This window comes from Bombina bombina, chromosome 3, assembly GCF_027579735.1.
Source record: "Bombina bombina isolate aBomBom1 chromosome 3, aBomBom1.pri, whole genome shotgun sequence".
Lineage (NCBI taxonomy): Eukaryota > Metazoa > Chordata > Amphibia > Anura > Bombinatoridae > Bombina > Bombina bombina.
The window spans coordinates 187,070,493-187,214,671 of NC_069501.1; the positions used below are offsets into that span (position 1 = coordinate 187,070,493).

Genomic DNA, 144,179 nt, shown 5'->3' on the forward strand with positions numbered 1-144,179 from the left:
ATTTTTATTCCTGTTTTAAAATAAAGATAGCAAGAGAATGAAGAAAACTTGATTAGTAAATTAGAAAGTTGCTTAAAATTGCATGCTCTATCTGAATCACGAAAGAAAAAATTTGGGTTCAGTGTCCCTTTAACCCCCTAAACCTAACACCCCCTAACTTTAAATTAAAATTACAATATAACTATCTTAAAATAATTAAAAACTTACCTGTGAAAAAAAAAACTATAAACCTAACATTACTCTTCTAATAAAATGTAAAAAAAATACCAATTAAAAAATCTAAATTACAAATTTAAAAAACCTAACACTATGAAAATTTAAAAAATTCTAAAATTACAAAAAATAATAAACACTAAATTACGAAAAATAAAAAACGCTAAGATTACAGAAAATTATAAACAAAATTATCAAAAATAAAAACAATTACACCTAATCTAATATCCCTATAAAAACAAAAAACACCCCCAAAATAAAAACACCCCATAGCCTACAATAAACTACCATTAGCCCTTAAAATGGCCTTTTCTAGGGAATTGCCCCAAGTTAAACCGCTCTTTTACCTGTAAAAAAAATACAAAGTCCCCCCGAACAGTAAAACCCACCACCCAAACAACCTCCCAAAATAAAAAAACCTAACTCTAAAAAAACCTAAGCTACCCATTGTCCCTAAAGGGGCATTTGTATGGGCATTGCCCTTAAAAGGGCATTCAGCTCTTTTTCACTGTCCTTAAAAGGGCTTTCAGCTCTTTTACAATTGCCCAAAGCCCTAATCTAAAAAACAAAACCCACCCAAAAAAATTGAAAAAAAAACAATAACTAACACCATAAAATTTACTCACGGTTCCTGAAGTCCAGACATCCATCTTCATCCAGGCGGCAACACCTTCATCCATTTCTGGGACGTCTTCTTTCTTCAGCCCAGCGGCGCAGAGCGGAGCTATCTTGGAAGACATCCTGCGAGGAGCATCCTCTTCATACGGTCACCGCCGTACACTGAATTTAAAAACAAGGTAGCTGTTTCAAAATGGCGTACCTTGCATTCCTATTGGCTGATTTGATTCTTCAAATTTAAATCAGCCAATAGGATGAAAGTTTCTGAAATCCTATTGGCTGTTCAAATCATGAAGATAGAAGACTTCCCCGAGATGGGTGAAGGTGTCGCTGCCTGGATGAAGACTTCTCGCCGCCTGGATGAAGATGGATGTCCGGACTTCAGGAACCACAAGTAGATTTTATGGGTTTAGTGTTAGGTTTTTTTTTTTCATTTTTTTGGGTGTTTTTTTTTATATTAGGGGTTTGGGCAATTGTAAAAGAGCTGAATGGCTTTTAAGGGCACAAATGCCCCTTTAGGGGCAATGAGTAGTTTAGGATTTTTAGCGTTAGGTTTTTATTATGGGAGGTTTTACTGTTAATCCTACAAAAAAAATAATATTTATTATATGTCATAAAATGCTTACACTATCATAACTCTCTTAAAAATGTGACCGATGTTTATTATAGTGTAAGCATTTTATGACATAAAATAAATATTTTTTTACTGATACTAATCTGCATTTTGTATATTTTGAAGTTTTCTTACCCATTATCATTTTTAACCCTGTAGCTCCTATACTAATCTCCTGTAATCCATTCCTTTCTCCTGCTTGTGAGAGCAAGGCTGTATATGAACAAGGGTTTTTATCTGTGCAACTCTCTATTGTTTTTTTACTTACTGTTGCCTTTTTATCATCTCAAACCAGTCTGCCCATTCTCCTCTGACATCAACAAGGCATTTTCATTCACACAACTGCCGCTCACTGGATATTTTCTCTTTGTTGGGCCATTCTCTGTAAACCCTAGAGATGGTTGTGCGTAAAAATCCCAGTAGATCGCCAGTTAATCAAATACTCAGACCAGCCCATCTGGCACCAACAACCATGCCACGTTCAAAGTCACTTAAATCCCCTTTCTTCCCCATTCTGATGCTTGGTTTGAACTTCAGCAAGTCGTCTTCGCAATGTCTAGATGCCTAAATGCATTGCGTTGCTGTAATGTGATTGGCTGATTAGCAATTTGTGTTACCAAGCAATTGAACAGGTGTACCTAATAAAGTGGCCGGTTAGTTTACGTCTCTTGTTATTATGTCACCCAGTTCCCAGAAGAGCATTTCTGCTACCAAATGATACCAAGAGAATTAAGCAAATGCTGCAGCTGTTATTTATTGTTGTTATTATTAATATATGTTATTGTAATATTTTTATTTATAAACATGTTCTGTGAACTTTGTGACAACAAGCACATAAAACTGTTTTATTATTTTAAAATGTCTTAAGATACAGTTCATAATTATAAAGAAGTGATCTTAAATCATTAGTCTGTATTGTGCTTGGTAAACTGTCATGATATCAAAAAAAGTATCGGTGAGTATTTGAAAAAAGTATCAGTACTTGTACTCGGTCTTAAAAAAATGGAATCGGTGCAACCCTATTAGCAGTATTGTATCTAGTTATGTCACTGTAAACATTCTAAATGCCATCCCTATACAGGACCTGACCACCAGGGGGCAAAATGTCCTTTAGCAGTATGTGATCTAGCTCTGTCACTTTGAACAGCCTAATTTCCATTACTATACAGCACATGAACACTAGAGGGCAATATGCCCTTTAGCAGTATGGGATTTAGCTTTTTCAGACTGAGTGAGCTAAATCCCATACTCATAAAGGACAATCTCCTTTAGAGGGATGCATTCTAGTCACAACCTTCCTTTGACAAACTCTCATCTTAAAACTACTATTCCCAGCCTGCTGTGTGCACACCACATGTCTGCACTAAGCATTCCAGAATGCACAGCTACAGCACAGCTCTAGCCAATGACAAAAATATTACTTACTAATTAAAGGGATACTAAACCCAATTTTTTTTCTTTCATAATTCAGATAGAGCATGCAATTTTAAGCAACGTTTTAATTTTACTCTGATTATTAATTTTTCTTCGTTCTCTTGGTATCTTTATTTGGAAAAGCAGGAATCTAAACTAAGGAGCAGGCCCATTTTTGGTTCAAACCCTGGATAGCACTTGCTGATTGATGGCTACATTTAGCCACCAATCAGCACGTGCTGAGTCAAAAATGGGAGGGCTCCTAAGGTGTGTCACTGTCTTTAAAGGGACATTAAACACTTTGAGATGGTAATATAAAATGATAAATTATATGTATAAAAAACTCTGCAATATACTTTCATTTTTTATTTTGTCACTTCCTGTAATTCCATTCTGAAATAGTGAACTTTTCAGTTCCTGTTAGAAAAGCAAGTGCAGAACACTGTTATATTCCACACTGCCATTGGCTGCACACTCCAGTGACCTAATTATAACTGTCCCTAATTGGCCACAGCAGAGAAGGTAACCTAAGTTACAACATGGCAGCTCCCATTGTTTTATAGACATTAAAACTTTATACTTATTTTGTCAATATTTAAACATCTAATGAAACTTTAAAATACATTTACATGTTATTCTCAGAATAATCTTGTCTTTGAATGCATGAATCTATCTAGCTTTTATTTAGTGTTTAATGTCCCTTTAACAATCAGCAATCTGACTTCATATGGCAACGGAGCATGATAAGTGCTCCCTTACCATATGAAGGCAGATGCCTTCTGCCCCATTTGGGGCTTCTGCTGTCAAAGCTGACAACAAGAGAGCAACCTGTGCCAGAGTGTTTGACGTATGTACTAAATCAACATAATACATTGGGCAAAGTACTGTGTGATGTAGAACCTATGTCTATTTGGCTCATTGGGTTAAATGGCCATTCTAGTGAGAAAAATATACTCTAATTTGTTACAGCTTGCAATTTTAGCAGTTTAGCTGGGTTAAACTATTTTTTTAATCGATTAATTGTACACATATGTTTAGTATTGCACAGGAGCTACAGAAAACTGTTGATCCCAAATGACATGGCCAATCAGTAGCAGCAGCCGAACAGTGGGAATTGAACACAAAGACTTACAATGTTGCTAATTCTAAAATTACACACTTAGGCCTAGATTTGGAGTTCGGCGGTAGCCGTCAAAACCAGCGTTAGAGGCTCCTAACGCTGGTTTTGGGCGCCCGCTGGTATTTGGAGTCAGTGATTAAAGGGTCTAACGCTCACTTTTCAGCCGCGACTTTTCCATACCGCAGATCCCCCTACGCTATTTGCGTAGCCTATATTTTCAATGGGATCTTTCTAACGCTGGTATTTAGAGTCGTTTCTGAAGTGAGCGTTAGAGCTCTAACGACAAGATTCCAGCCGCCTGAAAATAGCAGGAGTTAAGAGCTTTCTGGCTAACGCCGGTTTATAAAGCTCTTAACTACTGTACCCTAAAGTACACTAACACCCATAAACTACCTATGTACCCCTAAACCGAGGTCCCCCCACACCGCCGCCACTCGATTAAAATTTTTAACCCCTAATCTGCCGACCGCCACCTACGTTATACTTATGTACCCCTAATCTGCTGCCCCTAACCCCGCCGACCCCTGTATTACATTTATTAACCCCTAACTTGCCCCCCACAACGTCGCCGCCAGCTACTTAAAATAATTAACCCCTAATCTTCCGACCGCAAATCGCCGCCACCTACGTTATCCCTATGTACCCCTAATCTCCTGCCCTAACATCGCCGACCCCTATATTATATTTATTAACCCCTAATCTGCCCCCCTCAACGTCGCCGACACCTGCCTACACTTATTAACCCCTAATCTGCCGAGCGGACCTGAGCGCTACTATAATAAATGTATTAACCCCTAATCCGCCTCACTAACCCTATCATAAATAGTATTAACCCCTAATCTGCCCTCCCTAACATCGCCGACACCTAACTTCAATTATTAACCCCTAATCTGCCGACCGGAGCTCACCGCTATTCTAATAAATGTATTAACCCCTAAAGCTAAGTCTAACCCTAACACTAACACCCCCCTAAGTTAAATATAATTTTTATCTAACGAAATAAATTAACTCTTATTAAATAAATTATTCCTATTTAAAGCTAAATACTTACCTGTAAAATAAATCATAATATAGCTACAATATAAATTATAATTATATTATAGCTATTTTAGGATTAATATTTATTTTACAGGCAACTTTGTTATTATTTTAACCAGGTAAAATAGCTATTAAATAGTTAAGAACTATTTAATAGTTACATAGTTAAAATAATTACAAATTTACCTGTAAAATAAATCCTAACCTAAGATATAATTAAACCTAACACTACCCTATCAATAAAATAATTAAATAAACTACCTACAATTACCTACAATTAACCTAACACTACACTATCAATAAATTAATTAAACACAATTCCTACAAATAAATACAATTAAATAAACTAGCTAAAGTACAAAAAATAAAAAAGAACTAAGTTACAGAAAATAAAAAAATATTTACAAACATAAGAAAAATATTACAACAATTTTAAACTAATTACACCTACTCTAAGCCCCCTAATAAAATAACAAAGCCCCCCAAAATAAAAAATTCCCTACCCTATTCTAAATTAAAAAAGTTACAAGCTCTTTTACCTTACCAGCCCTGAACAGGGCCCTTTGCGGGGCATGCCCCAAGAATTTCAGCTCTTTTGCCTGTAAAAAAAACCATACAATACCCCCCCCAACATTACAACCCACCACCCACATACCCCTAATCTAACCCAAACCCCCCTTAAATAAACCTAACACTAAGCCCCTGAAGATCTTCCTACCTTGTCTTCACCATCCAGGTATCACCGATCCGTCCTGGCTCCAAGATCTTCATCCAACCCAAGCGGGGGTTGGCGATCCATAATCCGGTCCAGAAGAGGCTCCAAAGTCTTCCTCCTATCCGGCAAGAAGAGGACATCCGGACCGGCAAACATCTTCTCCAAGCGGCATCTTCGATCTTCTTCCATCCGGAGCGAAGCGGCAGGATCCTGAAGACCTCCAGCGCGGAACATCCATCCGGACCGACGGCTGAACGACGAATGACTGTTCCTTTAAGGGACGTCATCCAAGATGGCGTCCCTCGAATTCCGATTGGCTGATAGGATTCTATCAGCCAATCGGAATTAAGGTAGGAATTTTCTGATTGGCTGATGGAATCAGCCAATCAGAAACTAGTTCAATCCGATTGGCCGATCCAATCAGCCAATCAGATTGAGCTCGCATTCTATTGGCTGATCGGAACAGCCAATAGAATGCGAGCTCAATCTGATTGGCTGATTGGATCAGCCAATCGGATTGAACTTGATTCTGATTGGCTGATTCCATCAGCCAATCAGAAAATTCCTACCTTAATTCCGATTGGCTGATAGAATCCTATCAGCCAATCGGAATTCGAGGGACGCCATCTTGGATGACGTCCCTTAAAGGAACAGTCATTCGTCGTTCAGTCGTCGGTCCGGATGGATGTTCCGCGCTGGAGGTCTTCAGGATCCTGCCGCTTCGCTCCGGATGGAAGAAGATCGAAGATGCCGCTTGGAGAAGATGTTTGCCGGTCCGGATGTCCTCTTCTTGCCGGATAGGAGGAAGACTTTGGAGCCTCTTCTGGACCGGATTATGGATCGCCAACCCCCGCTTGGGTTGGATGAAGATCTTGGAGCCAGGACGGATCGGTGATACCTGGATGGTGAAGACAAGGTAGGAAGATCTTCAGGGGCTTAGTGTTAGGTTTATTTAAGGGGGGTTTGGGTTAGATTAGGGGTATGTGGGTGGTGGGTTGTAATGTTGGGGGGGGGGGTATTGTATGTTTTTTTTTACAGGCAAAAGAGCTGAAATTCTTGGGGCATGCCCCGCAAAGGGCCCTGTTCAGGGCTGGTAAGGTAAAAGAGCTTGTAACTTTTTTAATTTAGAATAGGGTAGGGAATTTTTTATTTTGGGGGGCTTTGTTATTTTATTAGGGGGCTTAGAGTAGGTGTAATTAGTTTAAAATTGTTGTAATATTTTTCTTATGTTTGTAAATATTTTTTTATTTTCTGTAACTTAGTTCTTTTTTATTTTTTGTACTTTAGCTAGTTTATTTAATTGTATTTATTTGTAGGAATTGTGTTTAATTAATTTATTGATAGTGTAGTGTTAGGTTAATTGTAGGTAATTGTAGGTAGTTTATTTAATTATTTTATTGATAGGGTAGTGTTAGGTTTAATTATAACTTATGTTAGGATTTATTTTACAGGTAAATTTGTTATTATTTTAACTAGGTAACTATTAAATAGTTCTTAACTATTTAATAGCTATTGTACCTGGTTAAAATAATTACAAAGTTGCCTGTAAAATAAATATTAATCCTAAAATAGCTATAATATAATTTATATTGTAGCTATATTAGGATTTATTTTACAGGTAAGTATTTAGCTTTAAATAGGAATAAGTTATTTAATAAAAGTTAATTTATTTCGTTAGATAAATATTATATTTAACTTAGGGGGGTGTTAGTGTTAGGGTTAGACTTAGCTTTAGGGGTTAATCCATTTATTAGAATAGCGGTGAGCTCCGATCGGAAGATTAGGGGTTAATAATTGAAGTTAGGTGTCGGCGATGTTAGGGAGGGCAGATTAGGGGTTAATACTATTTATGATAGGGTTAGTGAGGCGGATTAGGGGTTAATAACTTTATTATAGTAGCGCTCAGGTCCGCTCGGCAGATTAGGGGTTAATAAGTGTAGGCAGGTGTCGGCGACGTTGTGGGGGGCAGGTTAGGGGTTAATAAATATAATATAGGGGTCGGCGGTGTTAGGGGTAGCAGATTAGGGGTACATAGGGATAACGTAGGTGGCGGCGGTTTACGGAGCGGCAGATTAGGGGTTTTAAAAAATATGCAGGGGTCAGCGATAGCGGGGGCGGAAGATTAGGGGTTAATAAGTGTAAGGCTAGGGGTGTTTAGACTCGGGGTACATGTTAGAGTGTTAGGTGCAGACGTAGGAAGTGTTTCCCCATAGCAAACAATGGGGCTGCGTTAGGAGCTGAACGCTGCTTTTTTGCAGGTGTTAGGTTTTTTTTCAGCTCAAACAGCCCCATTGTTTCCTATGGGGGAATCGTGCACGAGCACGTTTTTGAGGCCGGCCGCGTCCGTAAGCAACTCTGGTATCGAGAGTTGCTTTTGCGGTAAAAATGCTCTACGCTCCTTTTTTGGAGCCTAACGCAGCATTTGTTTGAACTCTCGATACCAGAGTTAATTTTATGGTGCGGCCAGAAAAAAGCCCGCGGAGCGTTAACAGCCCTTTTACCGCCGAACTCTAGGCCATAGAAATTAGTGTAATTTATTCCATATAATGGCCCTTTAAGGACCAGTTGCACTGCCTATTAGCTTAATGAATAGTCTGGTCAAAATTAAACTTTCATGATTCAGACAGAGCAGGCAATCAAATTTTTGGTTCAGAACATGGGTAGCACTTTCTGATTGGTGTCTACATGTAGCCACCAATCAGCAAGTGCATCCCTGGTGCTGAACCAAAAATGAGCCGGCTCCTAGGCTTACGTTCAACTAAAGATAGCAAGAGAACAAAGAAAAAATAATAATAGGAGTAAATTAGAAAGATGCTTAACATTGCCATGCTCTATCTGAATCATGAAAGTTTAATTTTGACTAGACTATTCCTTTAAAAGCCAAAAATAAATAACATTAAACTTTTTTTCATGCAAAATTATTTTTAATAGTGCCCATTCTTATACAATAATAGATCTTTTTAGCATTTTCTGTCTTTTTAACTGACTTTAAAAAGAGTGCACTTATAAGCTAATTAACCCTTTTGACTGAGAACTCCATTGTGATTTACACACGTAGGATAGGGTCAGGGTCAGGTTTGCCTAGAGAAGAGTTGCAAAAAGTCATCTAGATGTTTGCAAAATATTACAGCATGCAAGTTACAAGACAATATAAAAACTGTTATCATTTTGAGTTGTCTAATTTGCCCACAGTTCTAATCTATAATCTCTAATAAAATTATATAACTTTATATTTTGTAACTGTATGCACACATCTTGAGAAACCTCAAGGCAAGTTTAGGAGAAGACCAGACACCATTCAATTCAGAGTTCATAAACAAGACAGCATGATGTGCAAGGTAACAGAGTCCAGGCAGGGTATCCAGAGGGCAAGGCCAAGAATGGTAAATGAGAAGTGTTAAGGTGCTTCAGGTAATAGGGAGTAGTCAACATGAATAGGAAATGTTAAAATTTTCCGCTCTGAGTGTAATGTGGCAGATTTTATAACCTCTATTTGCTTCAAGGTAGGTAATTAATCAAGCAGATACATTATGCATAACTGCTAGGCTAGTGGACCTGTGGATCATTAGCACTTTTGATCAAATTTGAGTATGTTCCAACTTTTAATGAAATAAATAATCAATAATAACTCTATGTACAGGGAGGGGTGTCTTATAATGAAATACTTATACTGGATTACAAATACACATTTTAGGTACTTGAACAGGAATCAGTAGAACTTCAGTCACACCATCTTCCACATTTATTTCCACAAAAACATTCTTGTTTGCTCCAGCTCAATTTATTCTTTAAAGGAAAATGAAACAGCGCTTTATTAAAGGGACAGTCACGTCCAAAACAACCTTTAATGATTTAAATAGGGCATGTGATTTTAAACAACTTCCCAATTTACATTTATCACCAATTTTGCTTTGTTCTCTTGGTATTCTTAGTTTAAAGATAAACCTAGGAGGTTCATATGCTAATTTCTTAAACCTTGAAGACTTCCTCTAATCTGAACTCATTTTGACCACTAGAGGGCATAAGTTCATGTGTTTCATATAGATAACATTGAGCTCATGCACGTGAAGTGACCTAGGAGTTTATGCACTGATTATCTAAAATGCAAGTCTGTCAATAGAACTGAAATAAGGGTGCAGTCAGCAGAAGCTTAGATACAAGGTAATTACAGAGGTAAAATGTGTATTATTATAACTGTGTTGGTCAGCAGAAGCTTAGATACAAGGTAATTATAGAGGTAAAATGTGTATTATTATAACTGTGTTGATTATGCAAAACTGGGAAATGGGTAATAAAAGGATTATCTTTCTTTTAAAACAACAACAATTCTGGTGTTGACTGTCCCTTTAAAAACAAATATGTTAAATGAGAAGTAAGCATAAAAACAGATTGAGTTAAAAAAAAACAGCACATAACCTAGCTATTTTCTTGCAAAATGAGCACTTTTCTTGTAGCCACAGCCCTCGGGGAGATGAGAGAGCAGACATTATTTAAACTTAATCTGAATTCTGTTTCTTCTGAGCATGAGAAAAACAGGACTTACTGTTTCTCTTGCATTCACAGCTAAAGTTACTCTAGAATATTTATGACATCAAGCTAGATACGCCTTCCTATAGAGACCCTAGCCCTTGCATTTTCGCAGATCCTACTCGGCAGGATATTTGTCAAGTGCTGATTGGCTGTTACATGTCGGTGGAGGAGTTCCTAAATCTCACAATAACTTGTCCAGTGTAGCCGTTCTTAAAGGAATGGTAAACTCTGTTCTGTCATCTCTCACTAACCAATAGTTTGTACCACAATCAAATAGCATATATATTTTCTCCAAATGAAGTATATGTAAAATGTTTTATAGCTCTATAATTTAATTCAATTTTTTCTTCGCGTCCCCCCCCAGCTCCCCTCGCTAGAAGAAATCAATGGATCTGCCGCGTCCAATGAAAATACGTGTCTATGGGCTTGTTTGCATATGTCATTATGGGAGGCAAAAAAAGAACATGGGGCGAAGTTGGATAACATAACGGAACCAAGATTAGAAGAGAAAAATATAAGATAATGCAAGTAAATAAAAAATAAATAACATAGCGTTTCAACTTGTATTGATATATAGTTTATATTTTTGCATCTCATATTACCTTGATTTTACCATTCCTTTACGCAGACACATGGAAGATTAAATTCTCCCATCTCCACTATCTTTTTTGCCTCTGCCTGGGGGGGTTCAAGGGGGACGAAGCCCCCCATGTAAATGTCATTCCCCGAGGTTCACTTGGGGTGGATGCCAGATGATCGGGGGGGTGCTGCACCAATCCTAGATCTTCTAGCATCCACCTCAAGTGAACCTTGGAGAATAAGGTTTACAAGGGTTGCTTTTCTCCCCTTGAACCCCCCCACACAGATGCAAAAAAGATAGTGGAGATGGGGCAATTACGGTGGAGCATATGTATGTGTCTGAGTAAGAAGGCCTACACTGGGCGTGTTATTGTATGAGCTAGGAACTCCGACAACCGGCAGTTACAGCCAATCAGAGTTTGTCAACACATTGTGCTTAGTAGGATATGTGAAAATGCTCAGCCCTCTTATAGGGCTGTGACAGGAAGTAATTGACATTGCACAAATTAAGTTAATAAAATGAAATGAAATTAAAAATCCTTTTAAAATGTATGAGTAATACATCTTGCAATAGTTTTTATTAAGTATAATGCACTGCTTTGGTGCTTTTTTTATTACAACAATGAAACAGACTGTTTTATATCCTTTCAATGACTTATCTCCAGCATATTTACTGTATGGGGCCTATTTATCATATGTCTGTCGGACCTGATCCGACACTGTGGATCAGGTCCGACAGACATCGCTGAATGCAGAGAGCAATACGCTCTCCGAATTCAGCATTGCACCAGCAGCTCTTGTGTCTTTAGACCGCTGCTCCATAACTTGTGTTTCTGGCGAGTCTTACGGAGCTTGATAAATGGGCCCCTATGTGTGAATAGAGCTCTTAAAAACGACATACACTTTGTACACAAAACAGGCACCATATTAAACATAGCAATCTCCTTTTTCAAACAAGTCTTATGCCCCTCAACGTAGCAGGCGTTTGGACACAAACTGCAAGCACTTGTTTACTAGCTGTCTTTTAAGTGCTCTGAGCTCTAAAATGGACCATAAAGCACTTTCATTTGCACACTAAAATCTGGCAAGTGTTGGAAAACTATAACAAAGAAACAACATATTATAGTAGTAGCTTTTAAAGCTATGTTTTAGCTTTTAAACTAAAACCACTTGCTTGCACTCTGATCTCTCTGGTTACTCCAATTGTTTGTGCAAGAAACATACTTACCAATCGGCACCATGACGCTGATAAAATAAAAATTATAAAGAAAAGGCTAAAGCATTTTTAGACACACTTTTCATTGCAATAGTATGATGAGGCTGTAGTATTGATTTCAATATCCCTTTAATATAATCTCAAGGAATATCACTAACATAATGGGGTAGATATACTTAAAGGGATAGGAAAGTCGAAATGAAACTTGCATGATTAGGATAGAGCATGTCATGTTAAGACACCTTTTAAATTCACTTCTATTTTCAAATGTGCTTCGTTCTTTTAGTATCCCTTGTTAAAAAATGAATAATCACATATCATACACTAGTGGGAGCTGCTGCTAATTGGTGCCTGCACACATTTGTCTCTTGTGATTGGCTAAATAGATATTTTCAGGTTCCTGTCAGTAGTGCAATGCTGTCACTTCAGCAATGGATAACAAGAGAATGAAGAACATTTGATAATAGAATTAAATTGGAAAGTTGTTTAAATTGTAAGTTCTATCTGAATCATAAAAGAACATTTTGGGGTTTACTATCCCTTTCATGTTGAGTAGACATGATTCACTATATCATTTATCATTGCACAAGCATTTCTAGTGAAATGCTTGTGCAATGTCGCCCCCTGCTCACTAGCGACCAATCAACAGCTAGCAGGGACTGTCAATCATCCTGAATGGATCGGGATGGTTTCAATCCGCCACCTAAAAGGTGGCAGACAGGTTAAGGAGCAGCGGTCTTATAACCGCTGCTTCTTAACTTCTGTTTCAGGGGATCCGGAAACGATGGGCCTATGAAGCAGCATCCGCTGCTTAAAGGGACATTAAACCCAAACATTTTCTTAAAACAACTTTCTAATTTACTTCTATTATCTAATTTGCTTAATTCTCTTGATATTCTTTCCTGAAAAGCATATCTAGATAGGCTCAGTAGCTGCTGATTGGTGGCTACACATAGATGCCTCGTGTGATTGGCTAACCCATGTGCATTGCTATTTCTTCAACAAAGGATATCTAAAGAAAGAAGCAAATTAGATAATAGAACTAAATTAGAATGTTGTTAAAATTGTATTCTCTACCTGAATCATGAAAGAAAATTTTTGGGTTTAATGTTCCTTTAATAAATGGAGCCCAATATTTGAAAGTATTTGTTGTTTCTTTGCACACGAGCTGTTTAGTACAAGCTGATGATAATTTTATTCATTTGTTGGTGCAAAACATTAAACTGATGTAAGAAATACAATAAAATTAGTCGGTATAGTAACCTACTTTTTAATAATATTGTCACAGATGTGTACAAACATTGATTTAGTGCAAATTATTACACATTCACAAAGTATAAATTACGTTTTGCTGCAAAACACCACAATATTCATAAAAAGTATGCATGTTTTTATTAAGTGCAATTATTTCAATTCAATTGAGTCATTTTAAACTTGGCTTGCTCTATTTTTAAAATGGGTTTGCTGAGCAGATCCTAATATCGTTCCATCTTGTTCTCTTCCAGTAGGTCAGAGTTACTTCCAATTATCTACACATGTTGAATATAAAAATGCTAAATATGGCCGCCACCATTGGCACTCAACTATTTTTGGAGACAATCTCTTCTTGTGAAAGTGCAACACATTAAGATCTTTGCAAATCTATATCTTGGTCTGTTGCTCTTTCACAAGAAGAAATCTGGCTCCTAAAATAGCCGAATGCATCTGGCACGGTGATATTCGGCATTCATTTAATAACGAAACATCCAAATTCACATCCCTGATGCTCAGTATGTTTACCAGATCTGACAAGAGGCAATATTACAAATGGTAGAAAGAGAACAGTCGCTAATGGTGTCATAAGTTCTTGTTTGGAGGTTTTCACAATTATTTTTTTTAAATGTAGCCGGTTTTAAAGAGACATTACACACTTAATAAATGCTAGACAGAGTAACTAATTCAAAGATTAGCCTGAAAATAATATGCATATATGCTTTTTTAAATTATGTTAGTTCTATAAATATTGAAAAAAGGGTAGCCTTTTAGTGTCTATAAAGCAAAGGCTCTTCTCTGTAGAGGCCAATATGGGGGTAGTCACTTGGGTTTACAACTAATGACTGCGTGAAATATAGCAACGTTAAAGGGCCATGAAACTCAATTTTTCTCTTTCATTATTCTGATAGAGCATGCAATTATAAATAACTTTCCAATTTATTTCTTTGGTCTAATTTGTTTTGCTCTGTTTGTATCCTTTGTTGAAAAGTATACCTATATATTCTCAGAAGCTGCTGATTGGTGGCTGCACATATATACCTCATGTCATTGGCTTTTAGCTAGCGCCTAGTAATGCATTACCGCTTCTTCAACAAAGGATACCAAGAGAATGAAGAAAATTAGATAATAAAGTAAATTGGAAAGTTGTTTAAAATGGTATGGTATATCTAAATCATGGACGAAAACATTTTGGGTTTCATGTCCCTTTAAGTCTGGAAACCAAGTTTCCATTTTTAGCAGCAATTGGAAAGCCTACAATTTACAGAATTTAATTACAGGAAAAGTATATTGCAAATTGTTTAACTACACATAATTAAACATTTTGGACTAGATTATAAGTGGAAAGCAAAAATATGAGCGCTATAGCGCATTAACATTAGTCAAGCAAAATCAATAGTGCTTCTATTGTTGTTCTCAAGCGTCTAGGGTGCACCAACATTTTTCATGTTGGATAGAGTAGGTGTGCTAAATCACGTATACAAGCAAAAAGATGTAGGCACTACTCAGTGTCTATATAGCAGTGATGTGCAGTGAGGTCAGAAGCTGGTGAGGCACTAGATATGATACAACGGAGAAACACATGTACAGAGGGCCGCAAGTACCCCCAACAGGGCAGGTTTAAATGATAGCTGAACCAGTGCACAGGTGACATAATCAGGTGATGGGTGAGAGCAAGTTAGTAACCACTGAGTTACTGATCAGCTGATTACTTCACCTGTGCACTGATTCGGCTATAATGAAAACCTGGCCTGTTGGGGGTACTTGAGGACCATTGTTGAGAAACACTGCACTAAAGCACCAGTTCATCGGAAATGTATTGATTACCTGGAGAATAAAGCACACATACTCTGCTCACTGACACCCACACACACTCTGCTCACATACACACTTACACAATTCTGTGGCACAGTGCCAGTTACTAAGCAATTAGAATGCACGTGCACATACCACTTAGGTATGCTCTTCAACAAAGGACACCAAAGGATACCAAAAGAATGAAGTACATAATAAAAGTAAAATAGAAAGGTTTTTTTGACCCTTTGACTTCCTGTCAGTATTGGGTTATGCTCACTTACTGTCCCTCCCTGTTAATGAGCTGTATCTGAACACAATTTGTGAATCACAAGAGATGTAGAATGCTACTTTACTCTTCTGCTTGGTGTCATCTGTTCTTAGGTTACTTCAGCTTCCAGTTGTGTCACATGACCCTGCTCACTGCATCCTCCTTCTGATTAAACTATATATCCTTCACTTGCTAGGAGGCATCAAGAGGGGTGCCTCCTATTTGTCCCAATTTTTGCTGCTAATATATTGACAGAACACAGGTGGCGCTGCAGCACAGCTTTTCCTTTGACCCATGTACTGCAATGGAGAGAAGCGTTCCTGTACCTGCCTCTCCATAGCATTACATGGGGGGGAAATTATTTTTTTTTGGTCTTTTTTGTTTTTGTTTTAATAAAAATTTAATTAAACTTTGGCCACATATGGCAGGGTAGGCACTGCCTCCCTTGCCTCCTATGAGTGCAAGTCCCTGCTATATAGATATAGATATATATATATAAAAATGCGTTTTGCAGATAAAACCAATCACAGACAGAAAGAAATCCTCCATAAACAGTGGGCTGCGTGGTTCCATGCGACAGCAAAATTGGCGCATTCAGCAACAGCACTTGAAACAAACATCAAGATTCTCACTAGGTGGTATTTGACTCCCAGCAAACTAAAACATATGTTTAGCAATGCCAGCAATAGATGCTGGAGAGGCTGCGATCAAGAAGGCACAATGTATCATATCTGGTGGGATTGTGATGTAATACGCCCATTCTGGATTCAAATATATGAACACATTTGTAAAATTATTGGGGTTGACCTGGTTCTCTCTCCCGAGGGAGTTCTGTTCAACGCCAACCCACACATCCACTGTAAAATTAGGAAAATATTAATAAACGTAGCAAAAAGGCTTGTACCTAGGTTCTGGAAGAAGCCACAGATACCCACACTTACTAATTGGTTAGACCTAGTAAAGAACACCCTAATACTAGAGAGGCTGCACTACTTTAAACTGGGATGTCTAAATGTTTACCATGATATGCTTTTTATATGGGAACAATATATACTGTATATGGTAGACGGGCAATTCACAGATAACTTTTCAATAAGGTATAGAGTATATATTTATAGGCAATACACATTCGCTAAAAAGAAATCATCACTATCTGACCCACACAGTTGTTGACACCCCTCTGGCAGAGTACTTATTATGTTGTTGTTGTTTTTTTTCTGTTTTCCTAATTCATATATATATTCCCCTTAGGGATAAGTATTACAATGTGGATAAAATGACCTGAAGTGTAACACAGTAGATGCATAGGTTTGATTGACACTGGAACAGGAGGAAATCTTTGGACTTAATGTTTAGGCAGATTACTTGAGTCATAATGTGTTTAACCCTGTCTGGTTTATAATGGTAACAAACTTGGCTGTATATTTGAACATAATGTTCCAGGTTTCACATGAGCACTCTTCAATGTATTGTTACAACTGTATTAATCCACTTTTGATATGCTGTGACTCTAAATGTTTGACTTTTTGAAAACCAATAAAAGAAAAGATTTTAAAAAACAATCACAGACATGGAGGTTAATCGACAAGAGAAAACAATCTTATGCGTTTTGAGCCCTCTAGTGGCACTTATTCATAGACTTAGACTTGAGTCTATGGATAAGCGCCACTAGGGGGTGCAAAAACGCGTAAGACTGTTTTCCCTTGTCGGTTAGCCTCCATGTCTGTGATTGTTTTTATCTGCATAACGCAATAAAATATATATTTTATATATATATATATATATATATATATATATATAGACACCGAGTAGTGCCTGCACTCCAGGCTTTAAATGAATTGGAAAGTCTTTAATTGTATTATGACAGTTTAATTTGGACAGTTATTCACATCTTGTACCTGCCTTTACCCACAGTACAAATATACCATCTCCCCATAAATGATAAAGCAAACAAAATTTACATTTAATTTTTCACATCTATCGCCAGCTATAAGTTGTAACATATCTTTTTTTATGGGAATAGTATAAACATTTTTTTTTAGGGCATGTAATTTTAAACAACTTTCCCGTTTACGTTTATCGCCAATTTTGCTTTGTTCTCTTGGTATTCTTAGTTGAAAGCTAAACATAGGAGGTTCATATGCTAATTTCTTAGACCTTGAAGACCGCCTCTAATCTGAAAGCATTTTTACAGTTTTTAACCACTAGAGGGCATTAGTTCATGTGTTTCACATAGATAACATTGAGCTCATGCACGTGAATTTACCAACGAGTGAGCACTAATTGGCTAAAATGCAAGTCTGTCAAATGAACTGAAATAACGGGGCAGTCTGCAGAGGCTTAGATACAAGGTAATTACAGAGGTAAAACATGTATTATAACTGTGTTTGTTATGCAAAACTGGGGAATGGGTAATAAAGGGATTATCTATCTTTTTAAACAACAAAAATTCTGGTGTTGACTCTCTCTTTAAGTAAACATAACTTTATTGGAAACCTGACAGAGCGCTATATGCAATACTTTTCCACTCCTTTGTTTTATCAACTGTCTTTCACTGGTGTGGATTTATCAATAACCTCTCCATCCTTTCCAGATTAACCAATTAATATATTATTCTTTGAAGCCTACTCACTATAGGTGTGTGTGAACATTAGTGAATAGAATTCCTAGAATGACAGATTTGTGAAACTAAAAAGGTTTGATGGGGCTGGAGAGCAAGGGTGGTTCTAGAACTTAGATTTTTTTGTGGGGGGCAAGGAGGCTGGAAAAGTATACATGGAGGGCTGGGGATGTTCTGTAGGCAGAGCTAGGTCTACAGTAGTCAGGGTTCAGTGAACTGAGGCATGGCTATGTAAGCTAATAGTGTGGCTAGGCAGGAACTAATAGTAGCAGGAAGTGGTGAATTTTACCAATACCCTCATTCTGAGTAAAGTGAGTGGAACAAAAGCGATTTGGTTGCTTTTTGTGCCTCATCTCACCACCATAAATCTGCCACTGAAGTGTAAATGGAACAAAATAGATTTTCTACTAAAACCTAAGGAGATGACTGCTTGATACTATAGTTCAGCAAATTTCAGAATCTGAGTGCAGCTTTCTTGTAACTTCACGTGTAAATATGAAAAATATAACCATATATACATTGCAATATATTTTTTTCATAAGTACATGCCCCAGTAAAAAAAGTTAAATAAAATATATACAACAGGAAAAATAATCCGTGAGTAAGTGTCAATGGCATGATTATTCTCCAAAATTATTCGGCCAACATTTCCTTTGATGGACCTTTTCCTCTTCATACGGGCAGCGTCTAGTGTTGCCACACTGGCAGCACGTCCTCGAGATGAACTCTCCTCAGAGTGTACAGAATAGTTCAAGTCTGCTTCACTGTCATGATAGCAGCCATCGAATGCCATTGCTTGCACAGCATCAAGGTTCAGCGTCATTGAAGACTGAGGAGAAAAATATATAAACTATTTACAAAAAGCAACCGAAATAACCATATCCAAATATAACTGCAGCAAGCTAAAAAAATATATTTAATGTTACATTAGTTCTGATGCAAAGGAGCTTTACCAATATAAATTATTGATGTATTTTGTTAGATGATACTAGGATAGAAATTCAACTCACACTTAAAAACGTGTAAGGTTTAATTTGCAAGTGTATCATACCACAGGCTTTAGGGATTTGAAGTTGGCATGACAGAGATGCTTAAATAGGAAAAATGTGGGGTTTTTTTGCCTCTCAAATAAAAAAAAAAAAGGATTTGTTCCAAACCAAAAAGTTTTTCTACTCTGCTCTAGAAAGACATGAAACTGTTCATTACCTAGAGTATTTTATTCTAAATAAAAATAATAAAATAGAGCTAAAAATATGTTTCTGCCATAGAGCAGGTGGTGTTCTTAACCACTTTGGGCTAGATTATAAGTGGAGTGCAAAATATTGCTTTAGTGAAAACGATATTTGCGCTGCAATACAGGCTTAGGTAGCAGTATTGTAAGATCATCTGTTCACATCTCTTAGGTGAACATTTATAAGTGAGGCACAACAAATTATACAAGAATTATACTCAATACTCACCACACTGCTAAGGAATGCTGAGTTAACCTACTTTCTCTTCTGCTTTCAGGTATATGAATTGGGTCCCTGCATTCAAATCCTGCCAATTTCCCTGTTTTCGTGTCATCTGTACTGCAAGTCTCTCTTTTTGCATTTGTCTGTAGTCTGTGTAATAAGTTATGTATTTACTCTGCTGATATCTTGTCTTTATCTGTGTGATGTTCAAACCTTGCAAATACTTGTTATAATTCCTAAATTTATAATTTCACTAATGGTATAACCCCAGCCTTCCCCAAATTCTATTGTCTGTTCTTTTAACTTATCTCACCCTGAATCAAATTTTCCCAATTGGCCTTTGAAAATCTTCTGGCTCTCACAGAAACCTGTCTCTCTCCTTCAGACAATGCATCCTCCGCTGCACTGTCACATGGGGGTCTCCACTTCAGTCACACTCCTAGGTCTGACAATAGACAAGGAGGTGGTGTTGGTATTTTACTTTCCTCTCGTTGCACATTTTAACAAATACAGCCCTTCTCTTCCCTCACATTTTCTTCATCAGAAACACACATGATTTGCTTATTCTCTTCCCTCTCTTTACACGTTGCAGTCATATACCGCCCCCCTGGCTCCTCAAATCTATTTCGAGATCACTTTGCCGCCTGGCTACCTTACTTTCCTTCCTCGGATACCCCTGCCCTCATTCTCGGTGACTTCAACCTCCCTGTTGATAATCCCACTGCCTCCTCTGCAAAACAACTTCTGCAAGTGACTTCCTCTTTCGGCCTGTTGCAATGGACTGACTCTCCCACTCACAAAGATGGTCACTCCCTTGATCTGATTTTCAGCTATCGATGCACTATCTCAAACTTAACAAACAAGTCATTAGATCAGCAACAGCTCGCTAGCTCTCTCGAACCTCTTCTCTCTTCCATCCCCTCCTTTTCCTGTCCTGATAAATCTAACTGCCACTAAAACTCCACCCTTACATCGGACCTTGATAATTTGGCCCCACATACCATAGCTCGGAAAACATACACTCATCCTCAGCCCTGGCATACTCCTCTGACACGGTACATACGCAGATATTCCCGTACGGCTGAGCGACACTGGAGGAAATCTCGGAGTTCTGCTGACTTTCTTCACTATAAGTTCATCTTGAACTCTTACTATTCTGCCCTTAATCTATATAAGCAACATCATTTCTCTACTCTTATCTCTACTCAAACCCAAAACTCTCTGTTCTCAACATTCAATACTCTGCTCCGCCCACCCCCACCTCCCACCACAACTTTTCTCTCAGCTCAAGATTTTGCCAGCTACTTCAACAACAAAATCTACTCCATCAGAAATGAAATCAGCTCTCAACATACTACTGGTCTCCCACCCCCTCTAAAGCTCACAATCATCCAAAACCTACATAGCCATAAATTTAGCTATTTTGCCCCTGTTACATAGGAAGAGGTTTCTGCCCTTATACTATCCTCTCACCTCACTTCCTGTCCCCTCGATCCCATCCCCTCACAACTACTCCCCTCCCTCTCTTCTACCCTTACCCCTATACTCACACATATCTTCAACCTCTCCCCCAGCACTGGTATAGTTCCCACATCTCTTAAACATGCATTAGTCACACCTATCCTCAAAAAACCTTCTCTCAATCCAACCTCCCCATACAACTACCACCCTATTCCCCTACTCCCTCTTGCCTCAAAGCTTCTTGAAAAGCTAGTATATGCACGTCTATCCCATTTCCTTACATTAAACTCCCTCCTTGATCCACTGCAATCTGGATTTCACCCCCTTCACTCAACTCATCAGACACGGCATGAGAAATAGCACAGCGAACAGGGTAAGAACGTGCAGTGATGGGCAGCAGATTGTAAATATATATGAATAAATACATATATATGTATGTGTATTTACATATTACGTTTACGGGCGAGCAATAAATTAGCATTCCACTTGTAATGTAGCCCTTTGTGTGTTATTGTTTGCACAATATAACACTTGGTGGCAGTTAGCTACTATGGGGTATATTTTAACTTGAGACGGAAAATATAAGGGCTCTTTATAGAAAAGCCATTTGAAAGTAAGGATGGGCGAAAGTGCTAAAAATGGAATTTGTTTAGTAGAACAAATAGTCCTGTGGACATTCCTTTTGGACAATCGAATGTTGATTAGAATGAAAATCCATTAAAATTCGGAAATCGAATTTTAATGTTCGTTTTCGAATGTTCATAATGAAATCAAATATCCGTATTCGAAAATTTTGAATGTAACATTCGATTTAAATACTATTTAGAAGTTCAATAGTTCATGTTGTAGGGAATTGTAATGCAGCAAGGTTAATATGGAGTTAGTAAGTTACTGTGAGGATCACAACTGCAGAATGTATACAAGTGGTAAAGGATATAGGAACTACTGAGGAAAACAGTTCTTTGATTTGTGCTAGTTATTTGGTTACCGGAGAGTATCCATAGAAATATTCTGTACAAGTTGGCTGTGATAGTAAATAGATTGAAACTATTAGCAGTACACTTTCTTTTATTTGTATATAACAGGAGTATGATCATCGGTTGGTAAGGTACCTGAGTGCTCTTATGATGTCTGATCAGGAATTAATGGAGCCTAATGATAGGGCTCCGTACTGTCAGCCGATTCGTAACTCGGAGGGTGTGTCTATAGGCACCAATCGGGTGCGTGCAATCTCAGCCTTGTGTTCACAGGAGGAGCCAACCGGAGGGTTCTGTTAGTTGCTCTGACGTAGCACAGGGGGTGTGTGTCTGAGCACCAATCAGGTGCGTTGAATATCGGCAGCTCCATGATTGGAGAAAAGAGGCAACAAAAGGTTTCTGTTTGTAGCGGCTGATCCGCTATAGTACGAAGTAATTTTCCAGTGGAGATTAGCCTCAGTTGTTTATTATGGCTCCAGATCTGCCGGGGGTTAGGAAAGCAGTCTCTGATGATGGTTACCTCTGGGAAGATGCAGAGCGGGTAGGAAGCAGCTGAGCTGCGTTGTTTTGTCCGGAGTAAATAATAGTTTGCAAAGTCCCAGACAAAGGTTGCCTGAACCCACAGGGGAACAGGAGATTAAGCAGAAATAGTGAGAGTACTCTTAAGGAAGGGTACAAGATTAGCTTGGTTAAGTCAGCAAGGTTTAGGAGAGGTGTTGCAGATGAAGCCAGTAGCTACACACCTAAACAATAATTGACGAGTTGAGCAGAGGATTATGGGACTAAGTAGTGGAAGTCTTAAAGGGGTATATACAGATGAATGAAGCATGACAGGAATATATTAAATAGACACATAATAGATATAAATATATCAATTTGAATGTTGCATAATTTGAATATTATATTTAAAGAGAACATTAGAAATACTATTACAAATATATAGATTTGAATTTTCGAATATTGCATAATTTGAATCAAATTATTAGAAAAATTTGAATTGAATATTACATTTAAAGATAGCATTAGAAATACTATTACATAAAATGAATGTTAGAATGTTGTGCAAACATTCGAAATTCAAAACAAAGGAACGAATGTGTTAAAATTTGTTTAAATTTTCTAATGTTGCAAAACATTCGCCCATCCCTATTTGAAAGGGAGGAACCATTTTTTGTTAAGAGGAACTTCTGAGTAATTTCTTTATTATACAGAATTGTGCAAAGATGCTAGCACATCCTTTACATATGTTTGTCTTTTTGGACTACATGACACACTGTGGTCAATTTAACAAGTGCCGGGTGTAAACGCTGTCGGCATTTAACAATGCACAATCATTTCTTGTGAAATGCTTGTGCAATGCCACCCCCTGCACATTGGCCATGAGCAGGGGGTGTCAATCATCCTGATCATATCGGGATTGAGAAGTTACGACCGCTGCTTCTTAACTTACATTTCAGGCAAGCATGAAACTTCGGGTGTAGAAAGCAGCATCCGCTGCTTGTTAAATCTACCCACTGTGTGAAGCTGAACCTGTTTTTTATACAGTCCAAACGGAGGGATTTTAAAGATAAAACTGTGTACAGGAACTTAAGTGATTGTAAACTTTACATGTTTTAAAATCAGGTCCAGAATATTTTAGATGGACTTAAATTGATCACTTCTAATGAAGATGCGCTGTAATTTACGTTTTAATCTAGCCGTGGCAATCTAATACCCCACACTCATAGTGCCCACTTTAAAAGTATTTTTTGTAAGCTAAAAAAAAGTAATTGTGTGAGTGCTGTACAGCTAGAGCACTAATTGGAGAACAGTCAAAATGCTAAAAAAATAAAATAGTTTTGAAGTGGGCAGCCAGAGCATGGGGCTTAGAATATCACGGCTAGATTAAAAAGTAAATTACAGCACATCTTCATTAGAAGTGATCAATTAAAGTCCCTCTAAAATATTGCTTAGATTCCGGACCTGAATTTAAATTATGTAAGGTTTATCATCCCTTTAAAATGATGGTATACTCTCCCCCAGATCCGGAATGTTTTTTTTTTCCAACTTTATTTCCAATGCTGTGTACAAGCTTATTCTTTGTGCAAATGTATGCCATTTATTATATGAGGATTATAAATCCATACAGAGAAAGGAAAGAAATAACGCAGTGAAGAAACATTAACATGGATAAGATCTGTAACAATATCAGCATTGGAGGTTTACCAATTTACATGTTCTTAATTTCCCTTTTCTATCTCATGTAAAGTAAATTCCTATCTTATGTCTACTATTGTGCTGGGAGCTTACTTTGGCATTTTGTGTTTCAGAACGATATGAAGTCTCTTCAGAACAGTTCTCCCGCAGAAATTTCGTTGTTCCATCAGACTAGTACCAGGCAGGTGTCCAGAGTAGATTTTAGATATTGTTAATTGACTCCGGTACAGGACTTGTATTTGGTTGATTAGAAAGAGTCTCTCCCCAGCACAATGTCTCTAGTAAATTCCAACCTTCTCTTTACTGTATTCCTATTCAAACAGTACCTTGCTAAGACAGTTTCAGTATCTAGCAGTCTCATTTACTGGGGTGCCACTCCCATGTCTCTCCAACTGACTCACTGTTGGGTGATTATGTCCCTTCTGTTGGGATGCAGATCCGGAATGTTAGTGATATCTTAGATGGAGTTTCATTAATCAGTTGTAATGAAGTTGCGCTATAACTTACTTTTAATATAGATATGAAATTCAAATACCCGCCACCTACTTTAAAAGTACATTTTCTGTAAGCTAACGGTTTGTTCTAAAATCAGCTCTATAGTTACAACAAAAGGACCATGTAGGGAGAGCGCTGATTGGACAACAATTCAAACTGTTAGCTCACACAAAAAATTACTTTTGAAGTGGGCGGCGGAGCGGGGTATTTGAATTTTATATCTACATTAAAAAGTAATTTATAGCACAACTTCATAACAACTGATTAATAAAACTCCATGTAAAATATCACTAAAATTCCGAATCTGATTTTAAAAAGGGGAGAGTTTGCTATCACTTTAAGTGCAAAACAAGAATAATAGCTGTATTGCCACTAGATGGCAGCATCACATCTATTAGTACTACAGTATTACTTGAACAGTGAAAATAAATGCTGCTGTGATATTTCATTTTTTTGATCAGTTCACTATATTTACTGTAGATTACCTTGTAAACATACAGCTTGTATTTTACCAACGTGGCAGTGTTTTAAGAGTTAAATCAATTTCGTTATTATAGTAAATAAACATATAAATTCAGGATATGGCTTAAATGATTCCTAAATTTAAAAAAAACAACAAGCGGCTAGATTACGAGTTGTGCATTAGGGTAAAAAAGCACCGATAAGAGGTCCTAACGCTGCTTTTTTACGCCCGCTGGTATTATGAGTCTTGAAGGTTTAGGTGTACCGTACACTTCTTTGGCCTTACCACAAAACGACTTACGTAAACTTCGTAAAGTCTTTTTTCTATGGGACTTCCATAGCTCTGATATTACGAGTCTGTCCTGGGAGGCCAAAAAGTGAGCGGTACAGCCTACCCTGTCAAGAGTCCTAACGCATTTAAAAGTCAGTAGTTATGAGTTTTATGGTACAACGCTGTAGCATAAAACTCATAACTAAAGTGCTAAAAAGTACACTAACACCCATAAACTACCTATTAACCCCTAAACCGAGGCCCTCCCGCATCGCAAATACTAAAATAAAAATTTAAACCCCTAATCTGCTGCTCCGGACACCGCCGCCACCTACATTATATGTATGAACCCCTAATCTGCTGACCCCAACATCACCGACACCTACATTATATTTATTAACCCCTAATCTGCCGTCCCCAATGTCGCCGCCACCTACCTACACTTATTAACCCCTAATCTACTGCCCCCAATGTCGCGCCACTATAATAAACATATTAACCCCTAATCTGCCGTCCCCAATGTCGCCGCCACCTACCTACACTTATTAACCCCTAATCTACTGCCCCCAATGTCGCGCCACTATAATAAACATATTAACCCCTAAATCGCTGCACTCCCGCCTTGCAAACATTAGTTAAATATTATTAACCCCTAATCTGCCGGTCCTAACATCGCCGCCACCTACCTACATTTATTAACCCATAATCTGCTGCCCCCAACGTCGCTGCCACTATATTAAAGTTATTAACCCCTAAACCTAAGTCTAACCCTAAACCTAACACCCCCTAACTTAAATATAATTTAAATAAATCTAAATAAATATTCCTATCATTAACTAAATTATTCCTATTTAAAACTAAATACTTACCTTTAAAATAAACCCTTAAGATAGCTACAATATAACTAATAGTTACATTGTAGCTATCTTAGGGTTTATTTTTTATTTTACAGGCACATTTGTATTTATTTTATTAGGTAGAATAGTTATTAAATAGTTATTAACTATTTAATAACTACCTAGCTAAAATAAATATAAATTTACCAGTAAAATTAAACCTAACCTAAGTTACAATAACACCTACAATATAATTAAATAAATTAACTAAATTAAATACAATTACCTACATTAAATTAAATTAGCTAAAGTACAAAAAAACCCACTAAATTACAGAAAATAATAAACAAATTACAGAAATTTAAACAAATGACACCTAATCTAATAGCCCTATTAAAATAAAAAAGCCCCCCCAAAATAAAAAACCTCTAGCCTAAACTAAACTACCAATAGCCCTTAAAAGGGCCTTTTGCAGGGCATTACCCCAAAGTAATCACTTCTTTTACCTGTAAAAAAAAATACAAACAACCCCCCCAACAGTAAAACCCACCACCCACACAACCAAACCCACAAATAAACTACTAGCTAAAAAACCTAAGCTCCCATTTACCTGAAAAGGGCATTTGGATGGGCATTGCCCTTCAAAGGGCAGTTAGCTCTTTTTTTTCTCCAAATAATTTTTTATTGAAGTTAAAGTAAAGATTAACAAACAAGATTCACCTTTGAACAATTGTTACATCAAAATGAGTAATACATTTTCTGTAAACAGATATTATTGACAAAACAAAAAAAGCATGTAGGAATAAGAATACATATCAAGTCTAAAAATGGTAATAGACAAAAGTTTAGGCGAGATAGAATGAAACTTCATTTTATGGTTTATTATGGGATAGTTGATCTCCACTATGTAATAAAAAACTTTCTTAAAACTGTCTGGGTCAGTGGCAGTAGCTTGTGGAGAATAGGCATATGTATCGGCCACTCTTGGGCCAAAGTATATAAGGGGGGAGGGAAGATCAGCAGGCAAAAGCCGCTCAGAGTGTAAGGGGGAGGTAGAGGTGGGGGGGCGGAGCCTTCCAATAGTGGAGGAGGGGCTCATAATATAGTGGAACATAAAATAGTTTCTTCAACTGTTAAATAGCTACCAAATGTAACTATAGGGTTATTAAATTCCCAGTTCGGAAGAGTCATCGGAACTTATTACTGCCCATGTAGAGTAGGAATATCAACTATAGTATGGTGGCTTATTAGGAGTTTAACATACTGTGCAATTATACAATCCATAGGTACGATGAAAGTCAGATACAGAATTGCCCCTACTAATTGCATTTCATAGATGTACATATGAGGGGGCATTATCAATGTAATAAGCACACGTGTATGAACAGTTCATGTATAACAGTGAGCAATTAACAAAAACCTATCCACATTCTGCGACAATAGTCCTCTATGTATGTGTGGCTCTTTACATCACCCTTTATCGCCTAATAAATGTAATAAGAGATAAATAATAAAGTAAGGTAGCAGTGTCAAGTAGCTCCCATCTGGCCAGCTATATATCATGTGAAGTATATCTCATGCAATAGATTCGATAACGGTATATAATAACTAAATAGGCTGATAATTAAAATATTAAATGTAGCAAAACAACATCATCTAACTGTTTGAAATTTGACTATAATTCAGCTAAGCTAGAGTTGGTAAGAGAACATACAAAACTCCCAGAGTACCGAGCATAACTGCACTTCAAATATGAAAGTTAACCTTCTAAATAGGGAAAGCAAAAGATCAAGTCTCAGTCTTGGGTCCATTTTTAAGAGATGGGGTCTTGCTGGGGAAATATCCCTGAGATATTGGTGGGCTAAACATAGACATAGTGCTTATAATAACAATACAATAACTTATGTCCCTCCACTGAAGCAGGTAGGTTATGGTCAGCTCCCATTTGAAGCATTGGTTGGTAAATGTTCCAAAGAGAAAGCATTGGGAGGCTTACCAGCTGCAAAGGACCAAAGAGTAGTAGTCCCAACTCCGCGATGAATCAGTCTATTACAGGGTAGAGTTTGACTCTAGTGATGGGGGTTCCTTGGATAGGGACCGCTGAGGGGCCGTCTTGGAGACCCTTGGGGGAAGCTGATTCCACGGCGGGGCTTCCGCTCTCAAATCTCCAGAAGGGGTTTTAGAAGAAGGGGTTGGAAGCCTATCTGGCAGAAGATCCCATTTCGAGAGAAGGTTTCTGGCTTGTTCCGGGGAAGTGATAACGTGTTGCAGATCATCTTTGGTTACAAAAAGACGTACCGGAAAGCCCCACCTGTACTTAATGTCCTTACTTCTGAGGATTCTAGTAAAGTCCCGGTATGCTTTCCTTTGCTGAAGGGTGTGAGGTGAGAGATCAGGGAAGATTTGTAGCGTATTGAACTTCGTGGGGGTCAGTGACCCTGAGTTAACTGCTCTAAGGAATTTTTCTCTAAATGTGAAATAATGGAGTCTCACCACCACATCTCTCGGTTTGTCATTCGAGATGGCTCTTGGTCTAACAGCTCTGTGGGCAATATCGATGAGGGATTCAGGATCTTTCAAAGGCCCTAGTACAGCTGTAAAAACTTCTTGCAAGTAGGTTTGTAAGTCCTTGGAGAGAACACTTTCAGGGATGCCCCTTAGGCAAACATTGCTGCGCCTGGAGCGGTCTTCTAAGTCTGCGAGTTTGGACTCTAACACAGAAATTTGGCCCGCCAGGACTTCCGAGTAGGAAATAAGGTTGGTATGGTCGACTGAGAGGTCCTCTTGTTTACGCTCTAAAGAGTCGGTGCGTTCACCAATTGCAGCAATATCTCTTCTTAAGTCAGAGCATGATTTATCGAACCTCTTGCATATGGACTCATGATGTGAGGTCAGCATGGTTTTTATCTGAATCATCATGTTGTTATTAGCATTGGCAATGTCTGCCAAGCTTGCAGGTTGTGAGGTGGTTGAAGAATCTCTCCCATTACTTGGCTCTGAGTGGCAAGTTGAATCAGAGAGGTCATCTTCCGAGCATTGCTCCTGCTCTCTACGGGATTGTTGGAAATGCTCTTTCATTGTTCTTTTCGGACCTGTGGGACCTTTTGATTTTCTTCTTTGGGCCTGCGACATAGCTCCTCAAGGTAGATGTTGTGAACAGTCAACGTGGGAGATAATAGCTGCCTCAGGTGTAGGTTGTGTGAGCAAGCAAATGCTGACAGATGTTTTCGTGATGCTGTAGGCTTATTCTGGCTCACCTCTGGACCTCTGACCTAGCGCATTGTATTTCTAGCCAGCCATTGCTGAGTGTCCAGGAAACATATCTCAATTAAGGCCAGGTATTCTTGTCTGATAGCGTAGCCTTCTGTTTGATAGGAGACTTGCTTGATCTCAACTCTTGTAGTTATTTAAACAGATACACAGGCTACCCCAAATACTCTCCCCAGGGAGGTTGCCCTCACAGGGCGATCACGGGCAGGGTAAGTGGGATATGACCCGCTGTCGCAACGGGCAGCGGGAAAAGGGGGGGGGGGAGTATAGCCAGAGACTGTGGTCAGGTGGAGATCTGCGAGAACAGGAGGCTACCAGGGTAAACATTTCTAAGGAGTAGGCAGCATAAGGTTCACAGAGTCTTTAACCTTGGAACAGTAACATATCAAGAGGAATCAAGATATCAGGCAGCGTGAATTAAAAGAGTACTCTATCACCCAGGGGTGGGAGGCAGGGCAGAAGAAAGCGGAGGCCCCCCAAAAGCCATGCAGAATCTAAGGCAGAATGGGTGCAATTGAAAGTAGCTCCAGCAGCATGGGTTCAGGAAGATGGTGGCAACATGCTTTTTTTTTTTTTTTTTTTTTTAAAGCACATAAAAAGACAAAAAAGTTCAGTGGCTCTTTCTCCTATTATCTGACCTCTGTCCCTGTTTGTATAGTTGCTGGGCTGGGGGGATATGCAGTTTCTCAATTGCTATAAGTTGAAAAGCATAAGTGCGGTGTGTATCATAAGGCTGTATGAAATCTGCAGCTCAGCCAAAAGTGAATGCCCTGAGAGCAACAAGGAGAGCTGCAGCTGCGCAGCGTGTGTCTAAATGTGTGGTATACCTTTAACTCTAACTCCTCCTATGTGATCTCCTTCCTATTTAAGGACTACCTGTTGCATTCATTTACTGCCTGATTATTGAAGTCATACCTACTCTGATGTAGCTATTCCTATTTCAGGTCTCCTATCACTTGTATTCTGTGCTAAGTATCGTTCCAATATTTACTTTTGTTACCTTTTTGAATCTCATATGTTTTTGTTGCAACTTTGTTATTACCGAGTCTGGATCACTGAACGGCCGGATCTACTTTTTTACCGCTACCCGGAAGTAAGCCGCATTCACACACGCTGCCTGTCCCAGACACGGATCTCCCAATGCGGTAACGGAACACTCACGGTCCTTAAGGTGGTAACGTACACGAACCAAACTAAAGCCTTTAAGCTTCTTACCTGCATGTTGTTGTCACCATTCTGAATTATTGGGCAAATCCTATTATCTGCAATATCCATTACAAACAAACAATGTGTGTCTGCGGAGTGTCTGAACTTGTAAATATTTTAGGATGTGTGTGATTGCGTGAAGTAAAGGAGTTCTATTTTTGTTACTATCATTACTGATTCAGACCATGTCAGTATATCTACTCCTTCTGTGGCTTCCTTTCGATATATATTGAACATATGATATGTATCTCATTATTATATCCTTATCTTTATTAACACATAAGTTTGTAGTTAATACTAAAATTCATCATATATTAAATGTCTCATATTGTTTAATCAGGCTACACAGAAGTTGTTTTCTGATTAATACAAAAAAGAGCAACAAGCTCTAATTTTAGGTACTAACCTTCATAACTATTGCCATAAATACTTGTTTCCTGATTTACAAAGCTCACAATACCACAAAATGAGTCAATGAGGGGGCAATACATTTGATTCATGACAGTTTAAGAGCCCCTTGTCAGTGAAGTACCTCAGCTTGTCAGTGCAAGATGTGTAACACAAAAGAAGATGGCGGATTTCCCGCCCCTCTTACCCTGCCAATTCCAATCCCCCAGAGATCTGCTGCATGTAACTTTCAGCCGGGTCTCTGATGAAAGTGAAGCTGTGTATCAGGGCTGCTCCAAACTGGGTCCCACCCTCATATTCTCCTATACTTCGCCTCAGCAGGCTCCGGTGAGGGCCGCAGCCGCGGCCTTTATTAGTTTAATACCGGCAGCTGTAGGACCGGATGAGCGCGTCTCAGCGCGGAGCTGCTTAACCTTCCTGTCGCCTGCTCCAAAGTTGACTGCTAGTGCAGCCTCACTTGAGTTGAGGAAATAAGAGTGCTGAATACCTTTTTAGTCCGGTTTTGTGAATTTGCCAGACAGAGCTCTCTCAAAGTGCAGCCGTTGCCTACGGCAGTTAACTCCGCCCCCGCAGTTAGCTCTTTTGATGCCCGAACCCTAATCTAAAAAATAAAACCCACCCAATACACCCTTAAAAAAACCTAACACTAACCCCCTGAAGATCGACTTACCGTGAGACGCCTTCATCCAAGCCAGGCGAAGTGGTCCTCCAGAAGGGCAGAAGTCTTCATCCAAGCTGGGCAGAAGTGGTCCTCCAGACGGGCAGAAGTCTTCATCCAGACGGCATCTTATATCTTCATCCTTCCGGCGCCGAGCGGGTCCATCTTCAAGACATCCAACGCGGAGCATCTTCTTCATCCGACAACTAAAACAGAATGAAGGTACCTTTAAGTGACGTCATCCAAGATGGCGTCCCTTAGATTGCGATTGGCTGATAGAATTCTATCAGCCAATCGGAATTAAGGTAGAAAAAATCCTATTGGCTGATGCAATCAGCCAATAGGATTAAAGTTCAATCCTATTGGCTGATCTAATCAGCCAATAGGATTGAGCTCACATTCTATTGGCTGATTGGAACAGCCAATAGAATGCAAGCTCAATCCTATTGGCCAATTGGAATCTAAGGGACGCCATCTTGAATGACATCACTTAAAGGTACCTTCATTCTGTTTTAGTCGTTGGATGAAGAGGATGCTCCGCGTCGGATGTCTTGAAGATGGACCCGCTCCGCGCCGGAAGGATGAAGATAGAAGATGCCGTCTGGATGAAGACTTCTGCCCGTCTGGAGGACCACTTCTGCAGGGCTTGGAGGAAGACTTCTGCCCATCTGGAGGACCACTTCACCCGGCTTGGATGAAGATGTCTCCCGGTAAATCGATATTTAGGGGGTTAGTGTTAGGTTTTTTAAGGGTGTATTGGGTGGGTTTTATATTTAGATTAGGATTTGGGCAGCAAAAGAGCTAACTGCCCTTTTAAGGGCAATGCCCATCCAAATGCCATTTTCAGGGCAATGGGTAGCTTAGGTTTTTCTAGCTAGTATTTTATTTGTGGGGTTGGTTGTGTGGGTGGTGGGTATTACTGTTGGGGAGGTTGTTTGTATTTTTTTTTTTTACAAGTAAAAGAGCTGATTACTTTGGGGCAATGCCCCGCAAAAGGCCCTTTTAAGGGCTATTGGTAGTTTAGGCTAGGGTTTATTTTTATTTGGGGGGGCTTTTTTATTTTAATAGGGCTATTAGATTAGGTGTAATTAGTTTAAATTTCTGTAATTTGTTGTTTATTTTCTGTAATTTAGTGTTTTGTTTTTTTGTACTTTAGCTAATTTAATTTAATGTAGGTAATTGTATTTAATTGAGTTAATTTATTTAATTATAGTGTAGTGTTAGTGTAACTTAGGTTAGGTTTTATTTTACAGGTAAATTTGTCTTTATTTTAACCAGGTAGTTATTAAATAGTTAATAACTATTTAATAACTATTCTACCTAGTTAAAATAAATACAAACGTGCCTGTAAAATAAAAATAAACCCTAAGCTGGCTACAATGTAACTATTAGTTATATTGTAGCTATCTTAGGGTTTATTTTACAGGTAAGTATTTAGTTTTAAATAGGAATAATTTAGTTAATGATAGGAATATTTATTTAGATTTATTTAAATTATATTGAAGTTAGCGGGTGTTAGGTTTAGGGTTAGACTTAGGTTTAGGGGTTAATAACTTTAATATAATGGCGGCGACATTGGGGGCAGCAGATTAGGGGTTAATAAATGTAGGCAGGTGGTGGCGATGTTAGGGCCGGCAGATTAGGGGTTAATAATATTTAACTAATGTTTGCAAGGAGGGAGTGTGGCGGTTTAGGGGTTAATATGTTTATTATAGTGGCTGCGACGTTGGGGGCTGCAGATTAGGGGTTAATATGTGTAGGTAGGTGGCGGTGACATTGGGGACGGCAGATTAGGGGTTAATTAATATAATGTAGGTGTCGGCGATGTTGGGGGCAGCAGATTAGGGGTTCATAACTATAATGTAGGTGGCGGCGATGTCCGGAGTGGCAGATTAGGGGTTAATAAGAATAATACAGGTGTCGGCGATGTTGGGGGCGGCAGATTAGGGGTTAATAAGTGTAAGATTAGGGGTGTTTAGACTCGGGGGTTCATGTTAGGGTGTTAGGTGTAAACATAAATTTTATTTCCCCATAGGAATCAATGGGGCTGCGTTAAGGAGTTTTACGCTGCTTTTTTGCAGGTGTTAGACTTTTTTCAGTCGTCTCTCCCCGTTGATTCCTATGGGGAAATCGTGCACAAGCACGTTACACCAGCTCACCGCTGACTAAAGCAGCGCTGGTATTGGAGTGCGGTAATGAGCAAAATTTTGCTCAATGCACACTTCTTGTCTTTTAACAAAGGGTTTCTGAAAACTCGTAATACCAGCGCTGCATGTAAGTGTGCGGTTGGGGAAAAGTGCTCGTTAGCACCGCACAGCCTCTAACGCAAAACTCGTAATCTGGGCCATGGACTAGATTACAAGTGAAGAGCAATCTATAGCGCAAAGTGTGTTATATTGTGCTCGGCCTTATAAAAACAATAACACACGGGGGCGGAGCAAGCCGGGCGTCTGAGCGGTTGCACACTGAAAGAGCTCTGCTCTTATGATATCTATAATTAATATTTAGACCGCTCAGTATTGCCCAAGCTATTACTAAATTGTGATTTACGATCTGGAGACCAGTAACTTAGAGTTCAGTCGAGAAGACAAGACTTTTCTTGCTCGGAGCATTCTTTTTCTAACTGGAGGTTACACACTGCCTACACACGGCTAAGGAGCAGCCATTTTAAAGACCACGTGGAGCTCAGTGACAAGTGAGCGAAGCATCTATTTAGCAAACAGTGGAGTTACTTATACCCCATGATGGAGACTACCATGGAAGCCTTACTACAACTTCTGGCTAATAAGATGGAGAGTCAGTTTAACTCTCTCACAAAAATCCTCAGAGACGAGCGGAGCCCTACTTCCGCTGGAGAAATTGAACACCTACCTGCACAAACCACTTGCAGATTACGAGATGTGCCAGAGAGAGAAGAGCTTCCAGCGGGAGATTTGGTGGAGCTGGCGCTTTTAGATGAGCACCGCATTGATGCTGCTTCACGGAACCTGGCTGAGAGGCGCACAGGAGATATATCGGAGCCTGGAGCAGATAGTGGTTGTTCGGCAGACTCTGTGGAACTGATTTCTGTCCCTCCGGCGATGCGGCCAATTACTGAGAGACACCAGGCTCAAACTATTCGTGAGCTGAACCCTAATCCTGATTCAAAATATGGTATACTTCCAGGATCTTTGGCTCTCACTCAGATTCTCTGGACGGTAAGCTTAATAGGGAGACCAGCTTTACACTATGCGCTGGCAGTGTGGGACGCAGATTGAGAAAAGCTTACAGTCTGGCATTGGATCCTAACCGCGGCTCACTGTCTACTTTATGTTCTACCAGTCTGGGACGCAATATAAGAACAGCTAATAAGGAGACCTCAAAAGACGATCACTACTCATTGTCCCTTTGCTTCCCTACAGGAGACTTTATATGGACTGCAGGCACAAAATTTGTTTTAACTCTGCTACCCTGTGGCATTGGCTAGTGAATGAACTTGACCTATAGATTCAGGAGGGAGAGGTTCCTCTGTATCTTGTATGCTGGAGCGCTATCAAAAGGCACATAACATGGAGGCTTGATGTTCTATACATTTTCAGTTAATATGTTTAGATTGTATACTCTCTTCCTTTACACTTAGGTTCTAATCAATACGATGTTGCTAAAGCCTTGGGTTATAATAGGTTTAGTCTGGGTAGCTAACAAGCAGTATATACTAGCATACGTACCTTGATCCTGTGCTGTTAAAGAGTTTGTCTCATATATGCACGCATTTGTTACAAATGGCACACATTCAAGTCCTATGACATGATTTATGGCGAGTTTTACCTAACTAACACTATGGTTACTAGCTTGTTAATTTCAAGCAAGAATAGTGCAGCACCTCATTGCATCTATCTCTCTACTTCAGGTATGTGTAAGGATTCTTTCTCTACATTTTTACTACATCTAATATCCGCTGTATATGTATACTACAATTTAGGGGAGATTTCTTTCAAAGGCAGCACTATTTTAAACTTCAAGCAGTGTTTACCCAGGGCATAGGTTAATGGGAGTTTCTTTTTCTTTTTTTTTTCTTTTTCTTTTAACTGATACCAGCCTCTTCTTAGATATTTCAACTATCATGCCTGATGCATCAGCTATAAGGTCCGGGTCTCTCACATAGGGATTAGATCCTATTGTTACTTTAAACGTTTTGTGCACTTATATCGCTCTATAACACATATGCTAACGATGACCTACAGTCTGCCATACTAGTCCTGGAATGTACAGCTTCAGACTGTCTATAAGTACCTATGTGGTTTGGGGATAGTTTTTATGTTACCTAACCTTTTATCTACCAGGAAACTCAGCTCCTCTAGAGACTTGTCACCCAGGACCACCCAGCTAGAACCTATTGCTCTTATATATATCCTGTATAAACTGGGTGCCTCTATAATCAGACTTATTTATATTAGCAGACCTGTATTAATTTTAATATGGTTAATACCCTGTATAAGCTTCTCTCACAACCATGGGGAAAGAGGACTATCCTCTCCTGAAATCACCCACATATACGTATAACATGATCTATAATCACTCATTGTACTGCGCTACTATATTGGTCTGTCAGGCCCGCCCCCCCCCACCCCCTTCCCTTTCCCCACTCCATTTAGAGCGGCTCTTGCCCGCTGCATTACCCCTCCCCCCTCTCTATCATAGTACTGGTTGCCAAATGTTTTTGAATTTTATTCGGTATATTCTTCACAAAAGCAGCCGCAATATAAACATAATTTTACGCTCAATTCATAAACTATACTATGAAGCCCAAGAGTGGTTTACATGTAGCTACCATTGGATATGGTTTTAAGAGATTCCTTGGTCCACAAGTGGCCACCTCAGTAGCTACCACTAAATCTTGTTATTCATTTACACCAAAAAGAGATATCTAAATATGGTCATAGAGATTAATGTACAAATTATATGCAGAAGAATTATAAAAGTTACAGTGAACTTGATTGTGAAGCCTTTGAGTTAGCTCTTATGAGTAGTTCCACAAAGTTGTTATTACGCCGAAAAGATTCATGTTAAGTCATGTGATTCATTTAGCCATGTAATATTTACTTTTTGTGTTCATACATGTTGATCTGGCTGAGGCGCTAAGAAAGCTGACAACGGACTAAGTATAAATGCCTAGGATAAATTTAAGTTATGTAATATACTCTAGCATGAACAGTCGTATGGATCTCTACTTTTATGTACAGGCTCACCATGTATAATACGTGTACTGTTTTATCTTCTTTTTTTTTTATTATCTGTTGTTGACCATGTGTTTTTCTTTCATATGTAATGGATAAATATCTCAATAAAAAATTATTTAAAAACAAAAAAAAACAATAACACACAATCTGGATGGTTAACATTTTAACCAAAGTATCTTAACACAGTCAAAACTTTTTTAATGAAGAGAGCAGATCGGTATTAATGAGCGCATTGTGCTCGTATTACAAGTAGTTCAGTGTTGCGCACATGCGTATTCCAAAATACTGCTTTAAAATTGAGTGCTTTTTGAGACCTGAAGTAAACAATCATTGCTTGTTGGTTTGCATTACAAAAAAAAAGAAAATGCTATGAAACCAAAACATCCAAGATATATTTAGACTTAGCACTTGGGAAATAATCTTTTAATAATAAGAAAAAGGTTTTGTGGCAGAATTAAAGGGATATGGTATATTACAAGGGATAGGAATAAGAAGGGGTCAAAGGTGTGTGTGTGTGTATGTATTATATGTGAAGTGTTTTAAGCCTAAATTTACTTGAAACAGTTTTGCCCAGAACTCAATGAAAGATGTAGCGCACATTAGACTACAACTTTAAAATTAGAAGCGTTAAGAATTGGAGTTATTTAACACACTTACTGCTTGCTTTTTAAATATTTTGAAAGACAGAGCATTATAAATCAGTAGTAATAGTACTAGTTTCTGGCTAATGTTACATAAATTCTGCAAATAGCTATGTCTGATATTTTTTTCAGCAAAAGCGGAATCTCTTGTAACCACTAATGGCAAAACAATACCCTCTGGCATGATGTTAGCTGTGTAATTTGTACATGACATTGACTGTGCCCAAACAGGAATAAAGGAGGCCAAACATAGTCCACTTAACTCAAAGTTCCTCCTCATCTATACTAACAAAGCCCTTCATTTTAAATAAAATAAGACAATTGAAGCACCAGCAGAGAGATGAGCAACAGTCCGTTTAGGGTTGTCGAATGCCTGGTATTTAACTGGTTTCACCAGTAAAATATAATACAAATAAAGCTTTAACTAAAATCTGGTATATAATTTAGATCTGAAGAGGGCATATGACTGAGGAACTGTGGGTATGATCTGCAACAGTCTGCTTAGGGTTGCCGGGTGACTGGTATTTAACTGGTTTCACCAGTAAAATATAATAAAAATAAAGATTTAAAGTGACACTGAACCCAAATTTTTTTCTTTCGTGATTTAGATAGAGCATGCAATTTTAAGCAACTTTCTAATTTACTCCTATTATCAATTTTCTTCGTTCTCTTGCTATCTTTATTTGAAAAATAAGGCATCTAAGCTAATTTTTTTAGTTCAGACAGCACTTTTTTATTGATGGATGAATTTATCCACCAATCAGCAAGAACAACCCAGGTTGTTCACCAAAAATGGGCCGGCATCTAAACTTACATTCTTGCATTTCAAATAAAGATACCAAGAGAATGAAGAAAATTTGATAATAGGAGTAAATTAGAAAGTTGCTTAAAATTTCATGCTCTATCTGAATCATGAAAGAAAAAAATTTGGGTTCAGTGTCCCTTTAACTAAAATCTGGTATTTAACTTAGATATGAAGTGGGCATATGACTGAGGAATTGTGGGTATGATCTGACGTTTGATATGGGCTTCAGTCAATGGGATCTTATTTAAGGTCCACTCTTGGCAAGCAGTTGGGGTTCTGATCTGAGGAGTTGGGGGGGTAAGCAGGTTCAGGGTTCTGATCTGATGTCCTATGTGAGCATACTTTTCCTTAATCAATTAGTACTGTGTAAGGAATATGAGTCTAAAATAGGCTTTCATGATTTCAGATGGTACAGACTCTAGCAAGGGAGTAGAAATAGTATGGAGTTACAGTAGTCAATATGATGAGTGAGCATCACTTTTCTTCTGTGAGAAAGTGTTGAGTTTTAAAGATATTTTTAGGTGGAAAAAGCAGAAATTAGGAACAAATCGGAGGAGCAAATGAATGTTCTAAATAATATTTGATCCTTGAGGCAGCAAGTATGAGTAGTTGATATGATGAAAGGGTTATGAACAGTGATAAAGATTTGAGAAGTAGGGATAATATGAGAAGCGGAGAGGCTCAGTTTTAGACATGTTGACCATTAGATAAAAAGACTACAAGGATGACATAATGAATAGAACAAGTGACAGAAGTGAGCAAGAAAGAGGTTCGATCTGCTGCAGAGAGACAGATGTGGGTGTTATCTGCAGCCCTGTACAATGTTAAATGACAGGGCAAGCCTTATAATATATAACTATTTATTACTATTAGTAAAGGAGCATAAGAAAGACATAAATGACATTTACCTTCCCTCTCCTTTTAAGCTGCTTCCTCTCTTCAACAGTTGTTAAATAATTTACAGCTGCGTATTCAATGACAGATAGGAAGACAAATAGAAAGCTGACCCACAAATACACATCCACAGCTTTAATGTAAGACACCTGGGGCATTGAGGCACTCACTCCTGTAATAATTGTTGACATTGTCAGCACGGTGGTAATACCTGCCAATGAAATGAAGCACAGATATACAGTAATTACCTTCCTTGAAGAGATAATTGTAATTTGAATGTATGTGTTTCTAATAATGTAGATTACAAGATGTCTTGTGTTTACAGTTGACTTTTATTGTCCTTTTATATTTTAATAGTTATATTATTTATATAGCACAATTCTACCCCAGAAGGTCTGAAAGAATGAAACAATAAACAAAACGGCTAAATAATAAGTAAGTTCTGAGGAAGGGGTGAATGCCCCGAAACGTCACTACTGAATAAAGTGTGCTGTGCTTAAATCCAGGGAGTGCATATTATTGGACTATATTGATTATTTACTTATGCACCCTGGTCTGGAATATTTGTTGGCGAGTGGGAGTGCGCTATCTTTGTCTATATATATATATGTGTGTGTGTATATATATATATATGTGTGTGTGTGTGTGTATATATATATATATATATATATATATATATATATATATATATATAAAAATATTCAGTAATAGAAGTACTGGTATAAAATGTTGAATTTATTATGAAATTTGTATTCTCAAATATCAGATATCTAAATAATTATCTCAAGAAATGTGTATTAATCTTTGATATCTCTTTCTTCCTTAGCATGCTATATAATTTTTTACTTTTTAAGTCAATGCATATTTACTAGTGCAGTACATGGTCATAACAGTCAAATGAAGTTTGGTTCTAATATACACAATACATATTGAAAAAGAAAATGAATAAGATGAAGATTCATATAACACAAAGACTATATACAGAATATATAACGTATTCCCCATTGAAGTAAATGGAGCAAAAAAAGTGGGAAAAAAACCCTACTGGCACGCTAACCCAACATGAAAAAAATTAATGTTTTACATTCCAATGTTCTTCAAATAGCAGAATATGTTCTATTTATTCATAAATACATATTTATATACATATACCTGATGGTATTCTGGTACAATTTATATCTATTCCTATATATGTATTATATATTCCTATATGAATATGTATTTATAAGCACTTAAAACATATTCTGATACGTGCAGAACACTGGTATGTGAAATATTTACAGTACATACACAGTATAACACTTAATTAAATATGAATATTGCATAAATATGATTTTACATGTTTTCATCTACTTGACTGCAAAGGTATCCAGTGCACTTATATACTGTATGTATGGGGACATGTTCTGAATGAAAACTGAGCTGAGGATCGCTGGTCTGTTTTCCATAAAGCAATAAACTTCCTAACCTATTAACCCCTATACCGCCAATAGCCCATCGCACTAAACGTCCTAACCTATTAACACCTATAATGCCAATATCCCCTAACCTATTAACCCCATATACCCCCACAACCCCCCAACGCAAACTATCCCTACACTACCCAAAACCTAACCCTCCCCACCTCTAAGCTAAAACCCCCTAAGTTACCAAAAATAACAAACACTAAATTTACAAACAAAAAAAACATACATTACAGAAAACAAAAAACAATGCTACCAAAAATAAAAAATCCACAGTTATGCCTATACTAAAACTAAGGCCCCATTTAAAAAAAAAAAAAAAACACCCCAAAATAAAAAAACAAACCTAAACTAACACTAACAGTTACTATAAGAATAGCCCTTAGAATGGCTTTTTGTAGGGCATTGCACTAAAAGTGTTAGAGCTCTTTTTCAAAAACATACTACAACCCCACTCTACAATAAAAATACCCCCCCCCTCAAAAAAATCCTAATCTAAAAAAAAAAACTAAACTAAAATCACGATCCTAAAAAGGGCATTATCCCATTTAGGCATTGCCCTTAGAAGGACATTTGGTAGGGCAGTGCTCACAGCTCTTTTGCTGCCCCAAAAAAATCCCTATCCTACAAAAAGATTGCAGTGAAAAGGGCATTTGATAGGGCATTGTCCAAAAGTAGAACACCTCTTTTAGGAGATAAATAAATAAACTAAAAAAAAAAAAAAAAAGATCCTAAATCTAAACCCCAAGGTTTGTACTCGCCAAGTTGACTCCGGCAGTCGAGCGCTAAATATTGCTTTCATAAAAGCAATATTTGCGCTCCCCTGTGTAATAATTGTGTAATACCAGCACACGCTAATGTGCGCTGGTATTACAAGTTGTCAGCAAGGAAGCATTGCTGTCATGAGAGCGCGCTTTCATAGACTCCAATGGGAGCCTCGTCTCTGACGGCATCAGAACCTAAGCACAGCAAAGGGGGTAAGTCGCGCAGTGATTGCAGCATTTGTATGTATGTATGCTTATATACATATATATTTACGTGTTATTATGTGTATTTACACATCTTAACACATAAATATATATGTATATAGTTATACATATATATATATATGGTTACTGGGAACACACAGTTTCCATAGACCGCAATGTAAAGGCACTTTTCAGTGCTGTTTTTTTCTCACACCCCACTCCTGTCAACTTTAGACCCCAAAAACGTAATAAAAAACTATAATGCCCTCTATAATGAGATTGGATCTCTGGTTAATTTTCTGACCGCTAATTGCTACTGTGAGCTAATTGCTACCGTGAGCTCGCCCGCAAAAGGGCAAATTTGCCCGTTTGCGGGTGCATGGTAATTTAGCGCTCTACTTGTAATCTGGCCATTAGTGTTTGTTATTTTTTGTAACTTAGGGGGTTTAAAAGGGGGGTTAATAGTTTATTTTAGTATTGAATGTTTATCCTATGTTAAAATAATATGCATTGTCATGTATATATAATTTAAATGATATATTTATGCTTAAAATAATAAAATGAACAATCAAAAAATAACTACATTTTAAATTAGATATTATAGTTAAAATAATATGCATTATACATGACAATTCATAGCGTATTAACATTGTATATAAATGTAGCAACAGAGCTCCTATAGTTATAATAGTTTTTTTTGTATGCTTTATTAGTTAGGTAGATTGCAGACATTACATAAGTGTAGCTGTAGGCATTAGCCGGGCATTCCAGGGGGGAGTATAGGGAAGGCATGACATAGATGTAGGTGGTATTAGGGAGTATAGCTGAAGTATGACATAGGTGTAGGCTTTCTGTGGGAGTTAGCTGGACATTTCAGGGGAGTGTAGCTAAGACATGACATAGGTGTAGGTGGTATTAGGGAGTTAGCTGGGCGTTCCAGGGGGAGTATAGCTGAGGTATGACGTAGGTGTAGGCATTCTGTGGGAGTTTGCCGGGCATTCCAGGTGAGTAAATTTGTACTTTTATTGGGATACATCACCAGCAGTGCAATATATTCCATTCTCTAAAGTACAGGTTACAAGTAGGGTCTCAGCCATGTTTGTCTTTCCACCTTTTCAGCGGTGAGACTTTCCAGTGTGTGGCAGTTAGCGTAGGTGTAGTTAGAGTTATCTCATACCGGCAATATTTCTAATGTTTTGACACAGAAACCGTGTTTGGTTTCAGTGAGCGCACTGTCTGCACTTCAAATATGCCCCCCCCCCCCAAGGAAGTGTCGTTGTTGACTATTTTTAGCTGACGTAGCGCTCCCCATTATATCCTATTGGAGACACATCGCCATTCGCCGGCACTTCGAGGGCTCGCACCCTTTTTTAGAAAATATCGACAGACTGCAACGGCAGCTTGCCAAAGTTAGAACCTCCGGCCACCCATGGCACAACACTCTTCTCTCAATGAGGTGACATTTCCACCTCTAAACCAATAGCCGTGCTTGTCATCTGACAGTGTTCTGTCATCTGACAGTGATGTGCCATAATCTCTTTTTTTGTCTCTTCACTGCTTGGGAAGCTTTCAATGTGAAGTTCTGTTTCATTGAAAGAACCACTTCCCTCTACATCAGCTAATGTAAGAGATAAAGATGAACAAGTAGAAAGTTTTTTGCCCAATTTGCTTTTCTGTTGACAATTCTTCCCTCTCTTTGTTTTGGAGTCATTTGTGTTAGATGAGGATTTTGATGTTTGGTTTCCAGTTTCTTTACCTATTTTGCTAGAATCTGCCATCTCCAAATCCTTGACCACCATCTTACCTGCTTGACAATCATTAGTCTCTTCTGACTGAATGTTATCCATGATCAAAAAACTTGTACCATTAACAAACGTATTGACTTCCGTTTCATCTACCCTCTTGATAAAGTCTTCAGGCTGAAGACCTTTGACTGCTTTCCTTTTTAGCTTTAAATTATTTACTTTCTCCATCTCATTTCCTTTTACAGTCTCTTTGACAAGATCATTTTGAACATCAGGGATAGGTTTTAATGAAATATTGTGTGTTGATTTTTTCTCTCTCTTGTAGACTTTGCCAAATATTTTGTCCTCAACATTAAAAGGAGGTTTAGTTGTAATCTCCGCTTTACTTTGCTCCACTTCAAGGTTAGGCATTATTTCAGTCTCATCTGAAGTGCAAGACGTGTATTCAGATGCATCTTTATGCTCTAAAGAACACACATCTGACAGGGCATCATCATCTTTTGCAAAACAGTTTAGTACTTCTTTGTTTTTAGATAGCCACTCATTAACTTGTTGAATGCTTCTTTTCATTCTTTTCTTTGAAACTTCAAAGTACAGCTCACTACCACAATCCTGAGGGGTATATCTTTCTTTCATAAATAAACGTTCATTATCACATGGGCTGCCTGTGTTAAGTTTTACAGTGACAGCTTGTTCATTTTGTCTTTCACATAACTCATTATCTGAAATTAAATGATCACTGGATTCTATGGTCCTATTTTCTGCAAGTGATTCTGTCAAAGTTCTGAGACCACTGAGACACAAATTGCTTCTTGTGCTTTCAAGGTCTCTTTCTGAAAATCCATATTTAGCTAGGTCTGAGGCCACAATTTCCTCAGCATCTGCTTTCAGAGTTGTCATTTCATCAGTAAAAGGTATTTCACTGTGATCTCCTGCTGTATCTTCAATTCCCTCGCCCTTTTCAGACTGACCATCACCTTGACTTCCCAAACTGTCAGCTTTCTTGAGTAAATCATCCTCAGAGGAGTCCGACACAAATTTAATGAGGACTTGCTTGGTCTCTTGTTTTTGCCTTTTGTGAGAGTTCTGGCTACTAATATGGACAATGGCTGTGTTGGTGTCCAGTAATGCTGAATAGTCTCCATTGCTTAGAGTTCTTTTTTTCCTGTTTCGGTATCCTGTACTTTGAACTACAGTCTGGTTTGGCTTTCCTGTCTGTTCATTACATGTAACTTCTTTACTCTTAGGACATTCTTGACTAGGCAGAAATTTATACCCAGAATCCAGCTCAAATGCATTAATGATTTTCATCAAGCCTTCAGTCAGGAGTTTGAATCTGGGGCTGTCCTGGAGACTTCTGCAGAATATGTGGTCACATCTTGTTGTCACAGGCTCTTTCATAAAGTCCAGGCAAATAGGGCATTCCAAATTATTTTGCATCACAGTGAGCACATCATGTACTGCCTCAACATCCATTGCAGGTAAGGACATTCTCAGTTTCCACCTGCGGGACTATCTTGCGCTCTTGAAGACTGGCGCGCTTCTTCTACGCCCTACCCTAATTATAGTAATTTTATTTAGATTTATTAAAAATAGATTTAAGTTAGGGGGGTGTTAGGGTTAGACTTAGGTTTAGGGGTTAATACATTTAATATAGTAGCGGCGACGTTAGGGGCGGCAGATTAGGGGTTAATAATTGTAGGTAGGTGGCGGCGACGTTGGGGCGGCAGATTAGGGGTTAATAAATATAATGTAGGTGTCGGCGATGTTAGGGGCAGCAGATTAGGGGTTCATAGGTATAATGCAGGTGGCGAGGATGTCGGGGCGGCAGATTAGGGGTTAATAAGTGTAAGGTTAGGGGTGTTTAGACTCGGGGTTCATGTTAGGGTGTTAGGTGTAGACTTAGAAAGTATTTTCCCCTAGGAAACAATGGGGCTGCGTTAGGAGCTGAACGCTGCTTTTTTGCAGGTGTTAGGTTTTTTTTCAGCCTTCTCAGCCCCATTGTTTCCTATGGGGAGATCGTGCACAAGCACGTTTTAGCCAGCTTAACGCTACCGTAAGCAACGCTGGTATTACAGTGAGAAGTGGCGCTTAATTTGCTCAACGCTCACTTTTCTGAGGCTAACGCAGCCATTCAGAAAACTTGTAATACCAGCGTTGTTTAAAGTGAGCGCTGGAAAAAAAGGCTCATTAGCAACGCAAGTTTTTACCGACAAAACTTGTAATCTAGCCGTATGTTTTTCCATGTTTTCAGCTACTTAACTGCAAATTGCTCCAAAGCACTTATATGACTATATGTTGGTACATATGTATTTATGTGTTTATTTGTGTGTATATGTCTGTAAACACATATAAAGACAGAAATACATATGTGCACACATATAAACATTTATATATATATATATATATATATATATATAAGCGCCAGGAGACAGGTGCACTCTCACAAACAGTTAATCACATGCCAGGGTGCTAGAATAGGAGTAAGATATAACAAGTAGGAGACAGCACTCTCTGGTCTTGATAATAGGCAGATTTATTAAGTGACGTTTCGGGGAATACTCCCCTTCCTCAGACCAATGTAGTGTACAGTGAAACAAACATTTATACCATTACATAAGACCCTCCCCCTGTATAAAAAAACGCCAAATACTGTTGCCAGGGCAACCAGTTTTTGGTAAACAAACCAAGTGTCAATGATACAGAAAAAGTGAAAACATAAAATTATACATAAAAGACATCTTAAAATACGTGTATGTACACAGTGGCATCTATACAATACATAGCGGAAGCATCTTGTGCGGGGTATAGAGACAGATATGTCCTAAGTATACCCTAATCAGGGTATATATCACCAGCAGTTAAAAATGCCTACCAGACCTGTTACGTATCCTAATACATCAATAGACGTGGGGTTATACACGATAAAAGAAAGTACCACTGAACATTTTCTATTGTTCTCCAAGATTACAAGGATTATAGAATGGAAATAGAGAAACAACTGGCGGACGCTGATACATACAAGGCTCTTCCCTGTGATCCAACTATATCCTATAAATAGCGTATTGACGCAGTGATTAAACAAGCTATGAGGAACAACTGGATATACCCTACCCTGCAGGATTGGCTGACCACCCAACATCCTATTAGACCTATACTATACACCCTCCCAAAAATCCACAAACAGTTAAACCCACCCCAGGATGACCTATTGTCTCAGCGCGTAGGTCGCTACTCCAACCATTAGCAATGTATATCGATGCCCTACTCCAACCAATGGTTCTGAATATGAGATCCTATATACAGGACTCTTCTGCACTGATTACTTTACTGGCTCAAATGACCAATATACACTGGGTGATGTACTAGCCAGCCTAGATGTGGCGAGTCTGTACACAATCATCCCACACGAGTTGGGTATAGAAGTTGTGGCAAGATGTCTTGACAGATATCCTTATGTGGGACCACCTACTGGATTTATCATTGAACTCCTCTCCATGTGTCTTACTCTTAACTACTTCAAATTTGAAAGTTTTACCTACAAATGATGGGAAGGGCAATGGGCTCAAATATGGCCCCAGCCTTTGCCAACCTGTTTATGGAGCATGTTGAAGTAGAGATCTTTAAGGTTTACGACCACAGTCAAGTGATGTTCTACAAAAGATACATTCATGATATTATCGTGGTCTGGCGTGGCACCCTGGAGACGTTCCACAAATGGATTGAGGACTTAAACAGTGTTGGGGGGCAGGTGAAGCTGAAGGCAGTCGCAAGCTACACGGAGGTGGACTTTCTTGATCTCAGGATCTTTACGGATGATACGTGCCTTGGCACTACCCTTTTCAAAAAGGAAACAGATCGCAACAAGCTGCTGCATGCGTCCAGCTACCATCCAAGATCATTGATTAAAGCCATCCCACGGGCTCAGATGCTGAGAGTAATGAGGAACAACACATCCGGAAAAAAGTGTGTGATGTCCAGTTGACGGAAATGGAGGATCGATTTAGAAATATATATACACACACACATATACATATTTAGACATGTATATGTATGTATCTCTATGTTAAAGCCCTTAGCTTGCCTTTTTAAAAAAAATAAATAAATAAACCTGAGGCTTATAACTTTTTTGTGCAATATTTTATTTGAATCATTTTATTAGATAGTGTTATTGTTGGTGTAACTGTAATGTTAAATGTATTTTTGATGTGTTTTGCAGGCACTTTTTTGCCTCGAGTAACAGTTAACCAGAGTTCTAAGGTCACAATAATCAATCTAGCATAAATAGTGATTGCGTCACATGTTCACATTTACTTTCAACTTGTATTACGATTGCGCCTTCCGACGTGTGCAAACAGCCACAATTAACCCAATATCGCTCGTGCGTAACTGTTAGTGTGCCACTCGTAATCTGGCCCTATATTGTCAGTTTTGGGGTATGGTTAAATAACAAAAGGGGGTGGTAATGGGCCACTGTCCTTAACCCCTTAATGACCGGACCATATTTCAATTTTCTTACCCTTAAGGACAAGGGCTATTTTTACATTTCTGCGGTGCTTGTGTTTAGCTGTAATTTTCCTCTTACTCATTTACTGTACCCACACATATTATATACTGTTTTTCTCACCATTAAATGGACTTTCTAAATATACCATTATTTTCATCATATCTTATAGTTTACTATAAAAAATATAAAATATGAGGAAAAAATGGAAAAAAACACACTTTTTCTAACTTTGACCCCCAAAATCTGTTAAACATCTACGACCACCAAAAAACAATCATGCTAAATAGTTTCTAAATTTTGTCCTGAGTTTAGAAATACCCAATGTTTACATGTTCTTTGCATTTTTTCCAAGTTATAGGGCAATAAGTACAAGTAGCACTTTGCTATTTCCAAACCACTTTTTTTCAAAATTAGCACTAGTTACATTGGAACATTGATATCTGTCCGGAATCTCTGAATATCCCTTCACATGTATATATTTTTTTTAGAAGACAACCCAAAGTATTGATTCATGCCCATTTTGGTATATTTCATGCCACCATTTCACTGCCAAATGCGAGCAAATAAAAAAATCGTTCACTTTTCACAAACTTTGTAAATGCTTCTCTGGGATCCCCTTTGTTCAGAAATAGCAGATATATATGGCTTTGGTATTGCTTTTTGGTAATTAGAAGGCCACTAAATGCCGCTGTGCACCACACATGTATTATGCCCAGCAGTGAAGGGGTTAATTAGGGAGCTTGTAGGGACCTTGAAGGGTTAATTTTAGCTTTAGTGTAGTGTAGTAGACAACCCAAAGTATTGATCTATGCCCATTTTGGTATATTTCATGCCACCATTTCACTGCCAAATGCGAGCAAATAAAAAAATTGTTCACTTTTTCACAAATTGTCCCCGCCATCTTAAGTACTGGCAGAAAGTCTGCCAGTACAAAAATGAAAGGTGTTTTTTTTTGTTTTTTGTTTTTTTAATTATTCAGCTGTGATGGACCCCTGCCTTAGCCCCCAACCTCCATGATCCCCCAAACAGCTCTCTAACCCTCCCCACCTACCAATTTGCCACCATCTTGGGTACTGGCAGCTGTCTGCCAGTACCTAGTTTCCCCCCAAAATTTAATTTTTTTGTGTGTTTTTTTTTATTTACAGCTTTTTCTGTAGTGTAGCTGCCCCCCCCCCCCTGTAGTGTAGCTGCCCACAGAGTGGCTCTCTCTGCATCGGATGATTTTTAAAGGTTATTGCAGGATGCCTCAATATTGAGGCATCACTGCAATACCCTGAGAGCTGCTGGAAGCGATTACGATCGCTTCCAGCACTCTCTTAGACAACTGACGGACCAGGTACGTCCATTGTCACTAACTGACAGTTTTTGCAGAACGTACCTGGTACATCAGTTGTCATTAAGGGGTTAAAATGCCCAGGCCTGTTTTTGGTCCCAATCCAGCCCTGAAAATGTATGTCATATTTTGTATATATGCATAAAGTAGTTTAGCATATACATACTGTATTGAAAAAGATCTGCATGAAAATAAAAGCATGTAAATGTGTAATTGTTAACGAAATTTGCATTCTAGAAAAATATCCCTTAAAAAGAATCATCTAAGTTCAGTGTATTTAGTTTGTCTTCCTTGGTGTGACTAATTGAGAACATGGGGCCGATTTATCAAAGTGCAGCGGACATCGATAAATGCCGCCAGCATAGGCGTATAGGGTAAAAAAAAATTCTCAAAACATATTAACCCCTTAACAACCAGCGCGGTACCCTGTATGAGGTTGGTCGCTATGCCCTTAAGGACCAGCAACGCTGCAGGCCTGGGCTTCTCTCTGCCACGATCTTGCTACAAATAGCGAGATTGCACTATTTCTGCATGCCCCAGGAGTGGGGCACTGCAGAAATAGAGTTGCAGAGTTACCGATGCAGAGAGGGCCGTTCGTTGGTGGGTGGGTGGCCCATCACTGGAGGGGGCGGGAGCAGGTGGAACCACTACGCCACGCTACAGGCATTGAAAACCCCTCCGAAAAAACAAGCCATCAGTGAGTGGGAAGGAGGGAGGAGGGGCAATGAGGGGGATCCTATGTGGGATCCGTTGAGGGAAAGGGATCTGGGAGGGGGGTAGGGTATTGAGGGGGGCAGCTACACTACAGAAAAAATGGCTATTTTACATTTTTAAAACATTTTTTGCCTAATTTGCAGCAAACTGTGTACTGGCAGACAGCTTCCAGTATCTAAGATGGCAGCAAATAGATAGAGGGGGAGGGTTAGAGAGCTGTTTGGGGGGGGGATCCTGAAGGTTGGGAGGTAAGGGGGGATACTACCCTACAGAAAATATATTAAAAAAAATAAAAACTTATTTTTATATTGGCAGAATTTCTGCCAGTACTTAAGATGTAGGTGACCTTTGGGGGGTAGGGGAGAGAAGAGAGCTGTTTGAGCGGGGTCAGGGAGGGATCAGGGGGTGGGATGTGTAAGGTGGGATGCTGATCTCCACACTAAAGCTAAAATTAACCCTACAAGCTACCTATTTAACCCCTTCACTGCTGGGCATAATGCAAGTGTGGTGCGCAGCGGCATTTAGCGGCCTTCTAATTACCAAAAAGCAATGCCAAAGCCATATATGTCTGCTATTTCTGAACAAAGAGGATCCTAGAAAAGCATTTACGACCATTTGTGTCATGATTGCACAAGCTGTTTGTAAATAATTTCAGTGAGAAACCTAAAATTGTGAAAAAGTTAAAAAAAATTTTTATTTGACCGCATTTGGCGGGAAAATGGTGGCATGAAATATACCAAAATGGGCCTAGATCAATACTTTGGGTTGTCTACTAAAAATATATATATATAGTTTTGATAGGTATAAAAAAGGGCCCTATTTCTGTTTAAATGTAGTGATGGCAAAAATACTCTGGTCTTTGGGGGAAGTTTTTGTCTGAAATGCCCAGTCCTTAAGGGGTTAAAATATATCTGTATATGTGTATACATGTGTATTTATGTGTTTTTATATGTATAAATGTGTATGTGCACACATATACCTGTATCAGGGATAGGCAAGGTGTCCGTACACGGACACTGGTGCCCATGACTAGCCCTTGCAGTGTCCGCCATAACCTTAGTATATGTTTTGATTGAATAATAGGAATAAAAAAAAATATGTAGTGTGAATAAAGTTAGTGGCTTGTCAAGAGACTGCTAGCGATATTGGGTGATAAGTTATGGAATAACTAAAGCCTGAGTGAAATACTGGATGTGTATCTGCATCTGTATAGTAACACCCAGCTATATACAAAGACACAGTAGTGACACTGGCACATGGGTATAGCCAGAGGAGGGCTGGTTATAGGGTCAGTGGTATCTGCATCAGTATAATAACACCCAGCGCTATATAATGACACAGTAGTGACACTGGCACATGGGTATAGCCAGACAAGGGTTGGTTATAGGGTCAGTGGTATCTGCATCAGTATAATAACACCCAGCGCTATATAATGACACAGTAGTGACACTGGCACATGCGTATAGCCAGACAAGGGATGGTTATAGGGTCAATGGTATCTGCATCAGTATAATAACACCCAGCGCTATATAATGACACAGTAGTGACACTGGCACATGGGTATAGCCAGACAAGGGATGGTTATAGGATCAGTGGTATCTGCATCAGTATAATAACACCCAGCGCTATATAATGACACAGTAGTGACACTGGCACATGGGTATAGCCAGAGCTGGTTATAGGATCAGTGGTATCTGCATCAGTATAATAACACCCAGCACTATATAATGACACAGTAGTGACACTGGCACATGGGTATAGCCAGAGGAGGGTTGGTTACAGGATCAGCGGTATCTGCATCAGTATAATAACACCCAGCTCTATATAATGACACAGTAGTGACACTGGCACATGGGTATAGCCAGAGGAGGGCTGGTTATAGGATCAGTGGTATCTGCATCTTATAATAACACCCAGCACTATATAATGACACAGTAGTGACACTGGCACATGGGTATAGCTAGAGAAGGGCTGGTTATAGGGTCAGTGGTATCTGCATCAGTATAATAACACCCAGCGCTATATAATGACACAGTAGTGACACTGGCACATGCGTATAGCCAGAGGAGGGCTGGTTATAGGATCAGCGGTATCTGCATCAGTATAATAACACCCAGCACTATATAATGACACAGTAGTGACACTGGCACATGCGTATAGCCAGAGGAGGGCTGGTTATAGGATCAGTGGTATCTGCATCTTATAATAACACCCAGCACTATATAATGACACAGTAGTGACACTGGCACATGCGTATAGCCAGAGGAGGGCTGGTTATAGGATCAGTGGTATCTGCATCAGTATAATAACACCCAGCGCTATATAATGACACAGTAGTGACACTGGCACATGCGTATAGCCAGAGGAGGGCTGGTTATAGGATCAGTGGTATCTGCATCAGTATAATAACACCCAGCGCTATATAATGACACAGTAGTGACACTGGCACATGCGTATAGCCAGAGGAGGGCTGGTTATAGGATCAGTGGTATCTGCATCAGTATAATAACACCCAGCTCTATATAATGACACAGTAGTGACACTGGCACATGGGTATAGCCAGAGGAGGGCTGGTTATAGGATCAGTGGTATCTGCATCTTATAATAACACCCAGCACTATATAATGACACAGTAGTGACACTGGCTCATGGGTATAGCTAGAGAAGGGCTGGTTATAGGGTCAGTGGTATCTGCATCAGTATAATAACACCCAGCTCTATATAATGACATAGTAGTGACACTGGCACATGGGTATAGCCAGAGCTGGTTATAGGATCAGTGGTATCTGCATCAGTATAATAACACCCAGCACTATATAATGACACAGTAGTGACACTGGCACATGGGTATAGCCAGAGGAGGGTTGGTTACAGGATCAGCGGTATCTGCATCAGTATAATAACACCCAGCTCTATATAATGACACAGTAGTGACACTGGCACATGGGTATAGCCAGAGGAGGGCTGGTTATAGGATCAGTGGTATCTGCATCTTATAATAACACCCAGCACTATATAATGACACAGTAGTGACACTGGCACATGGGTATAGCTAGAGGAGGGCTGGTTATAGGATCAGCGGTATCTGCATCAGTATAATAACACCCAGCACTATATAATGACACAGTAGTGACACTGGCACATGCGTATAGCCAGAGGAGGGCTGGTTATAGGATCAGTGGTATCTGCATCTTATAATAACACCCAGCACTATATAATGACACAGTAGTGACACTGGCACATGCGTATAGCCAGAGGAGGGCTGGTTATAGGATCAGTGGTATCTGCATCAGTATAATAACACCCAGCGCTATATAATGACACAGTAGTGACACTGGCACATGCGTATAGCCAGAGGAGGGCTGGTTATAGGATCAGTGGTATCTGCATCAGTATAATAACACCCAGCGCTATATAATGACACAGTAGTGACACTAGCACATGGGTATAGCCAGAGGAGGGCTGGTTATAGGATCAGTGGTATCTGCATCAGTATAATAACACCCAGCACTATATAATGACACAGTAGTGACACTGGCACATGGGTATAGCCAGAGGAGGGCTGGTTATAGGATCAGTGGTATCTGCATCTTATAATAACACCCAGCACTATATAATGACACAGTAGTGACACTGGCACATGCGTATAGCCAGAGGAGGGCTGGTTATAGGATCAGCGGTATCTGCATCAGTATAATAACACCCAGCACTATATAATGACACAGTAGTGACACTGGCACATGCGTATAGCCAGAGGAGGGCTGGTTATAGGATCAGTGGTATCTGCATCTTATAATAACACCCAGCACTATATAATGACACAGTAGTGACACTGGCACATGCGTATAGCCAGAGGAGGGCTGGTTATAGGATCAGTGGTATCTGCATCAGTATAATAACACCCAGCGCTATATAATGACACAGTAGTGACACTGGCACATGCGTATAGCCAGAGGAGGGCTGGTTATAGGATCAGTGGTATCTGCATCAGTATAATAACACCCAGCGCTATATAATGACACAGTAGTGACACTGGCACATGCGTATAGCCAGAGGAGGGCTGGTTATAGGATCAGTGGTATCTGCATCAGTATAATAACACCCAGCTCTATATAATGACACAGTAGTGACACTGGCACATGGGTATAGCCAGAGGAGGGCTGGTTATAGGATCAGTGGTATCTGCATCTTATAATAACACCCAGCACTATATAATGACACAGTAGTGACACTGGCTCATGGGTATAGCTAGAGAAGGGCTGGTTATAGGGTCAGTGGTATCTGCATCAGTATAATAACACCCAGCTCTATATAATGACATAGTAGTGACACTGGCACATGGGTATAGCCAGAGCTGGTTATAGGATCAGTGGTATCTGCATCAGTATAATAACACCCAGCACTATATAATGACACAGTAGTGACACTGGCACATGGGTATAGCCAGAGGAGGGTTGGTTACAGGATCAGCGGTATCTGCATCAGTATAATAACACCCAGCTCTATATAATGACACAGTAGTGACACTGGCACATGGGTATAGCCAGAGGAGGGCTGGTTATAGGATCAGTGGTATCTGCATCTTATAATAACACCCAGCACTATATAATGACACAGTAGTGACACTGGCACATGGGTATAGCTAGAGGAGGGCTGGTTATAGGATCAGCGGTATCTGCATCAGTATAATAACACCCAGCACTATATAATGACACAGTAGTGACACTGGCACATGCGTATAGCCAGAGGAGGGCTGGTTATAGGATCAGTGGTATCTGCATCTTATAATAACACCCAGCACTATATAATGACACAGTAGTGACACTGGCACATGCGTATAGCCAGAGGAGGGCTGGTTATAGGATCAGTGGTATCTGCATCAGTATAATAACACCCAGCGCTATATAATGACACAGTAGTGACACTGGCACATGCGTATAGCCAGAGGAGGGCTGGTTATAGGATCAGTGGTATCTGCATCAGTATAATAACACCCAGCGCTATATAATGACACAGTAGTGACACTAGCACATGGGTATAGCCAGAGGAGGGCTGGTTATAGGATCAGTGGTATCTGCATCAGTATAATAACACCCAGCACTATATAATGACACAGTAGTGACACTGGCACATGGGTATAGCCAGAGGAGGGCTGGTTATAGGATCAGTGGTATCTGCATCTTATAATAACACCCAGCACTATATAATGACACAGTAGTGACACTGGCACATGGGTATAGCCAGAGCTGGTTATAGGATCAGTGGTATCTGCATCAGTATAATAACACCAAGCACTATAAAATAATGTTTTTAATTTAAAATGCACCTTGGTGTCCTTCACTAAGGTCTGTACTTTGTAAAATGTCCGCCACAGCCTTTGTCTGTGCCTATCCCTGACCTGTATACATATATAGACATATATACACTTTTGAGCCTTTCCCAGTTAAACACTTTGAAATCTGCAATATAATTTGTATTCATTTGTAATGTGTTATGAATAGAAATACTTTAAATTCATATGTTCTTTACTTTTATTTTAAAATAAATATTACTATATATATATCTGTATATATTCATATTGATATATAGTTGTGTGTATATATATTACACAACAAATCACACACACACACACATATATAAAGATCTATACATATATAGTATATATATTAATTATATTTAAAAATAAAAAGAACATGTTCTATGGGAATGTAAAATATTTTAAAACACTCCTTCAGGTTTAGTATAGTTGATCTAGCGCAAGGTCTGGTTAGCTCACGAGCAACAACTAATAGTAACTTTTTACTTTAAACTTTTAATATGCATGGAAATCTAAAAAATTAGCGTGTCACTTGTAATCTGGTCCATCATTAAATTAAATGTTACTTTAATCTGGCACTTTTAAACCTTACTTCCCCAGCTTAAACCATAACCCTAACCCTTGACATTCCAGTTGCTCCTATTTAATTGCAATATTTTAAATGCTTTGACATTTTAAATACAACATTTAAAAGTGCAGCATTTGCATCAGCAAACTCTATGGCGATGTCTAGGGTTGTCACCTCTCTGGCAATGACCCGGACAGTTCGGGTTTCCATTTGTGTGTCCGGGTTTGAAGCTGAGTCAGGCCCAGACATGCAAAGGTCCAGGTTTGATGGGAAACAGCCACAGCCAAAATGGTGACATTGTGTATTTGTAAAATACTGCACATGCCTACAGTTATTTATCTCTTGTGTACGTGTCTTTGTGTGGGAGTGTGTATGTGTGTGTAAGTGTCTTTGTGTTTATCAGTGTTGTTCTGTGTGTGGGAGAGAGAGAGAATGTGTGTGAGAGTGAGTATGTGTATCAGTGTGTGTTAGAGTGTTAGACTGTGTATGAGAGTGTGAATGAATATTTATGTGCGAGTTTGTGGTTATGTGCTATTATACAAAAAAAATGTTGCTGTTCTGTGCACCGCGTAAGAGTGTTCGGGTTTGGACTGAATTTAAAGTGATAGTAAACACCAAAAATGTTATTGTTTAAAAAGATAGAAATCATCCCTTTATTACCCATTCACCAGTTTTGCATAACAAACACTGTTATATTAATAAATTTTTTCCTCTGTTATTACCTTGTATCTAATCCTCTGCCCCATTAGCTCAGTTCTTTTGACAGGCATGCATTTTAGCCAATCAGTGCCAACTCATGAATAACTCCACGGGAGTGAGCACAATGTTTATCTATACAGCACACCTGAACTAATGCCCTCTAGCTGTAAAAAACCTGTCAAATGCATTGAGATAAGAGGCGGCCTTCAAGGGCTTAGAAATTAGCATATGAGCCTACCTAGGTTTAGCTTTCAACAAAGAATACTAAGAGAACAAAGCAAATTTGATGATAAAAGTAAATTGGAGAGTTGTTTAAAATTACATGCTCTATCTGAATCATGAACGTTTAATTTGGACTTTACTGTCCCTTTAAGGTAGCAACCCTAGTTATGTCTTGCTGTTTTTTATGCATATTCAAAACAAACCATATTGCAGATTCAATAAAGGATTTTTTTTTTTAATGGAGGTATAATTAGAGTTTTAGCACAGGAAGACTTACCCAGTGATACACGTGCAGGCACCGCTCTTCTGTCTATCCAGAAAGAAACCCAAGACAGCATCACCATCAGCATCGATGGGAAGTAGGACTGAAGCACAAAAAAGAAAATGTGCCGTCTAAGGATGAAATTGATGAAAAGTCTGTTATACCAACCTAGTGAAAAAAAGCATATTAGTAAAGATAGATTAGAGTGCCTATCAAAAGTAATATAGAGTATCAGAAACTCTTAATAAATCACCATAATGATCTTAAAATCCTTTTTTACCCACAAATTAATTTATTGCACAAGATAAAAAAAAGTTGTGAATTGCTTTCTTCTCATGCTGGAATATAACAGCCTATATTACAAGTGGAGCATAAAAATGGTAGCATGATGGTGTACTAAAATCACTAGAGTGCAATCTATAGTGATCCTATTTTTACTTCCATATTACAAGTTGAAAGTAAACTGTTAGAGCTCAGGTGCGCTAACCTCTGGAGATCGAATAGCGTTGTCACGCTAAGTCCCTCACCTAAAAAACTTCTTTGGGTCATGCTTTACAACTAAGGACTGGCTTTCGCTTGAGTGCTGACCAAGGTGCGCTAAGCAGAAAGTGCGTTAAACAAAATTTTTTTTTTTTTAAAAATAGTGGAGTTCTTCACGATTTTTTTTAAATATAGAAACATAGATAAATCTATAAACAGATATATATAGTGGCTGCGCTATCCATTAAAAAAATGTAGGCCGCACTAGCATTCTCTGGTTAAGATATTTTACCATTCCCTTGTAATATCAGATAGTGCCCTATACTTGAGTGCAGGGCCTCAGCATACCCTGCATTGGGCTAGATTAAAAGTGGCGCCCTAACTTTTACTTTCGTGAGTTAGTGTAAATATTACAAGTTAAAAGTAAAAAGTTTGCCCACGAGTGAAACCCGATGCTAGCTAACTTCAGGATCTCGGATATTGCGACAATGCTAACTTCTCCCATAGGGGCCGATCTATCAAAGTACGAGCGGACATGATCCGCTGTATCGATCATGTCCGCCGGACATTGATAAATGCCAACAGCATACGTTGTCAGGATTTATCATTGCATAAGCATTTCACAAGAGATGCTTGTGCAATGCCGCCCCCTGCAGATTGGCCACTAGCAGGAGTGTCAATCAACCCGATGGTATCCATGTTTTCTATTCTTATTAGTACTGTATATTTTGCTTCTTCTAAAAAACCCTGAGAAAATGCTGCAAGAGCCTATCTCTAAGAGAAAAACAAGTCTTCCATATTAATTGCATAAGTAACTTGAGCAGCTTGAAATTAAATGGGTTGGAATGCCGAAGAAAATAAACAAAAACACTTACGCCTAGATTTAGAGTTTTGCATTAGAAGGGGTGCGTTAGCTACTCGTGGTTTTTTCCACCGCACCTTTTAAACAACGCTGGTATTTAGAGTTTTCATAAGGGCAGCGTTAGGCTCCAAAAAGGGAGCGTAGGGCATATTTACCGCCACTGCAACTCTCAATACCAGCGTTGCTTACGGACGCGGCCAGCTTAAAAAACGTGCTCGTGCATGATTCCCCCATAGGAAACAATGGGGCAGTTTGAGCTGAAAAAAAAACCTAACACCTGCAAAAAAGCCGCGTTCAGCTCCTAACGCAGCCCCATTGTTTCCTATGGGGAAACACTTCCTAAGTCTGCACCTAACACCCTAACATGTACCCCGAGTCTAAACACCCCTAACCTTACACTTATTAACCCCTAATCTGCCGCCCCCGCTATCGCTAACCCCTACATTTTATTACTAACCCCTAATCTGCCGCTCCGTACATCGCCGCAACCTACATTATTCCTATGTACCCCTAATCTGCTGCCCCTAACACCGCCGACCCCTATATTATATTTATTACCCCCTAATCTGCCCCCCCCCCAACGTCGCCGCTACCTACCTACACTTATTAACCCCTAATCTGCCGACCGGACCTCACCGCTACCGCCTCACTCCCGCCTTAAAAACCCTATAATAAATAGTATTAACCCCTAATCTGCCCTCCCTAACATCGCCGCTACCTAACTTCAAGTATTAACCCCTAATCTGCCGACCGGACCTCACCGCTTCTATAATAAATGTATTAACCCCTAAAGCTAAGTCTAACCCTAACACCCCCCCTAAGTTAAATATAATTTAAATCTAACAAAATAAAATAACTCTTATTAAATAAATTATTCCTATTTAAAGCTAAATACTTACCTGTAAAATAAACCCTAATATAGCTACAATATAACTAATAATTATATTGTAGCTATTTTAGGATTTATATTTATTTTACAGGCAACTTTGTATTTATTTTAACTAGGTACAATAGCTATTAAATAGTTAATAACTATTTAATAGCTACCTAGTTAAAATAAGTACAAAATTACCTGTAAAATAAATCCTAACCTAAGTTACAATTAAACCTACCACTACACTATCAATAAATTAATTAAATAAACTACCTACAATTACCTACAATTATCTACAATTAAATCAACTAAACTAAATTACAAAAAAAAACAAACACTAAATTACAAAAAATAAAAAAAGATTACAAGAATTTTAAACTAATTACACCTACTCTAAGCCCCCTAAAAAAATAACAAAGCCCCCCAAAATAAAAAAATGCCCTACCCTATTCTAAAATAAAAAATTAACAGCTCTTTTACCTTACCAGCCCTTAAAAGGGCCTTTTGCGGGGCATGCCCCAAAGAAAACAGCTCTTTTGCCTGTAAAATAACATACAATATCCCCCCAACATTACAACCCACCACCCACATACCCCTAATCTAACCCAAACCCCCCTTAAAAACCTAACACTAAGCCCCTGAAGATCTTCCTACCTTGTCTTCACCACGCCGGGTATCACCGATCCGTCCAGAAGAGGTTCCGAAGTCTTCATCCTATCCGTCAAGAAGAGGTCCAGAAGAGGCTCTGAAGTCTTCATCCTATCCACCAAGAAGAGGAGATCCGGACCGGCAAACATCTTCATCCAAGCGGCATCTTCTATCTTCATCCATCCGACGAGGAGCGGCTCCATCTTCAAGACCTCCAGCGCGGATCCAACCTCTTCTAACGATGTCCTAAGTCCGAATGAAGGTTCCTTTAAATGACATTATCCAAGATGGCGTCCCTCAAATTCCGATTGGCTGATAGGATTCTATCAGCCAATCGGAATTAAGGTAGGAAAAATCTGATTGGCTGATTGAATCAGCCAATCAGATTGAAGTTCAATCGGATTGGCTGATCCAATCCGCCAAGAATAGAATCCAATCCGCCAAGAATAGAATCCTATCAGCCAATCGGAATTCGAGGGACGCCATCTTGAATGACGTCACTTAAAGGAACCTTCATTCGGACATAGGACGTCGTTAGAAGAGGATGGATCCGCGCCGGAGGTCTTGAAGATGGAGCCGCTCCTCATCGGATGGATGAAGATAGAAGATGCCGCTTGGATGAAGATGTTTGCCAGTCCGGATCTCCTCTTCTTGGCAGATAGGATGAAGACTTCGGAACCTTTTCTGGACCTCTTCTTGGCGGATAGGATGAAGACTTCGGAGCCTCTTCTGGACGGATCGGTGATACCCGGCGTGGTGAAGACAAGGTAGGAAGATCTTCAGGGGCTTAGTGTTAGGTTTTTTAAGGGGGGTTTAGGTGGGTTAGATTAGGGGTATGTGGGTGGTGGGTTGTAATGTTGGGGGGGGTATTGTATTTTTTTTACAGGCAAAAGAGCTGTTTTCTTTGGGGCATGCCCCGCAAAAGGCCCTTTTAAGGGCTGGTAAGGTAAAAGAGCTGTAAACTTTTTATTTTAGGACCCCCTAACGCTGGTTTTGATGGCTAACGCAGAACTCTAAATCTAGGCGTTATTGATTTATAAGATTTTACATTGCAATATCAAAGCTTTTCTATTTCAGATAGTTAAAGTTACATGGAAGTGATTCAGAAAGTTTCATGCATTATTTCTAGTACTGTGCCTATAAGTTATTAGTGACAGTTTGCATGTTTTAAAGGTTATTCACAATTATCAATGTTATGCTGCTGGAGTGTATTAAATTGTATACAAATAGCTAATGTACACATATTTTGTAGTTTTGTGTGCTAAAAGAACGCGCACCCTGATTTGCAATATAAATGAACAGGAATGGAAGTTATTATAGCTTTTGTTCTATCTCAGGAGTGCTGTTCTTTCTCTTTTAATAATTACAATTTTAATATATATATATATATATATATATATATATATATATATATATATATAGGCATTTGTAGGTGTATGCGCTCTAACAACTATACAAAATCTGATGGCTATGTTATTAGTGCCGATGGGTTGTGACGTGCAGGAGCGCATGCATGGTGAGCATTTTTGATCAGACAGCTGATGGAACGTCACTTCCGTTTGCTGATCTGATGTGTTTGCTATTCTGTTAGAACCCTGGCTTTTGTATATAAAGAGAAAGATAAGGAGGTCTGCTCTCTCTGTATGCTCTGTCCATTTAAATGTGTTGTGTTTTCAAAGAGCAAACTGCTTTTCATGCATAAAATAACCACAAAGCAATAATTTCCCATACATTTTAAAGGAACACTGAACCCAATTTTTTTCTTTAGATAGAGCATGCAAATTTAAGCAACTTTCTAATTTACTCCTATTATAAATTTTTCTTCGTTCTCTTGCTTTCTTTATCTGAAAAAGAAGGCATCTAAACTATTTTTTTGTTCAGAACCATGGAAAGCACTTATTTATTGGTGGGTGAATTTATCCACCAATCAGCAAGAGAACACCAATCAGCTAGAACAACGCAGTGTGTTCACCAAAAATGGGCCGGCATCTAAACTTACATTCTTGCATTTCAAATAAAGATACCAAGAGAATGAAGAAAATTTTATAATAGGAGTAAATTAGAAAGTTGCTTAAAATTGCATGCTCTATCTGAATCACGAAAGAAAAAAATGTGGGTTCAGTGTCCCTTTAAGTTCTGTAGTTGGTATAACAAATCACACAGTACTTTTACAGTACAGAGTCCCTTTAACTTGAAATCCCTTGCAGTGCTCTTGCCAGAAATCAGTTTCATTACTTTTGGAGCAGGACTAATACAGCCAATAAGAAGCTGTAATATCAATCAATTATACTCTAGGGGAGCTGATACATAGCTGTTCATTTTATTATAAGGCCATTTTGGATTATGTGCTATTTACAGTATATACATGTTCTGCTTGTATACAGTGCAATACACCAATGATAAGATTTATGTTACTAAATCCTTGGGTGCGTAATAGAGAATATTAATATCGGGTATTCCATGCATTCTGTATCACTGTCAGTTATTTTGCTAAACTCAATATTTACCATACACCTAGAATAAAGTACAGTTTTATTCATCAGTTCTGATGTTACTGGGGCCTATTACTCCATAATACATTTGCATCATTACAGGCATTAAAGGGACAGTCTACTCCAGAATATATATTGTTTAAAAATATAGATAATCTCTTTATTTCGCATTCCCCAGTTTTGAATAATCAACACTGTTATATTAGTATACTTTTTACCTCTGTTATTACCTTGTATCTAAGCCTCTGCAGACTGCCCCCTTATCTCAGTTCTTTAGACAATCATGCATTTTAGCCAATCAGTGCTGACTCTTAAATAACTCCACAGGAGTGAGCACAATGTTAGCTATATGACACACATGAACTAACAGTGTCTAACTGTGAAAACCTGTCAAAATGCACTGAGATAAGAGGAAGCTCAAGGGCTTAGAAATTAGCATATGAGCCTACCTACCTTTCCACAAAGAATATCAAGAGCTCAAAGCAAATTTGATGATAAAAGTAAATTGGATAGTTGTTTTAAATCGCTGAATCATGAAAGTTTAATTTTGACTAGACTGTCCCTTTAAGTAGTATGACAATGTACCTGTACTGCTGTACAGTGCCAGACCACTGGAAGCACTGAACTCTTCAATGAAAAACTGAGACAGTGAAATATGTTCGTCTGTTCTTAGAGAGTCGTTACCACGTTTCCAGTACAACATGAGGTCATCCTCATTATATGCGTCTGAAAAAAACATGTGGGAAATCATTTACTATAACATTCTGGCTCCAGTCTATTGTAGTCAGTGACATATGTAAATTACGAAATGAGCATGTCAAGCATTATCATTCTAAACCAGTTTTTTATATCAAGCCTTATGTAATTGAATCTACAGATTTACAAATCATAGATAATGAATCGCCAATGAGTTTAAATTGAAAATAGTTTTTTTTGCGGCTATCCTTTGGAACGATACATTAATATTGTAACACATACTGTTCTATTTTTGCCCCATATCACAATACCCATATGGGAAATTTTTATGTAATAATGACTACTTCCTGGTGTTGGTAATGACCACCCAGAAACTTTGTCAGAGCTCCTTCCAAAATTGCTATAAATATGTAATAAATAAGCACTGGAGTCAATTTATAAATACCATTATCATTACTAAATATTATCAGTGTGACATCCCACACCACTATTATTCACTGCAGCCCCTTACTGCTATTAAGCATAACTGTGATCTTTATCATGATATTTAATGCTCACTCACTCTAACTGCAATTAACCCTAACCATGACTATACACCCAGCACAACTCACATGAAGAACACCCTTTTTCTAACACTTAACATACATTCAGCACCTACGGGTCTTACCTTTTATGCATCCATCTATAATAAGGATGCACCCAAGAGTCATACCTTCCACTCAACACAAGCTCATCTCCAGCAGATGTGAGCAGCTTTAAAATGGCAACACCCTAACAGCTGTTAATCCTAGTTCCAGGAATAACTTCTATTTTGCGTCAAGTCTCGTCTACACTTCAGCCTCTTCTGGCCACTCTAAAATATTCTGTAATGTAATCTTCTTCTCTGTAGGCTGAACCTAGTCCAGGTTATCTCTAATTTATACTTGATTGTTATCCAATTAGAATTAAGTGGGAATCCTAAATATCAAAGGGTAGGACTTGTACATGATGTGTAAGGTGCTAAGGGGAGTGTTATTTAAAAATAACACTGTTGCCTACATAATCTAGGTACTGGTGTTAACTGTATGCAGCAGATCATTCAGATTCATTGTACAATGAGTTTACATGCAATAGGGGTTTACTTGTGTATATTGACAGATCACCAAAAATCCAAGTGAAAAAATCCAAATGGAATATGATATATGAGTATGATATATGAAAGCTGTTTTCCAGTCGTTGCATTTACACACAAAAATCAATTTTTTTTCTGTGAGGTACCCACACAAATCCTACCTTGTTATTTTTTAGCAGACCAAGTATTTTTCCAGAAATACCCTAACACTGGAAAACACCACAATATGAAGTGCAAAAAAAGTGTATATGTTTGCTTAATTTTTCTATGGCACATATGGTAAATAGCAGCATGTGATTCTTTATTTTCAAAATATTTCAAACACACATTTTAATTTCACACATTGAGCATCAATTCACCTTCCCAAAACGCCAACATTTAGGATTGTATACTTATATTTTTTAATTAAAACTAATGATTAAAAATTAGAAGATAAAAGGAACAAATGCTAAGAGAGAATTCTAATTGTTTTGTGTTTGTCATTTATAAGTGTAAATTTAAAAAATGTACGCTGTCTAAGAATGTTTTCACTTGTTGCTTCCCCTTATAGGGGTCCATCCAAATCTATCAGCAATTCGCTCCCGAAATAGCTTTTTAGTATTGAGTCTCTCAAATGATCACAATACAATATGGTTTTGTTTGTTAAAAGCCTGCAACAGCGAAGCCTTTTCAACAAAAACGCTCCTGAAAAGGCCTTTCGTGTGTGAAGTAGCTGTTGTCAAAAAATAAACTGGGAGGTCACCTGAAACTGACTGATACAATAGCCTATTCACACCTCTTAAGGTTACAATAAAGGTCTTTTCATGTAACCCCTTTGTTCATTGTGCAAGGAAAAAATGTTAATGGTGTTTTAACAAACAATAGAAAAAATATTGTCATAAACAATACTTGTTTATCATATAGCAAAATAAATTACAATCAAATATTTAAAAAAGAAAAAGAAAAAAAAGCCATTTGTATATGTTGGGGTCCTGAAGTGACTTTTCCTGTAGATTCCCTTCCTGTACAGGATATCATGTAATCAATACACATATACAAATGTATACAGTATGTACATATACATTTATAAATGGGTGCCCTGTCTCCTGTGGTAATTTCACATGTGCAAGATAATAGACTGTTTCCAAATAGCTGTGAAATAGTTTTAAAAATTCCAATGCCCTTTTTATGACTTATCGATTGCCTAGAGGTGTCGAATTCAAAAAGTCAAAACTGACCTTGAAAAGGTGAATTGGCCTTACAGGAGAAATAGGGCTTTTGCGAGTGTGGGAAGTAGCTGAAAAAACACTATTCTGATTGCACTGAATTGAAAAGTAGCATTTTTCGGTCAGAAAAGGAGCAAACATGGACACAGCCAATAGATTGTGATCAAGCCCATAGTTAGCTATGGTATGGCTGATAAATATCTCAGAAAGTGTGCTGATTTGGAAAATGTAAGATTCTCATTTTCTTGTAATATAAACAATGACGATTACAAACATGCCCTTTTAAGAGAGTGGGACATGTAACTATAGTAAACAATATGAAACAGTTGTTCTTTTCATGTGATGTAAAATATATTTCATAACAGTTATGTTAAAGTTGGAATACAGCTTAAAATTCTTAGACATACTGACTTTGGAAACCTACTTACAACTTTCCAGTTCAAGAGAGCAGTTTTGAGTGTCCAGTGGAAATCTACTAAAATCCATAAAGCACATAGCAGATACTGTAATCCTACAAACAATAAAAATATTGATGTCAATCTTTGATATATATTTATTTTGCATATTGTACCTATAGTTTGCATATGTTTACATTTTAATCCAGTGGAACAAGAGTTACCAATGTGTATTACAAAAAAAAACAATTAATAAAATAGAGATGTACCAACAGATTTTAGTCGCTACAAAAAAAACAAACCCTTGGACTTCTTGGATGAAATATATTTGAAGAGGGATCTCCATGGGGGTGTCAACTAACATTGCAATTATCTCTGCTGCCCTTTTACATTTTTTTTAACAGAATTGTCTTTTTAATCCATTAGGTACACCTAGCACTTGATGTAGATTGTGATCATGGGCTTACCAAATTATTATTATTATACAGACTGGTTTATCCACTTGCTAGTGGTGTTTTTATATCCTTTTTTTCTTCCATGGGTCCATTTATCATTGTGTGGACGGACAAGATCCGCTATAGCAAACCATGTCCGCTGCACATCAATAAATGCCGACAGCATACTCCGACGGCATTTATCATTGCACCAGCAGTTCACTACTGGTGAAACGCTGCCCCCTGCAGATTTGAGGCTTGATAAATAGAACCCATGTTTTAATAAAGGATTATAAATTCTGAATTTTACCGTCCTCCGCATTTCCATTTTTCTAATTATGAAATTGTTACTGACTCCTGTATTGTTCTCTAGAAGCCTCTTAAGGACCCAGAGAATGGCTTATGATAGCACAATATCTAGCAAAGGCCCAAACAAATCAGGTACATAAACATTTTCCTACCTTCTGCTACATAACATGATCCACTCTAAACTATAAACTCCTAAACTGCCAGAACCCCCATCAACAAACACCCTAAACTATTAACCCTTTAACTTTAAAAAAAGAAGACAATTATGTAAAGTAAAAAACAACAACTTTCTTTCATTGTTTGTGTCCCCTTTTCCTGTATTTTAAATTATGAGCTTTCCAGTTTCCCTGAATTTTTAGATGATAATGGGTTCTGTAGATTTAAACGTCTGTTCTTAACTCACATTCCCTGCCGAGACCAGTTAGCAGCAGTTATATATGAGCTGATAACGTAACTATCTCACAGGGTTTAAAGGTCCTTGAAACATTGTGATATTCAACACAGCAATCGTATGACTCATAACTGACTCTAATAGTGCTTAGCAGAAGAGATTAGATAAGTGAAACCTAGGTTTAAACATGGCAGCACCCATTACTTTATAGACACCAAAGTAGTTTTTAGAAACTAAAACTTAACAATTATTCAGTATTTAAATAACCAATACAAGTGTCGATCATCATCCTTTAGCAAAGGTTTGTGATTGACCACACAACGTTAAAAATAGTTTGGCTAACACTCAAGTGTTTAAAGAAAAAAAGTAAGCATCATTATATTGAATTCACGGCACTATTTTAACAGACACTGGAATATGAACTCCTTGGGCAAGTGACTGGTGCTGATGCTTAGATAGGTGCTAACTGGTACATATGTGCTCGACACTAGTTTGCCTCTCAAACACTTTCATGCAGCTAAGTATGTTCTGAAACTGGCCTCTGGTGGGTTCTAAAAGGTAGCAATCTCTGTGTTATAACATGACAAAGCAGCAAATACTTTAATATCCATTTAATTAATAAATTACACCCATGTAGTGTTTTTGTAAAATCATTTTTGATCAAAAAAATCCAGACAATAAATGGACCTGTATACCAGCAAGCATCTAAAAATGTCAGCATCATTCAAATGGAAAAAAGTCAAGCTGTTTTTTTTCTGCAATGTTTATCAACCAGGAATAGCACAAAAATAGAGATGTGAACAGCTGGTCCATTTCTCTGTGCGGATATAACATTTATTGTAATAAGCTGTCTTTGTGGGGGCTATCCAGCATAAGATTAGATAGGATTTTAATGGCAAAGCTTATAGGCACCATGGGTAATCTGAGGATATTATAAATGCAGGATGTATATGAACTCCCAATATTAAAAATATATAAACATGAGGTGACCAATAGACTATCTATATTGATACAAAGGAATAATTATTTTAATTATTAACCATCATTATTTATTATTTGAATTATTTTTCACTTCCAAAGATCATTTTAGTTTACAAATCCAACGCAGGGTCATATGGACAGCACATTCTCCCACATTTGCAAATTTGTACTGGATGGTGGGAGATTACACAAGTATTTGTAGATGGAATGGGAGAATTTACACATCTTATTCCATTATGGATAAGATATATTAACAATTATCTGTATTTATGAAAGGGCTCTATAGATGAACTAATACAATCTATGGTGATACTCAATTCTAAAGGTTTTTCCTATGATTTTAGCTATTCACAAATTTCATTCTTAGTTTTGTTGAGTCAAAAGAATAATTTTGAGAATATCAAAAGCAAAATATACAGGGAAACCACTGCCTCCAAAACACATTCTTCTCACCAGGTCACATGGAGAGGAAACTTTAAAATCCACCCCTAATGGAGAATGTTTACTTTACCTTTATGACATAAGTATATAGATGTAACAATATTTTTATAAACATTTTGACATCCTACAGATCTAGGTTGACCATATTGCCACTTTAAAAAGAAACACATATGAAAAATACATATGTCAGGGTTCTTATAACAGAACATTATTCAAAGCATTTCTTTAAACAGCCCTGACATATGTATTTTTCATATGTATCCCTTTTTAAAGCAGCAATATGGTCAGCCTATACAGATCTGTTAAAGGGACAGTCTAGGCCAAAATAAACTTTCATGATTCAGATAGAGCATGTCACTTTAAACAATTTTCCAATTTACTTTTATCACCAATTTTGCTTTGTTCTCTTGGTATTCTTAGTTGAAAGCTTAACCTGGGAGGTTCATAAGCTAATTTCTTAGACCTTGAAGGCCACCTCTTTTCAGAATGCATTTTAACAGTTTTTCACCACTAGAGGGTGTTAGTTCACGTATTTCATATAGATAACACTGTGCTTGTGCACGTGAAGTTATCTGGGAGCAGGCACTGATTGGCTAAACTGCAAGTCTGTCAAAAGAACTGAAATAAAGGGTCAGTTTGCAGAGGCTTAGATACAAGATAATCACAGAGGTTAAAAGTATATTATTATAACTGTGTTGGTTATGCAAAACTGGGGAATGGGTAATAAAGGGATTATCTATCTTTTAAAACAAAAAAAATTCTGGTGTAGACTGTCCCTTTAATGCAAACAGGATAAAGCAAACATTCTGTTAAAAGGGCAAAAGAGAACAATACAATAATATAAAAAATGCAGAAATGTCAAGGAAGTATAGACCACCACTTTCCTGAAGTGTCACCAGTGTAACCCAAAACTGATTGGATTTTCAGTTACTAAACAAGTCTTATTGGGTGGCAGAGGAGGAAGCAGAAAAATAATTTCTTAAAGTAGAATGCAAATAGACCTATTTATGGAATGTTGTAAAACCAAGTAGCATGAATGATTAAAAGTGTTAGGTTTATCTCTAGTATATAACACATCAATAAATTATTCTTTGCTTTCTTACAAAGTCCAACTTTTTTTTCCTTTTCACTTGTCATAATCATATAATCAATTAAAATAGTATTATTTTTTAAACTTTTTAGATAATATACTTTAGACAAGTTTTCATTATATATTACATAATTAGTAAAATGTATACATATGTATTATAAAGTAGTTTTTTTCACAATGCAGTTCACTGGTACATTCTTTTTAGGATCATAATTATTTTCTGATAGCAGTTATTTAATACACTAGTAATACATATACGGTATAAAATACAAGTGGAAAGATATATGGCTAAATTACTAGGGGAGCATTAACAGTTACGCGGGGGGGTTATCGCTTGTATTACAAGTTGAAAGTAAAAGCGATCACTTGAGCGCAATTTAAGTTAACGTTAAGCAGCTTAGCGCAACCTCAGAGCTCTGCTTAACTGTTTCACAAAAATAAAAAGATGTCACAAAACACATCAAAAATACATTACAAAGTACAGTTTCACTCATAATAACACCATCTTATCAAAAATTATTACAAAAAATATTGCACAAAAAAATTATAAAGGCTCAAAGATATGAGATCTCAGTTGTTAGAGAGAAAAAGGCAGGCAAAGGGCTTTAATACTGTGATACATACATATACATGTCTAAAGATGGACATGTGTATGTATATACTGTATATATGTTTATATGTGTGTACAGATGTATTTATATGTGTATTTATGTATTTACAGACATATATACACATATAAACACATACATACAAATGTACACATAAATATAAGGGCATTGGAGCCCTTTACAGTCAAGTAGATGAAAACATGAAAAAACATATTTGTGCAATATTCATATTTAAAAAAGTGTTATACATAGGGGCCGATTTATCAAAGCTTCAACTGATAATACGATGGAATCCACTTGAATTTTGTGTCATATTCGACGCAAATTGAATCCGCCGTGATTAACTTTATTTATGTAAAGTAGAAAGTTGATTACAATTGTATACTCTTTCTAAATCACACAGACAACAAAGACGCATGTTCAGTATCTAAATAATATGTTAAATAATAATATTATAATCACATGTCATTTCAAGGAACAGATTACTTTCAAATGTAGTTTTAATGACAGGTAATGTCTGTCTGGCAGCAGGACTAGTAGATATAGGGATAAAAATGAAATAAATACATTACATACTATAGCTAACATACGACTAGATTACGAGTTTTGCGTTATACTGAAAAAGCGGCGTTATCAGGTTATAACGCTGCTTTTCACTACCGCTGGTATTACGAGTCTAGCAGGTTTAGGGGCACCACACACTTTTTTGGCCTTACCGCAAATCAACTTACGCAATTTGCGTATAGTCTTTTTTCAATGGGACTCACATAGCGCCGGTATTACAAGCTTGTCCTGGAATGCCAAAAAGTGAGCGGTACACCCTATACCGTCAAGATTCGTATCGCATTTTAAAGTCAGTAGTTATGAGTTTTACACTACAACGCTGTAGCATAAAACTCATAACTAAAGTACTAAAAAGTACACTAACACCCATAAACTACCTATTAACCCCTAAACCGAGGCCCTCCCGCATCACAAACACTAAAATAAAAATATTAACCCCTAATCTGCAGCTCTGGAACTCACCACCACTATAAGAAACATATTAACCCCTAAACCGCTGTACTCCCGCCTCGCAAACACTAGTTAAATATTATTAACCTCTAATCTGCCGCCCTGCAACGTCGCTGACACTATATATATATAAATTTATTAACCCCTAAATCTAAGTCTAACCCTAACCCTAACACCCCCTAACTTAAATATAATTTAAATAAATCTAAATAAAACCTACTATTATCACCTAAATAATTCCTATTTAAAACTAAATACTTACCTATAAAATAAACCCTAATCTAGCTACAATATAACTAATAGTTATATTGTAGCTAGTTAGGGTTTATTTTTTATTTTACAGGCAAGTTTGTATTTATTTTAACTAGGTAGAATAGATATTAAATAGTTATTAACTATTTAATAACTACCTAGCTAAAATAAATACAAATTTACCTGTAAAATAAAACCTAACCTAAGTTACACTAACACCTAACACTTACACTACAATTAAATAAATTACCTAAATTAAATACAATTAAATAAATTAAATAAAATTAGCTAAATTAAAAAAACAAACAAACACTAAATTACAGAAAATAAAAAACAAATTACAAGATATTTAAACTAATTACACCTAATCTAAGAGCCCTATCAAAATAAAAAAGCCCACCCAAAATTAAAAAAAAAAACCTAGCCTAAACTAAACTATCAATGGCCCTTAAAAGGGCATTTTGCGGGGCATTGACCCAAAGAAATCAGGTCTTTTACCTGAAAAAGAAATACAAACAACTCCCCAAACAGTAAAACCCACCACCCACATAACCAACCCCCCAAATAAAACTCTAACTAAAAAAACCAAAGCTCCCCATTGCCCTGAAAAGAGCATTTGGATGGGCATTGCCCTTAAAAGGGTATTTAGCTCTATTGCTGCCCAAAGCCCTAACCTAAAAATAAAACCCACCCAATACACCCTTAAAAAATCCTAACACTAACCCCAAAGATTCACTTACTGGAGAAGTCTTCATCCAAGCGGCAAGATGTCCTCAACAAAGCTGGCAGAAGTGGTCCCCCAGACGGGCAGAAGTCTTCATCCAGACGCCATCTTCTATCTTCATCCTTCCGACACGGAGCGGGTCCATCTTCAAGACATCCAGCACGGAGCATCCTCTTCTTCCAATGGACTAACGACGAATGAAGGTTCCTTTAAATGAGGTCATCCAAGATGGCGTCCCTTAGATTCCGATTGACTGAAAGAATTCTATTAGCCAATCGGAATTAAGGTTGAAAAAATCCTATTGGCTTATTGGATCAGCCAATAGGATTGAGCTCGCATTCCATTAGCTGATTGGAACAGCCAATAGAATGCGAGCTCAATCCTATTGGCTGATTGGATCCTATTGGCAGCGAATGCACTGAGATTGACGCTTTGATAAATCGACCGCTTTGTATTTACTGTAAATATTTTACACTCCAATGTTCTGTACATTGCAGAATATGTTCCTTGTATTTTTAAATAGATATTCCGATATATTTATCTGTATATATCTATACCTATACCAAGCAAAAGTTGGATATACGAATTAGGAACTTTAGAGCCAAAAGGTTTAAATAAAGAGAGGGACTTGTCTGTATTTTTATAAAGTAACTTTTCTAGCAAATATGTATCATTAGGCCAACTGCTGTGTATTTGTATGCTAAATATTGCAATTTTGTAATTCTTCTACTCCCTGTTTTTGGATGTACATTTTTTTCTGTATATATCACTAGGCATCTTGCATATATTGGAGCCTAGTTATCAACGTGTCTACTTTACCTGCCTTCGCCGGCCCAATACGCCCGCCTAAGCTCGCCTACCATCGCCGCCGCGGACCTGAAAAATCTCACCTAAGTTATCAAAAAATCTGTCAAAAAGCCGCGCACCAAGTACGGGGCGATGAGCAGCGGACTGTGAGAGTTATCACTCATCTGTTCTCGCTGCTTTATTGCTAGCCTGTCACTAAGCACCCACACTAAACTACACTGTTCTACCCCCTATACCGGCGCCCCCGGAGCCCCCTGCAACTAAATAAAGTTATTAACCCCTAAACCACTGCTCCCGGACACCGCCGCAACTATAATAAATGTATTAACCCCTAAACCGCCGCTCCCGGTCACCTCCGCCACCTACATTATGCCTAGTAACCCCTATCCTGCCCCCCCTATAACGCCGCCACCTATAATAAAGTTATTAACCCCTATCCTGCAGATCCCGGACCCCGCCGCAACTAATGAAATAGTTTAACCCCTAAACTGCCGCTCCCGGACCCCGCCGCAACCTATAATAAACTTATTAACCCCTAATCTGCCCCCCTACACCGTCACCACCTATAATAAATGTATTAACCCCTATCCTGCCCCCCCTACACCGCCGCCACTGTAATAAAATTATTAACCCCTAAACCTATTTTCAATCAGCCAATCAGATTTTTCCTACCTTAATTTCGATTGGCTGATAGAATCCTATCAGCCAATTGGAATTGAAGGGACGCCATCTTGGATGACGTCCCTTAAAGGAACCTTCATTCGTCGTTAGTCGTCGGGAAGAAGAGGATGGCTCCGCTTCGGCTCGTCTGAAGATGGCTCCGCTCCGCTCCGGATGGATGAAGATTGAAGACGCAGCATGGAAGACTTCTATCGGATGGAAGACCTCTTCAGCGCCGCCTGGATGTTGACTTCAATCGGATGAAAGACTTCTTCAGCGCCACTTGGATGATGACTTCTGCTGCTCCGGATCTCCTCTTCGGTTCCATCGGTGGTCGGCTGGCTGAAGACGGCTCAAGGTAGGATGATCTTCAGGGGGGTAATTTTAGGTTTATTTAAGGGGGGTTTGGGTTAGATTAGGGGTATGTGGTTGGTGGGTTTTAATGTTGGGGGGGTAGTATTTTTATTTTACAGGCAAAAGAGCTGTTTTCTTTGGGGCATGCCCCGCAAAAGGCCCTTTTAAGGGCTGGTAAGGTAATAGAGCTGGTAACTTTTTAATGTAGAATAGGGTAGGGACATTTTTTATTTTGGGGGGCTTTGCTATTTTATTAGGGGGCTTAGATTAGGTGTTAGTAGCTTAAAATTGTTGTAATATTTTTTAAATGTTTGTAACTTATTTTTTGTAACTTTGCTTTTTTTATTTTTTGTACTTTAGTTAGTTTATTTAATTTAATTTAATTGTAGTTATTTGTAGGTAATTTATTTAATTAATTTAATGATAGTGTAGTGTTAGGTTTAATTGTAACTTAGGTTAGGATTTATTTTACAGGTAATTTTGTATTTCTTTTAGCTAGGTAGTTATTAAATAGTTAATAACTATTTAATAACTATTCTAACTAGCTAAAATAAATACAAAGTTACCTGTAAAATAAATATAAATCCTAAAATAGCTACAATGTAATTATTAATTACATTGTAGCTATCTTAGGGTTTATTTTACAGGTAAGTATTTAGTTTTAAATAGGAATAATTTATTTAATGATAGTGCAGTGTTAGGTGTAATTGTAACTTAGGTTAGTTTTTATTTTACAGGTAAATTTCTCTTTATTTTAACTAGGTAGCTATTAAATAGTTAATAACTATTTAATAGCTATTGTACCTAGTTAAAATAAATTGAAATTTGCCTGTAAAATAAAAATAAATCCTAAAATAGCTACAATATAATTATTGTTTATTTTAAAGGTAAGTATTTAGTTTTAAATAGGATTAATTTAGTTAATAAGAGAAATATTATTTAGATTTATTTAATTAATATTTAAGTTAGGGGGGTGTTAGGGCTAGGGTTAGACTTAGGTTTAGGGGTTGATAATTTTATTACAGTGGCGGCGGTGTAGGGGGGGCAGTATAGGGGTTAATAAATTTATTATAGTGGCGGCAGTGTAGGGGGGGCAGGATAGGGGTTAATAAATTTATTATAGTGGTGGCGGTGTAGGGGGGCAGGATAGGGGTTAATAGGTATAATGTAGGTGGCGGCGGGGTCCGGGAGTGGCGGTTTATGGGTTAATACATATATTATAGTTGCGGCGGGGACCGGGAGTGGTAGTTTAGGGGTTAATACATATATTATAGTTGCGGCGGGGACCGGGAGCGGCAGTTTAGGGGTTAACATATTTATCATAGCTTGCGGTGGGCTCCGGGAGCGGCGGTTTAGGGGGTAAACACTTTATGATGTTAGAATATTTTTGGAATAAATTACATAATGGTAATCCTCCACTTAAATATGATCTAGCTATGGTTGTGGTTGATGCCGAGAAGGCCTTTGACTCGATAATTTGTGAACATTTATATAATGCTCTGTTTCATTTCGGTTTCGTCGGGAACCTGATTAACTTTATTAAGAGTATATACAATTATCCAATCTCTTCTATACTAGTTAATAATATCCAAACATCCTTTTTCAAATTAGAGAAAGGAACGCGACAGGGATGCCCACTCTCTCCCTTTCTTTTTAATTTAGCAATCAAGCCTTTGGCAATTTATTTAAGACAGGGATTAGAGGGAATAAATTTGGGTACCCAAAAATGTGTCTTATCACTTTATGCCGATGACTTATTACTATATTTTAAAAAGAATGATATAAATATTCCACTTGCTTTTACAGCATTAGACCTTTTCAGTACAATATCAGGATACAAGGTGAACACCACCAAATCAGAGATTCTCTGGATACACAGAAATAAGGATAGTTTTATACAGCATAATCTAAAAGAGGTCGGGAGTTTTAATTATCTTGGAATCAAATTACACAGGGACCCGAACATGTGGTATAAACTTAACTATACACCCTTTTTCTCAACTATAACATCCAAGCTACAACGCTGGACCCTTTTTCCAATTCCATTATCAGCGAAAGTTATGATGATAAAATCTATTTTATTTCCACAGATAATCTACACTATGAACAATCTCCCTCTATTTATTAAGGACAAAGATATTAAAATGTTTAATCAAGCATGTGCCAAATTTTTCTGGAACAAGACCAGGCAGATGATTGCTATAACAAAATTTTCTCAATATAAGGAATTTGGTGGTCTAGCATTTCCCAATATAAAGTTATATAATATTGCTATTCTAGCACGCTATGGCGTTGACTGGCTTCTATCCTCTTACCATTTAACTAATATTGGAATAGAAGAGTACCTTATCCATCCACTATCAGTTAAAGCAATTCTACATTGCACATATTCACAGCTCCCTATTAATATTAAGTCATTGACTAGTCTATATAACATGGTTAAAGCATGGCAACAACTATGTAGTTGTCTAAGGATTAATCCTTATATGTCAGCTTTTTTACAAATTAGAGGAAATCCTGAGTTTTTACCTGGCTGTCAGGATAGGATATTTAGGAGATGGGCGGAAAAAGGACTAACAAAGATAATTCAATTGCTTGATGAGAGACATAATATGGAACATTTGAGAGTATCGCAGCGGAATATAACCTTTCTAATAAGTCTTTCTTTGCGTATTTGCAACTACCACATTTTATAAATAAGAAAGTACATTTAAAAATTTGGTTGGAATGCTTTGAAATAGTTGGAGATTATATCAATTTATACAGACAAGGAAATCATTCGATTTCATTACTATACAAGATCTTATTGGCAAAACAAGGTCAATTAAATTTGGAACAGAATGTAACCTATTGGTTGAAGTATTTTGAAGAAATCAATTATGAACATATCAGGAAAGGTATTAAATGGCTCATTGAAGCTCCCCTCTGTTCCACCTGGCATGAATCTCATTTAAAACTACGTAATAACACTTACATCTCTCCAAAGAGGTTAGCTATTTGGAAGCCAGATCAATCTGGTCTTTGTTATAAATGCGCTATACCTGGGGCAGATCTCCTCCACTGTTTTTGGTATTGTCCCAAAATAAATCAACTCTGGTTGAAGGTAAATTTCTGGCTAGGTAAGCGTATTCCAGAGTATTGCTTTTTCTTTGACCCAAGAACTATTTTTTTCTTAAATTTTGATGATCAGAATTTTGATCTGATAAATACTATTGTTCTAGTTATCCGTAATTTGATAATAAGAAATTGGAAACAGAAAAAAAAACCCTCTTTGAATGTATTTATAGAAGCCTTGAAACAACAGATTATTTTTGAGCAATATAATATTTCAAATATATAATAAACAAGTACAACGTTTTTTAATAAATGGTTAAATATTATAAAATCATTTCCTATTTCTATACAATACATTCTTACGAAATTGCTGCATAAAACGGTATATTTTGAGGGTCTGATTTTAAGGGAATTATTCCCTGTAACCTGGTATAGAATGTCCTAATTCGGACTGGATTCATATAAAACCTGGACAATTAAGGACTTAGAAAAGTCATGTTCAGTCATCTGGCATTACACCCCCTTGATATATGAGTGGTGGGGGGTAGAGGGTGTGGAGAGAGTTTATCCCTCTCCTTTTTTTTCCCTCTCTCTCTTTCTTTTTTTCCTCCTTATGTAATATGAACATATAATTTGAGTATACTATGATGAGTATCGTTGGATGTTTCAATTCCACTATATACAATATATACCTTATAAAATGTCAGGATAAGGATAGATTTATATGTGGAGATAAATTCTTTGTGTTTTTGTACCGTCTCTTTTTTCTCTCCCTGTTTCTTGACACTAAAAGTTCAGATGTGAATTATATTTTATGTTACATGATTGTCTATATTTATTTTATCCTGACAAGCAAAATAAAAACAAAAACAAAAAAACAATGAATGAAGAAGGCAGTTTTGGAAAATACAGATTAAAACATTATATTTTATGACTTTATAGTGAAAAAAAAAACATATCTTGATAAATATGATATAAATATGATTTTACATGCACTACCCAATACAAAATGTCTCTAGCTGAATGGTACATTTATAAATTGGGCCCTGATATAACCACACTTACTATGATAAGGACAACTACTCTGCAATACTTGTTAAAATATGAAGAGCAAGATTAGTCACGTGGCAAATCATTTGCGAAAACACTGTGCACATTATGTATTTTTTTGCATTTGGGGTTACACAGCTATTACAAGTTGCAAAATAACTTATTTTGCGCACGCGTTAAGCCGCTTAATCGAAACAGCCAAATCGCGTGCGGGTTCATGTATACCCAATAGAGTCAATAGAGAAGACAAATAGAAAAAAACCCCCACAAAAACCCTAATATGTTGCGCAAATCCCATGACGTATACTCCTTTAAAAAGTGTACAGGTAAATGTGAGTATTTCATATTGCGAAAATGTTTTTGTAACGGAATATGTTCTATTTATTTATAAATAAATATTTCTCTATATATGTGATGACTTTTGGACTGATATATCTATTTATTGCTATATATATATATATATATATATATATATATATATATATATATATATATATAAATGTCTAGATATCTTGAAATCTATATGCGAATATCTTTCAAAATCCCTCTGAGATATTGTTTAATGTGCATAAGATTGTAATGTAAAAGACCTCTTTCTGATATCTCAAACACTGTGCACCAAAATCATAGATGCTACAATAGAAGCTCCACTCATCTCTGTTCATGGCCCAATCACGCTCAAATTAAATTTAGGACAGACTAGGAACCCGCCAGGTACCTAGACCTTCCCCAAATATCTGTATCACGATACGAATCTCATAAAACATCTAATAAGGGAATGGCTAGCATATAAAACATCAAATGACTAACACTTGGACAAACCCATCCTCTACTGGGAAGCTGTTAAGGCAGTACTTAGGGGGGTCACAATGTCATACATAGTAGGGTTCAAGAGAAGGAAAAGATTTAGGGAAGAACTATTACTGAAACAATTGTTAAATGCAAGAAACAAATACCTAAGAAACCCCACAAACATAACCAAAAACAAATATAAAGAGATGAAAACACAAAAAGACACAATACTGGCACAAAACTAGGGATTTGACTATAAATCATGCTTGATATTATCAACATGGAAACAAAACTGGTTGCAGACTAGCTAGACTTACCAAATTAACTAAGGGTATTAGTCCCATTGTAGCAAACACAGATGGGGGAAAGATACACCCTAATAACACTGATATCCAAAAAGTCTTCAAAGACTACTTTACACAATTATACAAAAGGCAGGAAGTAAATGACTCCGACAAACAGGAGTTCTGGCACTCACTAGAACTTCCCACATTAACAGAGGAACAACGACTAGCACTAAATGCGCAGATAGAGATTCCTAAGATACTCAAAATCATAGTGGATCTGCCATTAGAAAAAAACACCTGGCCCGGACTGCTTACCAGCCAAGTTGTACAACATCCTAAAAAAGGAAATAGCAGACACATTATCCAGAGTGTTCAATGGCATATTAACAGGTAAGATAACACCATCATAAAGATTCACAGAGGCGAACGTTTGCTTAATTCCCAAACCTGACAGAGACCCCCTTAACGCAGCCTCTTACCGCCCTATCTCATTGATTAACATGGATTACAAACTCTTCACAAAAATTCTAGAAAAGATTAGCTGGGGTTCTCCCCTTCCTTATACATGCACACCAGACAATTCATATTAACCCACTACTGGAAACATAGAGAAACTAAGAAAGATCTGAAACCTGCAGAGGCCTGCGTCCTGTTGGTGGATGCAGAAAAGGCTTTCGACAAAGTACTTTGGGAACACCTTTTCTCCACTCTAACACAATTTGGGATAACAGGCAATTACATAATTACAAGCACTAAAATCCATATACACCTCACCACAAGTGGCGATTCTAGTAAATAGAGTGCCTTCCCAACCCATCACCTTGGAGAGAGGCTTGAGACAGGGTTATCCTTTATCCCCCCTCCTCTTTGACATAGCCCTAAAACCCCTGGCCATTAAAATCAGAAAGGAGACAGCAGGTCTCGCAATAGGAAAGGAAGCAAAACACATCACTTTTTGGAGACGACATGATACTATACATTAAAAACCCAAGAGATAATATAGGGAGTGTACTGACCATCATAGCAAACTAAGATAAAATATCTGGTTATAAAATGAATACAGATAAAACAGAACAAGTATACGCAAAACTTACTATATGACTTCAAAGTGATGGAAAAAACATTCAAACACCTAGGAATAAAAGTCTCAATAGAACCCAACAAGTGGTATGAGGTTAATTATACCCCATTAAAAAAAGAAGCACAGGACCTGATTACACACTGGGCTAGGCTCCCTCTAAACATCTAGGACTGGTTAAAATTATTCTATTCCCAAAACTTCTGTATTTCCTCCAGATGATTCTCTATGTCCTACACAAAGCAGACTTAAAGTTTTGAAACTCATTAATCTTTTTTTTCATATGGGCCAACAAGAAACATATACTTAAAAAACAAAGAATGACAGGCTCAGTCAATGCGGGGGTATGGCATTACCAAATTACCTGATCAGCCCAGGTAAAGTATGTACTGTCTCTCAGGTAAAGAGTTCTTTACAATTCCTACACTAAAGAGACAGGCAATTGAACCATGGTCACTAGCAGCACTACCACATATTAAAGCCACAAAAGTGGATACAACTCTTACACACTATCCCCTAATGCAACAACCGCTGTATGCATGGAAGAAAATCTGTCACAGACTAAAAGTCATGAAGTCAGCAAATTCCTCCCACTACAGGGAAACCCAAGCTTTCCCCCTGGTCTCACTTAAAAAACATTTAGGGAATGAAAAAAATTAGGCATTGACACTATTTCAAAACTCCTGGAAGGAGACGGGAAAACAATACACACCTTCTCCCAATTACAAACACAGTACAGTGTCCCACAAATGCGCATCATTTTGCGCATTTACAGGTACAACACTACATAAGTTCACTTGAAATAGGAGAACTCGCCAGGGAAGACAATCCACTATACCCATTATGTAATTTCTATGAACATGGAATCAACACAAATTTTTGGGTATGTTAACGCATTGGATAAATGTGACAAATAACACATTGCTGACTCTCACACCAAAAATGATAGTGTTCCTTGATCTTCAAGGCATACCCAAAACAGAAAAAAGCACTACATTAAAAATATATAGTGATAGTGTGTGCCAAAAAGAATATGATTAGAACTGCAATGCGGATGTAAATGTACAAAATATGCATGCAATAAAACAAATAGTTGTTCAAAAATTGAAGAACAAAAGTCCAGAAAACAATTTTATCTAAAGTCCCAGAAAAAGTTTGAATAAAACCTTGACCGGTATCAGGACGAGAATACAGTCTCTGGTTTGATGATAAGTTGAAAGTATAGGCTGCTTGTCTTGGGACTGAGTGATCGATCAGTGCATCTATAGGAAGGACAAAAAAAAAGCGCTGTCTTTTTTGTCCATACCCAAAACAGACCTATTATTTACCCACAACGTTATTCTACAGGCTAGGAATCGACGCCTCCACCCTTACTCAGCTCAAACGGGAGATCCATCAGCAAATGATATATGAGCAAGCTGATATTTTAGGGGAACTCCAGAGAAGAACGGCACATTTCATGAGAAAATGGGAAACATATATACGTACATTGAGTCAAACCCAACAAATACAAATAATTTACCACCCACCTGCTCACAAATGCCTGCCCCCTCCCCGGATACCTTTGCTTCTTCCTTTATCCTCCTATGTTTATCCTTTTCCCTCCCCTCCTCCTTCTTTTCCTTCACTATCCTGCAAAACCCCAGAGTCAATGAACAATCAGCACTGGTGGAAACTGAGTATTACCAGATACACTGATTCTTCGTAATTGTTAATGGCAAGGGCTAAATACAGTAGTATAGCATAGGATGTTAGTTATGTTTAGAAAAGAGAAGACATACATGATCACTAAATAGCAGAATGTATCCACATGTAAACCATCTTTTTAAAACATTGTATTGTACTGATTATCACTTGATGGAATTGTAAACCGAACTCGTGATGAGTATGTTCATTGTCGGTCTTCACAGAAATAAAGTATTTAAAAAAAAAAAAAAGATTGTAATGTAAAATCTTTTTATTATCTCCATAGTTAAACATATCTCTATACATATAAATGCATGTTTCTCTATGTATGTGTATGCATGTCAATGTAAAATCCCTGCGTCTGCTTTTTTTTCTAACACCCGCAATCTCGTATCTTTGAACCTTTATATCTTTTGTGTGCAATATTTTTTTAAATAATTTTTATTAGACAGTGTTAATGAGTGTAACTGTACTTTGTAATGTAATATGTTGTGCAAAACTGTTAACTTCAGCTCTTCGAGCGCGCAAAGGATTGTTGCGTAGAAGGCGAATGCACGCAATAGTGAATTTTCAAGACTTGTAATAGGTGCGCAATGGAAATTGATTACGAAAAAGACCATATCGCGCACAGGAAACTCATAACGCGTGACTTGTAATCTTGCCCATAAAGTTTTATAACTTGAATGAATACTTAATAGAAAAAATGTTATTTATTTTTACCAGTTAGAATGTATCATTTTAATGTATTCAAATTGTCTGCTTTATTTGAATTGTTCAAAAGATTTTCAGTGTATATTTTGTTTTTGCAAAAATAATGTAATTATTATTATTTTTATATTAACATATTATTTGTTATCCTTTATATAGGCTGATTATTAAAAAGAGCAAAAATTAGAACAAATTAATATGTAGCCTGCGCTTTCATATGACTATAGATGGTGGAGTTGCTACTACTAAACATAATGATAGGTAAATTTAAACTCAAAGTGGTATTTTCTTACCTTAAGCTGAATAACACATTACCATCTGGATACACTCGTAACATTATATTCTCCATAGTGGTATCATGAATAAAGGATCTTTTTGAATGAACAAAAAATACATCAGGCACCCAGATCTTTTTGATTAACCTTCCATCAAACGTCATACTTCTGTTGTTAGTACTTTGGAATGACAGTCTTTCATCTTTCCAATAATGTCTGAGGTATAAAGTCATGGTGAAATCCTTCAACCAAGAGAATGAAAATAATTACACACAATATTTAAAATAAAAATTAATAATAATAATAATATATATATATTGATATTTTTATTAACAATTTCATAATTACAATAGGCTGGTTTTAAACAGGACTTGTTTGCCCTGTTAATTTCATTTTTAAATTTCAAATCACAAAAACTAAAAGAGCACATTTTTAACATTATACAATGTTGATCTTTTAGCATGGAAAAATGAATGCTGCATTAGTTACAATAACTTATTTTGTGTGTTATGCCCATGGGGCCCATTTATCAAGCTCCGAACAGAGCTTGTGGGCCCGTGTTTCTGGCGAGTCTTCAGACTCGCCAGAAACAGCAGTTATGAAGCAGCGGTCTAAAGAGCGCTGCTCCATAACCATGTCCGCCTGCTCTGAGCAGGCGGACAGGAATCACCGGAAATCAGCCCGATCGAATACGATCGGGTTGATTGACACCCCCCTGCTGGGGGCCCATTGGCCGCGAGTCTGCAAGGGGTGGCATTGCACCAGCAGCTCTTGTGAGCTGCTGGTGCAATGCTGAATACGGAGAGAGTATTGCTCTCCGCATTCAGCGATGTCTTGCGGACCTGATCACTCAACCTCCTTATATTATTTATATATTATTGAAATCCTTTAAGGCTTGAAATGTTTTGGTGGGATAAAAAAAACCCGGTTTTCATATAACCCCTTGTAAGGACTCCAAAATGTCCTCTTTAAAGTTATAAAAGACTTTTCAGCCCCTGTCCAGAGCTCACAAATTCCAGCATCTTAAAAACTACCATAGAACTAATAACAAATGCAGGATTCCATGGGACACAGTTTGTAAATTGTTGACCTTAGGAGACTCTCAATCTGTAAATTCATTAACTTCCCAAAATCCAATGCTTAAGGTTCATTGAATGCTTAGCATATATAATAAATTACAGGCAATGCATTGTAATCAAAAGAACTGGCTAAATGTGTGATTTTATTGACATGTTATAGAGTTTTGCACATATATATCAGTCTGGGACTTGTAAACCTTCTCCTTAGTTTACATTGCTGTGAGAAATTACAGAAAAACATAATTTATGTAAGAACTTACCTGATAAATTCATTTCTTTCATATTGGCAAGAGTCCATGAGCTAGTGACATATGGGATATACAATCCTACCAGTAGGGCCAAAGTTTCCCAAACCTCAAAATGCCTATAAATACACCCCTCACGACACCCACAATTTAGTTTAACGAATAGCCAAGCAGTGGGGTCATAAAGAAAGGAGTAGAAAGCATCAACAAAGGAAATTTGGAAATAATTGTGCTTTATACAAAAAATCATAACCACCATAAAAAGGGTGGGCCTCATGGACTCTTGCCAATATGAAAGAAATGAATTTATCAGGTAAGTTCTTACATAAATTATGTTTTCTTTCATGTAATTGGCAAGAGTCCATGAGCTAGTGACATATGGGATATCAATACCCAAGACGTGGAGTCTTCCACTCAAGAGTCACTAGAGAGGGAGGGAATAAAAATAAAAACAGCCATATTCCGCTGAAAAAATTAATCCACAACCCAAAACAAAAATAAGTTTATTTCATCTTTGAAAGAAATTTTTTTAAATCAAAAGCAGAAGAATCAAACTAAAACAGCTGCTTTAAGAACTTTTCTACCAAAAACTGCTTCCGAAGAAGCAAATACATAAAAACTGTAGAATGAGCTGAAATTCTCTGAGGCGGGCCTGACCCGACTCCAAATAAGCTTGATGAATCAAAAGTTTCAACCAAGAAGCCAAGGAACTAGCAGAAGCCTTCTGACCTTTCCTAGGACCAGAAAATAAAACAAATAGACTGGAAGTCTTCCTGAAATCTTTAGTAGCTTCCACATAATATTTCAAAGCTCTTACCACATCCAAAGAATGTAAGGATCTCTCCAAAGAATTCTTAGGATTAGGACATAAGGAAGGGACAACAATTTCTCTACTAACAACCTTAGGTAAAAATGTAAAATAAGTCAGCAAAACTGCCTTATCCTGATGAAAAATCAGAAAAGGAGACTCACAAGAAAGAGCAGATAGCTCAGAAACTCTTCTAGCAGAAGAGATAGCCAAAAGGAACAACACTTTCCAAGAAAGTAGTTTAATGTCCAAAAAATGCATAGGCTCAAATGGAGGAGCCTGTAACACCTTCAGAACCAAATTAAGACTCCAAGGAGAAGAAATTGATTTAATGACAGGCTTAATACGAACTGAAGCCTGTACAAAACAGTGAATAGCAGGAAGTATATCAATCTTTCTGTGAAATAAAACAGAAAGAGCGGAGATTTGTCCTTTCAAGGAACTTGCAGACAACCCTTATCCAAACCATCCTGAAGGAACTGTAAAATTCTAGGAATTCTAAAAGAATGCCAGGAGAATTTATGAGAAGAACACCATGAAATGTAAGTCTTCCAAACTCTATAATAAATCTTTCTAGAGACAGATTTACGAGCTTGTAACATAGTATTAATCACTGAGTCAGAGAAACCTCTATGACTTAGAACTAAGCGTTCAATTTCCACACCTTCAAATTTAATGATTTGAGATCCTGATGGAAAAAACGGACCTTGAGATAGTAGGTCCGGCCGTAACGGAAGTGGCCAAGGCGGGCAACTGGACATCCGCACCAGATCCGCATACCAAAACCTGTGTGGCCATGCTGGAGCCACCAGCAACACAAAAGACTGTTCCATGATGATTTTGGAGATCACTCTTGGAAGGAGAACTAGAGGCAGAAAGATGTAAGCAGGATGATAACACCAAGGAAGTGTCAGTGCATCCACTGCTTCTGCCTGAACATCCCTGGACCTGGAGAGGTATCTGGGAAGTTTCTTGTTTAGATGAGAGGCCATGAGATCTATCTCTGGAAGACCCCACATCTGAACAATCTGAGAAAACACATCTAGATGGAGAGACCACTCCCCTGGATGTAAAGTCTGGCGGCTGAGATAATCCGCCTCCCAATTGTCTACACCTGGGATATGCACCGCAGAGATTAGACAGGAGCTGGATTCTGCCCAAGCAAGTATCTGAGATACTTTTTTCATAGCTTGGGGACTGTGAGTCCCACCCTGATGATTGACATAAGCCACAGTTGTGATATTGTCTGTCTGAAAACAAATGAATGGTTCTCTCTTTAGCAGAGGCCAAAACTGAAATATTTATTGGTAATCTCGCTTCTTGAAATTTCCAAACCCCTTGTGCTGTCAGATATCCCCAAACAGCTCCCCAACCTGAAAGACTCGCATCTGTTGAAATCACAGTCCAGGTTGGCCGAACAAAAGAGGCCCCTTGAACCAAACGATGGTGATCTATCCACCATGTCAGAGAGTGTCATACATTGGGATTCAAGGATATTAATTGTGATATCTTTGTATAATCCCTGCACCATTGATTCAGCATGCAAAGCTGTAGAAGTCTCATGTGAAAATGAGCAAAGGGGATCGCGTCCGATGCTGCAGTCATGAGACCTAAAACTTCCATGCACATAGCCACTGAAGGGAATGACTGAGACTGAAGGTGCCGGCATGCTGCGACCAATTTTAAACGTCTCTTGTCTGTTAGAGACAGAGTCATGGACACTGAATCTATCTGGAAACCTAAAAAGGTGAGCCTTGTCTGAGGAATCAAGAAACTTTTTGGTAAATTGATCCTCCAACCATGTTTCCGAAGAAACAACACTAGTTGATTCTGCAGTATGTAAAGACTGAGCTAGTACTAAGATATCGTCCAAATAAGGAAACACCGCCACAATACCCTGTTCTCTGATTACAGATAGTAGGGCACCCAGAACCTTTGAAAAGATTCTTGGAGCTGTTGCTAGGCCAAATGGAAGAGCAACAAATTGGTAATGCTTGTCTAGAAAAGAGAATCTCAGAAACTGATAGTGATCTGGATGAATCGGAATATGAAGGTATGCATCCTGCAAGTCTATTCATATAATGTCCTTGCAGAACAAAAGGCAGAATAGTCCTTATAGTCACCATCTTGAAAGTTGGTACTCTTACATAACGATTCAAAATTTTCAGATCCAGAACTGGTCTGAACAAATTTTCTTTCTTTGGTACAATGAATAGGTTTGAATAAAACCCCAAACCTTGTTCCTGAGGAGGAACTGGTATGATTACCCCTGAAGACTCCAGGTCTGAAACACACTTCAGAAAAGCCTGAGCTTTTACTGGATTTACAGGGATGCGTGAGAGAAAAAAATCTTCTCACAGGAGGTCTTACTTGAATCCTATTTGATACCCTTGAGAGACAATGCTCTGAATCCAATGATTTTGGACAGATTTTATCCAAAAATCCTTGAAAAACCTTAATCTGCCCCCTACCAGCTGAGCTGGAATGAGGGCCGCACCTTCATGCAGACTTAGGGGCAGACTTTGGTTTCCTAAATGGCTTGGATTTATTCCAATTTGAGGAAGGTTTCCAACTGGAAGCAGATTCCTTGGGAGGAGGATTGAGTTTTTGTTCCTTATTCTGACGAAAGGAACGAAAACGGTTAGAAGCCTTAGATTTACCCTTAGGTTTTTTATCCTGAGGCAAAAAAACTCCTTTTCCTCTAGTGATAGTTGAAATAATAGAATCCAACTGAGAACCAAATAAATTATTACCTTGGAAAGAAAGAGATAGTAATCTAGATTTAGATGTCATATCAGCATTCCAAGATTTAAGCCACAAAGGTCTTCTAGCTAATACAGCTAAAGACATGGATCTAACATCAATTTTGATAATATCAAAAATGGCATCACAAATAAAATTATTAGCATGTTGCAGTAAGCGAGTAATGCTAGATATGTCAGGATCCAATTCTCATTGCTCTAAATTCTCCAACCAAAAAGTTAAGGCAGCCGCAACATCAGCCAAAGAAATAGCAGGTCTGAGAAGATGACCTGAATATAAATAGGCCTTCCTTAGATAGGATTCAAGCTTCCTATCTAAAGGATCCTTAAAGGAAGTACTATCTTCCATAGGAAAAGTGGTACGTTTAGCAAGAGTAGAAATAGCCCCATCAACTTTGGGGATTTTTTCCCAAAACTCTATAGACTTTGCTGGTAAAGGATACAATTTGTTAAACCTTGAAGAAGGAATAAAAGAAGTACCTGGCTTATTCCATTCCCTAGAAATCATATCAGAAATAGCCTCAGGAATGGGAAAAAACCCCTGGGGAAACCACAGGAGGTTTAAAAACAGCATTTAAACGTTTATTAGACTGAACGTCAATAGGACTGCTTACCTCAATATCCAAAGTAATTAACACTTCTTTTAATAAAGAACGCATATACTCTATTTTAAATAAATAAGTAGATTTGTCAGTGTCAATGTCTGAGGAAGGATCTTCTGAATCAGATAGATCCTCATCAGAAGAGGATAAATTATTATGTTGCTGGTCATTTGAAATTTCATAAGCTAAATGAGAAGTTTTAAAAGACCTTTTACGTTTATTAGAAGGTGGAAATGCAGACAAAGCCTTCAGAATAGAATCAGAAACAAATTCTTTAAAATTTACAGGTATATCATGTACATTAGAAGTTGAAGGAACTGTAACTGGCAATGTACTATTACTGATGGAAACACTATCTGCATGTAAAAGTTTATCATGACAACTATTACAAATGACATTTGGTGGAATAATTTATATGGAATAATTATCTATTTCCTTATATGACAGTTTCAGGAATGGGAAAAAATGCAAAAGCATAGGCCTCTGATAGAGAAAAAAGCAAGAGGCAAACATCAATGGGGTATTGAAATAATGCTAAAAATTTGGCGCCAAGTATGACGCACAACGTAACGTAAACTTTTTTGGCACCAAAAATAACCGGAAATGACACACTCGCGTCACTAATAACGCCGCCGTGTGAAAGGTCTCGGCGCCGGAAATGACGAAGTTGCGTCATAAACGTCTTTTTCCGTGCCAAAAAATTTTTGCGCCAAGAATGACGCAATAAAGTTTAGCATTTGTCACACCCGCGGGCCTAATACCCGCAATAGCAAGAAGTAGTCAATTGAAAAAAAAAGACTAAAACCCCAGGTAAGAAATACATTTCTTAAAATGTTTAAATTCCCCAAATATGAAACTGACAGTCTGCTGAAGGAAATACATGAACCTGACTCATGGCAAATATAAGTACAATACATATATTTAGAACTTTATATAAATGCATAAAGTGCCAAACTATAGCTGAGGTGTCTTAAGTAATAAAAAACATACTTACCAAAAGACACCCATCCACATATAGCAAATAGCCAAACCAGTACTAAAACAGTTATTAGTAGAGGTAATGGTAAATTGAGAGTATATAGTCTATCTGAAAAGGGAGGTAGGAGATTAATCTCTACGACCGATAACAGAGAACCTATGAAATAGACCCCGTTAGGGAAATCCTCGTATTCAAATAAGTGATACTCCCTTCACGTCCCTCTGACATTCGCTGTACTCTGAGAGGAATCGAGCTTCAACAATGCTGAGAAGCGTATATCAACGTAGAAATCTTAGCACAAACTTACTTCACCACCTCCATAGGAGGCAAAGTTTGTAAAACTGAATTGTGGGTGTGGTGAGGGGTGCATTTATAGGCATTTTGAGGTTTGGGAAACTTTGCCCCTCCTGGTAGGATTGTATATCCCATATGTCACTAGCTCATGGACTCTTGCCAATTACATGAAAGAAACAAGTTTGTGCCCTGCTCTAATTTGAAAATTGAGACTCGATTCCTTTGTCACAATATCCAATCTTTTAATTCAATATAATGTTAGTGACAGTATTAAATATTCAGATTTAGCAATACTTAGAAACAACACATTTTTAAAATAAATTAAATATTTTAAAGTGTATTTCAAGGTATATATATTTATTATATATGGAATTGATTGTATAAGGATATTTTTATAGATAATCATACTGAATGACTTATAGGATAATGAGTATAATGTAATGATTAATATATTATTTATTATTATTACTATTATTATTGTTACATTCTATCTAGTAATTATACGTTTATTGCATTTGATCCAGTAATAGTTATTTATTTTTATTCTCCATAGTATAATAAAGCATGACTTGTGTATGATATTGAATAGAATATAAGTAGAAGTGCCCAGAGTCAGATTCACTTCCTTATTGCTCATGGTGTAGGGGGCCCTTTACAGAGTATATATATTTTCACCTGAACCACATAAAGGGATAGAAGACCCATTATTTGAAAGAGGAGATTTTCAATTAAGGTTTGACTTGTCTAAGATACTTAAGTGGAGGGGGCAGTAATGTGCCCCATATCTCCCTTCCCTGTTTTACTTAGAGGAAAGCAACCTCTGAAATACAAAGTGGGGCCAGGCGGACAGGTTACATTTTGTAAAAATTTATAAGATGAATTCTGGTAATGTATTTTTTATGTTTGGTGTTTCAATAATTCTGTGTAGTGACTTTTTCTATATTTGGATATTTCTGGAATATTTTTCTTTTCTTTTAATGCCTGTTCTGCTATAAAAAGTAGCATATAGTAGAGGCGGGGCTTGGCCAAGCAGTCTAAGGGCCGTGTAATGTCTCTGCTCCGGAGCAACGGTCAGACCAGCCACAGCAAGTACAGTGCTACGTACGGCTTAATCACCTTAACCTGTGGCTCAACACTTAATGAGCCAGATGTGAGCACTTGGAAGACCGATATCGAGCGGAACAGCTCTCAGCTATAAGAAAATAGATCGCCTACAGCCACACCACCGCCATTTTGGAGCCCACCAGCAGCGGTTAGCAACTATAAATATGCGGCTCATAAGTACAAACTGACACTGGGGGAATCTCGGCATGTAGCAAGAAATATAGCAAGTGCCTTGGGCAGTGAAAAAATGGCAAAGCTGACTGCACAGTGCTATTTCAAAACATTACTCAGCACACCTCTTTACACAGGCCTCTGTAAAGACCAACTACGGGACCCACACCACGCAATCAGTTGGAGGTATCCTAAGTTTATTTAAACCCACACCTATCACACAAATTACTTAGTCGAGGGTAAAATATCCTCTTAGCTATAAAACTAGTAACATACTAGGGTGGGTAAAGTATTATGAGCTTATCTGCCTAATTCTATTGCTCCTCTCCTGTGAACAAGTAACAGCCCTTTCCAAGATGAAAAGAGAGTAATATTATATCAGCAATAAGTATATCACTGCTATACTATATACAGGACTCTCTCCTCTGGGTGTAATCTTTCAACCTAACTACACCAAGACCTATATCACCACTGAGTCCAGACAGGAAACTTTTATACATAGCAGACACTTGACCCCTATTCCTGGTTGCAGAAAATATGGCTGCTAAAAAAAATCTAAGGCGGACAAAAATATAAAGGCCAATCTAACCAAGCTGCTTTGGTCAGTTCTTTTTTTCACAACACTATCGCTGACATCCCAGATACACCTATTACAGATTCCCCAGCGCCTACTGGCTCTCTGTCTTCCCCAGACTATATTGTTCAGTTTAAACAAGACATAGCCAAACTCCCGTCCAAAGAGGATTTTGACTCTCTCAAATCACTCATCACTAAAGAGCTAACTAGTATGCGCAGGGATATTTCTGAAATGGGAGAGAGAATAGTGGAAATTGAATATAAGCAAGAGTCCACCAGTGAGTTAGTGGGGTCTCTATATACACAATCCAATATACAAGATTCTAATCTGGATGACCTCCAAGAAAAAATAGAGGACCTGGAGAATAGAAGCAGGAGGTGCAATCTCCGCATTAGAGGGGTTCCAGAATCTATAAAACCAACCGACCTGAAGGATTATCTACAAAGCCTCTTTCAACACATAAAAGAAAATCCTCATGCCCCTCTGATAGAAATAGAGATAGCTCATAGAGCTTTAAGACCTCCTCCTCCTTCTTCTTCTGCCCCTCCTAGAGATATAGTCCTAAAGTTCCTCCGCTTTACCGACAGAGAAGACATCTGGCTGAAGGCTAGATCCTCGCGAATATTTACATACCTGGATCATAACCTACAAATATACCCAGACCTCTGCCCAAGTACCATCCAAAAAATGCAGGGATGCCCGCTTCATCATGTCAACGCTACAAGACAAGCAAATTAAATACAGATGGGGCTTCCCGTTCAGCCTCATTGTATCTTATGAAGGAAACACCTATATCTACAAGGGTGCCCAGGACCTGGAGAAGCTATCTAAAGATTTGGGAATTTCCTTGAAACCTCTGGGACCCCCTACTTCATCAGACAGACATCAACCTGCAATCCCTAACACCTCAATTCCTACCATGTTGAAGTCACCTTGGAACAAGGTTCAACCTTCTAAAAAAAGAAGAGAAAGAGTTAACACCTCACCTACTTCCACTTAAGATTGAACAGGGCCTGGATGCCCCCACAATATCTACATCCGGTGAGAAAATGTGACTTAATAATCTGATTTTCAGTTTATTTGTACTTTTACTGCTTGTAAATCGTCTATTAGTCCTATTCCCAGCCATAAGACTACCTAATAGACAATTAGTATAATATTCGCCATATACTCGGAGGGTGAAGTCCTTTATCCTCCTATTGTCTGCATGCTGAGCCCCCCCCCCAGGGTTCAAGTAAAAATGTTCATTGTTATATGTTAATTCTATTAGTTCTGTATGTTTGCACTGTTACTCATGCAATTATTCCTGAGGTCCTTCCAGTTGAAAGACCTCCGATTGAAATGACTAAAATTTCAATAAAAAAATGGTTGATAACCATTCCCACACCCTAGTTATATTTGTAATTGTTCATTTAAAATAATTCCCATAATTGTATCTGCATGGTATCTTTTTTACTGCTTGTTATTATAACTCTCCTCCACACATAAACAAACTTAGCTTATTTCTCTCAAACTCTGTACATCAACAAACATCTCGTTATAACTTTACCCAACGGTACCCATGTCTACACCCATTAAAAGAAACCTGACCTTCACGATCAACTCAAAGGGACTAAATAGCCCACATAAAAGAAACTTAGTAGTAAAGGACCTTAAAAATAAAAATGGAGACCTGATCTTTATACAGGAATCCCACTTCATCAAAGGTTAAGAACCTAAAACTTTCCACTATAAGTTCGGACCCTCATATTATGCATCAAATCACTCTAAAACTAACGGAGTCTGTATCCTTAAAAAAGGAATCCCCTTTCAAGTATTCGATTCTCATAAAGACAACGAGGGTAGATACCTAATTTTAGTAGGAAAACTATACAGCACAGTTACCACACTAGTATGTGCTTATGCCGAAACATAAATCAATCACAAAGGGCTTACTCATCATAGGAGGAGACCTTAATGTCTCCCTAGATACTTATTTAGATAATTTGAATCATACCTCTTCTTCTTCCCTCAGGACAATTAACCGTATTAAATATCACCTACGAGATTTGGCAGTTCACGATGTTTGGAGGACACATCACCCAGACATCAGACTACACCTTCTTCTCCCACCCGCATTCACGTTTTTCCAGAATTGATTATATACTAGCCAATGTCACCTGCCTTTCATTAATAAATAACATTTCCATAATCCCCTCTTCATGGTCAGATCACTCCGCATCTTCTGCACGGTGGCCTGGCCCTCGATTTCTCCAACTACTTATAATTGGAGACTTAATGAAGAACTCTTAGACCTCCCACAATAAAATGACCGAATTGAAAAATCTCTAAAAGAATATTTTGACATTAATATCAACTCTGTCCCCCTCTTCCACAATGTTTGGGAGGCCCATAAAAGAACCATGAGAGGAGAACGAATGAGCGTGCAATCCAATCTTAACAAACAACAAAGACTGTTCCTCCACAACTCCCTATATAAGCTAAATGATACTGAAAACCTATTAAAAAAAGACCCCACAAATAAAACATTACGTGAGGAACTACAAAACGTGAAACAGATTACATCCCAACTCTTAGATAGAGAATGCAAAACGCTAGCTTTTAAACTCCGACAAACTTACTATGAGGGAGATAATAAATGTAGCAAAATCTTTGCTCGCAAGTTAAAATGTAGAGTCAATAGATCATATATCCTTTCTATTAAACCCCAAAAAACAAAATTTATAACGATACATCGGCAATCACGGGATCTTTCCACACATATTATAAAAAATAATATAACCTGACAACAACATCCCTATGAAAAACCATACCCCCCACCAAGGAGACAGCATCAGCTCTAAATCAGTACCTAGCAGACATAGAATTTCCTAAAATTACCAAAGAACAGTTATCCCTCCTTAATAGCCCGTTCACTTTGACAGAAATATGCAAAACCATCAAAGACCTACCATTGGACAAAGCCCCGGGACCCGACGGATTCACTAACTATTACTATAAGAAATTTGCAAACATCCTCTCTCCCCATCTCCTTACCCTTTTTAATTCCATATCACCCACAAATCCCTTTTCTACACAGACATTAGAAGCCTACATATCCATTATTCTAAAGCCAGGTAAAGATCCCCAATTTGTTGAGAATTACAGACCGATCTCTCTGTTAAATACAGAACTCAAAATATACGCCAAATTGCTAGCAATTCAATTGAACTCCATTCTCCCAAATTGAATAGAAAAAGATCAAGTAAGATTTGTCCCCACTAGAGAGGTGAAAGACAATACGGTTAGAGTGACCCAACTGATCGAATTCGCTATATATATATAAAAAACTCCTCTTTTACTCTTATCTACTGATGCAGAGAAAGCGTTTGATCACGTCAGCTGGCAGTTTTTGAGAGCTGTGCTCCAAAAAATGGGTACAGGCCAAGACTTTGACAGAGTATTTGCTATGTATTCCTCCCCGACCGCTCGAGTTCGTGTTAATGGTTTTCTCTCAACTCCCTTCCATATCACCAATGGTACTAGGCAGGGTTGCCCCCTTTCCCCCCTCTTATTTGCATGCGCAATAGAGACCTTGGCCCAAAAAATCCGGAATCACCCCAAAATAACAGGAATACAAACTCAAAATACACATCACAAACTAATGTTATATGCAGATGACATTCTATTTTGTATAGCTAACCCTTTAATTACCATTCCTCACATTCTTCATCAATTGGATGACTTTGGCCGAGTGTCTAACTTTCTAATTAATAATAATAAATCCTAAATTATGAACATCAATCTACCCCACATAGAGGAAAATTCAATTAAGCAGATTTGCCCGTTTAGATGGCAACAGAAAATACTCAAATAATTAGGAATCCATCTAACCCCAAATCCAGCTGACCTTTTTAACTACAATTACAAACCTCTCACAGCAACTATAATAGCAGACCTATCCTCCTGGAATAGGAAAAATATCTCTTGGCTAGGTAGAAGTAATCTTGTTAAAATGAACGTCCTTCCCAGACTCCTCTATCTCTTTCAAACCCTACCTTTCCCCCTCCCCACCTCATACATAAGCTGCCTACAATAAAATCTTTTAGACTTTATTTGGCAAAATTTTAGAGCGAGAATCAGTAAAAAAATTATGTTACTGCTGATTGGCGGGGGGGGGGGGCTGGGAGTCCCTGACCTCCCCCAATATAGGCAAGCCACATTCTTGCAACGTATTACTGACTGGTTCTCAAATATTCCAAACGAAATATGGGTTCAACTAGAGCACAAAACCACTCAAACCCCACATCTAGGTCAACTATGTTGGTCTCCTAAAGATAGGGATACATTTTTGAACTTCCCCTCACAAATAGAGACAGAAACCTTCAAAGTCTGGGATAGGGTGTTAATCGAGTACCCACTCATATCATCCAAATTCTCCCCCTTGACAGCTCTAACACACAATACCAAATTCAAACCAGGCTTACAAGTAGCTGCTAAATCTCTAGGTCTGTCGCTCAGATCCTTACAAGTCCGTCATATAGGTAACGATCAATCTTCTCCTTCTGTAGACGAGCTCATCTCCATAGGTTTTCAGGTTTTTAAAAACTGGCTCTTCTACAGACAATGTTACTCTTATATTTCGTCCCACCCTCAAAATAAAAACATGACAAGATCAATGACCCCATTTGAATTCCTTTGTAATAAATCTTCCCCCACTAGACATGTCCTTTCTCTCACTTACTCCATACTTCTGCAACAACTCCATGGCCATTAACCTTATTAAATAGACAGATGGAACTCTGAACTAGGTACAGTCATTACCCACACCGATGCACTATATATATTTTCCAATATTAAGAAAACTTCAGTTTCGTGTAAATTTATTGAGCTTAATCTAAAAATTTTACAACGATGGTATTTTACCCCTGAGAGACGTAAAAAAATGTATAAACTTAAATCTGCTCAATGCTGGAGATGCGGCTCCACAGAAAGCCATATGGCTCAAATTTGGTGGCATTGCACCAAACTATCTCCCATCTAGAATGAGATCTCGCAAGAATCGAATAAAATTCTTGAAACTCCCCCCCTAGACCCTTGTCTATGGCTTTTTAACAAGGTTCCAAAAACACTCCCTTCACCATCGAAATAACTGTTTAATATACTAAGTAATAGCTTCAAAATTCTTATCGCAAGAAATTGGAAATCCGACAAGACTCCCTCCCTTAGCCAATGGCACTTAGAATGTAAACGCACGATTTCCCTGGAAGAATTTTATTACAAAATACCAAGAAAATGGATACCTATGCTTAAATGCTAAGCATGTGGGAAACTTACATTCAAAATAACTCCTCTATTACGGCCTAATTTAGCACAACCCAGACTTACAGGCCGATCACATACTTTATGATCTCTTAATAGTGAATGAGATATGTTGACACCATGCGAACAATAACCTTATTTTATTTTTCTTGTATTTACCTATTGTTTTCCCCCCACCCCTCATATATTGTTTAATTATTCTTTAAAAAAAAAAATGAAAAACGCAAACTTGATGTATATTGAAACCAATGTATATTTCTCATTTTTATTTTCTATTTCTGTAATACTTTAATTCTCAATAAACTTTTCAACTAAAAAAAAAAAAAGTAGCATATAGTTTGTGTGATGAAATATCAGAAAAAGCCCGAAAATTTGTATTACAATGCAAAGAGTACAAAAGACTAAGGGGCCAATTTATCAAGGGCCGAATGGCCCCCGATGCCCCTGTTTCCACACGAGCCTTCAGGCTCAGTGGAAACAGCAGTTATGAAGAAGCAGTCATAAGACCGCTGCTCCTTAACTGGTCCGCCTGCTCTGAGGCTGCGGACATCAATCTGCCCGATCTCATACGATTGGGCTGATTGACACCCCCTGCTAGCGGCCGATTGGTCGTAAATCTGCAGGGGGCGGCATTGCACAAGCAGTTCACAAGAACTGCTTGTGCAATGATAAATGCTGACAGCGTATGCTGTCGGCATTCATCGATGTCTGTCAGACATGATCCGCTGAGCGGATCATGTCAGTCAGACCGATGATAAATCGGCCCCTAAATCTAACTTCAGCAATGAGTTTTGAAATGGCTCATTAGTGAAAAGGTCTAGTTTGTTTTGTAGAAGAATTTTAGTAGCAAAATGATAGACAAAAGGAAAAATTTATTTTGGCAAATACAACCCAGGAAAAAAAAAAAAACATATGCACAACCCTAATTGTATAGTTTGTCAATATTCAGTCACAGTTACTGATATCAATACATTTTCAGATAAAGATATACATAAGTGATATGCAAAGATCTCCTTTTTAAAAAAAAAAAATCAGGATACTTTACAATGCATCTACTGACTACTGTACTTTTTTGTGTGTAATGGTTTGATGGTATCATTATGGATGAAGCAGAATTTGTAACTTACCATATCAACTTCAGAAATGCTGTCTATACTTTCTATCTGCACATCAATGCCAACAGGAATGGGTGAACCTTTAGGAAAAGAGATTATTAATTAGATTTATTTTCATATGGTACTAGTTACTAGCTATGGGCATCCATTGCTCAGATTGTATTCAGGGAGTTGTAAGAGGGAAAACAATTAAAATGCACCAAACATAATAATATATCTGTTGACCAAAAAATATATCTGTAGTTTTAACATTCACTTCATTTTTTAACTCTCAAGAAAATATCTTGTAATAATGACGTATGATATCTAGAGATGTAACTTGTTATTTGAAGAAAAAAGACATTGATATGTATAATACGAGTCTTAATCGTGTGTTGGTTTATCTTTGTTAAAGAGGGTGGTGCATTTGTTCACCATTTGTATTAAACTATGTAAAGGGTTGTTACTCTTCGTATGAAAGAGGAATTTCTTCTTGTTTGTACTAGAGGTCTCATGGATGTTAAGATTTAATTTATGGTGAGAATACAACACAGCTTCACTGCCCGCCATGTTTTGTTTTTAGCCTGGTGTATAATGGCTTTCGGAACTGCAGTTTGTGCATTGAACACAACTTATCTATAGGGTAAATTCCCCCTTCATTTGCAAGAGGAGATTCTTTAATTTTATGTATGTGCTCTCACTTGTTTATGGATTTACTTTTGGAGATAGTTAGAGGCACAATTTCAGAGCCCTCCATTGAATTGTTACTATGAAGTGGGTGTCATAGCCCTCTAAGTGAAATAATTGATAGCCTTTTTTCTGCCTTTCCATCCCCCTCTTTTCCCAGTTATTGTCCATGTTAAAGATTTTAAATTAATAGGGAACACTGGTATATTTTACCTTACAGTTAATTTAGTCTTTTATTACTGTATACCGTTTCATGTATGTAAATATGTATTGCTATTTCTGTATACACTGTCAGAAAAAAGGGTACGGTTGGGGTCCGTTTGTGAACACTTAGGGTACAACTGCTTTGGTTGTACCCTCAATGGATCATAATTACACCTTAAGGAACTAATATGTACCATTTAGCGGTAAATAAGGTACAAATATGTTTCCAACTGTCAAAGGGTCCATGTCTGTACCATTTAACCCCCCCCAAAAAGGTACAATCACTTGTGTGACTAAAGGGTGGAGAGGGATGGGTGGTTCAAGGCTGCCAAATCCTGCCAGTCCATATCATTTGTACACCTCAATTATTCATATTCACATAACTGTCAGTCACCCAAAATTAATGCAACATACATGTTGTACAGCAAAATAATTATGTTCAATTGTTGTTGGTAATATGCAAGAAGTGGGCAAAGCAAAAAAATACTTAATAACCCATATATTCAATGATACTGTGTTGCTGGTTCTAAATAGCAAACAAGCACTTAACATTTTAATGTTTATATTTAGAGCATCAAGATGTTAACTCTTAAACATAAATCAAATGTATTAACTAAAATTACAAAGAAAAAAAAATGATTTAAACTCTATAAAATAAAGAGCTGTTTAAGAACCAGTTTTTTAAAAAAAAATTAAATAAAATTGTAACCGTTCCCCAGTCACATATATGGACATTGTGTCTGACATGCCATAGCTCCATCTGTTGGTTGAAAGTTCCTTGACATGTGTAACACAGCTCCATCTATTGGTAGCAGGTTCATCACCAAAGTGTTTACTAGGGAAATAGACTCATTTGCATATATTTTGCATAGAGTGACAATTCAATGTATGGTTGTGAGTTTTATTGTTTATCTTTCCTCCGAATCCCCCTTCTTTTCGTTAGTTATATTTTATTATTATGTTGTTCTCTATTTGTTTTCTATATATTTATGTTTTATGTGGCATGTCACCATAAATTAAATGGGGTGATTTTAGAGTCTAGTACAGAGTGATACAAATACATTGAGTAGCTCTTTTTGGAACTGGTTGTTTAGCCTGTTTTTTTTCTAGGTGGTTCTGTACTGTAGCAGTCTTTGGAATTGCTACAGTTAAGTATACAACAAACTTTTTCATTAAAGCTGCAGTGTAGCTATTGTAATAATGCCTGAGAAAGTACACATTAATTGAATGCATATTTGAATGTAACATGATAAATTTAATGAAACAGCATTTGTAATATGCTGTGTTGATGAGTACAAATTTGCCATCATGAGGTACAAAGGGCTTGTCACTGGGGCAGTACCCTTAAAAGGCCAGATTTGCACCATTTTTAAAGGTACAATATGGTACCATAGGACTGAGGTCCAATCTAGTCACCAAAGGTACATATTTGATTTTAAAAGGTACAATCTGCAAGGATACCAATTTGTACCCATTTTAAAGGGTACAGCAGGTGTACCTTTGAGGGTACTGCCCCAGTGACAAGCTGTTGTACCCCTAAAGGCACAATTTTTGCACATTTTTTCTGACAGTGTACCATTTAATTTAAGTAAATATTTATTGACACAACATTGTTAATGCAATGATAGTTAAAGGGACAGTAAAGTCAAAATTAAACGTTCACAATTTAGATATAACATGCAATTTTAAACAACTTCCCATTTTACTTCTCTTATCAATCCTTGGTATCCTTTGTTAAAGGGTAATCCAAGGAGTGATCAGTAGCATACACGTGTCCTTAGCCATCTGGCAATAATGTTTGCAAGAATGTTTAAAACAAGGATATACATAGTTGCAAACTCTGCTACCATAGAGTGTCTGTAGCATTCCATGGCAGCTGTGTTTGCAAATATGTATAACATTGCTATAAACGTTGTTGCAAACACTGCTGGCTAAAGACACGTGCATGCTCCTAAGAACACCTAGGATTTTTGAACTTCTTGTTTAATTTGAATAAATTGAATGTCTTCACGGTTATTGATATTGTATTTGCTTGGGCCTAATTAACTAAAATTCATTCAGAGGTTCTAGTAACATCATAAAGGCTGAGAACAAAGGTTAAAATCAATATTACTGCATTATTCTGGAAATCTAAATTCCTATGGTCATTTTGTTTTTATAAAATTTTATTGTAAATTATTTCATAGAACTTTACTTTTAATGTTGAAAATACATTTTTGGTAATTAAAGTAAGGGAAATATGTCACATGTAGGCCCACTTTCTATATATACTAAATAAAAAGTAAATGTTTTCAATTAAAAGTTTGAGATTTTTTTAATTGAGTAGTGCATAGATGCCTCTTGATTAGTTGATTTGCACAGACTTTTTATCTAAGTCTCAAACAGGTTTATAAAAAAAATGTCCTTTCAAAATATCTTTCTCAATTCTAATGCACACACACCAGATTTGAGTTATGAGTGGCTTGCTAATAACTTGCAAGTTATTTCCACCGCTCACCTTTAATAGCGCTGCTATTACAGGTTTGCAAAAACCCAGCGTTTGCGGGCGATATGGCTGCTGTCACACTCGGCTGCTGGGTAGCTCTGCAGTCCTCCCTGTGTGCTTGATTGACAGGTGTCTGAGCCACCACTTCCTGATTATGTCACAACCAGGCTTTTTATTCCTGGCTTCCCGTTTCTCCAGTGCCCGTTTGTTTGTTTAACTTTGTGGCTTGTGTTAGGATTCAGGAATTCGCTGTGGAATCTCTCTAACTGCTGCTTTTCTGTTGCCAATCTCTTCAAGGACTTACTATGCTGGATTAACCTTCAACCTCCTGATTACCTGTCTCCAAACAATGCAAGTACTGTTTGTTTTGTGAAACTTTCAAACTGCCTGTTTACCTGCTGCAAACCCTGCAAATTCTGACTACTCTGTGTACTGTCAAACTATTCTAATACTGTTATTTATGTGAAACCTTCAATCTGCATGTTTACCTGTTTCCAAACTCTGCAAATACAATTATTCAGTGTAAACCTTCAAACTGCTTGATATCCTGTTGCCAATCTCAACAAGTACTGATTAATCTGTGTTAACCTTCAAACTACCAGATTAACTGTTGCTATCTCTGCAAGTTCTGACAACACAGTGTTAACCCTCAAACTGCCTGATTACATGTTGCATACTCTGCAAAGACTGTCTACTCAGTGTTAACCCTCAAACTGCCTGATTACCTGTTGCATACTCTGCAAAGACTGTCTACACAGTGTTAACCCTCAAACTGCCTGATAACAAATTACCTACTCCTGCATTATTAACTGTTTCCTGTTTTACCCTTCTGCCTGAGTATAAGTGGACTATCCCTGCTCTCCTGATTCTGTGGAAGACATTTCCTGAAACCAGTTCCTTATTCAGAAGTCTATCTGGCTGATATCTTGAATTACTTTGGCACAGACTAACCCTGCTCCATATCGTGAGTACATTATTTTTTGGAAGTTGTCATGGGGTCACGTCCTGGATTAAACTCAGAGTGCAAGGGTGTTGTTTAAGTTTGCCCTAGCATTTGGGTCTTCTTCTGGACATTTCCTAACCTGACAGTACAAACGGGCCATAATATTGACCCTGATGAGTTATCCAGGGCGGTGGCTCTACAAGGGCAACTTCTAGGAAATCATTCTGCTCATTTGCAATCTTTGGATTCCAAGCTTGACCAGATTACTGCTCTGCTACATAACCTCTCCGCTCCTTCTCAAGCTACGGCGACTCCTGCTGCCACTGCTACTAGCACCAATGCTGTCTTTAATCCAGCTCAAACTGTTGGACAGAATATACCATGAATCCCTTCCAGATAAATATGACGGTAATCCTGAAGAATGCCGTGGATTCCTTAATCAGTGTCATTTACACTTCAGAAACAATCCTCAAAAATTTTCCAATTCTCATTCCAAAATCACCTTTATTATTTCCCTCATGAAGGGTAAGGCTCTAGCCTTGGTGTCCCCTCTTTTAGAGAAGAATGATCCGTTACTACAGGATGTGGAATTATTTGTGTCCATTTTTTCTTCTGTTTTTGACAAGCATGGGAGGTCTGCAGCTGCTGAGGCAGGATTGTTGGATCTTAGACAGGGATCCCTTTCTGTAGCTCAATATGCTATTGAATTCAGGACTTTAGCCGCAGAAACTGATTGGAACCATGGAGTCTTACGGGCAGCCTTTCACAAAGGACTTTGCGAACGCCTTAAGGATGAACTTGTATTTCGGAAACTCCCCGATTCATTGGAGGGTCTTATCAATTTATGTATTACTCTTGACTCCCGGCATTCTGAACGTCTTCAGGAGAGAGATAGGAATCGGAGATCCTTTGTTAAATCTTCTTTTCGTCTTCCTATTCAAACCTCAAGTCTTTCTAATAATAATTCCCAATCTCCTGAGTCTGTGGAACCCATGGAAGTAGGAGCTATTAAATTGTCAGAAGCTGAATGCCATAGAAGGCGTACTCTTGGGTTATGTCTGTATTGTGGTACCAAAGGACATTTACTGAAGGACTGTCCTATCCGGCCAGTAAAAGCCAAGGCTTAACTTTTTATAGAGGGACAGAGTTAAGCCAGAATCCCATGTCTTCCCTCAATTCTAAACTTTTTGTTCCTGTAACTATCTCTTTTGGAAACACCAAGTTTCGAGCTCAAGCTCTCATCGATTCTGGAGCTGCTGTAGTATTCATTTATTCAAACTTTGCTGACTCTCTCAGGATTCCTCTTCAAGCCAAGAAACAGTTAATTAAGGTAACTACTGTCAGTGGACAGCCTCTATGTACTGGTATCATGCAACATTCTACCATTCCTCTTCTTTTGACTGTGGGCATAGTTCATTCTGAAATTATTCGTTTTGATGTCATCTCTTCTCCCCACATACCATTGATTCTGGGGTTACCTTGGTTGCAGCTTCATGATCCAGTTTTCTCATGGTCTAAAGGAAAACTTATTTTCTGGGGAACTACCTGTTTCAAACATTGCCTGCAAAATCCCTCTAAACCATCTTGTCCTGTCGTAGCTATGGTGGAAGTTCCTGAATCATTGCCTAATTACTATCATGCCTTTTTTGATGTGTTTTCTAAAAAAGAAGCTGAGACGTTACCTCCACACCGGATATTTGACTGTCCTATCGAATTGTATTCAGGGGCTCCTCTACCTAAGGGTAGGACCTATCCCCTCTCTCGTCAAGAAAATGTCTCTCTTGAGGAATACATAAAGGACAACTTAGCCAGAGGATTTATTCGTCCTTCCTCTTCACCTGTGGGTGCAGGTTTTTTCTTCATTGGGAAAAAAGATGGAGATCTTCATCCCTGTATTGATTATCGAGCCTTGAATCAGATTACTGTCAAAAACAGCTATCCTCTGCCGCTCATTTCTGAGTTATTCGATCGTCTTCAAGGTGCTTCTATTTTTTCCACGTTAGATCTCCGTGGGGCCTACAATCTGGTCAGAATCCATAAAGGAGACGAATGGAAGATGGCATTTAACACTAGATTTGGTCACTACGAGTATCTAATAATGCCATTCGGATTGTGCAATGCACCAGCAGTATTTCAGCACTTTGTTAACGAAATCTTCAGAGATTATCTAAATCAATTTGTTATCATTTACCTCGATGACATTCTGATCTATTCAAAAACATTACAGGAACATGTACATCATGTAAGACTGGTACTTCAGAGGTTACGAGACAATTCCCTGTTCGCTAAATTGGAGAAATGCTCTTTTCATCAGAGTTCCATCCCCTTTTTGGGGTATATCATTTCTGAATCAGGTTTTGAGATGGATCCTGCTAAACTGTCGGCTATCAAGGACTGGCCCAGACCAACTACTCTCAAATCCCTGCAGAGGTTTCTTGGCTTTGCCAATTACTATAGAAAGTTTATAAAGAACTTTGCTGACATCACGTCTCCACTCACTTCTCTTACTAAGAAAGGGCAAAATTGTAAGAACTGGTCCTCTTCGGCAGTACAGGCTTTTGAAACGCTAAAATCAGCATTTTCTTCTGCACCTCTTCTCAGTCATCCAATTCCTGATCTCCAGTTTATTTTGGAGGTTGACGCTTCCTCTATAGCAGCTGGAGCTGTTCTCTCCCAACGTGATCCGACTACCAGCAACATACATCCTGTGGCGTTCTTTTCGAAAAAATTCAATCCTGCCGAGTTAAATTATGATGTGGGCAATAAGGAGCTTTTGGATATAAAATTAGCTTTGGATGAATGGAGGCATTGGTTAGAGGGTACCAGTCAACCTTTTTTCATTCTGACAGATCACAAGAATCTTTTATACCTCCAAACAGCTACACGTCTCAATCCTTGTCAGGCTCGGTGGGCCTTGTTCTTCTCCAGGTTTAATTTTGTACTTTCCTATGTTCCTGGTTCAAAAAATTCGAAGGCAGATGCTTTATCTAGGCAGTTCCAATCTTCTGAACCTTCTCCATTGGATTCAGAACCTATACTACGTCCAGTCAAAGTTTTGGCTCAAGTATCCTCTTTTCCAGTACAGGCTTTACATGCTGCTCAAGTCCGGGTACCATCTTCTTGCAAACTACCTTCTGGTATCCTGTATGTACCCAAAGGATTACGTCTTAAGCTTCTACATTTGGCTCATGACAACATTTCAGCAGGTCATCATGGAATAACCAATACATTGTGGAAACTGAAGCAGCATGTTTGGTGGTCTACTATGAGGAGGGATGTTAAGGATTATATTGCTGCTTGTAGTTCTTGTACTTCGAACAAACAATCTTCTCATCGACCGTTTGGTCTATTACACCCTCTTCCTATTCCTCATTACCCTTGGTCTCACTTATCCATGGACTTTGTTACTGATCTGTTTCTGCTGGAAATACGACCATTTGGGTAGTGGTGGATCGGTTCTCCAAGTCTGCTCACTTCATACCTCTTCCAGGCTTGCCTTCAGCTCAAAGACTTTCTGAACTCTTTGTTCTACATATATCTCGTTTACATGGTTTCCCCACTGACATAGTCTCAGATCGTGGAGTCCAATTTGTTTCCAAATTTTGGAGGTCTTTTTGTAAGCACTTCGGAATCAACATATCACTTTCTACTGCACACCATCCTCAATCCAACGGACAGACTGCGCATGTAAATCAAGCCTTGGAATCTTTTCTTAGACATTATGTAGACCATCACCACTCCAACTGGTCTCAGTTATTGCCTTTGGCGGAATTAGCTAACAACTCACATTATAACGCCTCATTACAGACCTCTCCCTTTAAGGCAGCTTATGGATTTGAACCTAGAACCTTTCCTATGATTACCAGTCCCTGGAGCAGATCGTATAGTGAAAAATCTCAGTAATCACTGGCAACTCATTTGTCAAAATCTACTCTCTTCTTCCTTAAGACATAAGAAATATGCTGATCGCAGAAGGTGCAAGGCTCCTTTACTTCGTACTGGAGACAGAGTATTTTTATCCACCAGATTCATATGTCTAAAACAACCTTGTACCAAGTTGGGTCCTAAGTACATTGGACCTTTTCGAATTGTTTCCAGAGTTTGTTCTTCTGCATACAGCCTGGCCTTACCCAAGACTCTCAAGATCCATCCAGTGTTTCATGTCTCCCTACTCAAGCCAGTCATCTACAATCGGTACTCTATCAAGAGTAAACCACCTCCTCCACTTTCCGTAGAGGGAACTTCTGAGTTTGAAGTCAGCCAGATTCTCGATTCCAAGCTACGGGGCAATCGGCTATACTACCTGGTCCATTGGAAGGATTTTCCTATCTCTGAATGATCTTGGGAACCAGCCTCTCATGTTCATGCTCCAGCTCTTGTCAAGTCTTTTAACAAGAAATACCCTGCCAGGCCCGGTTGGGTTCCCCCGGAGGGGTCCTTGAGGAGGGGGCACTGTCACGCTCGGCTGCTGGGAAGCTCTGCAGTCCTCCTCTCTGTGTGCTTGATTGACAGGTGTCTTAGCCACCACTTCCTGATGATGTCACAACCAGGCTTTTTATTCCGGACTTCCTGTTTCTCCAGTGCCCGTTTGTTTGTTTAATTTTGTGGCTTCTGTTAGGAATTTGCTGTGGAATCTCTCTAACTGCTGCTTTTCTGTTGCCAATCTCTTCAAGGACTTACTATGCTGGATTAACCTTCAACCTCCTGATTACCTGTCTCCAAACAATGCAAGTACTGTTTGTTTTGTGAAACTTTCAAACTGCCTGTTTACCTGCTGCAAACCCTGCAAATTCTGACTACTCTGTGTACTGCCAAACTATTCTAATACTGTTATATCTGTGAAACCTTCAATCTGCATGTTTACCTGTTTCCAAACTCTGCAAATACAACTATTCAGTGTAAACCTTCAAACTGCTTGATATCCTGTTGCCAATCTCAACAAGTACTGATTAATCTGTGTTAACCTTCAAACTACCAGATTACCTGTTGCTATCTCTGCAAGTTCTGACAACACAGTGTTAACCTTCAAACTACCTGATTACATTTCCTGAAACCAGTTCCTTATTCAGAAGTCTATCTGGCTGATATCTTGAATTACTTTGGCACAGGCTAACCCTGCTCCATATCGTGAGTACATTATTTTTTGGAAGTTGTCGTGGGGTCACGTCCTGGATTAAACTCAGAGTGCAAGGGTGTTGTTTAAGTTTGCCCTAGCATTTGGGTCTTTTTCTGGACATTTCCTAACCTGACAGCTGCGTTGAGCTCCATATCTCAGCCAAATACCAACGCTGCTTTAAGCTGCTTTGACGTTTTTGTGCACGATTTCTCCATAGACATCAATGGGGAGAGCCGGCTAAAAAAAAAGCCTAACACCTGCAATCATGGAGCGTAAAGCTCCGTAATGCAGCTCCATTGATGTCTATGGGGAAAGAAAATGTATGTTTAAACCTAACACCCTAACATAAAACCTGAGTCTAAACACCCCTAATCTGCCTCCTCCGACATCGCTGACACCTACATTACACTTATTAACCCCTAATCTGCCACCCCCAACATTGCCGCTGCCACTATACTAAAGTTATTAACCCCTAAACCAATGGCCTTCCACATCACTACCACTAAATAAATATATTATAACCTAACCCTAAGTCTAACCTTAACGTAACCCTAACACCCCTAACTTTAATATAATTAAAATAATTTGAAATAAAACTTACTATTAATAACTAAATAATTCCTATTTAAAAATAAATACTTACCTGTAAAATAAACCCTAAGCTAGCTACAATATAACAAATAGTTATATTGTAGCTATCTTAGGTTTTATTTTTATTTCACAGCTAAGTTTGTATTTATTTTAACTAGGTAGACTAGTTAGTAAATAGTTATTAACTATTTGCTAGCTACCTAGTTAAAATAAATTAGAATTTACCTGTAAAATAAAACCTTTACCTGCCTCACACTGACACCTAACATTACAATAAAATTAAATACATTAAATTAAAAAAATACATTTATCTTAATTACAAAAAATAATAAACACTAAATTACACAAAATAAAAAAAGAAATTATCAAAAATAAAAACGAATTACTCCTAATCTAATAGCCCTATCAAAATAAAAAAGCCCCCCCCCCAAAAAAAATAAAAATAAACCTAGGCTACACTAAACTGCCAATAGCCCTTAAAAGGGCCTTTTGCAGGGCACTACCTCAAAGAAATCAGCTCTTTTACCTGTATAAAAAAATACAAACAAACCCCCAACAGTAAAACCCACCACCCACACAACCAACCCCCCAAATAAAATCCTATCTAAATAAACCTAAGCTCCCCATTGCCCTGAAAAGGGAATTTGGATGGGCATTGCCCTTAAATGGGAATTTAGCTCTTTTACATTGCCCAAAACCCTAAGCTAAAACTAAAACCCACCCAATAAACCCTTAAAAAAAACAAACACTACCCCCCGGAAGATCCACTTACAGTTATTGAAGACCGGACATCCATCCTCATCCAGCCGGGAGAAGTCTTCAGCCAAACGGCAAGAAGTCCTCAACGAAGCCGGGAGAAGTCTTCATCCAAGCGGCAAGAAGTCGTCCTCCAGGCGGGCAGAAGTCTTCATCCAGACGGCATCTTTTATCTTCATCTTTCCGGCGCGGAGCGGATCCAACTTCAAGACATCCGGCGTGAAGCATCCTCTTCATACGGTCCCAGCCGTACACTGAAGGTTCCCCTTAAGGGACGTCAGCCAAGATGGCGTCTCTTGAATTCCGATTGGCTGATAGAATTCTATCAGCCAATCAGAATTAAAGGGTAAAAAATCTTATTGGCTAATTGACCCAATCAACCAATGGGATTGAGCTCGCATTCTATTGGCTGATGCAATCAGCCAATAGGATTTTTTTCCCTTTAATTACGATTGGCTGATAGAATTCTGTCAGCCAATCTGAATTCAAGGGACACTAAAGGGAACCTTTAGTGTACGGCTGGGACCGTATGAAGAGGATGCTCCGCGCCGGATGTCTTGAAGATGGACCTGCTCCATGCTGAAAGGATGAAGATAGAAGATGCTGTCTGGATGAAGACTTCTGCCCGCCTAGAGGACGACATCTTGCCGCTTGGATGAAGACTTCTCCCTGCTTCGTTGAGGACTTCTTGCTGCTTAGATGAAGACTTCTCTTGGCTTCGTTGAAGACTTTTTGCCGCTTGGATGAAGACTTCTCCCGGCTGGATGAGGATGGATGCCCGGTCTTCAAAAACTGTAAGTGGATCTTCGGGGGTTAGTGTTTGGTTTTTTAAGGGTTTATTGGGTGGGTTTTATTTTTAGCTTAGGGTTTTGGGCAATGTAAAAGAGCTAAATGCCATTTTAAGGGCAATGCCCATACAAATGCCCTTTTCAGGGGAATGGGGAGCTTAGGTTTATTTAGATAGGATTTTATTTGGGGGGTTGGTTGTGTGGGTGGTTGTGTGGGTGGTGGGTTTTACTGTTGGGGGGCAGTTTGTAATTTTTTTTTACAGGTAAAAGAGCTGATTTCTTTGGGGCAATGCCCCGCAAAAGGCCCTTTTAAGGGCTATTGGCAGTTTAGTGTAGGCTATGTTTTTTTTTGGGGGGGGGGGTTTATTTTGATAGGGCTATTAGATTAGGTGTAATTAATTTAAATATTTGATAATTTCTTTTTTATTTTGTGTAACTTAGTTTTTTGGGTTTGTTTGTAATTTAGTTAATTTATTTAATTTTAGTGTAATGTTAGGTTTAACTGTAAGACAGGTTAGGTTTTATGTCACAGGTAAATTAGTATTTATTTTTACTAGGTAGTTAGTAAATAGTCCACCTAGTTAATAACCCACCTAGTTAAAATAAATACAAAATAATAGTTATATTGTAGTTAGCTTAGGTTTTATTTTACAGGTAAGTATTTATTTAGTTTTAAATAGGAATAATTTAGGTATTAATTGTAACTTTTATTTGGAATTATTTTAATTATGATAAAGTTAGTGGGTGTTAGGGTTAGGGTTAGACAGGGTTAGGTTTAAGGGTTAATAACTTTAGTATAGTGGCGGCGACATTGGGGGCAGCAGATTAGGGGTTAAGTGTAGTTAGGTGGTGGCGATTTTGGGGGCAGCAAATTAGGGGTTATTAACAGTAATGAAGGTTGCAGCGATGTTAGGGACAGCAGATTAGGGGTTAATAAGTGTAGTTAGGTGGTGGCGATTTTGGGGGCAGCAGATTAGAGGTTAATAACAGTAATGTAGGTTGCGGCGATGTTAGGTGACAACGACATTGGAGGCAGCAGATTAGGGGTTAATAATATTTAACTAGTGTTTGCAATGCGGGAGTGCGGCGGTTTAGGGGTTAATATGTTTATTATAGTGGTGGCAATGTCTGGAGCGGCAGATTACGGGTTAATATTTTATTTTAGTGTTTGTGATGCTGGCGGGCCTTGGTTTAGGGGTTAATAGGTATTTTATGGGTGTTAGTGTACTTTGTAACACTTTAGTTATGAGTTTTATGCTTCAGCTTTGTAATGTAAAACTCATAACTACTGACTTTCAGGAGGCGGTACAGATCTTGTAGTTATAGGCTGTATCACTCACTTTTTTGCCGGATAGGCAAACTCGTAATTCTGGCGCTGTGGAAGTCCCATTGAAAAAGGACTTTTTGAAAGGTGCTGTAGTTACGTTGCGTTACGGCCAAAAAGGTGTGCGGTACACCTATACCTACAAGACCTGTAATACCAGTAGTGAAAAAGAGCCATAACAATGCTTTTTCAGCATAACGCAAAACTCGTAATCTAGCTGACAGTTTGTTAAATCTACAAACACTTTTTTTAAACCTGAGAACTATGCGAAAAAGTTATTGTGTATACTAATTTTTGTTGAAATCAATGGAAGTGATGTCCTCACACATGATGTCAAACAATATGTTTATGTATTTTATATCACTAAAAGCAGGAGAGAGAAATATGGGGAGTCAAGTATGGATAGATGGAGAGTAACAAAAGGGAGGTGAATAAAGGAGAAAAAGACTGAAGGAGAAAAAGAAGGGTGGGCAGAAAAAGAGTTAGTAAATGCAGAAAAAAGGGAGGGAGGGGAAAGAGACACATTGGTAAGACAGGGGTGAGAAGAGTGAAAGATTATGGTCTGATATCACATTTGAAAAAGCAGGAATGTGTGCTTAGGAGCCAGCCCATTTTTGGTTCAGAACCCTGGGTAGCACTGGCTGATTGGTGGCTCCATTATATGTAAGCACTACCCAGGTGCTGAACCTAAAAAGGACCGGCTCCTAAGCTTACATTCCTGCTTTTCAAATAAAGATACCAAGAGAAAAAAAAATTGATAACAGGAAAAAAAAAAAGAAAGTTGCTTAAAATTGCATGCTCTATCTGAATCATGAAAGAAAACAATTGGGTTTAGTGTCCCTTTAACAGATATGGCCAATGCAAAAATACTTTCGTAATATCCATTCAATTTGTATATTTGTCATATGTTTTAATACGATTCCTCTTTCATGCATTACATTTCACAATGCTTCAGTATTGTATTGTGGAAGAGAGCACAAAACTAAATTATCTCATTTCTCCATATGAAAACAATACAATACATGGAATAGAGAAAATATTCAATTTAATATACTTCTCAAATATTTTCTTCAGAACTATGCAAAGTTTTTAGCATAACCTTCCTTATCTAAGTCACATAGTTCTTGGAAGTTTTTGGCAGTGATGAGAAGTAAAATGGGTTCAGTCATTACTACACCTCTGATTTTTACCTATGTATTAATGAAGAGTAGTCTACCATTCATATACCACACACATGATCATGGTCATGAAACTCACAAAGTGATGGAAGTTACACAAAAGTTTTGATAAATCATATATTACACCTACATTTGTAAATGCATTGGGGAGGGAAAGACCATGAAGAGTGAGGGGTAAGGTGGGTAAACATGATTAGCTATAACTAGAGGAAAATACTGCTTCAGAAAATGTAAAAGTAAAATGATTTGGACATGAAAAAGTTAGAATGGTAGGTTGAAGTCCATATTAAAAACAAAAACAGGAAAGAGATGTGAGAAGACTTTTCATTTCTCGATAAAGAATTATAAATACATTGTAGGGACTGAAAAGGAAAATGTTCGATTTATATCTGGGACTTGGCAATGACAGGAGGATATATAAACAATTACAATCTGCTGCACTTGGGAGACAGGGGCTATAAAAGATACACAATTAGATCCAAATAAAAGCATATAATTTAGGGTTACATTTATAATTGTATGAAACTATGAATCAATCTCATGAGTATGTTTTATGTGGATATAATAAAGTATATTTTATATGCACTTTTGTTTGCAGCCTGCTGTATATCAGTGATGTAGTTTTATAGACCTCTCTGGCCACTAGATGTTGATGCAGCCTATTATACACTGATTTCTCTACTTTATAATGCCAGGATATAGACATGTGATATTCAGTAACTTAACAGGAATCACAAAAAACGGGAAAAAAAGGAAACATTTTAAAAATGTTAAATTTAAAAAAAAGGAATCACAAATTGTAATTACTATTTAAAGGAATTAGTTTACCTCCAAATCCAGGTCTCATGGCAAAATCGTGGTCATCTATTCGTAACAGTTGTTCTGACTTTACATGACGAACTTTGGTGTTATCAATTTTCTTCATTTTACTATAAAACAATTAAAAAGCTATATTATTTTCATTCAGAAATGTTGGTCACCTGGTGATCCCTACATAAATATTAACCCTACAATCTTCACAGATTGAATTGGTTGATAACCATTATGTATATTTAGGGAACTCATAACTGTAGATGTATAATGGTTACAAACCATACTGTACTTACATACTGTAGAAATAAAAAGAAAGGTACAATAGTACTCATAGGAACATGCAGTCAAGATATATGTCAAAGTCTTAATAAAGGAGAAAAAGTTGCACGTGACATTAAATGACAAAAAGGACAGTAGTGAAAGTATTACAATAGCATGCACAATACTAATTAGTGTTAGGAAATTCCTAGTCTTTGAAATATATTAATTCTGAAAACAGCCGTCTTTTCTTTTATAAAGGTATTTATACTCACATAGGGTATCACCAGACCTACAGTCAATGAAACATGTTTGTGAAACCAATATCTTGTGGGTAAACCAAACTTGCTACATCTGTTGTTCATTTTTAAAAGCATTCATCATCTAACTCTTAACCGTTCATTTTGGGATGGATGGAACAAGTTCCACTGTGAAGGATATTGACATCACAAAAAAATAAAAAACAAAAAAGAGAAGAAACATTTTTTTTAATATCCCTAAAACAGTCCACTTTAACATTTGCACAAAAAAAAAAAAAGAGATAAAAATACAAATATAGGCCATTGGGGTAGAGTCAATAAAAATCATTTGTGAAACATATATCCGGAACGAGTGACAAGATCAGCTCCACTGAGCTACTTCTCGCAAACAGTTATCTTCCCACACAGAGCTGCTTCCACCATCAAGGATACCAGCTTCCTAAAAATTTTTTAAAAACCTTACAGAACAACCAAAAAAAAATAAATACAAAAAAGCCTCTATAAAACAGTCCACACTCTAACATGTGCAAAGAGAAAACCTGGAAAAAAATAAAAAAGACAATAAGCCCCATGTACCAATAAAGGTTCTCAACTTGATAACCTGTCGGCAGAGCTTTGCATTGATTGGGCCGTGGACTCTGTACATCCACTGCCCTTATTTACCATTACACCGTCTCTTGAGTGTTTAATACTGCCCCTTATCATGTGTGACCAATCACATGAGCGAAGGGCCTTTACAATCACCCAGAGCTAGCGTATTCAGGGTGATTTCAATCTGCCGCAGAGAGGGTAAAATGCTACAGTGATGCTTCCTACATTGCAGGAAGCAGGTGGCTTGCATGTGTAAACCAAGGGCTCAAGTACCTTACACTGCTTAGCACATAGAGCCCACTGTTTTCAGAGATTAGATACTTCACAAGAGTAAACGTGTCTTATTAAATCCTCAAGAACCCCTAGGAAGAACTCAGAATAACCATTACCAACTCTTTTTTTAAGGCTGCAATTTTGGCAATACAAATAACATTCTATCCAGTGAGACAACTTTAACATAACAAAACAGACTAACATGCATTCACAGATACTATTTTACAAACAGGTTTCCAGTGTGTGGTGGTTGTATTTATTGTTTTTTCATGCTTCTAGCAGTTCACATTTGCTGTGTAACTGTGAGATATCATATAAACTGTTCCCTGTAAGGTGTAGGTGCGCATGCGCACACAGAGGCAAACAGAGGCATTTTGATGAACTGGATAAGGGGCAGTTGTTTGCACATTTAATCCTAGTTTTCAAATCACAAGGATTTTATTAATGTCACCAAAAATAAATAGTATAATAGTGTTGTGTGTGCCATAATCTTTCAGCTTGATTGGCCAGTATATAGGTGTGTAACCATCTCCTTTATATACAGTATTATGGTTACTCTATCCATACAGGGAGATATTTCATTTTTCCCATGACACACAAAAATAGTTTTCACAGTTTTAAAGTATTTACTATTACCATCTCAAAATATTTAATGTCACTTTAACTTCTTGTCTCGCTGCAGAATATTCCATTGGCTTCTATAGGTTGTTTATTTGATAAGAATTTACTTTTTGTTTTAACTTTATTTGCTATGAAAAGATTTCAATAATTCAATTAGATATAATTTTAAATCAACTTGTATTTCACTGACATTTCAGTCAGACGGTTTTGATATAACTTAGTATTAGATACTATTCTTTTTAACCTAAACTATCTATATTTTTTACTAATGCAAGAGAAGTACCAACTCAGAAACCATAAGGGCTGTGACCGCCCAACTGTGATGGCCCCCTCATTGCCCACCACCACCACTTTGCCAGATTCCCCACAGCTATGCCTGACCCCGCTCATGGAACACACTGGTCCTGCTCATGACACATTCGACCCCACCCACAGAACACCCAGAGCCCACCCTGTCATGACCCAGCCCATAAAAACACGTTGGTCTCCATGTAAGGGCAGCTAATTAGGGACAACATGTACAAGTATAAATGTCATATTATGATCCCAGAGGTTGATGAGGCCTGCATAAAGGCATAGCTGGCGTTTGAAAATAACATCTAAAGAACAGAAGAATAAGTCAAGCAAACCAGATATCTTATAACAGTTAATTTACAAGTGACACCATGCAATCAATAATGCTCATTCTGGTACTAAAAGTGACATGAAACCCAAAATGTTTCTTTCATTATTCAGATAGATAAGCATGCAATTTAAAATAGCTTTCCAATTGACTTCTCTTATCAAATTTTAGGTTTCATGTCCCTTTAACCATAGGATTTTAATGTGCTCTATACATTTAAAACATGCCATATACATTAAATGGAAAGTTCTAGTAGTGCACTCATTTCAGTCTTCACCGTTCGTTGGTTACATCTAACTTGCTATAGAAAGATTATAGAAATAAATCAATAGAGTAATGACTAATACGTGTGAAAAAGGGTCAATAAGTAAAAAAGGTCTGAGGTGTTGAGGAAGGGGTACAACGATAATGTTTATGACAATGTAGGGTTTTAAGGGAGAGTCAGGGTGTATATTTGTATGTGTGTATTTGTTTTGTCTCATATGTACAAATAACCTAACATGGAAAGTGAATAACAAAACAAAATAAAAAACATCTCTACTACTTGAGCAGACATTTTGTGCTATATTAGCTTTATGCATTCACATTTTCTGCCAAGAAGTCTATTATCTGTAGGAAATGAACATGCTAAAATGAGATTATGGCCTCTATTTATCAGCCTGTCAACTTACCTGCATTCGCCGGCACCAATACGCTCGCCTAAGATCGCCTAACATCTCTGCCGCGGACCTGAATATGTTCTCCAAAATTATCAAAAAAGCTGTCAAAAAGCCGCGCACCAAGTACGGGGCGATGAGCAGCGGACTGTTGTTAACTAACAATCATCGATCTCGCTGCTCTTCGGCTTTTTCACAACTTTCTTGGTATACTGTCACTAAACACCCACACTATACTATACTGTTTTACCCCTATACCGCTGCTCCCGGACCCCGCCGCAAATAAATAAAGTGTTTAACCCCTAAACCGCCACACCTGGAGCCCACCGCAACTCTAATAAATGTATTAACCCCTAAACCGCCGCTCCCGGTGCCCACCGCCACCTACATTATACATATTAACCCCTAATCTTCTGCCCCCTATACCGCCGCCACCTACATAAAGTTATTAACCCCTGGCCTACCGCTCCCGGACCCCGCCACAACTAAATAAAGTGTTAAACCCCTAAACCGCTGCTCCCGGAGCCCACCACCACCTACATTATATTTATTAACCCATAATCTGCCCCCCCCTACACCACTGCCGACACTATATTAAATGTATTAACCCCTAAACCTAAGTCTAACACTAACCCTAACACCCCCTAACTTAAATATAATTTAAATAAATCTAAATAAAATTATTCCTATTTAAAACTAAATACCTATAAAATGAACCCTAAACTAGCTACAATATAACTAATAGTTACATTGTAGCTATTTTAGGATTTATTTTTATTTTACAGGCAAGTTTGTATTTATTTTAACTAGGTAGAATAGTTACTAAATAGTTATTAACTATTTAATAACTACCTTGCTAAAATAAATACAAAAGTACCTGTAAAATAAAACCTAACCTAAGTTACAATTACACCTAACACTACACTATCATTAAATTAATTACCTACATTAACTACAATTAACTACAATTAAATAAAATTAAATAAAATTATCTAAAGTACAAAAAAAAAACTAAATTACAAAAAATAATAAAATAATTACAAGTTTTTTTAAACTAATTACACCTAATCTAATCCCCCTAATAAAATAAAAAAGCCCCCCAAAATAATAACTAGCCCTACCCTATACAAAATTACAAATAGCCCTTAAAAGGGCTTTTTGAGGGGCATTGCCCCAAAGTTATCTTTTTTGCTGCCCATTAAAAATAAAAAATGGCTATTCTAAAAATAAAAAAACACCCCAAAACGAAAAAAAAAAACATTACACAAAATAACAAACTAATTATACAAAATAATAACAATTATTCCTATTCTAATACCCATTTTTTTTAAAAAACACCCCAAAATAAAAGAAACCTAATCTATAATAAACTACCAATAGCCCTTAAAAGGGCTTTTTGTAGGGGGAAAAAAAAGGAAAAAAAGAAAAAAAAAAGAGCGAAAAAAGAAAAAAAGGGAAGAAAAGGAGAAAAAAAGAGGAAAAAAAAAGATTGGAGAGGAGAGGTAGATGGAGGGCTTTTTGAAGTTAGTTTAATGCACTGTAGTCAGACGTTCAGCTTATAAGGGTTAATGAAAACTAATAGGGTCAAACACAGTATTTACACAATGTTTTAAAATATTGATGTCCCCTCCTTGGTCTTCTAGTCAACTTTAACTAATTGCTCCCCATCCTCTATATATCCAGATATATCCCGATATTCTTCTCCCCCTCCCCCACCCCTCACTTTCTCTCCCCTCCTCCCTCTCCCTACCCTCCCACTTTACCCACCCCCCCTTCCCTTAAAGCTGGGTATCCACTAAATATTCTATTACTGTTTGTTATTTGCTGCACACGGGTATACTACCCCTACTAGTTTTAATTGTTGATTAGTTCAATTTACATTGTTTAGAAGTTGTTGTTTATCTGTTGCAATTCTTGAACAAATTGAAACTCATTCATTCCTCATTTGAAATTATGTTTTTCTTATCCTAAACTTTTTCTTCTATCTTCTGGTTTCTTCTCTCTCCCCTTTTTTTTTAACGCCAAAATGCAATCAAAAGCCAGCAAATCCCAAGATCACACGATACAAATAAATACAATTAACGCAAAAGGTTTAAATAACCCTGGTAAACGTTCACATTCTGAGACCTGAACAAACTTAATAGTCACATCTTAATGTTTCAGTAGACTCACTATCAGAAGGGAAAAGAACCCAAATGGCACAATACGCAATACTCCACAGCTTACTCTGCCTCCGGACCTAATAAAAGGGCTGGAGTTGGCATACTCTTCCACAAAACCCTACCGGTAAAAATACTTCACATTGAAAGGGACCCTGAAGGCAGATACATTCTTTGAAGGGCCTACTATACGGACACCAAATTACACTCATTAATATATACGCACCAAACCAGGTACAAACCGGGTTCTTTAAAAAAAATAGCTAATCTGATTCTTGACCATTCCCAGGGAGTTATATTTCTGGCGGGAGATCTCAATCTCTCTCTGGAACCACACCTAGATTCCTCTAGGGGAACATCCAGCATTCCTAATAATAAGTTGAAGGCCATCAAAAATATATTTCATAACCTTACACTCCATGACACTTGGAGAACGTTACATCCCTTAGATAGAGGCTACACCTTTTATTCTAATCCCCATAATTGCTACACAAGGATCAACCACATATTTACTGACTCACACTGCCTTTCCATCACCTGTGACTGTGACATTGGATCAATAACATGGTCTGACCATGCACCTGTCACGTGCAGAGTACTATGGCCTGATCTCTTCTAAAATTTGGAGATTGGACGACTCTCTCTTAAATGACCCACTACTCTTGGAAGCAGTCCAAAAGGACATAACCGAATATTTTGCAGTTAACTCACATATTTCCACATCCCACCAAGTTGAATGGGAGGCCCATAAAACAGTCATTAGAGGTATACTCATAAAACATAAATCTAAACTGAATAGACTGGCAAGGGAGAAACATACTAAGCTCTTACACAAAATCAGCTCATTAGAAACTGTTCATAAAAGAAAACCCTCAAACGATAAAATCACAACCGAACTTAATGACGCTAGACTCTCGCTTAAACAACACTTGATTTAAATCCATCAACGTAAGGCACTATTCCTCAAACAATACTACTTCGAAGGGGGAAATAAGCCAGGTAAAACAGTTAAAGCTAGTTCTACAATCGCTGCTACTTTCCGAAATTATTATAACAAACTATCGCCTAGATTTAGAGTTCTGCGGCCAAAGGGGTGCGTTAGCTACGCGTGCTTTTTTCCCCCCGCACCTTTTAAATACCGCTGGTATTGAGAGTTCACAGAATGGCTGCGTTAGGCTCCAAAAAAGGAGCGTAGAGCATATTTAACGCAACTTCAACTCTCGATACCAGCGGTGCTTACGGACGCGGCCAGCTTCAAAAACGTGCTCGTGCACGATTCCCCCATAGAAAACAATGGAGCTGTTTGAGCTGAAAAAAAACCTAACACCTGCAAAAAAGCCGCGTTCAGCTCCTAACGCAGCCCCATTGTTTGCTATGGGGAAACACTTCCTACGTCTGCACCTAACACTCTAACATGAACCCCGAGTCTAAACACCCCTAACCTTACACTTATTAACCCCTATTCTGCCGCCTCCGCTATCGCTGACCCCTGCATATTATTATTAACCCCTAATCTGCCGCTCCGTAAACCGCCGCTACTTACATTATCCCTATGTACCCCTAATCTGCTGCCCCTAACACTGCCGACCCCTATATTATATTTATTAACTCCAAATCTGCCCCCCAAAACGTCGCCTCCACCTGCCTACACTTATTAACCCCTAATCTGCCGAGCGGACCGCACCGCTATTATAGTAAAGTTATTAACCCCTAATCTGCCGCTCCGTAAACCGCCGCTACTTACATTATCCCTATGTACCCCTAATCTGCTGCCCCTAACACTGCCGACCCCTATATTATATTTATTAACCCCAAATCTGCCCCCCAAAATGTCGCCTCCACCTGCCTACACTTATTAACCCCTAATCCGCCTCACTAACCCTATAATAAATAGTATTAACCCCTAATCTGCCCTCCCTAACATCGCCGACACCTAACTTCAAACATTAACCCTTAATCTGCCGACTGGAGCTCACCGCTATTCTAATAAATGTATTAACCCCTAAAGCTAAGTCTAACCCTAACACTAACACCCCCCTAACTTAAATATAATTTAAATCTAACGAAATTAATTAACTCTTATTAAATAAATTATTCCTATTTAAAGCTAAATACTTACCTGTAAAATAAATCCTAATATAGCTACAATATAAATTATATTTATATTATAGCTATTTTAGGATTTATATTTATTTTACAGATAACTTTGTATTTATTTTAACCAGGTACAATAGCTATTAAAAAGTTAAGAACTATTTAATAGCTAAAATAGTTAAAATAATTACAAAATTACCTGTAAAATAAATCCTAACCTAAGTTACAATTAAACCTAACACTACACTATCAATAAATTAATTATATAAAATACCTACAATTACCTACAATTAAACCTAACACTACACTATCAATAAATTAATTAAATACAATATCTACAAATAAATACAATGAAATAAACTAATTAAAGTACAAAAAATAAAAAAGAACTAAGTTACAAAAAATAAAAAAATATTTACAAACATCAGAAAAATATTACAACAATTTTAAACTAATTACACCTACTCTAAGCCCCCTAATAAAATAACAAAGACCCCCAAAATAAAAAAATGCCCTACCCTATTCTAAATTACAAAAGTTCAAAGCTCTTTTACCTTACCAGCCCTGAACAGGGCCCTTTGCGGGGCATGCCCCAAAGAATTCAGCTCTTTTGCCTGTAAAAAAAACACATACAATACCCCCCCCAACATTACAACCCACCACCCACGTACCCCTAATCTATCCCAAACCCCCCTTAAATAAACCTAACACTAAGCCCCTGAAGATCTTCCTACCTTATCTTCACCATACCAGGTTCACCGATCGATCCAGAAGAGCTCCTCCGATGTCTTGATCCAAGCCCAAGCGGGGGGCTGAAGATGTCCATGATCCGGCTGAAGTCTTCATCCAAGCGGGAGCTGAAGAGGTCCATGATCCGGCTGAAGTCTTCATCCAAGCGGGAGCTGAAGAGGTCCATGATCCGGCTGAAGTCTTCTATCAACGGCATCTTCAATCTTCTTTCTTCCGGATCCATGTAGTTCATCCCGCCGACGCGGAACATCCATCTTCACCGACGACTTCCCGACGAATGACGGTTCCTTTAAGGGACGTCATCCAAGATGGCGTCCCTCGAATTCCGATTGGCTGATAGGATTCTATCAGCCAATCGGAATTAAGGTAGGAAAATTCTGATTGGCTGATGGAATCAGCCAATCAGAATCAAGTTCAATCCGATTGGCTGATTCAATCAGCCAATCAGATTGAGCTCGCATTCTATTGGCTGTTCCGATCAGCCAATAGAATGCGAGCTCAATCTGATTGGCTGATCGGATCAGCCAATCGGATTGAACTTGATTCTGATTGGCTGATTCCATCAGCCAATCAGAATTTTCCTACCTAAATTCCGATTGGCTGATAGAATCCTATCAGCCAATCGGAATTCAAGGGACGCCATCTTGGATGACGTCCCTTAAAGGAACCGTCATTCGTCGGGAAGTCGTCGGTGAAGATGGATGTTCCGCGTCGGCGGGATGAACTACATGGATCCGGAAGAAAGAAGATTGAAGATGCCGTTGATAGAAGACTTCAGCCGGATCATGGACCTCTTCAGCTCCCGCTTGGATGAAGACTTCAGCCGGATCATGGACCTCTTCAGCTCCCGCTTGGATGAAGACTTCAGCCGGATCATGGACATCTTCAGCCCCCCGCTTGGGCTTGGATAAAGACATCGGAGGAGCTCTTCTGGATCGATCGGTGAACCTGGTATGGTGAAGATGAGGTAGGAAGATCTTCAGGGGCTTAGTGTTAGGTTTATTTAAGGGGGGGTTGGGTTAGATTAGGGGTATGTGGGTGGTGGGTTGTAATGTTGGGGGGGGTATTGTATGTGTTTTTTTTACAGGCAAAAGAGCTGAATTCTTTGGGGCATGCCCCGCAAAGGGCCCTGTTCAGGGCTGGTAAGGTTAAAGAGCTTTGAACTATTGTAATTTAGAATAGGGTAGGGCATTTTTTTATTTTGGGGGTCTTTGTTATTTTATTAGGGGGCTTAGAGTAGGTGTAATTAGTTTAAAATTGTTGTAATATTTTTCTGATGTTTGTAAATATTTTTTTTATTTTTTTGTAACTTAGTTCTTTTTTATTTTTTGTACTTTAGTTAGTTTATTTCATTGTATTTATTTGTAGATATTGTATTTAATTAATGTATTGATAGTGTAGTGTTAGGTTTAATTGTAACTTAGGTTAGGATTTATTTTACAGGTAATTTTGTAATTATTTTAACTATTTTAGCTATTAAATAGTTCTTAACTATTTAATAGCTATTGTACCTGGTTAAAATAAATACAAAGTTACCTGTAAAATAAATATAAATCCTAAAATAGCTATAATATAAATATAATTTATATTGTAGCTATATTAGGATTTATTTTACAGGTAAGTATTTAGCTTTAAATAGGAATAATTTATTTAATAAGAGTTAATTTATTTTGTTAGATTTAAATTATATTTAACTTAGGGGGGTGTTAGTGTTAGGGTTAGACTTACCTTTAGGGGTTAATACATTTATTAGAATAGCGGTGAGCTCCAGTCGGCAGATTAGGGGTTAATGTTTGAAGTTTGGTGTCGGTGATGTTAGGGAGGGCAGATTAGGGGTTAATACTATTTATTATAGGGTTAGTGAGGCGGATTAGGGGTTAATAACTTTACTATAATAGCGGTGCGGTCCGCTCGGCAGATTAGGGGTTAATAAGTGTAGGCAGGTGGAGGCGACGTTGAGGGGGGCAGATTAGGGGCTAATAAATATAATATAGGGGTCGGTGGTGTTAGGAGCAGCAGATTAGGGGTACATAAGGATAACGTAGGTGGCGGTCGACAGATTAGGGGTTAATTATTGTAGGTAGCTGGCGGCGATGTTGTGGGGGGCAGGTTAGGGGTTAATAAATATAATATAGGGGTCGGCGGTGTTAGGGGCAGCAGATTAGGGGTACATAAGTATAACGTAGGTGGCGGTCGGCAAATTAGGGGTTAAAAAAATGTAATCGAGTGGCGGCGATGTGGGGGGACCTCGGTTTAGGGGTACATAGGTAGTTTATGGGTGTTAGTGTACTTTAGAGCACAGTAGTTAAGAGCTTTATAAACCGGCGTTAGCCCAGTAAGCTCTTAACTACTGACTTTTTTCTGCGGCTGGAGTTTTGTTTTCTGCGGCTGGAGTTTTGTCGTTAGATTTCTAACGCTCACTTCAGCCACGACTCTAAATACCGGAGTTAGAAAGATCCCATTGAAAAGATAGGATACGCAATTGACGTAAGGGGATCTGCGGTATGGAAAAGTCGCGGCTGAAAAGTGAGCGTTAGACCCTTTAATGACTGACTCCAAATACCAAAGGGCGGTAAAAACCAGGGTTAGGAGCCTCTAACGCTGGTTTTCACGGCTACCGCCCAACTCTAAATCTAGGCCTATATAACTTAGGTGAGAGTAGAACACAAGATTACCCATCACTCACAGAGGATTTAAACCACTATTTTAAAGATTTAAGGCTCCCAACTATAGATAAAAAAGCAGCTGACTCCTTGTCCACCCCAATAATGATTGAAGAACTCCAACAGGCCATCAAAGATACCCATTCAGGTAAAAGTCCTGGTCCAGATGGCTTTACACCAAATTACTATAAAAAATGTGAGGGAGCTTTGGCTTTGCATATGCTACACTTGTTTAACAAACTTAGGGACGACCCTGTACTAACTGGGGCACTTCTAGAAGTGCATATCACAGTTTTAGCTAAAACGGGTAAACCAGCCACATGCCCAGGTAATTTTAGACCGATTTCTCTGATTAATACTGACATGAAGATATTGGCCAAGATTTTAGCAAATAGGTTAAATAAACTGTTGCCCGACCTGATCTCCTGTGACTAGGTGGGGTTTGTTCCTGGGAGAGAGGCGAGGGACAACGTCACCAAAGTTATACAATTAATGAATCACGCAAAAGTGACTGGGATCCCTATGGTTTTATTTTTGACAGATGCGGAAAAGGTGGGATGGCCTTTCCTGCAGCGGGCAATGAGCGAGATGGGAATACCAACAGCATTTTTAAACATGTCAATGGCACTTTATTCAGCCCCAAATGCGAGAGTACGGGTCAATGGGATGCTTTCAAATGCATTCCACATTAGCAATGGGACGAGACAGGGTTACCCGCTCTCGCCCTTGCTATTCACCATATCCATCGAAGTTCTGGCCCAAAAGATTAGAATAAACGACAAAATTAAGGGCATAGCGGTTGGAGATATAGAATGTAAACAGTCTCTGTATGCGGATGTCATCCTTTTTACCCTAACTGAGGCCAAAACCTCTATACCTGAACTACTAAAAGAATTAAAATCTTATGGAGAGGTTTCCAACTTTCTCCTTAAGTTAAATAAATCAGAACTAATGAATATAAATACTCAGACTAAATATATACAAACACTGAAAGAGGAATATCATATTCCAATAGCACATCATAAACTCAAATATCTAGGGATATTCTTGACACCTTGCATACAAAACCTTTTTAAATATAATTATATCCCTTTAAAAAACGACATTATTAGAGATTTGGAAGAACAAACCTCTTTCTTGGTTTGGGGAGGATAGGTGTAATTAAAATGAATATTCTTCCTAGGATCCTTTACATCCTTCAAGCGTTACCAATCCTTTACATCCTTCAAGCGTTACCAATCCCCTTGCAGGAAGGATATATCAACCAATTACAAACCATAGTTGAACGATATATTTGGGCAAACATAAGACCCAGGGTTCTGAAGAAGACCATGTACATGACAAGGGATAGAGGGGGTCTGGGAATGCCAAACTTGTTGGCATATAGGAGAGTGATCTTTTTGCAACATGTGATTGAATGGTCCCACAATAACACTAATAAGGCGTGGCCTTATTTGCCTGTCTAATAAGACAGGCAAATATTTTTAATGAACAATATAGGTACATTAGCATGGACTCCCCCGTCTCATAGACCAAAATGCCTACTTAAATATGTTATAACAGCAGAAACGCTAGCTGAGTGGGATAGGATACTAGTAACTAGTACACATATATCGTCCAGAAACTCTCCCCTCACACCTATAATTGAGAATATGGACCTTCCGTATTGTAAATTGGGTTCCCGCATCAAAAAACCCTACAGCCTAAAAACAGTATCCATGCAGTTCCTTACTGAAAATAACATTAGTAAAACACAGGCCCAAATGGCAGAAGCTCACAAAGAGATCTTCTCTTCGTGGCTAAGCTATAATCAATTACTCCATTACATATCCCACCACAAATATAGGAAATATTTGGGACGAGAACTCACACCCTTCGAAAAACTCTGTACCCTCTCAAACACCCCGAGACACCTTATATCCCTCTTATATAAAATAACTTCCATTGCTGATCAATCAACACTGCCTTCATACACTTTAGCTTGGAATAGAGAGTTACCTCAAGAAATCGATTTTGATTGTTGGACAAAAGCTTTTACACTCACGAAGCGCTTCTCAGTATCTGCTACCATACAAGAAATTCATATAAAATTTTTGAGCCGATGGTATCTCACCCCATCTAAGCACCATAAAATATTTCCATCTCTGAGCAGCACCTGCTGGAGGTGATGTGGCGAGGAGGGCTCTCTTATACATATCTGGTGGTCTTGCCCTAGATTACATACCTACTGGTCGAGAATCTTTTCTTTCATCTCAGACTTGCTGAACACACACATACCAAGTACCCCAGAAAGTATATTGTTTTGCTCGTTGCCCAAAATAAAAGACCCAGCTAAGTTAGCGCTCCTTCTAATAATGCTTACAGGAGCAAAAAACTTCCTAAGAAATGGAAGACACAATGTGTACCTTCTTTTGAAGACTGGAAACAACAAGTCTCAGAACTTATTACCCTAAAAAGATATCATTATCTTAAAATAGACAAACTGGACACCCATGAAATGATCTTGGCAGTTTGGAACGGCACTATTTAAGGTGCCCCCCCTCCTTTTTTTTTTTTTTTTTTTTTTTCTTTTTCTTCTCTCTCTCTTTCTTTCTTTTTCTCTTCCCCTCTTCCCTTTTCCCCTCTCTTATAAGGTTTCTTTTATGTCTCTTTCCGTGGATTGCAATTGCTTCAACAATGGATATTTTTATGTTACATCTTAGAATATATACACAAAAGGAAGGAAATTATAAGAAAAATAAAGAAAATAAGATAAAAGAAGAGAGCTATATAAATATATATTTGTATGTTTACACAACGTTGTACACCTTTTGACTGTGGATATTGTAAATCTTTAATCTTAGTAAGAGGTTGATGCAGGAGACTCAAAAAAGACTCGATTCTGAGGAAACCAAGTAACAACTTAGGTATCTTTAATCTTAGTAAGAGGTGGATGCAGGAGACTCAAAAGACTCGATTCTGAGGAAACCAAGTAACAACTTAGGTATCTTTAATCTTAGTAAAAAGATATTAAAAACAGAACATGAAGAAATATTAGGAAAAGATTTATCTTTTGCACCAAGTTGTAAACTTAACAAATTCGGGACATACATTGATGCATATACATTTGTCAGAAAACTGACTGTAAAAAGATGGTTTCAAAAAAGTGAAATAGAGAAACTGGTTAGGGATGTTTTAATTAATAAGAATGACTATATACATACTGATTTAAGAAGTAAGTCTACCTTTTATCCAAAGCAGGAGAAAGGTCCTATAACAGAGACATTCGAGAAATTAGTCCTAAGGGACATTGAAAATCTTACTGAGGATAAAATAAATAAAACATGCAGTAATCTAAGTAGGAAACAACTAATGATCATTAGGGAACTAGAGATGGATGACATAATTATAAAGCCCGTGGACAAGGGTGGGGGGATAGTTATCCTAGATCGAGCAGACTATCAAATAATGTGTGAAAATATTGTAAAAGATAATGTCACTTATAAAAAATTATTAAGTGATCCAACTAAAAGATATAATGAAGAGTTGGTAAAATTAATAGATTCAGCTCATGACAAAGGAATACTTAATGACAAAGAGAGAGGTTATATACTACCTACATTTCCCAAAATCCCCCTACTGTATTGCCTACCAAAGATCCACAAAAGATTAATTAATCCACCAGGTAGGCCGATTATCTCGGGAATCGGATCCCTTACAGCAAATTTATCGGAATATCTGGATATTTTTTTGCAAAAATATGTCAAGGTATTACCCTCATATTTGAAAGACTCTACAGAGGATTATCTTCTTGCCACGTGTGATGTGACGTCGCTATACACCTGTATTAATCATCAGGATGGTCTACTAGCTGTTAAGTATTTTTTGGATATAGATGATACTCTAAAAGAGGAACAGAAAGAGTTCCTCATGGACTCTATTAAATTCATTTTGACACACAACTTTTTTAGTTATGAATCTCAATTTTTCAACCAAGAAAGGGGAACAGCAATGGGCACCAGGTTTGCTCCAAGTTATGCAAATTTGTTTATGGGTTTTTGGGAACATTTTTTTCTCAATAATACTAACTTTGGAGCAAACCTGGTGTCCTGCAAATGCAATATAGATGATATTCTTATAATTTGGAGAGGTGATGAAGCTAAGCTAAATGACTTTATTGAAAGTATGAATCTTCATTTCACTTGTGAAAAAAGAAGACAAAGTGTGAATTTTCTAGATTTAGAACTATTCCTTGTGAATAACAAAATACATTCAAAAACACATTTTAAAAATGTGGATGCAAATAGTTACATCCACCATACGAGCTGTCACCATCCAAGATGGATTGATAACATCCCTAAGGGGCAGTTTTTACGTATAAAGAAAAATTGCACAAGTCTGGTAGATTTTGATAGCCAATCTGAAAAATTAAAACAGAAGTTTTTAGACAGGGGCTATAACGACAAAAAGATAGAGGAAATAAGACAAGAAATAAGACAAGTCAATAGATGTGATTTGGTAAATAAAAGTGGTAAGGCTTCAAGAAGAGATCAGCAGATAAAGGAAGATAATTTATTCATTCCATTCATCACAAATTATAGTAATAATAAGTTTTTGCTAGAGAAAATATTGAATAAACATTGGGGAATCTTGAAGAATGATGAGTTAATAGGCCCTCTACTACCGAAAAAAACACAAATTATCTATAAGAAAGCACGTAATTTAAAATCCATCCTGGCACCGACTGAAAATAAAACTAAAAATAAATATAAAAATGTGAATAAAGACAAACAAATGGATCTAGAAGGGAGGACCTTAAAAGGTTTTTCCCCATGTTTGACTTGTAAGTCGTGTAAACACTCTAAAAAAGAGAAGGACTTTAAATCTACTATAACAGGAAAATCTTACAAAATTAAATATACTATAAGGTGCTCGGATAAATTTGTCAATTATCTTATACTGTGTAATTGTGGTAAGCAATACGTAGGGGAATCGGAAAGACCCCTACGTGACCGGATTCGTGAACATATATGGTCGATTGAGAAACATGACTTAGAGAGGAATAGAGATCTCCCTATACCTAAACACTTTGCTACCTGTAATGGTGGAGATTTGAGGTGTTTTTCATATATAGGTATAGATAAATTGAAGAGGAATTGGAGAGGGGGAAACATACAGTCAGAACTATTAAAAAAGGAGACAAAATGGATCTTTGACTTGAAATCACTCAAACCAAATGGTCTAAATTTAGATTTTGATATAGGGTGCTTTCTTAGAGACTAATTATGCTTGCTTATTTTTTATTTATTATTTTTTATTTTAATATATTTTTGTTTGGGGTTATCTGTTTTGACTACTGTACGGTTATCTAGCGGACATACCTAAGGTGTAACAAAAATATCAAAAAATATTAAAAAAGATCGAAGTAAGATGTTATTATTAGTATCATTATTGATATTATTACTGATATCACCAATATGGGACAATAGTGCTGAGAGATGTGTAAGCAATGCATATAAATAATATTGGTCTCCCCCTCCTTTCTCTCCCCCCCCCCATTTTTTTCTGGCAGAATTTTAGACTTTATATTTATTTACTTATTATTTTTTTGTGAATTGGAAACAGAGAGAATGGAATACAAATGAATTATATATACAGTTACAAATTATAAGATGACTCTAACTAATGAAGAAAGGGATATGTATGTTTGAAGTTTATATGTTATGAAGTTTATAGGTTGTAAATATTTTAAATATTTTATTTTTTGAGTTTAAAATATATTAAAATATATGAATTGCATAAATTAAATATATGAATTGCTCAACTTGACGTTTTAAATATTTTAGTATAGCAAATGTTTAACACAGCACGTATGAAATATTGATCATGCTGAAAGATATATAATATCATCATTTTAGGTATAATATCAAATATTGAATGTTATCTTTTGTAGGCTAAATATGAAATTGCCAATATAAAGGTAAATTGTGTATTATGAATATATGTACTGCATGCAACAGCCGAAAGTAACAGTAATTGAAATCGGCAAAAATGTATCAGGTTTGCATTTGCAGTTTCACTAAGACTTTTTTCTAATTGAGGCATAACCAATCATGTGCATGAATGACGGTTTAAAAGACCTGATACTCCGTCTATCAGGAGCTTGACAAAGGCCCAGAGCGGGCTGAAACACGTTGCTCCGCCCACTTTTCCACTACTCAGGTGATCGTGATTGACTTCCAGCGTTGACACTGCACGGAGACTCAGAAAACAGTCGGGTCTGTCTCTTGCGAGTGCTGCTGCAAATTCTAAAGAAAGGAGAGATTGCGATGACCTCTTTTCCGACTGCTATAGAGAGACAGCTGGGACTTCAGAGAACCTTTATGGTGTAAGTAATAAGTGAACACCTTAATTTTGGCTCTCTTCCTGTATGTTGATTTGGATCTCAAATCTCGTTACAGCTCCGGATAACATTAACCTCCAGCTGACGTGGATCTCCTTCTGACTCATATCGGGATCTTTGCCTATTCTAGCAATTCTTAGTGGTTGTTTTATTTTACTTTTTGTCTGTACTTAGGGAGATTTTGCTTTTTATTTATTGATACTACATTTGTAAACGCCTGATCAGCGTGTTTTAGAGGGTTTGTTTTATGCTGCATGTGTGAATTTGAAATCATTGTAATAAATTAATACTTTGTTCTATTTGCATTTCTTTTTCTCTCTCTTTTTTAAGCCAATTAATTTCTCTGTCGGTTCTGCCATTAAATATGGGTTATATAATATAGAATTCTACTCACACGAGTTTTTAAGGATACATATAGATAGACCAATCGCACTTATCTAGAAATCTTTCCTTAATTATTTCACTAACACAACTCTGTTGATAATAAGTTGTTCTATTGAAATATAGTATTAAAGGGACATTAAACCCAATTTTTTTCTTTCATGATTCAGACAGAGAATATCATTTTAAACAACTTTCTAATTTACTTCAATTATCTAATTTGCTTCATTCTCTTGATATTCCTTCCTGAAAAGCATATCTAGATAGGCTCAGTAGCTTCTGATTGGTGGCTGCACATAGATGCCTCATGTGATTGGCTCACCAATGTGCATTGCTATTTCTTTAACAAAAAGATATCTAAAGATTGCAGCAAATTAGATAATAGAAGTAAATTGGAATGTTGTTTAAAATTGTATTCTCTATCTGAATCATGAAAGAAAATTTTGGGGTTTAGTGGCCCTTTAACTATTTATAGAAATACAGATTCCATCATTTTTTCAACCAATTTAAGCTGTTTTTCAGCTTCAGCTTCAGTTTTGTGGAGCTTGAGGAAACTCTGTTTACTCAGTGGCTTATTGGTAAATATTCCCAGCGCAGATTGAACACACATTTTCTGTAAACCTAAATTTGCACCAATAAAGCTCTTTTGAAAGAAAGAAAAAAAAGAAAAGGGCCTTTTGTATTGCCCTAAAGAAATCAGCTCTTTTTCTAAAAAAAAATACAAAGACCCACTAACATTACAAACCCCCCCAACCCTAAAAATTAAAAAAACTACATAAAAAGACCTAATCTACCCATTGCCCTGAAAATGTTTTGAGTGCGGGACTGACGTTGTGTTACAGGCTAAAAGGTTTGCGGTACAGCTATACTGCCAAGACTCGTAATGGCTGCTGTTTTAACATTGAAATTACCATTTTTTTCAGCGTTAAAACACGAACGCAAAACTTGTAATCTACCTGTATGTTCCTTATAGCTATTGATAAGAGGCAACACTGGATATAAAGTGGGTAATATATAGTGAACATTTATTTGAGAACTAATTTAGAAAAAAATGAGAGCCTAGTATATACCACTTTTTAATAAGCCTCACGGTGCCTCCCTCTTTGAAAATTGTATATTTATAAAAAAAAGGAAGAATATTAGAGAAAACAACAATCCTCTAAAAAGAAAGGGAATACAACGGCACACATATGAGGTAAATTCAATAATTTTTATTGGACTAGAAAGGCATTAACAAAAGATGTTAACCCATCCATGCCCTGCCGTCCCAAAATAAAGCAGGGACATGCAACCACACCCTATATACACATTAAATGTTAAAAATCAGAACTAATTCTCATATATATGACACAGGCCTGTATCAACTAGTCACACAAATGCAACAGTGTCTGAATCAGATTACAAATAATCCACAGTTTGAGATCTCAATCTATCATATATACATGCCAGAGTGGAGAAAAATTCCAGAAGCTGCATGAATATCTGATATGCAAACTCTATACCAGTCATATATAGCAAAGTGCAAACAACAGAATATCGGTAGTCAAATCTAGCATGACAACCGCACATAACCTTGCTTAAAGTGAACAACAGAATGCATAAAATAAAGGAGTATCCTCCTCTTATATCAGATATTCAACACCTTGTATATGTGATCACTCAACACATTATGTCTCATCAAAGTAAAACATAGATATATCCTTGAGAGCAAGCTTCAGCGTTCATGTATTATTAACAATAAGTTCATTCGCCGCCTCCGTATGACGAATATAATAGAGGAGGGAACAATCACTCTCCAGAGCCCTCCTGATTGAACAAGTCGTATTGTTAACAAAGAAAGGAATCTTCGTACTGGATACTATGTATTTGTTCTTGCCACAATATGTACCTTAAACAGTAAATTGCATTGTAAGCATGTATAGGGTATACATATGATCTTACCACAGATGTACCAATCCTCCTATACAAGCAAACCGTTCCACTCCACCTTGCATTCACACAGGTAGCAAGCCACGCCTCACACTGATTACTTTGTATCCATTCTTACCAAAGATGTACCAAAAGGGTAGTCAATTACATCTTTAAGCATGCATAGAGTATAACGTAGATCTTACTACAGACGTACCATTCCTCCTATATCATGCAATTTGTTCCGCTCCAAAGCTGCAACACATAAGAAAGGTTACAGCATACACCACGCTGAACACAGTGCATCCGGTCATTCCACAGGTGCACCCAAATCAGCAGGATTACACCTCTAGACCTGCACACAGCATACTGTGCAACTCTTACCACAGATGTACCATTAAGAGCACAGCAGTATTTCAGCGTGTTACCTCCATGTAAAGTCGTCCACACTGTTACAGACTTAATGATGACAGGAAGTCATATAGAGAATAGTTCGTAAATTGGATATCCTGGAGTATAGTCGACTCTCCTCCAAGATACAAACACACAAGTGCCAACGCACGTTTCACCCCCACAGTAATGTGTTTTAGGGGCTCATCAGGGCATACCTTTCACTCATAAGACCTCCTCCTTATAAAGCACCTGATGGTATCCAATTGGGTAACCATTATGTGCCTCCTTTGATTCCCTTAAAGGGGCAGGACAAGCTACACTTCATTGCCCTTTCACTAAACAAACTCCTATGTATATACAAAACTTACTTACTCAAGATATTTAATTATAGCCAATTAGACCTATTTCCTAAGAAAAAACAGCCACAAAAAACTCAAAATCAGTTTCATATTCCCACTCCCACATCATGACGTTCACAAAACCGGACAACCTGCTCGTTTATTTACCATACTTTTTAATTCATAGACAAAGACATATTTATCTATCTTTAACATGGTATGTGTAAACAACTCAGCATCTTACGATACATTAGTTAGACCCTACCTGATTACCTTCAACAAAGGATAGGGGGATATAAATATGTTGTATAGACAGCTCAACATCTCACAATACATTTATCAGACCCTACCTGATGACCTTCAACAAAGGATAGAGGGATATCCATATGTTAGGGGGAGCAAGAAGCAAACCCAAATCTCACAGAAAGCTTGCAAACTCCAGTTTATCGTTTAAACCTACCGGGATTCTAGTCCCTAATCTATATATCCATTTAGCCTCTTTTTGGAGAAGGGTTCTATCATTATCATCTCCACGTCCATTTGTGATCCGTTTATCAATAACGATAAATTTGAGAGACTCTACCTCACCATTATGTACAGAATTGAAATGTTTAGATACATTAGTATCTCTAATATACAAAATATCATCTCGGTGTTCCTGTACCCGGTCCTTTATTAACCTCTTCGTTTTGCCTACATAAAAGACCGGGCATGAACACCGTAGAAGGTATATTACCCCTTCTGATTTACAATTGAAAAAGTATCGTATATCAAAAACTTTTTGGGACGAAACTGAGAACTGCTTAGTACTGTCCATGTGGACGCAGTACACACAGTGTCCACAAGGGAAACTTCCTTTTATCCCTCTATCTTTTCTCAACCAATCTGAACGTGAAGGTCCCCTCACAAATTGACTTTTAACTAATCTATCCTTCAAGTTAGGAGCCTTCCTAGCAGCCATTTGTGGATACTCTCCTACCACCCTTTTAATTCTGTCATCCGAACAAATAATCTGCCAATTCTTCTTCATTAATTTTTAATTTATTCCCATTGATCATTATATTTTGTGATAAATCTAATTTGACTATTATCACTTTTTCCCTTATGATGATATAGGAGACCATTTCTTGGTACACTTCTAGCCTTCCATAATGCTTTCTTTATGCATTTATTAGAATAGCCCCTTTTAAGGAACCTTTCTTTCATAAGAGAAGCGTGATAATCAAATTTTGATAATGAAGAACAATTCCTCCTCAGACGGAGGAATTGGCCATATGGGATTCCCCTCTTTAAATGTCCCGGGTGGCTAATCCTGGCATGCAATATATTATTCGTAGCGTTGCTTTCTAAAATTCTCTGTCACAATCACATTACCCTCTTTTTTAAGGGTTAGATCCAAAAAATGTTAGCTCTCTTTCACTCAGCTCTGAGGTGAGAAAGATGTTCTTATTATTACTTAGGATAGCCATCCTAACAAGACAAGTACATCATCCACATATCTGACCCACAGTGACACCCTTTCATCAAAGGTGCCACTGAGGGTCTCAAATATGTAAAATATTTCCCAAACCCCCAAATGGAGACATGCATACGTGGGGGCACAAACTGCCCCATCGCTGTTCCCCTTATCTGGTGGTAAATTTTCCCATCAAATGAGAATACATTATTTTTTTAAATGAATTCTAATAGGGAAATTACAAAGTCTGTATGTTCTTTATATGAGGGACCCCTTGTTTCAGTACGAAGGTACTGATCCACATAATTGCCAATATTCTCAGATATGCTTCCAAACCCCGAGACGATCTGTCGACCCGGGGGACACTTCATGTTTTTATGTAACTTTGGAAGCACATAGAATACGGGCATTATTGGATGCTCTGGATACAAGAATTGAAATTCCTTCTGTGTGATAACTCCCATGCATTTAGCCTCATTCAAATGTTTAAATAAAGACACTTGGATCTGGCCTAATGGATTTGAGTCTAATCTTTCATACTGATTTTTATCAGATAATTGACGTTTTATTTCATTTAAATACAAACTCTCATCCATTATAACCAGATTACCGCCTTTATCCGCGGGCTTTAAAATCAAACCACTAGCTAAACTCAGTTCTTTTAATGCTTTTCTCTCTCTTGGGTTTAGATTATCATTAATTATTTTTGGTACAAGACCTTCAATATCTCTTTCCATTCTTTTTACAAAGAGATTAACTGAGGGAACCAAAGAAAGAGAAGACATATACTTAGATGTAGGTCTAAATACTGGTTTATGAGTATGTACATCTGTCATCACACTAGAATCCTGTATAACCCCATGTTCATTTTCAGCAAGAAGGGATTCAAGTACATCTAAGGCTGGTGCATCATCAGAGTTAAGAGCTAGTGGAGTATCCACACTTGATCTCATAATTATGGAGAGAACGACTTTTCTTGCAAAGGGATTAAGAGCTGTCATAATCTCAAATTTATCAATTTGCACTGAAGGGCAAAAGGATAAACCTTTTTTCAATAAATCAATATGGTCCAGATTTAAAGGGAAGGTTGATAAGTTTAATTAAAATGTCTCCCAGCGCACAACCTGCTTCCTTAAAGCTCCTGGATAATAGGGTACCTAGCTTACCCTAATCAGAGATACAAATACAACAATAGTCCAAGAGCGCCTAAAAGAAGGCAAAGGAAGAGTCTGACAAATTGAGTAAAAATAGGTTAAAAATAGGTTGAAAATAAGTTAAAAATGATCAAACATTTATTAACAAATCATAATTATTAACATGGATCCATGTGTACTATACATACATACATATACAAACTAAAGAGATTTAATTTTATCTGAATATAAAAAAACAATATAAATGTTAAAGAAATATCTTAAGAAGTCTCTCCAAATTGGGAGATCAACAAATACGGAGATCAGCAATGGGAGTTAAAAAACCTGGAGTTGTGCAACGTTGCATCTAGCAAATGTGTCCAATAATTGCATCCAATGGATGTATCCAATAGATGTGTTCTAGTAGTAAGAATTCCAGTAAAACAAATCCATAAAAAATCCAGTGGTGAAACTAGTAAAATCCAAACAAAAAATTATGTGAATTCCGTGATAAACTATATATATATATATATATATATATATATATATATATATATATATATAGTGGAAAAAGTTATAAAATGTAAAAAATAAAAAATAAAAAATTAAAAAAATAATAAAAATAGTATTTTTAAAAATAAAAATGTAAAAAATATACAAAAATTATAAAAATATATAAAAAGTGAAAAATTGTGGAAAAATCGATGTGTTAAAAATTGGTGAATAAATACAATTAAATTGAGAATAGCTGTAATCCAAATAAATATTGAATGTTAGTGAGTGATCCTCCTTATAAGTGTTTCCTTATGAGTGAATGTTTTGTATATATCCGTGTAGGTGATGAAAGTTTATTCTTCTGGTATCCTTTAAATAATATCCTAGTAGTTCCTGTGAATTACAAAATATAACATAGTGCAATAACGTTTCCAGATATAAATAATATTAAAATAATGCTCACCAAATTGTCAACGCGTTTCGGCCTCTGTATCAGGCCTTTCTCAAGACTATCTTGTGGTGAGTACTGGTGGCTCTATTTGTGTGTATTGATAACCAATAGATTATCGTGGTTTTGGTGCTAAACACTCATTGACATTAACCCAGAAGTGTCCTTTATCTTTCGCTTCCAGTATGAACCTTAGTATTTCAATAGTAAATCTTCTCATCAATATTGTTGTTGCGTCTGCAATCAACTGTATTTCTATTCCTACAAATATTAGCCCAGTGGGTTATTGTGTTATATGGAAGCTGTATTTGGTAATTGTTATTTCAAGGCATCGCTCCGTATCTACGCACGTGAGCGTCAAACCGGAAGTGACATACTATTTGTTTACTTCCGGTTTCGATACTAAATAACGGTAAACATCCTATGTGGGTCAATTTCGTAGAAACTATGTTAGCAATGGGGAGAGCAATAATATCTGGTAGGATATTCAAATAGACAGATATAAAAAGACATTAATACAAAAGATATTAATACAAAAAACTGAAATAGAAAAATATTTGAAAATCCATTAGGTACAAATATATAAAAAAATACATAAAATTGCATGAATTTACATGAATTGTGTATGTTTTAAAATACATAAGTTAAAAATGTACATAAGTGCATGAATTAGGACCTGGTAGGAAGTCTTATATCCTTACAAGTAAATTACATAAAATTACATAAAACTACCCTAATATAGAGAAAAGTTGGTAAAGAAAAATAAATTGTTGTTTCAAGGCATCGCTCCGTATCTACGCATGTGAGCATCAAACCAGAAGTGACATGCTATTTGTTTACTTTCAGTTCCGGTTTCGATACTAAATAACGGTAAACATACTATGTGAGTCAATTTCGTAGGAACTATATTAGCAATGAGGAGAGCAATAATATCTGGTAAGATATTCAAATAGACAAATATAAAAATACATTAATAAAAAAGACATTAATACAAAAAACTGATATAGAAAAATATTTGAAAATCCATTAGATACAAATGTATAAAAAATACATAAAATTGCATGAATTTACATAAATTGTGTGTGTTTTAAAATACATAAGTTAAAAATGTACATAAGTGCATGAATTAGGTAGGAAGTCGTATATCCTTACAAGTAAATTACATAAAATTACCCTAATATAGAGAAAAGTTGGTAAAGGAAAATAAATAATATAGAAAAAATATATCTATAAATATAAATAAGATCAGTTTACTTTTAAGAACACTTTAAATCCTTTTCATAGATTTTAAAGTGTTCTTAAAAGTCTTGAGTAGAGTGTGCAGAATGGGCTGTTCTTTGGAAAATATCTATCCACTCTTTGTCACTAAACTGTAAGTTTAATTCCCTTTCCCAAATTTTGGTGTAATTATGTGGCTTTGGGGTGGTTATTTTCAGCAGTATTTTGTACAGATGTGATGTTAGCCCTCTTAACGGAAGACCAGTATGGCACATGTTTTCAAACATAGTTAGGGGTCTAAGAAAGTTGTGTCTTTCTTTGTGTGTGTTAATATAATGATTAACCTGGTGGTAACTCAGCCAAGATGTGAAAAGGCCCCTGCCCACTTGTTCTATATCGGGCTTGGGTTTTACTTTATTCAAGTGTGTCACAGAAATTATAGGCACTAATCTATTGATAGTCATATCAGAGTCTAGGATAAAAGATTTGTTAATTGGAAGATCTGGATTTGATAGAATGGGGGTTAAGGGGGAGAATCCGCTGGATATCTCTTTGTTTTTTGAACAAATTGATCTCCAGTCCGAAAATGTGTTATTGATGGTCTGTAATGGTTCCCCATGTGTGAAATATGATATGTTAGGAGTCCAACTTGCACCCCCAAGTTGCTGACTTCCCGAGACATCATGTTCAATCTGTATCCAGTGTTTAAAATTCACCTTGCTGAATCTACACCACTCTATTATCTTATGTAAAGAGATTGCTTTCTTGTATAGTATAAGATTTGGGACACCCAAGCCCCCCAGTTCTTTAGATGCATACATGGTTGATCTGCCAATTCTGGAAGGTTTGTTCCCCCATATATATTGATTAATTGTTTTTTGTAATTTATGGATATATGTCTCTGTGTGGGGAAGTGGTATTGTCTGTAGGAGGTATAATATCTTTGGTAGTAGTATCATTTTAGTGGAGTGGATCCTGCCCACCCATGACCTATGCCTAGCCTTCCATGTGGATGTTAATCTATTAATGTCTGCAGTAAGTTTTGAGAAATTTGTTGTACGTGTAGTTTCGTTTTTGGGAGTGATACTAATTCCTAAATATTTGATTGAACCCGATTGGATGTTAAATTTGCTGCTTTCCTTAATTTATTTAATTCACTAAGAGGGATATTAATGGGGAGAATATCCGATTTGGACATGTTAACCGAGAAATTTGAGACCTTCCTGTATTCCGCTAGAATTTTTTGAACTTTTAAAATAGATTCCCGTGGAGATGTTAATGACATAAGGATGTCATCCGCGAACATAGATAATTTATATGTTTTATTTTTAATCGTTATTCCTTTAATGGAAGAACTATGTCTTATCTTAGATGCCAAAATTTCCAGGGACAAAACAAATAAAAGGGGGGACAGAGGACAGCCCTGCCTCGTTCCATTTCTAATTTCAAACTGTTCTGATAGGGTGCCGTTTATGCGGATTCGTGCTGAGGGGAACGCATACAAAGCCATAACCTGTTTTATAAATAAGGGTGGAAAGTTAAATTTATATAAAACTGATTCCAAAACGACCAATCCAGCCTATCAAAAGCTTTTTCTGCGTCTGTTGATAACAGAATTGTCGGGATATTATTTTTATTTACATATTCTATCAGGTCTAGTATTTTTATGGTATTGTCCCTTGCTTCCCTCCTCGGCACGAATCCCACTTGATCAGGGGAAATCAATTTGGGTAGGAATTTGTTCAATCTGGTAGCTAATATTTTGGCGTATATTTTTAGGTCTAGATTCAGAAGGGAAATGGGTCTATAATTAGCAGGTTGATCACTTTTTTTCCCTGGTTTGGGTAATACAGTGATGAAAGCCTGTAGCATATCATCTGAGAACAACCCCCTTTCCTCAACTTCATGTAACATAATCAACATATGTGGTAGTAGCTCCTTTTGGTGTAATTTATAATATAGGCCTGAGAAACCATCTGGGCCAGGGGCTTTATCTGTTTTGATTGTTTTGATTGCCTCTAATATCTCCTGTGTTTGGATAGGAGAGTTCAATGAATCCCTCTCATCCTCTGATAAAGTGGTTATGTGGGTTCCGTCAAGATATGCAACACATTGTGGAGAGTGTTGTTCTTGTGTTCTATTTGGGAATAAATTGTAAAGGGAGTGGAAATAATTTTTAAAAGTGTCAGCTATTTGTTTGGTGTCTTCTACTGTAATACCATCTGGTTGTTTTATTGAGTGAATATATGTTTTAGCTTGTTTGGTCTTCAGAGACCTTGCCAGAAGCCAACCTGGTTTGTTGGCCTCAGCATAGAATTTCTGTTTTAATTTAAGGGCTGTAGTTTGTGCTTTAATGTGTAAATGCGTTGTCATTTTTTCCCTATAGAAGTAGAGTTGCTCTTGTATGTTTTTGTCTTGTGGGTGTAATTTATGTAGATAGTCTAGTTGTGATATTTCTGTGGAAATGTGAGTGTATTCTTCCCTCATACGTTTGTTTCTGTGTGCAGCGGCTTTAATCAGTACTCCCCGAATGTAGCTCTTATGAGCTTCCCATACCGTGGAAGAGGATATTCCGTCTTGTGTATTAAGTTTGAAGTATTCTCTGAGCTCTGTTTGTACTAATTTATTGATCTCAGGGTGTAAAAGAAGTGAAGAATCTAGCCTCCAACTAAATTCTCTAATAGGTGCTGATGGCCACTTAATATTGCATATCACCATGGAATGGTCTGACCATGCTGTATGTAAAATGGACACGTTTTCCACCAAAGATAACGTGATGTGGTCAACCATAATGTAATCTATTCTGGAGTATGTTTTATTTGGAGCCGAGAAGAAGGTATAATCTCTTTTATGTGGGTTATGTATTCTCCATGGGTCATGCAGACATAATGTCCTAGTGAAGTTCCACATCGCTTTGAGGTTTTTTTTGGGTACCTGTATATTACTGTTCGAACTGTCCAGTTTGGGAAACATTGGAATATTAAAATCTCCCAGTACCAACAGCTGTCCTACCTGAATATCTCTAATTAAGGGGGTGATGGACTTGAAGAAGGTTGCTTGGCCCTGGTTTGGGGCATATATATTTACTATTGTGGAAGGCTTGTTAAATAACATTCCACTTACAGCTATGAACCTACCTTCTTTATCTTTAATTTGGTTTATCAAAGTAAAAGGGACCGACTTGTGTATAAAAATACTAACACCATTTATTTTTTTCTTCGGGTGTGCGCTATGGAAATGTTGGGTGTAATATTTATGAAAATATCTTGGGATGCTACCCCTTTTAAAGTGTGTTTCTTGTAATCCCAAGATATCGCCCTGTTTTTTTAAAAGGTCATGTATTGCTAGAGATCTTTTTTGGGGACTGTTGAATCCCTTTACATTTTGTGACACTAAACGTATCACAGTTTCTTCTTTCATGTCTTGTGTTTTACCTGTTCTTGTTTAGAGCTGAACCCTATTTCTGTTGACATAACATTTCCTGCTAGAACAAAATAACAACATACCTTAACAAAACCATTTTTAACAATATAAACTAATCCTAACCTGTAATTGGTTACAGGGGGGTATCTAACCAAAGAGAATTCCATATGGAACTCTATCTGCCCAATACATAGCTGTTAAATGTTGCATTACTCAGGCATTAATTATTTTACTTATGTATTATGTTCACAAACCAATTGTCCATGAAAACCTAAAAAGAGAAAAGACATAAACACTCAAAACAGCTTAATAAAAAAGGGAACAGTAACATAAGTCTCATAAGTCTTGACTCTCAAAAGGATACATATATAGGCCATTATAGGCCAGTTGTGTACATCATCTGTTTATCATTTAATGTCATTGCTGGATGCTGGATTTATTTTTCCTCTGTACTCTTTGCCAGTCAGAGCTTCTGTGTCGAGTTAGTGTCTCTTTACATGCCGACAGATCATGTCCTGTGGATTTTCCGGCATCTAGTTTTACTGGAGGAATCTCTAGTTTGCGACAGCAATCTATCATTTCCGACGGGGTTGTTCATGTTGCTCTTCTGTTGTTCCAAGTGACAACTAGCTGGAAAGGATAACTCCATCTGTATTTGATGTTCATAGACCTCAGATGTGAGGTTAATGGAGATAACTCTTTACGCCTCTGGAGGGTCCTAGTAGATAGGTCAGCATATAACTGCAGATTCTTATCCTCAAAGCGAATAGGCTGCTTCTCTCTGGCGTTTTTCATTATTTGTTCTTTCACGGCGTATTTAGTTATCTTAACAATAGTGTCTCTAGGTGGGGCTCCCTCTTGTGGAGCCGGTCTAAGAGCTCTGTGTGCTCTGTCTATTTCCACTGGCGGTGAATCCTCTTGATTGGTTAGATTGGCAAACAGGGCTTGTAGATATCTAGGTAGATCTGTTGTTTGAACTGCTTCAGGAATACCTCTAATTCTTATATTTTGTCTCCTGGACCTGTTCTCCAGGTCCTCTATTTTGTCTTCCATTTGTTGAATAGTGGTATCTTGCTGTTCCATCTTTGTGCTTAAATAGCTCTTAAAGGTGTTAAGTGCACTACAGTCCTCCTCTAGTATTTCTACTCTGCTGCCAATATCTGAGATGTCCTTTTTTAAGTCAGAGATTTCATCTTTGATACACTTTTTTACTTGCACTAGTAAAGATGCAAAATCTTTTTTGGATGGTAGCGAAGTTAAAAGTGATTTGGGAACACAAATGGTGTCCTGATCTGCTTCTGATTCAGACTCTGAGTTTGAGGACTCCTGTATCCTTTTAGGAGATGCAGAAGGGGATAAATCTGTGATCGGTGTATTTACAGTTTTAAAAAAATGATCCACTGATGGTGTAGACGAACCTCTAGCAGTGTCCTTTTTTCCCTTCTCTTTCTGCGACATTTTCCTGGGTGACATGGTCCTTAATGGTGTGATGTCAGGCCTGTGATAGTTAAGCGAGCCGTGAGCGTGTGAGAGTCGTCTGCGTCTGGTCTAGGGCACTTCTGCAAAATGGCTAACCACAGCGGTTGTTTTTAACGTTGTAAGAAAGCCTAAGGCTGATTATATCAAAAGCATGCCGCTCTGAATGTACTATATATTCTCCTGCATTGTACAAGTATGTGTGAAAAATTAACCGAGCTATGAATGATAGAGGATGCTCGTGATGTCACCCTGTGCTTATATTTTTGGAGTTGGTTTTTCGCCAGTGATGATTTTATCCCTTATATCTCATATTTCTAAAATGTGTTCAACTGTGTACATACATCAATCCGTGTGGTTCTAAGCCTCATGTTTCTATCTGCTTGCACTGTCTTTTAACCTCCGTTGATAAGCTTAACTGAAGGAGGTGTTGTGTCAAGATGGCGACCGCCACGTGTGCGGTGTAATCAGGGCAATGAAATGCAGCCTTATATGATTTTTCAGGTGACCGAGCTGATTAATTACCTTTATTAAAGTCCCAAAATTTCTCCTTCAGCTCTATCTTTCTCACTGTCTCTTGCCTGATGGGTTTCCAGTGCTGCAGTAACCTCCATAAAAGCTTCTTTCTCATAACATGTTGCGCTGTGCGGTACTGCGATGGAGTACTCGATGTTACGTCTCTCTCCTATCTTCTAATGTGATCTTTGCCTCCTATATAGTTATAGGTCTATGCCCGAACCTTCCAGATTTGCTTTTTATTGCTCAATTAGATATGCATTGGGCCGATGCTCCGGAGCTCACCTAATGTGCGGCCATCTCCTGTGAGTGCCGGCTCCGCCCCTCATTTTCAACCTATTTTTAACCTATTTTTACTCAATTTGTGAGACTCTTCCTTTGCCTTCTTTTAGGCACTCTTGGACTATTGTTGTATTTGTAAGGTTGATAAGTTTACAATTTGTAATTCCTCATCATTTGGATTTGTCAATATCCCCTGTAATTCCCCCTTCCTCGGGGTCTCCCCCTGTTCTGGACATATTGATCTCCCCTCCCTCTCACTTGCCTGGTTTAATATCTCTCATCGGTAATCCAAATTGATCCTTTCCTTTTTCCCCTTCTCCTTCTTCTCCTCCTCCTTTTGTTCCCATTCCAGAGGAGTTTTTTGAGAAGAGCCTGACTCTGAATCAGACATATCTGTACCAGAATCGTAAGACCCTCTCTGGGACTTATAGACATACACTCTCCCATTCTTGTAATCGTCCTGATCACGTCTCCATTTTATACATTTCCTATTTTTAATCTCTATTTTTAATTTTGAGATATTATTACTCGTTTCCCCATTTAATTTTTCAAAGTTTCATCAGGTAGGGTCTAACTAATGTATCGTGAGATGCTGAGTTGTTTACACATACCATGTTAAAGATAGATAAATATGTCTTTGTCTATTAATTAAAAAGTATGGTAAATAAACAAGCAGGTTTTG

At 37.6% G+C, this 144,179-nt stretch overlaps 1 protein-coding gene across 1 annotated transcript; it reads right to left on the reverse strand.

The window, feature by feature from the left end:
• Positions 1-18,526: 18,526 nt before the first annotated feature.
• On the reverse strand, positions 18,527-112,813 carry GABRR3 (gamma-aminobutyric acid type A receptor subunit rho3). The gene is made up of 8 exons (XM_053704568.1): positions 112,717-112,813; positions 97,850-97,917; positions 82,819-83,042; positions 65,839-65,921; positions 62,984-63,124; positions 57,058-57,210; positions 39,259-39,455; positions 18,527-18,820 (listed from the first exon to the last, which is right to left on the reverse strand). The coding sequence occupies exons 1-8, from the start codon at positions 112,811-112,813 to the stop codon at positions 18,527-18,529; spliced, it is 1,257 nt and encodes a 418-aa protein (XP_053560543.1).
• Positions 112,814-144,179: the final 31,366 nt, after the last annotated feature.

What these genes read in the sequence shown, in the direction of transcription:
- GABRR3 (XM_053704568.1), bottom strand. Translation starts at nt 112,813, where the DNA reads ATGAAGAAAATTGATAACACCAAAGTTCGTCATGTAAAGTCAGAACAA. An exon ending in CATGAGACCTGGATTTGGAG is followed by an intron (nt 97,918 to 112,716) that starts GTAAACTAATTC and finishes CTTTTCCTAAAG; the next exon opens with GTTCACCCATTCCTGTTGGC. An exon ending in GCATTTCTGAAGTTGATATG is followed by an intron (nt 83,043 to 97,849) that starts GTAAGTTACAAA and finishes TCTTGGTTGAAG; the next exon opens with GATTTCACCATGACTTTATA.